Source organism: Callospermophilus lateralis, unplaced genomic scaffold, assembly GCF_048772815.1.
Source record: "Callospermophilus lateralis isolate mCalLat2 unplaced genomic scaffold, mCalLat2.hap1 Scaffold_79, whole genome shotgun sequence".
NCBI lineage: Eukaryota > Metazoa > Chordata > Mammalia > Rodentia > Sciuridae > Callospermophilus > Callospermophilus lateralis.
The window spans coordinates 3298441-3442619 of record NW_027515935.1 but is presented as its reverse complement, the minus strand read 5'-3'; the positions used below and the strand labels follow the sequence as shown (position 1 = coordinate 3442619).

The 144179-nt window shown below is 42.6% G+C and overlaps 1 protein-coding gene across 1 annotated transcript; it reads left to right on the top strand.

The window, feature by feature from the left end:
- The first annotated feature begins 47011 nt into the window (after nucleotides 1-47011).
- Nucleotides 47012-130979, top strand: LOC143387444 (VPS10 domain-containing receptor SorCS3-like). The gene is given in 16 exon segments (XM_077108448.1): nucleotides 47012-47308; nucleotides 47499-47840; nucleotides 54022-54119; nucleotides 56506-56789; nucleotides 59569-59707; nucleotides 74070-74215; nucleotides 74218-74240; nucleotides 89958-90144; nucleotides 96152-96262; nucleotides 96265-96284; nucleotides 98161-98284; nucleotides 103574-103690; nucleotides 107711-107856; nucleotides 116731-116830; nucleotides 130577-130682; nucleotides 130811-130979. Coding segments are annotated over 16 exon segments (2409 nt in total).
- Nucleotides 130980-144179: the final 13200 nt, after the last annotated feature.

Genomic DNA, 144179 nt, shown 5'->3' with positions numbered 1-144179 from the left:
AGGCCTACTTTGCATAGGGACAGGAGGTAATGTCTACTGAAACCAACAAGGCCACTGTGGGAACCTACTAGCCCTCCACCCATTCAGGCAAACCCCATCCTTGAGGTCATCTCCCTTGTTGAGTCATTCACTCAACTGGACTGAAATGTGTCCAAGTTCTAACCTAAACGTTAGAGCATGCTGCTTCCACAGGGGGAAGAAAGAGAAGCAGTCACTGAGATGTGCTCAAAGCTGACTTAGGTCACTCAGATTGACAATAAATCAGTCTCAGAGGCCCAGCCCACTGCTTGAATGACAGCAACTTCTCTCCAATCCTTCGTGTCTCCGGTTTGCTCTCCTAAGACAAGAGACTCCTTGCTGTGTAAGAGATCTTAAAATAGCTCAGAAAGATGCCAAATAAACATGTGAAAAGACACCCCATAGCATATTATCAGGAAACTGCAAATTAAAACAATGAGATGCTACTGCACTTCAATTAGAATAGTTAAAATCCAAAACACTGGCAATACCAAATGCTGCCAAGTACGTGGGGCAGTGGAAACTCCCTTCCACTCATTGTTGGTGGGAATGCAGGAGGACACGGTCCCTATGCAACACAATTTGATGAACTATTTCAAAGCTAAACATAGTTTAACCCAGTAATCACATTTCTGGATATTTACCCCAATGAATCAAAACCTTGTGTCCACACAAAAACCTGTCCATCAAAGTTTTATTAATAAGTGCCAAAAATTGAAAGCAACCAAGATGTCCTTCAAATGGTGGTGGATAAACCAATAGTGGTACATCTGCACAGTGGAATACCAGTTAACAGTACAAAGAAAAGAGGTGCCAACCTACAAAATGACATAAAGGACACTTGAATACACATTGTTAAGCAAGAAAAGTCAATCTGAAAGGGCCACATAGCACATGATTCTAACTGTGTAACAGTCTGCAACTTAGGGATTATAAAAAGATGAATGATTGTCAGACTCGGGAGAGGGCATGCAGGGAATATTCAGGACAAGGAAACTCTTCTGTGTGGTACTATAATAGTGGGTACATCACGTCACACATGACATAAACCCACAGAATGTACCACGCACAGCGTGAATCCCAACATAAACTGTGGACCTCAGTTAATAGTGATGAATCAACGTAAGCTGAGCAATCTTAACAAATGTACCACACTATCATTGCAAGGAGGCTGAAAATTAAAAACCCTTATTTTTAACCCCCTGGAATCCACCCCAGCCCTGCCCCAAGCTTGCTGCAATACAGATGTCCTCCAAGCCTGCATGTGCACCTTAAATCAATCACCACTTGTGCACTACGTATAAAGTCCTAGCATCTTCAGTTCATTATTCCAATGCAACTCTTGTCCAATATAACAATGGAATCGCTAAAGTTCCTCCAGTGTTCCCAACTTGGTTTAATAGCTGACTCTAAATCCCCTTATCTTTGACCCTCTGTGAGGGCTCTGACTTACAAGGAAACCAACACCTGGTGAATTATTTGGTAACAGATACATTTGCAGAAGTCTGACAGACACTCACTGAGATGTTTCTGGAATACTGAATGGCTCATCTGCCACAGATGGGGGATGGCTGAGGAAAGAGACCACAGTTCTCTGGCTTCCACTGTGCAGTAAAAGGACACACACTGTCACAATGATGGAAAGGCCTCGTGCTGATCTCAAAATATGAACAAGTGTTGTCCACCTGTGTTTGCAGATGTACATTTAGTATACCTCCACTTCCCCACCCTGTTTGGACATACTTCCTGGATAATGGGTACACACATCTGATCATGGACACATCGTGCTTCATAGAATCCTCCAAAGTGCAGCACTCTCAGCTCCAAAAGTCACTTCCTGAACAACTGCTTCAGCTTCCTTTAGGTTTACAGGAGTATAAATCGGTGCTACATTTTCTCCAGGAAATCTGGGGATATTCTTTAAGATTTTAAATTTGGCTTCAGGACTGCTGACCCTGAATTCTGCTTGAGGGGCTTTATCCTTCTAGAAGCATGAAAACTGACCCCTCAATGCACATTCTGCCCCTGGCCTGTGACTGGTTTTAGAAGGGGTCATGAGACAGACTAGGGCTTCCCGACTTCTGGGAAATGATGGCCTCACATTTCCCTAGATAGTATCCAATCTGGATGTGTCTCCCTGGAGTCAGGGCAGCCACCTGGGACCCTGCAGTGAATGAATGCAGAGGGAGAAAGAGCCTGGGCCCTTGAGACAACACTGAGCACAAACATACATCCTGGAGCATGCCTGACCTTGGGCTTCTTCCTTAGAGAGACAGTAGGTTTACATATCATGTAAACCAATGCAAACCATCATTTTCTGTAACTCACAGCTGAAAATCAAGTATAACAATTCTATAGAAAAGTCACATGTGAATGCCAAACTCTATGTACAAGAATGTTGACTGCAGCCAAAAGTCCATTTTGCTTAAGTACCTTCTTGTCCACCCATACCACAGAATGTTGGCAGCACCTGAGGAGATACCAGGGCTCTGGTGTGCTAACACAGAGACCTGCCCAAGGTGTGTTATCAGGTAACTAAAACAGTACAGAATAGCATGTAGGGTATGAGTTCATGTGTGTAGGGTCTATTCATAGGCCCATATGCTTTTAAGCACAAGCATGCATGCACAAAGACAAACAAGCACATTTCTGGAAGGACATCATAAAATTGCTACCAATGGTTACAACTAGGGGAGGATTGCAGGGGTAGGGGGGGATGGACTTGTTTGCATTTAACAGCATCTGTACAGTTGGAACTTTTTACTATAGCATGTACAATTTTTTATAATTTCTTAAATCAAGTTGAAAAAACACTTTCAAAATGGTTGAAGGACTCAATTATGATAATTCACAGATATTCCAATGGCAAATACACATACAAAAATTACTGCCTAGAAAATCATTCAAATCATACTTTTTGACACAGACCTATAAGGTTAGCCCCAGGAAAATGGCAGTTTTTAACCCTTTTCTTCCTCTTTCTCTACAACTTTCTAGCTACCTAAAGTCAGTATGAATTAGGGAGTTACAAAATAAATTTTAATATAGCCTGAGTAAGAGGAAATTTACAAAATTCAGTCCAAATACACATTCCAAAACCAAAGATTTTTGCAATGATACAGACTCCTGTTGGCGCAATTACAAAGTCCTTGAAGAGCTAGTGCAAGAAGACCCTGGTTTTCCAGATTTCCTTCTGGTACCCAGTTTACACCTGGGGCACTTCTAAGCACAGCCACTCAGTACAGACACCAATTTTGAATTGTGTATCCTTTTTAAAATAGCACCTGTCACAATATGCAATGACATTCCAGAGATGGTGAGCTTTGGGGGGAAAGTTGGAGAATTTTCCCACCAGGCTCTTAGACAATGAGAATTTTTCTCTTCTCCTCTCTAATCTGTGCATCCCAGTCCCCAGAATGCTCCTACCTGCCTTCCCTCAGGCACCACTTCCTCCCAGGAGCCTGTCCCCCTTCATCTCCCCCTACATTTCACTCTCTAGTTTCCATTGGTCTGCATCTCCCTCCTCTTCCTCTAAATCACGTGCCTCTGCTAGGGGCAGAGACTTGGGTTTTTCCCCTCTGCTGTCCCTGTAACCTGGCACAGTGATATTCTGGAGAGAGAGGAACCTGCATCAGGACCATAAGCCCAAGTTATGCTGGAGATGCTCCTCTGTGACCCTTTGAGTCCAGGTGTACTCACCTGCCTAGTGGGGGTAATTATATCTACAGTTGGTCCCACGGGTGGGCCATGGAAGCTGACAGTGGTACATATCAAAATATTATTTGGCTTTGGAGTACACAGCATTGGTGGCAGTAGTAAAGGTAATAAGGATAATAATATGTGTGTGATGAATAAATTAGGCTGAATAGCTTGGTATCTAATGCAACTGGGCTCAACCATCTCCCTTCAAGAGGGGGCACAAACTTGAAAACATACAGTTCAGCCTGGAGATTCCTTAAGCAATGTTCCTAGCAATACTCAATAAAACCAGACAAGGTAAACGAATCACTGCCCACAGATGCTGAAAGTACTGCATAACACCTGTTCTCCCCCACGAGCACCTGCATGGGTGATTCCAGCATCAGGGTCCACAACAATGTTACTCCCGTGGGCTTTGGAGAGGCATACAGAGAAGGAGGAAGACAGTCGCAAAGACACCCCAGTTCTCTGGAGAGCTTTTGCGGGCCATATGTCGATATTTATATGCAGCGCACAATGGTTTCTGTTCTTTCTTTTGTTGTTTCAATGGCCAAAATCCTGGCAGAAGAAAACCATTTTGCTAGTATTAGTCGAAAAACTGTGTGTTATCCTCAAAGACAGCTCATTCGAAAACTGCAGGAGGACCATCCCCAGCCCTCCCTCTTTCCCATCACACTGTCTCCAGACTCCCACTTAAGTGGAATTGCTTAATTTATAGGATCTTTAAGCTTCCACGTGGGTCCTTCTGGTACAATTATTCCCCTAGCTGAGAAGTGTCAGGCAGAGCTCCCCCTGGCATTCCAAGCGTGAGCCACTTCACGGCTCCATCCAGGTCCACTGTCAAGGCTCTGGCCTGACTCCTCGCACACTCTCTGGGTGATCCAAGAAAAACAGTAATGAGCATTTAAAAGTGTGTGCCAACATATTAAAAAGGTGTTTAGGGGGGAAGCCTTCTGAGGAAACAATACTGTTTTGAATGTTAAAAGGGGGCCAGGAAATTGGAAGAGGTAAAAAAATGGCAACCTGAATTTTTCTTTTTAACCACAACGTCACCTGCTTTGGCCAGGCCTGCACCTGTAGCTACATGTCACAGACTGCAAGCTCCCTGAGGGCCTGTGTCACTGCCTCCCTGTGATGGCTCCCTGAGTGAACAAGTCAATTTTGGTATTTTTCAGGTTAGAAAATTATGCCTGTCTTGGAAATCTCTCTGCCACCAACTTTTAGTTTATCCTTCCAAAGAATCCATGATTGGGGAAAAAAATGAACATCTTATTATCTCTGAACAGATTACGTCTGATAAGCTTCTCTCTCCTGAAATGCATCCCCCTCCATTCTATAGAAGCCTTAATGTTGCCCACTTAGCAATCTTCATGCAATAAGCACATTTCAGGGCTCCATTCACTCCTTAAACAACACTCCACTGTCCTTCCTGCCTCTATATCAACTCCTCTGAGAGTGGTGATTTTTTTTAAAAAATGCTTTCCTACTCCTTACACAACTCTTTAATAAACTAGCAATAAAGATAATGATAAGAACTGGAGTTGTAGCTCAGTGGTAGAGCACTTGCCTAGCACATGTGAGGCATGGGGTTCCATCCTCAGCACCATATAAAAATAAATAAATAAGCATTAAATTTTTAAAAAGAAAGAAATATTTTTTAAAAAACAAAGTTAATGATAAATTATTATGACAGTATTATTTATCATATTACTTAATAGCTTTTGGGAGTCCAGCCCAACCCAAAATATAGAAGGAACTTTAAAAACAAAAACAACCGGAATTCATTAACTCATTGTTGATATATTGATTATGAAGCTGGAAGCATTAAACCATCATCAGTATAGCCCTCTCGACAGTGAGCAAGGCCAGTCCCACACCCCACTTTCTTTACCAACACCCCCCACCATCCGTTCTGTGAAGTCTGGCCCACTATGTCCTGAAAGTGTGACATTTTAGAGGATTAAACACATAGCTAGACAGAAGCATGAGAGATGCGTGGATTCAATCACGTGCTATTAAAACATCTAGAAAATGTGTCATTCAGACAGGCAGAAAGAAAGAAAACAAGACAGGATTCAATCAGGCAAAGAAGAGACTTGTAAAAAAAATTCAAAGATCTGAATTAGAGGGTGTGGATTGTACCTACGCCAACCCAAACATGACATTAACTACAGAAAGAAGTTGTGAGCGAATTTTCCAAGGTTATCACTTAAACTCAGGGAGAGACACCACCAGCTGGATGCTGCAGATGCTGACATCATGGAGACTCAACTCCCCATGTCCCCTTTCTCTCCAGCACCCCAAGAATCAATGTGGAGGATTCCTTCTGATTTGACTTTAAAGGCAGGAGGGAAAGAATGGCACCACAGTTGTCATCACTGAGGGTGCCAGTCAGTCAGCCCCAGAGTCTAGCTCATTAGATCATCATCCATTGGAAATGGAGGAAAGCTCGGCCATCCAGTAAATCTGGGAATAAAGAAAATCTTCCCAGGGAGGCAAAGGGAGTGAGCCACAGGTGCACAGCTGGACAGCAGCAGAGCCGGTGTGACTATTGTGGCTAAGGATGACCCAGTGATGGAAGCTGCTTTAGATCTGATTCTTACAGAAACAACCCACACACTAAAAGTCCCATGCACTGTGCCTGCTGTCTCAGCTTAACAAGTAATTTCAAGATTTCCCCCCTTACTTTGGAAAGAAGGGCAAGAAGCAGAGATCAAAATTCTGTGATGTCCATGTGCCAGGTCTTTGATTCTTCAGAACCAAGGGGTTGATCAAGGCAGCTGGAAGTTTTTGTTACAAAGGGTGACTCCCGGTATGCAATCCAGCTGCCCAGGCAAACAGGAGAACCCAGCTCAGTTTCTAGCAGGACAGTTCTTTCCACGGGCACCTGCTGCACTGTGCAGCCCTGCAGGCTGTGCATTCACAGCAGGAGTCTCTAGCAGACCCAGGGAAATTTTGCACCAGCCTGTGTTCAGCTAAAATCCAACAATGACCCGCACAGGCTCCACTCACCCAGCTGGTGAGTGGAAACTGGGTACAAATGCATGTTTGTGCTCTGCTTCTGCTGCCCTCTGGCCAATCATCTGAGATCACTGACCACTTCCCTTTATTTCCCTTTCTTTTTCTACCCTCTCCCACTTTGGTAAGCAATTAGCATTTGGTGTTTAAGGATACAGCTACAGAATTTGCTGATGTTTACATGTCACCAGTGTCAAATGCTTTGGGAAACACTATCCATTCACAGAAGTCCACAAAAAACACAGAATAATTTCCTCATATGTAGTATAATTTATGATATCAAAAATGAATCATCATTATGGTTCAGGCTAAGAACCAAGGTACATGTCCCATGTCAGAAAGGACAAAGGAGAAGCATCAGGAAAGTTTCAAAGTAAACTCTGGACCACTATCAGACACATGCCTGTTACACGGAGAAGAATCTCTCTTCCCACAGCCAAAACCTCTGCCTCACTTGGGATCTAGCACCTCCTGCCTTCTCGGGAAGCCTGCACTGGCAAAAAAAAAAAACCGACTCTTTCTCTTAGAACCAATTAATTCTTGTAAATCTAGTTAAGTCTCTACCTTAAGGCAAAAAAAAGCCCCCTCCCAGTCTCAGACCCTTTCTAGCCCTGACCTTGCTCTTCTCCCCCACGTGGCCAAACTCATAGACTTTGTTGCTTCCTGCCTCCCACAGTGCCTCAGCCCACTCCAATCTGGTGTCCCCACCATTGTCTCATCAGAACAGCTCTTGTTAAGGTCACCAATGACCAGGATGTCACCAAATCCAGTAGCCACTTTTAGCACCAGCATTCATGAGGGCTGCCTCCCCCCTGAAATCCTCCCTTTTCTGCCTGTACCCCTTTGTCCTTCTCCTCTCCCCTGCCCTTCTCACATCTGCTCTGTCCCCCCACCCCCATCCAGCCTCTGCCTGTCCCAGCAGCCATTCTTGCAGTTAAACTTTTTCCCTGAATGCAGTCACACTCAACAATGTAACTCCCAAGGTTAGACAAGAGCACCTCAAATTCAACAAGTCAAGCCCTTGCCCCTCTCTCCCTCCCTCTCCCCCTCTCTGCCACCACCTTCAGCACTGCAAACCAGGGGCTCTCCACCACCACTCTGACCTAAGTACAGTCCATTACTCCTTCTCCAAGATGCCCCTTCGCCACCCCTGGACTTCTTCCATTCCTGCCCCTCCATCCAGCCCCCCACGCTTAAACCAAGTTGTCATTTCAAAGCTCTCTCTCCATGCTATCTGTGGCTTCCACTGCTCACTTAGCAGGCCAGTGTGACCCCTCTTCCAGTTACTCAAAAGGGCAGGAGGGAAGCCCTGTCCAGAAAGCTCCCCTGAGATGCCCACTTTTCCCAGAAGGCTCCCCTCATTCTTCAGAGCTCAGCTCCCCTAGGGCGGGGCCTTCCCTGGCCGGCACTGCAGACTAGGTTCCATGGCGATGTTGTGCCTTCCAACAAATTCCCCTGTGTGCAGGGATCCTTGCAGCTCTGACTTTACGTTTTTTGAGGTGATTGGAGTTAATATCTTTGCCCATCCCCACTAATGGGGAAGCATCAGATGGCATGTCCCAGAACTCCTATTTTGGGGAGCATTATAGCAGGGGACCAAGCTGCTGCACTTGGAAATCCCTTTTGTGTGAGGCCACCCCTCCCAGTGATGTCCCCAGTCAATGTCTTAGTGGGGACTCTAAGACAGAACTTTTCCTAGGGGTCCTAGGACCCCTGTCTTCTGACTTGGACTCAAGTTGTTTTCCAAACAATTTGCCAAACCCTCCCTAGACTGTGCAGAAGGTCTCATACAACTTCTGCCTTCCCTGGAGTGAGAACCGAATGTTCTAAGGGTTCTAACCTTCCAAGATTCCAGCTCCCTTGGTGTCCTCTCCCCATCAGGGCATTTCTCCTAATAAAATTACAGCACACTTAATCCCTTCACATCTGATTCCCCAGGGACCCAGACAAATATAACTCTGGAACCCTCTGCTCATGTAGGTCACCTGTGAATTTCCAATGCCTGGTGCAGTAATTTTGGATGTGTATTTGTGGAATATATGAGAGAATCAATGGATATGTCATTTTGGGAAGACGTGAGAATACAAACATCCAGAATCTCTGATTTTATGTCCTTTACTTAGTGGTACATGTGTCTATGTAAAACTCTAAATAGACTCTCAAGGTCTCACTGAGTGAGCAGATCCCCAAGTAATTGGCATGGGCTCACCATGGACCCGAATCCTTTGTCACACTGCAAGGTGAGTGACACATTAACTTCTGCAAAAGCAAATAAATACAGAAACGTGTTGGGTGGCCTTTGCTGTGTTGACCCACAGGCCAGGCCCCAGTGCCTTTCTGGGGAGGAAGGAATACAGCAGCACTTAGCAGAAAGGACACTCAGAGCAAATGTTCATGGGAAGCCACCAGGCTTGGCAACCCAAGCACGGGCACAAATTCTGTGGAGAAAGAATAATTTGTGGACAGAGGAGAGTTCTGAGGTTTCATGGAGACTTGCTTTAGATGGAACAAGACATTTTAGAAAATGCAGTGTAGTGAGATTTTCAACACCCACACATTCTTCCCACTAAGTTTCTGAATGTGAGAAATGTTTGGCTGCCTTCTGACTTAAAAAAAAAAAGGCTTTAAAAGATCTACCTAAAAAAGGAAAAAAGATCAATCTGAAAGAACATTACCTGCTATTTGAGGTAATTTTAGTGCTATGAAATAAGAAACTCCCCTTCCTGAGTCAAACTGTCCAACACCAAGCCATCACATAACATATTGAGAAACAGAACCATAGAAGGTGCGTCCACCCGCAGGGCACCAGTTGGCAGGTGAAGATGGCTGTCCATCAGCTTCTCTCTACAGAGAGAACCCTGGAGTACCCTTGGGGCTCAGCCTCTGTTGTAGAGCGTTTCAGAGGGGCTGGTGCCATGAAGATGAGGTGCCCGAAAGGCAGTGAGAACTGAGGACCACGGGAACACCTGCATGCCCCTGCCCCTGGAAGGGCCTCACATGGCCAGGACTTCCAGAAATACCCAAGAGGTGTCTCCTCCACACCAGGTGCTGCCCTGAGCACTCAGAACACCTCCACAGGTGGGGTTACCCTCCACCCCATTCCCCCAGCACCTCCAGGTTTTTACTTGGCCTTCACTTTTAATCCCACAACCCCTTGTTCATGGTGTGACACATGGGTTTGTCCCACTCTAACCTGGGTGTGGCCTGGCTGAACTCTTCCCTATCGCAGGTGAACTGTTGCACCCTTGTCTATCACCATGCATTCTGCAGGTCACCAAAGTCACTTTAGTGGTATCGTCCTTTCCACCTGCATTTCTAAGTTAATGACTACACCAGCCTAAATCCATTCCCACTCTAAACTATCTTCTGCTTCCAGGCAATTGATAAAAAATCCAATAAATTTCAGGTCTAAGGCCAGCTCCCTGCCACACACTAACATACTGATACACTGCCACCACTGATGGGTGTGTCATTGAAACCACTGGCCACACACCAGGGTCATACCAGGGACACCCGGAAAGCTCTTTTTACCATTTTATTTTGAAATAATTATAGACTGATAGGAGTTGCAAAAATAGAGCAGGCAGTACTCGACCTTTTAATTTATCTCTTCTTTCTTGCTTATTTTTCTTACCCTTAACCTTTTCACTGATCTTATTTTCTATCTAAAAAAGTACTGACATCTGACTTTCCCTAAGAGTGACACCTTACATAATGAAAGAAAGTTGGTTGGCCCAGTACAAGGAACTTTGTACTGTGTTCTTTGCATGCAGTCATTTATTTGTTTTCTTTTGCATAAATTTATAACATTTTGACATATTCACAGATTAATCAAGATACAGGGTTGTCCCATCAACACAAACAGAGTCTTTCTACTGTCTTCCTGCCCTCCCCTAACCTGTGAGAACTGTATGTCTGTTCTCTGCGTCATTTTAAGAATTTTACATAATTGCATTATACTGTATATAACCTTTAGAGACTAGCTATTTTCACTTACTAAAAGCTTTTAATAAATGACACTTCCTGAGCTTTATCACTACCCATTGCCCAGCTCTGAGGTTCTGGGTCAGTAGATCTTACGTGGGATCCAGGAGACTGGTATCTTAAAAAGCTTCCTGGGGATCCTTACCCACTATGGCACCTGGGCCCCTCACCTGGACCACTTCCTCTGGCTAATGGATGACTGTGGTGTTAAAGATGGAGTTAAATATCTTGCTGGAGGTGAATAATGTTGCATTATCACCCCTTTCATCTGCCACATCCTCCAAGGGACCACATCAGGGAGATGTGACCACTTCCACACACAATTACACCAGCTTTGACCTCATACCCTGTTATTTCTGAGGTACCTGATAACTGAGCCTCTGATGAGTTTTTTGTTTGTCAAAGTGATTTCTTGCTCCTAGGCCTGCAAGTCTTTGAACATAAATTCTTACTTTTTCATTCAGAATCATACAGGTTTTGATTGTAGCTTGTCTGACCCCGAGACAGACAGAATCCATGAAAAACAAAAGTCACTAAGTACAGGTAGGCTCCTGATCACCAGCCACTGGGGCAGGACATTTGGGAAGCACTGAAGCTAGCAGAGAGCCCCTCTCCACTATCAACAGGTACTTGAAGGCCACTCAGAATATCTGCTGGGAGGACGGGAGGCAGAAGACCAGCCTCTCACCATGCCCTTGGAGGAAATGGAAACCTCACGTAACACTTTCACAGGGTGACAGCAAAGGTGAAGAGAGGGAAGGAAGAGATGGCAAGGTGGAGGCACTCGGTTGGGTCATTTGTTCTTGCCTTCAGTCTCTGACTTTCCACGGCAACATCAGCCCCACGAGGACAGGGGTGCAGTGTGGTGTGTTTGGTCCCCTGCTCTGGTCTAGTGCTTGACTTACTGTTGGTGCTTAATAAATATCTAAGGGTACCACATTTACCCAACCAAGCATGTTCGGCTCCTTGCTCTTTACCAGGAAAGAAAGGGGGTTGCCCAAGCAAACGTCACCCACATTGCATCTACCGAGAAGACCTGAGAGGCATGAGACGGGGGAACCTGCTACTGCCTTGGCCTCTGAAAAGCAGGGTCCCACCAGACACTGACAGCTGCCGTGGAGGGCCACACCATGTCCCACCCACCTAGCCTCAGATGTCAGCTCCCCATGTGGACCCAACACAGTCACGTTCCCTGGGAACCGGAAGTCTCAATGCGTACCCAACTGAGACTGACTCTCGTGTGTTTCCTCCATGACACTGAACTATGACCAAATCTTGGCTGAATCTCTGCCTCTACAGCCTTGTGGTGCGGCCAGCACCATTAAGCAGTTATGTAAAACAATCCTGCCTACTCAAGTGAGTTATTGCCCAAAATTCACTTTATTACACAAATATGCACTGTGGTCATTAACAGCAAAACATGCCTTCCACCCTACTGTCACAATAGTGTTAACAAAAATAGAGGGCCTTGGAGAGGTCTCCAACCAAACTTTTCACATTCTAAGAGTAAAGAACTTTAAAAAAAAAGCCATAAATTTTTAAGTCACCTGGCAAAAGTTTTGTACTGGATATTTTTTTTTCTTTTGAGAGAGAGACAGAATTTTTAAATATTTATTTTTTAGTTTTTGATGGACACAACATCTTTATTTTATTTTTCCGTGGTGCTGAGGATCGAACCCAGTGCCCCGCATATGGCAGGCAAGTGCACCACCACTTGAGCCACATCCCCAGCCCCTATACTGGATCTTGATTGTGCAAATAAGCTACCAAATGGGTTTCTCTCCTCATTTCATGTTTCTGGGTTCATACTCTAACATACAATATTCCTGATATTTTTTAAATGATCAGAAATAGTTTTAATTAAGCAGATTTGACTCCTTTGCTCTCTGCCCACTGAGGTTGAAGCCTGCCACCTTGGAAGACAGATGTGTGCACATCTGTGTGGGTCGACCTGGGAGGCGACTTTTCTCATGTGTGTTTTGAATCCACTTGCATATCTTTTTTTCCTGACTATTAGTTGTGCATGAGGAATCAATTCATGAACTCTCAGCTCCTCATGAGAAAACACTGGTATATGAGGAAGGACTGGAATATGAACCAACAAAGCAAAAGGTTAGGCACTATTTTCCTCGTGTTTCTATAAGTCTGAAACATCCTAAAAAAAAAAGTTTAGTTTAAACACAATAATCTAACCAAAGAAAAGGATCTAACTTCCACTTTGGGTCTATGAGCTGCATCCAGAACTAACTGCTCAGGCATATTCTTTTCTTGACCCACCACCAGGAAACCTCAAAAGCTATTTTCCTCCCCTCCAAAATGGATACTCTCCAGGGAAGTGGGGAGATACCCTCTGGAAGCAAGTCACAGACACCCATCAAGGTACCTGTCAACACCGAGGAGTCTTAGCAGAGCAAAGAATGTTTAATAATGGCTCTACGAGTCAGTATGGGAGGACATAAACCATTTTTTAAAGAAACAGCTGTTTTGCCTTTGTGAACAAATACCATTCTCTATACACAACAGATTCTAATAATATAGACTTAGTCTATTTTCTCAACTGAAAAATGGAATGAGTAACAGGACCTAGAATTGGGTGCTGTGAGGCTTGAGCAATGCCTGAGCCCTTAGCTGGTGCCTAGTGTGAGTTCACAGGCAGTCCACACGGGGAGTGCCCCTGCCTGGTGCCTGCCCTGTCCAGCACACCGGGATGCTGGCTGAGCAGGGGCCTAGGCTGGGAACCCTGTCCTCGGGAGGCAGCTGTGCAGTGGTCCCCGAGGTCTGCCACCTCCTGGCTGCCTCTCATTCTCCCAGGGCTGAGGTGTGCATGTCACAGTCTCACATTAGCTAATGAGATCATACTTGCTAAACTAAGCTAAGCTAATGAGCTCTGTCTGCTTAGTTAATCAGCTCTAAAATACACGCTTGCTTTCTTATGGAACAGGCAGCCCCCAGAGTTCATTTGAAGGCTGGTTGTTTGGAATTGAAAATGTGTTTTCCCATAGAAACAATGTGACAAGGGAAAAGAGTTCTTAGGCCAAGAGGTCTGGCCAGCCCCACACCTTCCAATCTTCAGGAAAGGGCCCAACAGTGAGGAACGTGTAGTGTAGGGTCCTAGAGCTGCAGGTCCCCGGTGCAGGCAAGAAAGAATGTCTTCTCCTCCCCTAGGAACACAGGTGGCTAAGGGCAAAAAGTGGGGGGGGGGAGAAAGAAAAGAAACACCAGTGACTATTCCATTCTAACCAACTAAATGACCACAAATGTCACACAATATGTGCTTTGGTTCATAACCAAGTAGGTTATTACTTTCCTCATGGCTCACGATACATCCAAATAGTATTTTCTTAAAGGAAAAAAACAACAATAAAGAAATTTTGTTTAAAACCCATTTCCCATATAAGGATGCTTGTTAGGGATTCTATTTCCATTTCTCTTTCTGTGCTAGGATCTTTAATGAGGGCAGGTGAAAATCTAGGAACCCTAAAAGCTAAATCTACAAATTCAGGTGAAAATTAGCAGCAATTTTTATCCCAAACTATGCGAGAAGTCCAGTTCAAAAAGCAATAGTACACACGTTGCCAGTCTGAAAATGTCAATGTCTTCAACAAGGGCTGACATGGTAGGCTGCCCAGCACTTCTCCCAAAAAATACAAGCTGAAGCAAGAAACTGTCAGAAGAATTTCATGCTTAAAATGAGCTTTGCGGGCAGGAGGATGGGAGCGTCACAATCTCCTTCATCGTCTTTGTTATTTTAAAAGGCCTGCCGTGATGGAGACACGCAGAGCAGATATGCACCGTGCCTGCCTATGATGCTGAGAGCTGTGTGATTGACATCAGTCATCTAAGCCTCGTGGGCCTCAGCTACCTCATCTGGGAAATGAGGGTATTTTTACCAGTTCTATCTTTGTATGGTCATCACTAAGAGAAAAGGGTTCCTGAACATAGCTAGTCAAATTCTGGGATATCATTTACCAAGACAGTCAACGCTAAACAAGGAAAAAAAAATGCTAACTTGAAAGGCACCTAGTTTAGAAGTCCATTATGTGAAACGCCTGTGTTTCTATTGCCCTTGAACTCTGACCTAACACCAACTGACAGCTAGCCATCACTCCAGTGCTTCTCGAGGGAAGGCTTTAGCATCTGACCAGCAGACAGTGAAGGGGGCCCGTGCACAGACCAGGTGCACAGGACCTTGAAATGCATGCGCCCTGGCTTAAAGGCCAGTTTCCCTTGGCCCCTCCACCCAAGGCATTGTCGTTTTTATTGAGGTTCTAGAAATGTTGATCTGGTGCTGACCGTAAGTCCCCCACCAGGGCCAGAGGCATGAGAGACAAAGACGAATAAGGCAGGGCTGAGCCCTGTCCCGAAGGCTTTCTAAATCATAGGTGCTTGAGAAAGACAGGAAGGATGGCTGTCTGCATTCACAGGTTCCTGGCTGGAGGTGGCAGGACATGTGGGCAGACGCCACAGGGTGATGACGAGGGGGAAGGAGAACCTGGCACCCGTGGCAGGCAGGGGGAGTGACATGGGGGTGGGGAAGGGAGCAGTGCTTGGTGAAGTGCAGGTCATGGAATCAAGTCAGCAGGTCAATAAGCATTCCGTGTTGAGGTCTCCTGAGATAAAACCACAGTGGGACAGACCAGAGTTCAGTGCCCGTGGTCACAGTCATCACCGCTCTGTGAAACTCCTTTGTGGGTCCTCCTGTACTGCTCAGTGTAGGTCACCCTTAAAGTCTAAAGGCCACTGCTCAGGAGTGTAGGGTGCAGAGTGGCCATCCAGTCACCATCTCCATTACCACTGTCCACAGAACAGAGCCCGGGGCAGAAGCAGCTCTATGGGTGACAACGATGTTTCTCACCCTGGGTGGACATTCCTGAGGAGGGTCCCAACAAAGGTGTGGAGGGCTGGGCTGGGGCTTGGCCCTGCCTATCCACCAACTCTCCCCAAGCAAGGCTCTGCCAACTGCCCAGAGAGACCACAGTGGCACAGGGCACAGTAAGGAAGCACGAAAAATGAGGAAGTTCAGCGTTAATGAATTTATTCACAACTTTTCAACTGGAAAAACAAACTTGTTTGACAGTTTATTTTAATATAAATTACATGTGCTGATGGGGAAGAAGACTGGCCACAGAAGCTTCCCAGTGTTTATGGCTCTGAAAGGCCTTAATCCAGCCCCCATGGAGACAGCTGAAGTGGCTCAGAGCTAAACTCCCCTTGCCCCAGTGTCACCACACCATCCCCTCTCAAAGTCACCTAACTGGTACTCATGCACTGGAACTCGTAAACTGCAGCAGGCTCCTGTTTGGCATCGGGACCAGGGCCATCTTGAAGGCCTTTCTCTTGAAAGTGGGCCCATGTCTGAGACATGCAAAGGAATGTGCATGAGAGTGGACAGTACACCGGAACTTTCTCCTTCCGGATCTTTCTTCTTCACAAACCCATTGACCTTCTAGTGGCTAATATGAGAGACAATCACAACAACTATTTTTTCACCTTGAAACAAAAATCTTGTGAAGGAAAAGACACAAATTATGAGGAGAAAGAAGGCTGAAGAAAAGGCTTGGACATCCAACTGCACAGGGCAGGCGAGACAACACCTTTATTTCTTAGGTCATGTCAGGGTGCTTCCTCAAATAGTCAGGAAATACTAACTTTGGCCCTGACATCAGACACAGCTCCCCAATTTACCTGCACTGACGTGTCTTACACGTACCATATCTCCAAAGCACACCCCTTGTGCTCAGCATGTGATAACACTCAACTAATATTTCATGACTCAAGTGAGCAAGAAATACTAACAAAAGTAAAGGAAAAGTGAAATTTTTATGAAGAAAGATACATGGGGGAAATGCCAGGAATAAATAGCAACAACAGAGGACCTGAAAGAAATGGAAGTGAGGCTCCTGTTCAAGAGGGATGATGTCATCCATTGGTCTAAGTGCTGTCAATCAAGAAAGCAAGGTTTGATAAACTGAATTAGCTCAGGTCCCCTGCAGAAAATCACATGAGTTCACAAACTTCCTTGTCATTGATCAATGCATTAGACCAGACACTCCAAGTAAAAACTATTTTTCTTTAGAGGTTGAATTCACCTAATTGACTGGAGACTGTGGAAATGAACAAGCTGTTTCCCAACCTCCACTGTATGTTGACCATACAACACACACCAAAGCTTTTCCTCTTTTGTGATACTGGTCAGTGTAGATGCAAAGAGAAATCCCCCTGAAAAGGAATTATTATAACTGCAGGATTCTTTTCTCTAACCAAAAAATTTAAAACAAACAAGAATGGCAATATGTGCTCCAAAATAAAGAAGAAATGCCTTAATGTGATACAATCTGTTGTGTTCTTACAAAGATCTTCACAGTCACCCTGACTCAGAAGGTCCTTCCTCACACTTTCTCCAGAGCATAATTACTCCCATTCTTCTGTTTTAGGTAGAGAGAGGGAAGAAAACAATGAAATATTTAAATCTTCCTTGGAGGAGACAGGTCTATCAGAAATGAGCAGGAAGTTGAGTCATATGTCAGATTCAGCCAGGCCTCCCCTTGGCTGCCCTCTCCTCCCCACAAATAGACCCAGGGGAGATGGAGCCATATAGCTCTTCCCCATTCCAGAACGCTGCTCTCCCTGACCCCATGCCCAGGGGTAGCCCCATCCCCAGCCTGACCTGTCATGGTCCCTGCACTTGAGCCCTTATTCTTCAATGGCCAGAACTGCAGCCTGGCCAGGTACCCCCAATCCCCTCACCACTGCCTGGGCACAAAGCTTTCTGCTGGACCTCATTCTTGGACCTGGGATTCTGCTGAGACGCTGCCCTGTCTCCATATTCCACCGAATCCAATCACTCTTCACTTCTGCCTCCTCTGCCCAGGCTCTGCCTGCCTGGGGCCGTTGGGGTCCACTCGCTGCTGCAGGCTGGGGTGTCCCTCGCCTGTACTTCAGTTTGTCTCCCCAGAGCCTGCACAGTCCCACTGGGCAACTGACCCATGCACAACATCCAACGTGGTTAACTGTCGTGGTCACTGTGGTTAGCCAGACAATCCCCTGCACCCCCACTGCCTATGCTTTCGGGGGGGAGGGAGTCATTCCAGGAGCTTCTGGGAAGGTTGGCCTCTGCCAGCTCTCCACTGAGCGCCTCTCAGGAAACTGACTGCAACTGAAGACAGTCACCTCCACCAAGGTCTTGCCCCGCTTCTGGAGCTACCATAAGTGATGAGAAGTCATGCAGGCCTTCAAAGGCCAGTTCCTTGCCAGAGGATGGCAGAAGACTGCTGTGACTACATCTGCCCAGCCTGGCTACCCTCTCTCTGCACATGTCCATCCAAGAGCACACCCTGGCAATTGTCCCTCAGACAAATCCCTGTCCCAGTGTTGGCTTCCCTGGGACCCTATCCATGACAGGCCAGTCCCTGAGTGCTCTGCTTCATCTCCTGAATTCCTTGGAATCCCATAAATAACAAGGAATCCACTCTGTGCGCCCATTTTATGATGTCAGGTTACCAAGTCCTGCTCCGAGGATTGTGTAAAAGTGTTCAGACTTTCAAGTGCAGCTTCATCAGGAGAAAATAAGGACTGGGGTACGTTCTCCCAAAACTGTTCACATCCCAACCTATGCACAGGTAAACTTACATTGCCCAGGGATTTTCCTGTCTAGGGACATTAAGGTCCTTTAGATGGGCATCCTGGATCAACAAGTGGGACCCTGTGTAACCTCACAGCTTCTTAAAATCAGAGGGCAGGTCTTGGCTGCAGAGAGAGAAGTGACTACAGAAGAAAGGCACAGAAAGGTGGCATGTTGCTGGCTTTAAAAAATGGAAGGAGGGAGTCACAAGGCAGCTCTTGAAACTGAGAAAGCACAGATACAGATTCCCTTATTGCTGCTTGACAAGCACCCAGCCCTGCCGGCTCCTTGGTGTTAGCCAGACACCAGGGTCAGGCTTCGGACTTACAGTCTATAACATAATAAGTTTGTGTTATTTCAAGCCACTAAATTTGTGGTAATTTATTATGGTACCAAAAGAAAACTAATCCTGGAGAAAGAGCCCTTTTATAGACACCCTTCATTTACTTCCCACTTCAGTGTTCTGCTTCATGCCTGACTGGGGCTCCATCCAGGAAGGCCTGTGACCTTTGTTGACAATACCACCAGGGTCACATGAACAAACCCAGCCAACCTTGCAAAGTCAACAATTCATATAATGATAAAGAGGAATCCTAAGAAGATGGACAGTTCCCTAGGAGGTCATTCCCCAACTCTCATGATCCCCCACAGCCAAGAAGCAGAAGAGCAGAGTTATAAATAAGTGGGCTGAACTTTGCTGCCACTTCATCTTCTAAATTTAGAAAAAAAATTCATAAATTTTCTGGCTCAAAGGCATACATTTTAAAATTCATGCTTCCTACATTTATTTATTTATTCAGTACTGCTGGGGAATGAACCCAGGGCCTTTCACAAGCGAGGCAAGTGCTCTAACACTGAGCTACACACCAGCCCTTATGCTTTTCGTTCTGAGCCTAAGAAGAAATTTTGCATAAAACAATGTTGGTCCTGACTGAAAAGTAATTTGGAGATGATAGAGCTAATATTTAGTAGCTACCTGCCTTTAAAAAGACAAGAGTATACTTTCCGAAATATTCACAAAAATATGCTGATAGCTAATGGAATAAGAACACAAACTCAGTTTGTCTCCTAAGTAGAGTAGTAATCACCATTTGAATGTGTGTGCTGGGACCATTTTGACATTTAATTTGTATGGGTAGCAATCTTAAAGAGAAGCAGGAAGATTTAAATCAAGTTAGTAACTGTGAGGTAATCTGAGTAAAGAATTCTTCTCCCTGCCTAGAAAGATAAATAGACCATATATAGCTACAGAATTTAACTTGACTTTGGCTTTTTACGTTAAAAAAGAGACCTTATCTGCCATCAAGAATGTGTATATGAGAAACTCATGGCATTTAAAGACCCCCAAATAGGATCATTCAAGATGATAAAGTGCTTTGATCATAAAATCTGAGGCCCACTGGAAAGACCAAATCACTGGGGATCACTGGTTGCCAAGCTGCCCACTTGTAGGGCAGCGAAGCTCTGCAGACCACAAGGCTGTCATAGGCTATTTCTGAAAAGGCCTCGGTGTGTCTCAAGTGCTGAGGCAGGAGAACCCGGCCTCTGGTCTTGTCAGTGACCCTGAGGAAACTGGACTTTCTGGCACACAACAGGGTCAACCACATTCAATGCCCTTCAAAATCAACAGACAGGACCGTCATTCACCAAGACAGTAAGGAACAGAGCATCCGGGGCACTTAACACATTGGGAAAAATAGGTAGGCCTGAGTACCCCGTTAAACAGGTTTGCACGAGTTTGGTTTCCCACACAGTAGGTGTCTGAATAAGGCAGTTCCCATGTGGAAGGAAACTTGGGAGTTTTAAGGCTGGAACGAGGGAACAGTAGAGCCAGGAAGTGGGAAAGGAAGCAGGGATGGCCATCGATGCGCAGGGTGCTGAGGACCTAGACCACTAGACTTTCCCACCAGGACACATATGACAGACGACTTCTCCCACGGAAGAGCAAGGGCGCAACAGGACAGTGGATGGTGAAGTCGCTTTGTCGCTTTTCTTCCCGCTCCAGGAAATACACTGGAACAGAAGTGCGGGAGGAGAGCTGACCAACAGTTTAAACAATAATTCTCAAACTTCAACACAGTGATTTGAGGGCCGTCTGTCATACACTATGTGTCCCAAACCAGTCCCCAAGCTCCATTTGAGAATTTCTGATAGTTGTTTTCCAGTTACCCAGTTACTATGGCTATATGATAAACCTCCCCTAAACACAGTGGCTTAAAACAATGACCATATATTGTTCATGAATCTGCAATTTGGACAGAGCTCAGCACAGCTCGCTCCTATCTGCCCCATTCAGCTTTCACTGGGCCAAAGATGGGGGTGGAGGTAAGAGAACTGGGTGGGGAGGTTGGGGAGGGCGTGGTTAGCACCATGTGAAGTCCCACTCATCCAACCAGGGACTCCACAGTCCCCTCTGTCTCTTGTGGTCTTATCTGCTTCCATCTGACCTTTGCACTATGGGAAACTCAAGGTGGCCTGACTTACATGGCAGCTCAAGGCTTGGAAGGTGCGCCTCTCCCATGAGGGCAGGAGTGGGTAAGGGGAAGGCAGAAGCTTTGGCACATTGCCTAAGGTCACCAGAAAGCAGCATCCCTGCCACCAACCATTTTTCACATGGGAGCTGCCCCATACTCAAGAGGAGGGGAATTCAACGTCACTGTTGTATGGGAAGAGTGTCAGAGAAGTTGCAAAACTGTGTAAAAACTAGCACATTAAGTACAGAGGCAGAGGAAGAACGCAGTCCCAGAGATCCTGGAGAGAAGCACCCACCGGCGGGTCGGTTGGATGGCAGGAGGCAACTGAGAAAGGACATCAGGAGGCAAGCCCAGGAGGTGCGCTTTCACTATGAGCAGAGGAACATGAGGGGGCCCCTTCCAGAAGAACTGGGAGGCACTGGGGTTTTCCATGGCGCCCTCTGAGTCAGAGGGAAGAGGAAGTGCCAGGCCAGGGCTCCAGCCAGAGGTGAAAGCCACTTCCCCAAAGGCCAGAGTGACCCTGTGACAATGCCAACTGCTTGAGGAAGGGTAGAAGGGGAAGAGCAGGTAATCCGAGACAATAGGGAGGGAGCAGATGTAGGAGGAGAAAAAGCAGCAACCAAAGGACAGCAGAAGTTGAACATCCCAGAAGTCAGGGGAAAAGAGTTTCCAGAGAAAGCCATCCCTGTCTTACTCTGAGTGAAAAGGAAAAATTAAGGGCTGGGAAAGTAGCTCAGTGGCAAAGCGCTTGTGCAGGAGAAGTGGGGCCCTGGGTTTGATCCCCAGTGCTGCAAAAAATGAAAACTGAGAAAAGGACACTAGATTTTTCCCGGAACACATTTTTGGGAGATCTATTTTATTTCTGCAATCAGTACAAAGAGAGGCAATAATTTCTCAGTAAGTAGAGCTGATGCCTCAAACAGAATGCAGTGTTTTTATGTTAAAATAAGCAGCTGCCCTGCAGGAGAGGCATCTGAAAACCACCCAAAGCTAGCACACTTAGGGAGCTTAACTTCTTCCCCAGGGGACTGGACTACCATGCTTCCTGATAAGCCTATCTCAGAGCAAACACACCCAGCCCCAAAGGGCCATTGGCTACAGCCTCCTCTATCAGCCACCCTGCCCAGCCCTGTCACATTCTGATTGTGCCTGGTAGTAACACCAGTTCCCATGGACTTGGAAGTCAGCAGTTTTTAAAATCCAGTGTGAATGTATAGGAAATGGTTTCAGTTCTGTTTTTAATAGAGTGTTAAAATGTGCTTAAATTATTCTAAAATAAAATGGCCCTGTTACAATTGAAAGCAAATCTACCTGAAAATCTCCAAAAGGGGACAGGGAAGTCTATTTTCATGGTATGAAGGGCCAAAGAGATTGCAGCAAAAAAATAGGCCTAAATTAAGGATAGTACAACATCTACAGACCAAAGGAACAGTGCAGTCAGAGAGAGGGAAACAGGCACAGAGGCAGGGTTGGCATCCTGCTCTCTGTTTTGGATCCTATCAGTAGTGGAAATGATTTTCCCTCTCCTGTGAAGCAGCTCAGACTGATGGTCTGCAAGGACCAAGCCAGCCACATGAAAAACCAGCCACATTAGGGCTGTATTTAAAAGGGGTATGAGATCAGAGACTTTCAAAACCAATGTGCGGCTACACACCTGTAATCTCAGCCACTCAGGAGGCGGAGGCAAGTTTATCACAAGCGGGAAGCCACTTAGAACCTGTCTCAAAGTAAAAAATAGAAAGACTGGGGATGTATGTCAGTGTTAAAGCACCCCTGGGTCCAATCCCCAGTACCCAAAAACAAAACAAAACAAAACAAAAAAGTAGAAGATGATCTGTAATAAAGTACCTTGCTCACCATTAAGGATATATATTTCTGTAAAACTTGCTCTTAATTATATGTAGCTTCAGTCCATGATGAGATGATAGTTGGAATTCAACATTTTTATAAATGTTTAATAATAATCTAAAAGCCCCTGGATCCCATGCTACTCCTTCTGTGATTCTGGCCCACACACTGAAATCTCGATGTCATAGCTATTGGCAGCGCATGTTCTAGGTCAAAACCTATGAAGTGGCCCTCTTGCATATTCTATCCTGTAACATGTCAGCAAATCCCAAGAATCGGTGGAGTTTAGATTAGAGAGAAAATAAAGAATAAGCTGAACATACCTACAGAAATCAAATATTATACTAATAAAAATGAATTACACATATATGCAACATACAAATGAATCTGAGAAACATAATATTAAGTTAAAAAATTCACAAGAAGAATGTTGTGATTGCAATCACTCCTACACAAGAACGAGTCAGATTAGCTACAAAAGCATAGCCTTTAAAATCTGTCAGGGAGCCAAAAATGCAAAGAAGCCTAGATATGGCAAAGCCTTTCTCAGGAGAAAAAGGCCATCAAATTCTTCCGTCCCCAATGAAGCAGTGGGAAGGATCAGAACATCATAGACAGCAATGAATAAGCCAGCTAAACTTTCAACCAGCATCAGTAACCATGGGGGACTTCCAAATAGATCAGAATTCCAAAAACTCTTGGCCACAGAGTAGGTATGTGCCACCAGCCACCAAGAGAGTTGAAAGACATCTGATCAAGGCCATGTCATAAAGGGTTAGAGCATAAAACTGAGAATGTCACTCTCTAGACACTCCAGACCACTGAAGTGGGCCTCCAAACTTGTGCAGAGTAGCCAGTAGAGATGTCCTGAGATTCAGAAAGCCAAGGCCAGATTGAAAGCAAAGATAACTCCCTGGTGACCCAAAAAGCTGGCAGTCAGGCTGTAAAGCAGAGAGAAATCATTTACAGTTCAGAAAACTGGTGCTGGGCTAGAAAGCATAAAGAAATCTTTAGTTTGTCCAGAACTCAAGCCCTGTAAAAATAAAATTCCAATTCTGACCTTAAAATATCTAAAGCCAGTGATGAAATGAATCTAAAAAAAGCTTCCCCCAAACCCACACCCATTTAGAAATTATGAACTGAAATTTATAATTTCAGTTATAAATTGAGCATTCCCAATAGAAAAATCCCAAATTCAAAAGGCTCCAAAAAACAAAACTTTTGAGTGCCATCATGATGCCATGAAGAAGATTCCACACCTGACCTCATAAGATGAGTGGCAATCAAAATGCAGGCAAACTAAAAATATTATACAAAATTTCCTTCAGGTTATGTGTGGAAGGTGCATATGAAACATAAACCAATTCTGTGTTTTGGTTTCATGTTCAAGATATCTCATTAAGTATATACATAATTCCAAAATTTGAAAAATAAATAAGGTTCAAAACACTTCTAGTCTCAAGCATTTTAGATAAGAGATACTCAACTTGTACAAATCTGATTGACTCAGCCCACACACCAGAGACCTGAAAACATCTTAAATTACTAAAGTTTCTATAATTCTTTTACACACAATGTCTGGCATTCAATAAAAAATGACGAGGCAATGGTTGCAGTTGTGGCTCAGGGGTAGAGCATTCGCCTAGCATGTGTGAGGCACTGAATTTGATCCTCAGAACCACTTATAAATAAGAGATACTGTGTCCATCTACAACTAAAATTTTTTAAAAGACAACCATGATTTAAAAAAATTTAATGATGAAGCATGCAAAAAAAGGAAGAAAATATAGCCCACAGTCAAGAGGAGAAATAGGAAAAATGTAGATTCACATAAGATAAGATGTTAGGATTATTAAGCAAGAATTTTAAAATAACTACCAAAAAATATGTCAAAGGATGTAGTAGAAAATATGAACATGAACAGATAAATATTTTCAGTACAGGACAGGAAACTATAAATTTTAAATTTTTTCAGTGTAGAAATGTTCAAAATATAAAAAATATAAGAAAATTTATCAAAAATGGCTTAACATAGAAAGGATCTATAAATTTGAAGACTAATAGGAATTACCTAAACTGAAACACAAAGAGAAAAAAATAAAGAAAACACATGAAATAAAATAACTAATACATCTGGGACTATATAAAATGGTTTGTATAAAAGTAATCAGAGTTCCAGGAAAGGAAAGAGAATGGGATAAAAGAAATGTTTGAAGAAATAATGGATGAAAAATTTCCCAACCTGATGAAAGATATTAACCCACAGATCCAAGAACCTCAGCAAACTCCAACAGGGTAAATATGGAGAATGTCACACATAGGCACATCATACTTCAACTGTGAAAAAAAGAAAAAGAAAAAACATGAGCTAGAGAAATATCACACATTATATATAGGAAAGAAATTCTAAAAAAATAACAGCTATTTTCTCATCCAATAAAAAAAGCCAGAAGACAACTGGCCAACATCATCAAACTGTCAGCACAGAAGTCTATATCCACTGAAAATATCTTTTAAGATGACAACAAAATAAATATTTTCAGAAAAAGCAAAAGCTAAGAGAATTTGTCACCAGCAACTCCATAGACAAGAAATGCAGGGTAAAAAGCACTTTAAGCCAAGTGTGGTAATGCACCCCTGAAATCCCAGTGACTCAGGAAGCTGAGGATCACAGTTTGAGGCTAGCTTGGGCAACTTAGTAAGACTCTGTCTCAAGGGAAAAAGGCTGCAAATGTAGCTCAGTGGTTGAATGCCCCTCATTCAAACCCCAGTCCCAAGTCCAGGGTTTTGGTGGTGGTGCACTTTAAGCCAAAAAGAAATGATACAGTGAGTACCCAAAATTGCGAATATGTGAAGACAAATATGAAAAGCCCATTTTAACTGTTAGATATTTTATAAATGTACATATGTATGCATGTTTTATGTGTGTATATATGTATGTTATATTTTATATCTGGATGTATGTCATGTTTTAAAATATCTGTATCTCTTATATTTTATTTATTTGTTTGTTTCTTTTAAATAGTATTGACCACTTAGAAATAACATTACTGGCTTTATAGTACACATAGATATAAAATCTAGAACAATGAGAGTACAAAGGATGGGAAAAAGTAAGGAAATCAAAATGTTTCATGTTTCTTAAGTTATTCTTTAAGTACAACACTGTTACTTGGAGATAGAATATAATTGGTTAAAGTTGCAAATTGTGATCTCTTATGCAACTACTAAAAATAGCACAAAGAAACATTCAAAACTTTTTTAAAGAATATAAAAATATGCAGTTCATTTAAAAGAAGGCAGAAGATAGAAAAGAAAAAAATGCATATTAGATAAATAGAAAACAAATGCCAAAGTGATCAACATAAACCCAACTATATTGAGACAAGTGGCAAATTTTGAATATGGAATATTGTATTCATGTTCCTTCCTGAAATTGATCCTGGTATTGTGCTTATATAAAGGAATATTCTTTTTATTAAGAATTACATGTGGAAGTATTAGGACAAGAAGGGTCATGATGTCTGAAACTTATTCTTCAATGGCTCAGGGAGAAGATATAACAAACAGCAAGACAAGGGAAAGAACAATGATGACAGAAATATATCAACAACCAATGAATCTGTCTAAGGGGGCAGACAAGAATTCTATGAATTATTCTTGCAACTGTTCTAGAACTCTGAAATCATTTCAAACTAAAAAGTTGTTACATCTCAAGAATTAAATGTATTCAGTGCGATGCTCTTTTGTTAAGTAGATACTAAATCAATGTTATCATTTTTTAAAAAAGATTACATATGGCATGACACTCTATTTATAAAGAAAAAAATAAACCAAACTAAACAACCTATCATTTGAGAATGCATAAATGAAAAACCCTTGAGGAGAAAATAAAAAGGTGTAATTATGATTGACGATGCTCAGTCTGTGATGGCCACAGGGTAGGAGGGCTGTTGGATCTGGGCAGCAGCAGTAAGGGTGTGAAGAGATTCAAAATGCTGCTACTATTTTTGCACCACAAAGAAATGATAAATGCTTAAGGAGATAAATGTGCTTACCCTGAGTTGAACATTACAAAATGTTTATATGAACAGAAACATCACTTAGCACTGCATAAATATGTATAATTTTATGTATCAATTAAAAATTTTTAATGAAGAAAGCAGTGGTATTGATTGGTTTTTGGAATGAATAGTAGTTTCATGAATGTTCTTTATAGTATTTTATTTAAGAACTTGTACCAAATACTATATAAAATCCTCTACATGAATTAATGTACTTTTTAAAGGTAAAAATTGAGGCAATAGAAGATCATCCGGTTTATAAAGATGAATTTGAATTAGGGCTGGCCTTCATATCTAGAGAAGAGCCAAACAAGAGCTATAAGATGGACCCCACCTTTACCAGAACTAGTGCATATTTCATTAGACCCAGTTTCTGGATGTAACTTATTTACGTATCTATTGACCACCAATGCCTTTTGCCTTCCTAGCAAAATTAGCTACAAAAGAATGAAGCACTTCCTTGAAATCCTTAATTTAAATTCTCTGGCTAAGACATAATAACTCTGCCATGAATAAATTATGTGCAACATTGTACTGCAAAAGAAAAATCTCCAGGATATGCAGATATGACCCATTAAATAATTAACCATCACTCTATTTTAGGGACATCCAAAAGTCCTTCCTGCATAATACGGGATCACTTCCCACTAGCTGAGAAATAATGCAATAAAAATGGGAGTGGTCAATAATATCCTTGAGAGCTTTATTTGATCAATTCGAGTGTCTAAAGTCAGAATCCATAAAACAGAAAATTATTCTAGGTGCTGATGATTGTTCACTAACATCTCTCCCAATCCTGCTCTGCCCCCCTCCCCGCCCAATATATATATATCACAGATTACTTTGTTTGCCTAAAACATTGAGGTCAAAAATAAAGAAACACTACAAAGAAGTCTTGGTTAGCCAAGTGAATCCCAACCTTACTACTAGTTTTCTAAGTATCTAAGAAAGTCTCTCTCCTTGTCTTCAATTAACACACTTGAAAAGGGATGTAGCTTTATTCTGAATCCAGAAGAATTATACAGAATAGTCATAGATTGTAAGGCAAATGTGTTCCACAGACATGATTAATGAGAAATTTTATTAATGTCCCCAATTTTACAATTACACCATTAAACAAAAAATATTTATCGAGGGTCAGGGATGATCAGGTTCTAGTCTAAGGACTACAGATATGGTAGTGGACAAACAAGGAGTCTCAGCCTCCAGGGTCTTACCCATATTGACCTACACAAATGAATGGGCAAGTGCCTTCATGTCATTACTAAGGCTTTGTTCATTGTTGTTTGTTTTGCAGCACTGGGGATTGAACCCATGCTAGGCAAGCATTTGACCACTGAGGTACAACCCTCACCTTTTTTTTTTTTTTTTTGGAGACAGATCTTGCTAAGTTACAGAGGCTGGCCTTGAACTTGTGATTCTCCTGCCTCGGCCTCCCAAGCAGCAGGAGTACACCTCTAATAAGGTTTCAAAGTCACCTAAAATCCTTGTGGGTTATAACTTGGAGCCATGACTGTGCTAACTGCAATGTGCCTTGGTAAGGTCTGGACAGTCATCTACCACCATCTGTATCTGCCCCATGCTGTTCTACTGTGCACAGCATGGCCACTGTTTGGCCAAAAGAACATGGGACACTTTGCAGACATGTTTTCCTGAGGTGGTGGAGACCTGGATACAGTTCTGCAGAGGAGATTTGATGAAATGGAGTTCTTAAATGTTATAAGGGCAGCACACAACAGAATCATTATTATAAAAATGACACTTTCATTTATGGGAGACAGCACCTGAAGCTATCATTTCAATGTCAAATGGCCTCAAAGACACGTGCATTAAAGGCTTGGTCTGGGGTGGGGCATTGGAAGACGGTGAACCTTTTGGAGGTGAGGCTCCATTGGAGGCTCTTAGTCTTTGGGGGTGTGCCCTCAAAGGGGATTGTGAGACCCTGACCCCTTCCTTTTCCTCTTTTGCTTCCTGAATTGAACAGTTTTCTTTCCCACGTTTCCACCATGGCCATTCTGCCTGTCCACAGCCACCTAAGAGCAACGAGTCCACCAAATCAGAGACTGAAAGCTCTAAAACCAGGAGCCAAAAAAGGCCTTTTTTCATTGTAAGCTAATTATCTCTAGTATATTGTTGTAATGACAGAAACATGACTAACAGAGTTCTTCTGTTACAAGGGCAGCACCTTCTACTAGATTATAAATGTTACCCCCTCCATGACAGTGACTTCATTATAGGAAATGACATTTTTGTTTACCAGTGATAGTCCCAAGCTCTATCTTCAAGGCCAAGAATTCTACACATTCACGATGTTCATCATTTATTTCAGAGTGGAATAACTAAATTGAAAAATCAAAGAAAGGAAAGGAAGAAGAGAATGAAAGAAGGAAGGAACAGAGAGAAAGAAAAAACATAAGGGGTTTTTTTTTGGGGGGGAAGGGGGTACCTGGGATTGAACTCAGGGGCACTCCACCACTGAGCCACATCCCAGCCCTATTTTCTATTTTATTAGAGACAGGGTCTCATTCAGCTGCTTAGCCCCTCGCTAAATTGCTGAGTCTGGCTATGAACTCCAGACCCTCCTCCCTCCTCCCCTATTCTAACTCAATCCTCCGCCTCCCAAACTGCTGGGATTATAGGCATGGGCCACTGCACCCGGTAACATAAGGTTGTTTTTTTGTTTGTTTGTCTGTTTGTTTTCATCATCAATGGATTCCTAGCAATGAGAAATTTGAGAATGTTTCCAAATTCTCACATTTGAGCAGCAATAACACATTGGAACTGTCCGAAGTGACAGCACAGAATTGGGTGCCATGGTCACACCCTTGACCTAGGCAGGCCCCCTGCACCTTCTTTCTGCCCCTGTGATCAAGAGACTGTAAAATTTCAATATTTCAGAACCAAAGCCTTTTTAATTTAAAAATTCCAGTTATCAAGAAAAGTAGGCTGTGAGAGAGAGAGAGATTGAAGAGAGAAAGAGAGAGGGAGGTAGAGAGGTGAAGAAACTGATTGTGTTCGCTGATCTTTTTAAATCCTCGTTCTGGAGTCTTTCATGAGGCTTAATACCTTCAGGAGCAGTGAGGTGTGTGCCTGCCATCCGCTCCCTTCCCTCAAACGCTATGAAAAGCCCTCACCTCTCCGTGGTGCTCCACGGGCTGAATGAAGGGGGCCCAGGTGGGCAGTCCTGGGCTGCCTGAGACAGGGTGTGTTCCAGCTGCTCACACCCGGCAGCCTTCTCTACTGCCTCCACGGCTCTCAGAAAAGGGCAGCCAGAGTCCTGGGAGGATTTCTAGGTGTACTCTGATGATATTTACACTTACTGATCAGTTGCTATATACTGGGCAATGCACTAAGTATGCTTTTTCATTTAATTGTCACAACATTTAAAGGTAGACATTATCATTCCCCTTTTATAGATTGGGAAAAGGAGGCTAAAAAGACAAACCATTTGCCAGTGGTCATACTGTTGGGATCTGCCTTTCCAAAAGCCCTGTCCTTAACCATGTCTACACCTGCGGGGCAGCACAGTGGGTCTGAAGGAGCACATTTTAAAAACCATAATATATACCTCTTGTAATAGTGGATATTTTCTTTTGGATGTATGACAGATGTAGCACTAATTTTCACCATGAACCAGGATACATCTACTTCTGCAGATAAGGGATCATACTCCCACTTCTTGAAGTTCGATAAACATGTGACTAGTGTATATAAGAAAAAGAAATGTTTGTCACTTCCAGGCTGAGTATTAACCACGGGAGTTGACTTTCTAGGCCTCTCCTGCCTTCCCATTGCAGTACTGGAAATCTGTGTCACCCAGGTGGTGCTTCATGATAAAAGTAACCAATTCAGGGACAGTGGCTCCAAAAATGAAGATGAAACCCAGGGTCTGGATCAGCGCAGTTCCCCAGGCCCCTTAGGACTCCACTCTGCAGGGGCAGGACCCAGGACATGGCTTCACACAGGCTCCTGGACTGTGCGACAGTCTTTTTTTTTAAATGAGTGACTGCACAGCTCCCATTTTTTTGGCCGTAACATGCTCTCAATCACTCTCACTGTTCCTTATTAACCTACATATTCTCATATCCATAAAGTCTAGAATATGAACTTAAATGAATGTTTTCTGAGAAAAGCAATTCTCACTACGATGGCCAAGTCTTATGAAGCAATTAAAAACAGGGCACAACCGAAAAGCAACAGCTGTTCACATGAAATAAACCAAGCAACAAGGATGACTCTCGGAGCCAGGGCCAACTTGTGGGCAGGAGCCTTCCCACACCAGTGCCAGCATCTTGGTGATCATGGGACCTGTCCCAGCCACTCACTTCATCTCCCAGATGGGAATACAAATTTCTACCCTGCCTTTCTCCAGCAGTTGAAGAAGCATCAGCATCTGTTGCTGAGTTCCAATAAGTTCATTTCTCTGGAAAAAACATATCCATCTGCTCAAGATCACAATAAGAGGAGTGGTGAGAGATGAGGTGTAGATAAGGAAGTTCAAAACTGAAATTACAAGTTAGGTGTTTTTCTTCTCACATTTTTCATTTGTCTTTCTAAGGTGGCACATGGATGAAAGTTTTAGAGACACTTTGTGTTTCTGGATTATAGAAACAGAGTGACTGAAGGGAGATTCCTAGACATCAGTCAGCCAGGCAAGTATCCTTAGGAGCCACATCATCTCTCTTATTTCTGGTTTTTCATAATAAAGCGGAGAGTCATAATTTAAGCTATATAGAACTTTGAAGATTAAATAATGGTGCTTTGTCCGTGCCTGATACATAGGATATCCCAAATGATAAACATTATGATTCCTGTTCAAGTAACACTTTTACAACCTAATGATAATTTTTATCTCCTGATATATTAGTATTATATGGTCTTACTCTGTTCTGTTTTAGGAAGAAACTGAATTACCAGATTCTTGGAAGTTATCATTGATGCTATAATTACTGACATATCTAAAGGCTGTGCCTTCATATCAGTAGATCCTATAATGATCCTGGCAATAGTCCTACATCTGCAAGTGAGAAGATAGAAACTAAGTGAACTCATTAGTGGCAAAAACAACTCAAAAGAGTTTTAAATTCCAATAACTGCCCATTTATTAGAATTGATGCTGTAAGGATTTTAAGAAATTAATTAAACTGAGGTATAATCTGAAGATCTTAAGTATATGGAGCTCCATATGGAGCTCTAAAGCAACTAGAGACCCTGTTTATAACTTAAATGTAGACATTTAAGGCACCACCTTGGTGACAGATTTCCAGTATTGCGATGGGAATGCAGGAGAGGCCTAGGAAGTCACCTCCTATGGTTAATACTCAGCCTGGAAGTGACACACATTTCTTTTTCTCATATACACTAGTCACATGGTTAAGCTACATATACTTAAAATTTGAAGTTGTTGTTGCTTTGCTTTGGAGAAGTCAGTTCTTTCTGTGTACCATCAATGAAGATTTTCAGAATAAAAAACTATACCAAAAACTCCCACAAAATACAAATAGTAGTCCACCAAGATTGAGGCAACCAGAAATAGACACCCCCCTATAGTTCCAGTTCCTTCCAGGGATGAAGTGCTATCTCTAGTGAAAAAAATGTGAAGATTTTAAGTAGCAGAGCTCCATTGTCTAAAGCAACTTGAGACCTGTTTATAACTTAAATGTAGATGCTGGGTTTCCATATCCACAGCTTGAGCAATCGAGACTAGGGCTAAGTGGTGTTTCCCCCACTCTCCTCGGTTCTTTCTCCTGTTTTGAAGCCCTTATATTCCTGGTTGGCTGTTTTCCAGATGATTCCTCCTACTGGTTCAGTTACTTACCTATGACCCTGGGAAAAAAATAAATAATACAGTATGGGGGAAATGAGAGAAAAGAGAAAAACCAGGCCAGGAATGGGAATGGGAGCACTATCCTGCTGAAGTTGAGCAGCTGCCCTTCACTCTCCTACCCTGGCCTCCTTTGCTTTCCACCCACTGCTTCCTGGCAGCTTACTATTCTATGTCACTGAGAAAAGAACGGTAAATGATGCTGCTTGTGCCTTGGCCATCTCACATCGCTTTTGAAAACTGTGTCATTAAGCTAAGTTTTAACATGTTCACCCAGAAAGATGAAGGGAGAGAACCAGGCAACACATTGTAAACTCTTTCTGAGAAGTGCCTGTTTTTCAACTATGAAAGTGTGTGCAAAGTTCCTCAATGGGGGCATGGTTGGTGCTTTGGACAAGTCAGTTCTTTCTGTGTACCATCAATAAGGATTTTCAGAGTAAAAAACTACCAAAAATTCCCACCAAATACAAATAGTAGCCCACTAAGATTGTGACAACCAGAAATAGACACTCCCCCCGCCCATATTCCAGGTCCTTTCAGGGATGAAGTACTGTCCCTAGTGAAGAAACTCTTATAAAGGGATCATCATAGTGCAAAAACTCTGCTCAGCAAGGAGAGTGAAAAGAAGGGGTGGGGGGAAGAGAGGCATGTCCCATAATGTGTGTATGTTCAAGATTGGAATCTGGGTCTAGAGCTTGGAGATGCTTGGCGTGGGTCTCCTAAGACTATATAGTATCTTCAGTCTCAGAATAGTTCAACCAAAATTATATATAACTTAAATAATGCTTTTAACAAACAAACCACTATAATTATTTCCATGTGAGCTTTGTTCTTAGAACACATCTTTATAATGTGTGTGCACCTAATATACAGTAGGTGTGCTTTATGTGCATCATTGCAATCCTCACAACTGGAGGCAGATAGTTATTATCTCCATCCTGCATAGTGGAAAATATGGCTGGAGAGAGTAGGCAGCTTTTCCAGGTGGCGGAACTAGAGTTTGAACGGAGACTCTGATATCACCTATGAATTTGGAAACAAGGTAAAGATTTACCCTCAATTTGAAAAAATAAGTATCAACATGAAAAAATATATTAACTAACTCTCAGATAACCACTCTAAGAATGTCTGCATGTTGCTGATGAGTCCAGGGTTCTTCACAATCCAGATGAGGAGAGGAGAAACGGTGAGGCTGTGGTGCTGCCGAAACGGCGTCTTCATAGCAGACCCAGAGAGAGGATAAGCATCCATCAGAGTGTGTAAGACTCTAGCTCCAGGAGCCAGCACTTCCCCTCTCAGCTGGGGTGTAGGCCTTAGGTGGACCAGGCACCCAGGTGAACTGCAGGAATCCTATCAGCACTACATAAGATCTCCCAACCCCTGCCATGACTCTTGGATTCCATATCAACTTCTGCTGGTAAAACCCCTACCCAGGCTTTTCTACACTGCCTGGCCCATAAGAACTTTCTAATTTATTTGCCATTCATTGATTCATTTGTTTTAATAAACTCCTACTAAGTTTCTTTTCTCCATTCTTTCCCTCTGACCCTAAAATTCTCACTTTGAATGACCTAAGTATGTTCATTTATTTGGACTGACAGAAATGGCATTCTTTGCTACATCTGTATGTGTGAAAGCCAGCGATCCACACCATTCCTCTGATAGCAGATTCATATCCTAGAGGGTTGACAGTGTTGCCTTCCAGACGAAGAATAAAATTTTGTGCTATTTAGTTAATGGATTCATACTTGGAAGAAGAGGTGTGTGCTTTGTTCTGTCGAGGCAGCTGGAATACAGACCTCGGTGGTTATTGGTTATTCCTTTTGCTCTGCGCTGTGAGCAGTGAAGTGTTTTCCAGTCAGCAAAGGTGCCGTCTCTAATAGTTTTGGCTGTTTCTCCCTTCTTCTGACATTTGATGACCAATTTTTTTTCCTTCTTCTAGATGAAAGACTTTTGAAGTAAAATGCAATCGATATTTCCAACAATTCCCAGGAACTCCACATCAGCTTTTGAGTGGGAGGAAGCACTGAAATCTAAATAGAAGGACATGGGTGAATTCCAGAATGATTGCTGCAGTAAGGGTGATTTTGGAAACACCACCATAGTTGAAAAGGGACTGGGAGAAATTTCCCCATCGATCACCAACAGATTGTGATGAAACGCAGGATGGCAGTGTCGAGGTTCCCTGGCAGGCGCTCTTTCTGTGTGCCTGAGTCTGTCGGGTGGGAAATGTCTTCCCAAAGTTCAGATGACTATTTAACAATAATAATCATTGGGATGCCTTCCCAGGTGGAGGGGGCCCAAAGGAAAGATGTCTGTTTAGAACAATAAACCAAGGGTTGTACCTGGGAAAAAAAGAGTTTATAATAAAGTATGACAAAGAATCTTTATAAGCAGACCTGTAACAGCAGTGATACCTCAATGTATTTACATAAGTGGGTTTTATGAGCCTTTCCTGTCAGTATATGCCTGAGACTCTGGATGGTTACTATGAGGCAGTGTCTAAAGTGACAGGCTCATTGGTGACTCCCACATAGTGGGAGGAAGTCGTGTGGCTTGTGGTCCTGAAAGTCATCTTTGGTTTGCAGCTAGGACACATTCCAGTTGCTCACCGAATGGCCTCACTGGAAGGCCCTGTGAACCATTATGGGTAAGACAAAAAGCCAACAACAGATTATGATAAATGACACAGCTGGGCTAAAATAACAATAATGGGTATAAGTTGTACTTTCTTGAAAAATTAGTTCTGGGTCCTGAATACTGATAATCTATAGCTTTGTCTCAAAGTAAACCTATCTTGAATATTTTTAACAGAATCATCTTAGTCTCAGAAATTGGTAACTGTTCCTTAATGAAGCTAATTCTTACCTACATACGTAACCCTCTCATGTCCTCCAGGATCTCACAGAAAACAGATGGAAAATAATGTCTACATGCAATTATTTTTACTGGAAATTAAAATTCTTTAAAGAAGAGAAAATAATGTGTCAGTATGTCCAGAGAAATCACCCCTGGTCGAACATCACTTGTGCAATTTCCTTAGACTCACTTAGGCTCTAAATAGTCAGCAATCAGGTTTAATAAAGCACATTTGAAATTTCTGTTATAATGAAACCTTTTAGTTGTAAGGGAAAATTTTAAATGAAATGTCAAATGCATAATGTAACATTCTTCTCTAGATCACGCTACCCTATTAAAATTACTGTATTGTTAATTAAACAGGTGTATTCAGTGTCTGGGTTCACGTGGAACCTGTTAAAAATCCAAGACTAAAAGGAAAGGATTGTGAAATTTATCAGCGTATGGGGTGAGGAGTAGTAAAAAAATTTTCACTCATTTTTAAGTAACTCTTTAAATAACTCTCTCTGAAGAGAAGATTTCCAGCCTTTGAATGCAACGAAGAGGCAGGAGCCAAACCAAGCAGGTGAGGGCTGGGTCCAGGCTCCCCTCAGCAGGTGGGTGACCTACAACCATTTGTAGCTAGGATCTCCATTTTCATTTCCCCAGATGGAGAGAACCTATTGATTTCTGGAAGATCATCCCTGGGTAGAAGGAATGAGAATCCTTAAGTTGCTGGAGTTATAAAGGGGAGTCATTAATTGTGATTCTGTTGAATGAATTCCTGCCTTTGAGCTCCTTGAGGGTGGGGACTTCCTCTGGGGAACTTCTGAACTTGTGACAGCACCTGCTTTGGGGGCTGGGTACACTGGACTGATGGCAGAGACGCCCTAGGAAGGAGCCAGGCCTTGGTGGGTGTGCTGCGTTCCCACGGGCAGCACAGAAGAAGCCTGAGAAAGGCACGCAGGTGGAGTGAGGGAACGCTGGCCTGTGGTGCTAAAAAAACCCTGTCCTTACACATGACTTATGTCGTCCTTGACAGATGGCAGAGGGACCCTGTAGAAATGACCATGAGTCACCTGCTGAGGGAAAGCTACCTGGGACAGATTTCCCATAATAGGTACCAAGCATTGGTTCCAATTGCACTTTAAAAGCAAAAACAAAGTAACAAAGATGAAAATTCAAAAAGAAAACAAGCAATATGACTAAAGTGATGTCTTTCCTCAGTCAGAACTCAGATATCAGAAGATTTAGTCTATTCCTTTTATACCAGAGGCATATTGTTAAATTGGTTAATGGAAAGGAAAAATGTTTAACAGATAATGTTATTCTTTATGTGAAGTACCATCTGTGAATTGCATTCTGAATGTTCTGAATATGGAAGAGAGGAAGTGTTATGGAATTTCAAGTTTGCCTTCTTGCTGTCTTTATCTTGGGTAGAGTATGACAAACATAATCACATTTATTTCCTGGAGCATAAAGAGTTTTAATCACCCTATTAACCAGGATGACATTTTTCACAGACTTAAAAAGGAATAAAACAGATATTATCTCCCCATAAGCAATCCATTTCATGGAGGCTGAGCACTAGAAATGCTTTGAAGAAGGGATAACACAGGCCATTTCCATTTCCTGTCTCAGCCAACATTAAGGAGGTTTTTGGTAAGGATGTGGCTTCCACTGGGTGAGTGTTATGCTTTACACTTAGAATCACAGTGCCCAAAGGGATGCAAGAGGAAGTCATAGGAGAAAACATGGCGGGCAGAGGTGACTTTCAACACTCGATTCTTTCAAGAGAAATGTGCATCCTGGTAAGTTATGTATCCTCCCCACTGGCTGGTTTTGTTTTTTGTTGTTGTTGTTGTTGTTGTTGTTGTTTGAGCCAAGAAAATGTGATTTTTGAACAACCTGAGAATGGAAAATAGGGACTGGGAAGTATCTCAGCAGCCTGCCACTAGAAGAAACAAGGATGGATTCCAGTGATAGGGACAGTAAGCAGATGTCCTACAGCAAAGCCAAGATGGGGCAGTGGGTGACCCTCCTCCATCCTCATTCCAACTTGACATTGACAGTGGAAAGAAACTTGCCATGCTCTCATCTGAGCTACTGGGGAGGCTGAGGCAGGAGGTTCCCAAATGCCAGGCCAATCTGGCAACCCGATAAGACCCTGTCTTGAAATAAAAAGGGCTGTAGCTCAGAGAGCACCCCTGGGTTCAATCCCCAGTACAACTAATCATTTCAATTATCTCACCTGCCATACTTTAGTCCCATGGACGGTATGGGGCTGAGCTTGCAAATTAATCATTGCTACCTAAGGGAAAGACCGAAGAAATCAGCATCGGGAGGAGGGCCCATTGGGACAAAAGTAATTTAAATCCACTGAATTTAGCTATTTCACTTCAGGCAATATTTAATCTTCCATAGGTCTGTTTTATGGAGAACGTTGTTTATTTTCATCTCATTTCACGTATCTTCTTTAAAACAAATAGTTAAGTATAGGAAAAGTACAAAAGTTTTCCTCAAATAGTTGAATTTCCTGCCACAGTCAGATGCATATTTTATAGCCTTTTTTGATGTTTAGAATTTTTCATGTAGGTGTTTTTATTTTCTGCCAAGAGTCACTGAATGATAGAGCAAGTACTGGGGCCTCTCTTGGTGTTATCAGGATTCATTGTCAAAGGCTGTGATTTCATGAGTGCAGAGAGAAGGAAAGCAAGCATCTTTTTAGCAAATTTTGTCTGATGACAGATTACTCAGTTTTGGAGAAAATTAGAATCACAGTTATCAGGAAGTAGGTACAGTTTTAGTATTAGTGGAGTGATTTAGGACCTTAATTTACATTTCTTACATAAGCTGGATCAGATCCTTTTCCTCATTACCATTTTATGAGGCATGAACACTTACTTTAAAAAATGAAGCAATAGTAAAATAATAATAATAACAGGAAAGTGAGTGCGTAAATGTACTTAAAGACATAAAGTCCATCGTCACTGGACTCTCCTGAGAAGCCCCATCAGGCAGAGTGGGAAAACTTGGTATATTCATAACACCTATTACCTGCTCATCTGAAAACAATTAAAAAGTCAGTCTTCCCCTGATATCCCAGGCTCAGGGTGGTTTTCCAGGTTTTAACCTGACAGTGACACTCTGTGGGACACATTTGGGAGGATGTCTGAAACATGAGGCTCTGGGCTGTACTCTCAGCATCCATGCCCTGCTTGAAAAGAACAAGTTGACCAAACAGTTGGTATAAGAAAGCTCCATTCAATAGTCCTTCTGGAATCGTGCCCCACCTTGAAGAGGCAGGTGATGGGAATGGGTTTATTTTGTTGCTACTGGTTGTCTTCTCCAGCTGTCCCTGTGGTAGGGGTCGAGTTTCTCCATTTTCTGCCCCAAGCAGAGACCAGATGTTAGACAGCCAGGGGAGGGTGACCAATGGGTCCATCAAGGCAGCCACCACCTGAACCCTTTCATTTTTCTTCATACATGGTGGCCACAGCTGCTCAGGGACCTTCCTGCAAATGAGACAGAGGTTATAAAGCTAAGAAAGTTCTAGTGAGACCTCTCATCAAAAGAAAGGAGGAAACCCTCTGCTCTAAGTTTTCTTGTGGGCCAGCTCAGATTCCCTTTTCATAGAGTTTTATTACAAATAATTTTGGTAAAATATCTGTGCCCATCATAAAGTCTGCCAACTGTTTCTGAGAGACACTGTTTTTTACGGCATCGTCAGCGCAAGACAATGCAAGTAGGTGATCCTGGTTCTTCCCAAGTTGGAGGTCAAGATGTGGCTCCCACCAGCCATCAACTTGAGTCCCAGTTGCCCGTGTCTCTCACATACAATGATGTCCTGGCTGGTGAAGATGATGGATTGGTGAAGTTTAACGTCTCCGAGCAGGAGGTGGAATTCACATTCCATACAGGAGCAAGTTAGCTGTAAACTTCCAAATGTAACTGAAGGAGCTGGAAGTGAGGTTTGGGATCAAAAGCACAGGGTCCAGGGAGACCTAAGCAAAATGCCCACACCCCTGCCAGAGGCAGACATTCACCCTCAGATTGTTTCTTAAGATAAGACCAAGCCTACCACGAGCTCCTGTCAAGCATGGGGAGGGGTGGAGGGAAAGGGAGATGAAGAAAAGGGCCAGGGGCTGGGAGAGAAGGAAAGAGCAGGGAGGAGAAGGAGGAGATGCCTCACCAGGAGAGGACCCAAATGGCCAAGTGGCTGAATCAGGGTACAGCCATGTCCTGGTGGAACACATCTGCCTTCTCACCCAGGCTAGCCCCATTTACACCAGCCACCAAAACTCAAAAAAAACAAAAAATGAAAATCACATAAAACTGGCAAAGAAATCATTTCTGAGTCCTGTGGAGGACAATTCCAACTCTTAGTCCTGTGACCAAATAGGTTAAAAATTAAAAGCCATCTGGCAAAATCCTAATGCATTCTCTAACCCTGGCCTACTGGACAGGAAGAAGCACTTGAGGTGAAGAGCCCCAGCACCGAGAGGGGCCAGTCCCACCCAGCGCCTGATCTTGGGGTCCTCCCTGAGTGCAGAGACCTGGAAATACACACAAACTTCTCACCTCGTTTCTGAAACCTCTCCTCTCACTTTAGCATTGGCAAAACCGTCTTGAACTCAGCCTGCCTCTTCTTCTCTGAGGTGGAGGGTTTTATTTTGTCTCCAGAAAGCCACGTTGAAGTTCTACTCTGAGAGCACCTGGGATCAGGAAGGGCTCCCAGGAATACCGTGGGCCAGGGCATCTGGTCACAAAGTTGTTTGTTGAACAAATTGGACAAACCAACCAGCCATCCACTTTGCTTGAATCTAATATGGCCTGGAAAGACCAATAATTCCACCCAATCTCCCCAATTTGTGCCCTTAATGTAAGTCCAAGCATTATGTCTTACTTTTTCACTACTCACTAAATCATTCTGAGAGGAGTGCCATCACATATTAATTATGTAGCATGACAAAGCCCCCTGTCCTCTGGTTTCCAGGGTTGTGTCTGCTGGGAGGCAGTGGCAGTTATTAGACAAGTTCGGCTGCCAGGTTAATATCATCCCTTCTGGTATCAGTTTGCCACCCACCCCCTGTGCCTGGACTGTAAGCACCAAAATAAAACCCTCTCTCTCAAACACGCAGCAGGTTGAGTCTTCTGGGCCCCGGGCCATGCTGACCAAGCAGTGACTTTATTCCCTGTGGCTTCAAACTTCTAAATTGCCCACTCAGAGTAAGTGTTCAGCGCCCAGGAGCTGTGCCAGCCCAGGCCCCAGGCTGGGAGCCTGGCGACCACTCTTCAGTGTGGGATCCAGCACTGGCCAGGGGCAGCAGGCCAGAGGGAGGCAGAAGCACATCCAGGCTCAGCCAGAGGCCCAGGAAACCTTAGCCCTGAGTGCTCCAGAAAATATTCCTGAAACCTTCCTGAAGAAGCCATTTTCAAACCCTGTCTAGGTCCATCCCGGTTATTAACAGTCTGTGACACACCAATAAAAGTTTTCTGTGTGGCTAAAACTCCTTCATAACAAACCCGCCACCGTTCACACTGGAAAGGTTCTTCACGCTCACGCAGTGCCCACATAACCAGGCAGTCTGCTCGAAGGGGCTTCCAGGGGCCACTGGGGAGTGAAAGGGACACCAGAGTCCCTTGCCCTCCAGCGGCTCAGTCGCCAGACCACCACCTGCAGGCCCCCTCTATCATAACTCAGCCCCCAGCTGGAGGCCTCTCAGAAGCAAACCACTGACAGCCGAGATGACAGGCAAACGACGCCATGCCCACTGCCTTCATTTCAAAAGGGCACAAGGACTCTTGTGTCACCACTGGCAGGGACACTGAATGAAGATGTGTGGTGGTCTGCAGCACACAGCACTCGACAGGACGCCCTGCCAGCCCTTCCCATGTTTGTGCGGCTGACAGCATGAGGCAGCAGACAGACAGCAGACGCTCACCCCAGCTCATTCCTGCCCGCCCCTCGGGGCAGCTTCCTCCCAAGTTGGTGCTTGGGTCTCCAGGTCACAGCCACCTCTCACCCAGCCCCCAGACCTGGGCTTCCAAGGCTGCACCTGCTGGTGAGCTGGGCCTTCTTGGGGACAGTCCCTACCTCCATATGTACATATCTGAACTCTGAGGGACCACTGGGGTCAGAGGGGAGGGCTGGGATGCCTCCCTGCTGGGGTAAACAGGGCCCATTAGTCCACTTAAGTCAGGAAAGGAGGGGCACCACATCACCCTGTCTAGACCATGGTTCTCAAATCATAGCCTGAATCCAAATCATCCAGGGAAACAGTTAAAACACAGACCCCTGGCCCCAGCTGTGGGGTCTGATTCAGCCTGTCTTGGATAGAGTCGGAACCCAGGTTCTTCAGTTCCCTGGGATGCTCTGCTGCCTGTTCTTACAATGTGCCAAGGCCGGCCAGCCACCTTTCTCCTTACGGAGCAGGACTTGGCTTGCCCTCTTCACACCGTCTGTTCTTTAGAGCCTTGTACTCTGGCATGTCTGGGTGGCCCCAAGTGCTGCCCAGCACCCTGGGTGATGCTGGTCCAGGAACCACAGTCTGAGAACCACTGCCCTATTCTGTTCCTTCCTCTAATGATAGGATGGTGCCTGTGATAAAAATGGGTCCCAGGGACTCACCGTTGCTGATGGTTCACTTGCCACCACAAGCAACCATCTCAGGCTTCTGCAGCTTCCTGCACCCGACCTTGTCCTGATTCCACATCTCCAAGCCACTGTGTTCACAGGGCTGGAAAGACATCCAGGGTGTCACTGTCCCACCTCAGCAGACTATCTCCCACCTGGCCACCTCTGAGTGTGGCAGAACCTTCACCTTCACCTTCATCCAGGCAGCCAGTGGAGGGTACTGCCTGCCCCTGTGGAGTGTCAGGGGACGGGGCAGGACAAAGGAGCCCACAACAAGAGGAGAACCCACAGACCTGTTCTGGGTGGTGTGGGGATAAGGCGAGCATACAGGTGTCCAGCAGGTCTCAGCCCAGAAGCTGTGGACACTCAGGCAAGGTCACATGCAACTTCAGCTGCAAGACTCTGACATGGCTGATGAGAGTCCTTCCCTGCAGGCCTCCTCTGGGGCAGGAGAGGAAGGGGCCTTGGGAGACAAGTTGAGAGGGCGTGAGGCTGAACAGAGCTGACTAAGCCAGCTTGGGACTGGGTCACGGGATGGGGGTACAAGAGGGAAATACAGAAAGATGGGTTAGGGCCAAAATTACAAAAGGCCTGGATTGGCAACAAGAGGCTGTGGTTTTGCCTATAAGCAATGGGACTATGAAGTTCATTCCGTTTTCTGAGCTTGTGACAAATGACACGGATATGTTCAAGTAATTAGTTAATTAATCTAAGGCATGCTTATTAAGTGCCTGGTTGGTTCTAGGTGTGGGCCTGGCAACAATTAAACAGGCCCCCTGAAAGAACTCTCCTTCTAGTGACAGGGAAGGGAGAAGAAGGCTTTGACTGTGGAGGACAGGAAGGAGTGAGGTGCCACCGTGGGTGGCCAGCAGGGGGCGAAGAGCCCAGTCAGATGACCAGAGAGAGACTGGCTGAACAGCCTGGAGCACAAAGGGTGTGGGTTGTGGGCTGAGCTTCCACAGGACCCCCAGAACCCCCAGGACCCCCAATAATTTTCCTTTTTGAAAAAGAAAATTAAAACTGTTATATCATAGCTGTAACCAGGCAGGATCCCTGTGTGGTCACCACATGGGGACATGTTGGCTAGAGCAGCCTGGTGACCCTGGGTGCAGCCTCTATGTGGGATCCTTCCATGAAATGGTGAGAGCCAGGTCACATGCTGCCCATAAAAGTACTAGAGGTATGGGGGTCACTTCAGGTTCCAGGGAAAGGGGGCCAGGACACACAGTCCCTTGAGGGACTGGCTACTGAGCACAGGCATATGCAGCAAAGAGTCCCGTCCTGTGCTCTGGAGAACCCCCAGGAGGTAATTAGACAACCCCCACTATGAGGAAGAGGAACCGATCCTATTAATAACAGCATCTGCTATAGTCGGGGGCTGTTCTAAACGTTTCACATGTATTGACTCATTTAATGAGCCTCTCAGAATGGATACACTATCATTATCCTTGTTGTGTAGAGGAGGAATCCGAGATCAAAGGACTTCTTACAAGTTCATAGCTGAGACTCAAACCAGGTGAAATACCAGATGCAAGATCACCATCTAATAAATGTCATCACTCAGATTAAAATCCACGTCTGACCTACAAAGCCCTCCGTATCCCATTTACCAAGTCAGCTGATAAGACAAGAAACAGTTTCAGCTTGAGAGTCCTACGTTGGCCAGACAGGGGCAAGAATACCAGTGGAGGCCCAGATACAGAATGCTTACTGTTACTTGGAACTATCATAAATCAAGCTAACCAGTTGATTCATAAAATATGCTTAGCCACCTTCCTTGACAACTAGTTTCATAGTCTAGAAGACAGGTGCACATATGGAATCCTTAGACTCTGTAGAGGCCCGTGGGACAAAATGGCAGGGGCAGAGCTGGCCTGACCGAGGGCTCAGCCCATTCTCCTCCCTCAGCCAGGCCTGGTCCTTTGCTGCATGCGTATATGCACACCCGGCCTACAGTCCTAGTGTCCCCTGCTCCCCTGGATCACACTGGCCTCTTCTCAGGCCTAGGGGTAGGGACACCTGTGTGGCTGGGGGCCCTGGCCTTGGGGATTTTCTATGGGATGAGGGAGCAAGAGAAGCAGAGGCCTTTGTAGTGAGGGCTGGGCTGGGCCCTTGTCTAAGGCAGCCCAGGATCTCTCCAGTCCCACTGCTCCCTGCTGCCCTAGCCACAGGTGGGAAGAGCTGGACCTTCCCTTTTACCTTCCTCAGAGACCATTCTAGGAGTCACCAGGTGAATGAAAACAGGGCCAGGGACCCCTTAATTTCCTTGCAAAACTAATCCACTGCTTTGCAACTTTATTTTCCTTACTGAGACTTTGAAAGGTCTGCAAGGCCCATTTCCATCTTTGCTTTGGCCACCCAAAAGCTCAGAACATAACTTCTTCTTGAATCACGCTTGTTTTCCCACCTTCTCCGCCTTCTCCTCCTGCGTAAGTTTTCCATTTTCTCTTCCTGTTTTAGCAACCTTATTGTGCACATATCTTTCAATGGAAGCTGCCTCTGATCTTTTTAGAAGCTGACACAGTGTAAATTATAAATAAAAATAAATACTGCTGAAATCTCCCCCATTGTAGCCTTCTTATTTCAGAAGGTACCTGAAATCCTGACTTGGCATTTGAGATCAATTCAACGCAAAATATCTTGTGCACCAACACATATCTAAGGTTTTGCTTAGATGCTGGCTTGCAATTGGCCTGGACTCAAAACTGAAAACTCTCCTGGAGTAAGCATCTGACCTCAAACAGGGCTGTTTGCAATGCCTCACATTTGTCCTAAGAAAGCATGGTTTAAATTTGGGGGTTAAAATTTGTGGGTTATTCCTAGCTAGCTGGGCATAGCTGGAGTGGGAGGTTGGGAAAGGTGGAGTCACTTATGATTGAAGATAAAGAGTCTTGAATTTACCAGTTAGCACAGGGATTTCATTGTCTTTCTTTTTTCTCTGTCATCAGAGGGGCCAAAGGAAAGAAGGGCATTCCCTCTGGTGGGGGTGCAGTAGGGGGAAATCAGGATTCTGCTGCCACTGGTCTAACTCTCTAAAGGGAGTTCCAGCGGTGACCGAGCAGACATCCTTCAGCTCTCCAGGGTCAGGGAAAAGGAACCTTCTTACTTAACCCAGGAGAAAAGACACCCAAGAGATTCAGCCTGTCCAATGAACACCTTTGTCTCATGCCTTTATTTTTTGAAATCTTATCCTATGAGACTAGATACTTTGCCATTTAATGCTATTGATATTTAGCAGTTGTGCTAGAGAATTCTGTTTTGTTCAAAAGAAGCTGTATACACACACCCATGGTATCTGGCTGCTTTAAGCTCCTGGGGGCCCCTGTCCCCTGCCCTGACCACTACCCCGAAGGCAGTTTGCTTATTATGGGTCAATCATGAACCTGGTTCTGCTCCTCCCAGCCCAACTCCTCCACATCCAATTTAGCCCTGCTTTTGGTCTGCAGGACAATGGGGTCTCTTCTCCATTCCTGTCTTCAGGACACTGTAAGCTCTATTCCTTGGCCATGGGCCCAGCTACTCACTGTGGGTATGTCTCCTGCAGTCACACTACAGGACATCCTTCCCCGAGCTCACCTGGGCTCCTCCAGGCAATCTGGACTTTGCTCCTCTTCGAACCACACAAGCAAAGCACCTGTGGCCTATGGAGGTCCTACTGCCAGACTCGCTTTGAAGGATGAATCACCCTTCAGAAAGTGAATTTACAAAGTGACACGGAAACCATAGCTGCAGAAAGGCTGGGCACGTGGCACTGTTTTCAGTGTGAACACTGCCGTCATTGTGCATATAGACGCATCTTTCCCATGCACACATCTCTGGAAGCCGGGACCCCAGGGAATTTTAACCCTTCTTTGCACTCCTTGGGCTCCCCCAGCCCCAGTGGACATGCCTTACTCTTCAAACTAGAAAAAGTAATAAAGGGTGGTTTTTTTAATAAATGTTTAGAATAATAAAAACAACATTGCCTACAGTATATTGGTTGATCTGAAACCTTGAGCAGTCTCCACTCCCCAGTCCTACCCTGGGGAAGTAGAAATGCCCCCAGTCCTCCTTGCTGTAAGTCTCTGCACCAGACTGGCGATTGCCTGGGGCCACTCTGGTTACTTGAGATCATGGAGACCCTTTAGTGTTCCCTCTGCCTTGAGAGCAGAGCCCTCAATTCCCACTCTGGACTTTGCTTGCCCACCCAGAGCAGGCCTGCTTTGTGTGGAGTTGAGATTCTACAGAAGCTGTGTGCAGTCCTGCCCCCAGCACCTGTGACCTTCTTCAGAAACCATCTTTGCAGATATGATCAAGTTAAAGTCATATTTCATTAGAGTAGGGTCTACTCCAACATGACTGTTGTCCTTATAAACAGAGAAGAGACAAGGACATGCTACAGAATGGCACTGTGAGGAAGACACGCTGGAGTGACAGGTGGCCCCCTAGGAGAAAGGAATGGAGCAGATCCTCCCCTGGAGCCTTGGAAAGTAGGGCCCTGTGCACACTTAGAACCATGGAAGAATAAATTTCTGTCGTTTTAAGCCACCTAATCTGTGGCACTTTGGTGAGGCAGCTCCAGGGAAGAATACACGGCCTTGGTCGCCCCACAAGCACCTGCAGTGGGCGGACCCTGCCAGGTGCCCAGTGGAAACGCCCGCTGCTGACTTTCCCAGTCTCACCTCCTAGAGGAAGCCACCCATCTGCCACCCCCATCTGCCGCCCCCCTGGGCTTCTGATGGCGTTGCTTGTTTGTCAAGCTGTCCCTGCCTTCACCTCCAGTTCCAGGAGGAACTGGGTCCACGTCTTGTTGCTCTGTGTGGGTCCCCACGCTCTCAGCATGGGCTCACAGGCAACATGAGACAAGTGTCTGTCCCGCTCTCGGACCGATGGGTCTCTGGGTCACAGTCAGCCTCTCGCACTCCTCAGCCTGTCCCGCTAAGCTAAGCCCGCCCTTCCACCGCGTCCCCTTCCAGGGTCCCCTGCGTTGGTGTTTTCAAGGATACCATGTCAACTCCCCCGCGGGAGCAGGAAGCACGAAGAAGTGTCATTCACGCTTCCACCAGCAGATGGCGGGCGCGACGCGGGCCCGCGGCCGCTGCTGTCGCGCTGCTGGCGGGTGAAAGAACCGCGGAGAGGGCGGGGAGCGCGGCGGCCCTACACGGGGCCCTGTCCCAACCCGTGCAAGACGCGGCCTCCCCCGCGTGCCACAAGCTGGCCCCTGGCAAGCCGGGGCCCAGCCTCACGTGCCATCTGCAAAAAGGACTGCGAGGACACCGCCAGCTACCGGGCCCCGCGGCGCGGGTCGCGTTGCCTTTGGCTCTTTTGTTTTAAGTCCAGTTCCCGAGAACCAGGGCCACTAAAGACTCCCGGAAACGCCCAAGCGACATCTCGCCGACCTTCCCCCTGAGAAGCCACACGCAACCCTGGCCTGCCCACGTGTCCTAAAGGTGTGATCAAGGGCTCGTGGTCATTCCGACCGGGTCGCCTTTAGCCATTGGGCACCAGTCCGGAAAGGCCCCCTCAGGCGGACCTGTCGCCTGTCCCTGGCTCCCGCGGCGCACCGCCCCAGATGCGGGAGGCCGCATGGTTCCGGTCCAGACGGAGGTGCAAGGGCGGAGAGACACTCGGGGTTCACTCCCAGCTGCCCCACCACCCCATCACCCCATCTCCACGCTCCCGAGAGCTGGCAGAGGAGGGCGACAGCCTGCGCATTCCTGGAACTCCTTGTTGTGCCCGGTGCCCTCTCCTGAAGCTCAGCCCCAGGAGAGCCCTCCCCAGATTTCCGGGGTTGCCCGCGAGATCCAGTGCGGTTTCTGGCAATTTGGACATCAGCGTACTTTCTAAGTGTCTACTTTCCTACTTTTTGAATGACTTTTGTTTCTTGCTCAAGATAGAAAAATGAGAAAATGTATAAAACATATAAGATAAATGAATGAAGAGTCACCTGAAATCCCAGCTTCCTCTGCCAGTAATGGGAGTGACATTTAGGTGTGTCTGTCTCCGTGCATGGGTGTGTGTACAGTGATGTTATTTTTCCAAAGCTGGGGTCACACCCTTCCACCTACCTCTGAGATGTGCCTTTCCTGCTGCTGAAGCGTCATTGAGCACACACTCAGAGGCCACACGAAGAGCTGGCAGCCCTGGGAGGAAGGGCAGGGCGTGGGGGGCAAACCCCATGGCCCAGGCTCAGAGGGAGGATGGCTAAGCCTGTGAGCCTCCCGAGCACCTGCCACTCCATGGTCCCCGGGGTTCAGTGTGGCCTTTTAAAGGACTCTTTGAATAAGAAAATACCATTCCTGCTCTTTCTCTCTTGCCCCTGACAGTTCCATCTGCAGTTGAAACAACTCCCTCCTTCATAGGGGGCTCTTTTGGCATGGATTTAAATCTGAAAAATATGAACCACATCTATGTATTGATACCTAAAGGAGCACAATGCCTATTGTCTACAACCAGGCACCAAGGAGTATCTAATCAGTGATTCTCCATGTGGAAAGGTGGAGGTCAGGTCTCCCCCTCCCGCAGGGGACATGTGACAGTGCCTAGAAACATTTTTGATTGCCAAGACTGGTGGAGTGCTCCTGGCAGTGCACAGGAGCGCCACACTCTTCTCCGTCGTCCCTGCAGGTTCATAAAGAAAAGGCAGCTAAAAGACACCCAGAGAAGGGCAAAGAGAAGCAGGGCAGAGAGGCAAGCGGGGAGGGGAGGGTTCCATGACAGTGGATGGGAAATGGCTTCTGTCCTGGGTGGGGGACAGGCCAGATGAAGGACAGTCCAGGAGACCGGGAAACTTGGGCCCCAGAGCCACCTGGGATTCTCTCCAAATCCCACACGAGGCATCTCAAAACCCAGTGTGGCCATGGTCCGGGTCCTCAGGCAGCACCCCAGTTTGCATGTCTACATTCTAATTGTACCCTCCTCTGGGCTCTGTTTGGCCCCCCTCCTGAGTCTTTTAGGTGTCTTTTGAGGTTCTGGTGTTTTGCTTGCTCTGCTAACAAGTCAGAATGTGCATGAGAAGGCCAAGAAAGAAGGCACAGTGCCTCACACTGGCTGCTGCTGAGCTGCCCAAGTCCACCAGGCTGGCTGGGGTTTGAGCTGAGCTAGAATGTCTTTGGGTGCTGCCTCGCTTTCCTCAGAGCCTGTGAGGCAGCTGTGCCCTCTCTCTAGGGACCAGCCCATGCATGATCAAGGGTCTTGGACCCTTCTCTTGGTGCTGTGAGCCTCCTGTGGTCAGGTAGGGTAGGAAGACCTGTTGTCTGGCCCTATTTAGGTCTTGAAGGAGTTCTTGTCCTCAAAATTTCTGTAGTTTGCAGAGACACCAGGGACTTCATCTTCCTGCTCAGACAGTCTGGGTACAAGGAGTACCTCCTGCCCACCCCACTCCTAGGAGCACAGGGAGGGCCCTCTGGGGCAGCAACTCAGGTGAGCTGCCCAGGAGAAGCTCTACCCTTTGGAGGATAACTACAAAACTGGTCGTCTCTAGTCAGCCTTGTGAGTGGTGCCTGGGACCCTCTGTGGCCATTGCTCTGTAGCACTTGTAGGACTGAGACACACAATTCACAATCACACATTGCCGCAGAACAGTGTATTGTGAGAGAGGGAATCTGGGCCAGGCTGTTGGGTGGGAACCTTTTCCACTGACTGTGGTGATTCAGCCTCTCTGAAATCAAAGTTCTTGTGTCAAGCTGGGATAAACCTACCTTACAGGGTAACTCTTAGCATTTAGAGGTAAAAGATTCAGTGTGCATGGTTCAGCCCTGGGCCTGATGCAAATTATGATAATGAGCTTTACTTCCTATCATTTTCCTTGGGCAGCAGTCATTGGCTTGATAACCTGTCAGAGAAATTCCACCATTTGTCCTTTGATCACAGCTCAATATAGGGGTCATTAGAAACCACCAATATCTGGTATCTAGATTTTACTGCCCAGTGACCTGTCACTCAATCTTGGAAAGTTGTCCCCATGTGGCACCACATGAGCCCCTGTGCAAAGACTGATTTCAAATGGGCCTTGTGCAGAGAAGTGAAGCCCTTAGCAGAGGTGAAGAGTGCTTTCTGGGGGCTCCTTTTCTGCGTTTGTTTATGTTGGTCCTTTTGTTCCCACAGCATACATTTATCCTATTATTGGTGGCTCCCCTCTTCCTAAGGAAAATCCCCACCATATGAATCTTTACTTCTCAGGCAGCAGTTCACATTTCCAGCTCCCCTTGCAGCTGGACTCGGGCTCCACCCACCAGATATGACCACAGAGGGAGTCTGGGAGAGGCCAACGCACAGGAACCAGCCTGCTGGGAAGCCCACCGTGCTAGCACTGGTGGAGGCAAATGTACCGCAGTTCTGGTAACAGTAGTGGCATGGGCTGTAGCACCTGGCTGGTTGGTCCCCTTCTTCTGCAGGGAGGCACCATGGTGGGTAGAGCCCTGCTTGTGACGGAGCCTAGAGCTCCATGTTTGGTGTGACTTTGACACTGGAAGATCAGCCTTGACCTGTTTCCCAGACCTCTCCATGAGCCTGAGGACCCCTGCTACCCTTTGTTGATTTTTTTCTGTCTGAGCCAAGCGATGTGTCCTGCTGCTCAGAACCAAGACAACTGCCCAAGAAGCCTCTGTTCCCTGATAGTCACGATACCATGTGGCAGGTCCACATCCTCTTCACCTCGCCTCACGGCATCGCCTCATTCCTTCCACAACAGCAGTGGAAGGGGAGCGACTGGCCTCAGATCCAAGCCTCCTCATGTCAGCTAGATATCTATATCTATATCTATATCTATATCTATATCTATATCTATATCTATCTATCTATCTATATATATATATATATATTAGGGTCATCAAACCTAAAATACACTTCAGACCAGACGCTGAGATGGGCACTGGAGCTCACCTGGAGCTCACAGGTACTCCATGGCCCCCGAGCAGCTGGACCCCAGTTGCCCCTTCTCAACTTGGAGCCCCTAGGTCTCAGACAGAGGCAGGAGACCTTGGGGAGTGATGGGGAGAAGTGTGCACCCCTGAGGCTTCCTGGTACCATCAGGAGGGAGAAGGCCACCTCATGCTGCCTGGGGAGTCTGCCTGGGCCTTGCCCTTTGCCTCACTTCTTAAGTTTGTTGAAGCATTTGAGCTGCTCACCGGCCACTCAGAATACCCAGTGAACCCCATCTCTGCAGGCCAGGCCCTTGCATGGAAGGAACAGCTGTGCATGCTCATTTTCTCTCTGATGACCCTTGTCTCAAATCTTTCTGTGAGCAGCACTTTTTATCTCCTTCAACGACTTCCAGGTCAAAGCCAGGGTCTAAGTCTGGATTAGGAGAGCTGCTCCCCCACCCCCACTCATTCCCTCACTTAATGCACATTTCTTGAGCACACACTCTGCTGCGCTGGGTGTGACCCCAGGTGTGGGTTCCCGGTGTTCATCAGACAAGGTGACGCTGCTGTCATGTGGCCTTCACAGCATGGAAGGCAGACTCCAGGAATGAAGGAGGTGGTCTGACAGAGGACAGGTCCCGGGAGACATGGGGAGAATGGGGTTTGCCTGGGCTCTGGGGGTGCTGGGCAGGGTCAAGCTCTGTGACCACCACAGACTGAGACAACAGGGTCCACTGAAGGTCTGGGGAGCTCCTGAGCCTAGGAAGAAAGAGGACGATTCTGGTGTTCAGAGGCCAAAGGGGCTGGAGTGTGGGGGATGACAGAGAGGGTGGGCAGAATCTCCGGGCCCACTGCAAGGCAAAATCACAGGCCTATTTAAGTCAGCTTTTTTGTAGCATTGACTAAGGACCAAACCAGAACAATTGTAGAGGAGGAAAAGTTTATCTAGGGGCTCATAGTTTCAGAGGTCTCAATCCATAGACAGCAGACTCCATTCCTCAGGGCTCAAGGTGAGTCAGGACAGAGATTCAGATAGCACAGTGATCTATGGAGCTGTGGCCAGTCAGTCAGTCCGGGGAGGGATGGCTCCGGCCAGAGCTCCCACTAGGAATAAAGAGCAATAATCAACTATGAGAAGAATTTGCATTTCCATAACTCCCTGTGCTGAAAAGACAGGCACTTTCCCGAGGCAGTACGACCTGGTGTGGATCATTTATTTATAGCCCCTGAAGTGCTGCACAACAAAACCAGACATTCATTCAGCTCCTGAGCCTCCAGGGGGCTGTTCAGAGTGCCCCTAGCTGCTGTGGGTAGCTCATCCACACATCTGGGACTGCTGGCCACTCTAGGATGGCCTCCCTCACAACTGGGGCAAGCCAGGCTGCCCTGGGTGTGCCCAGCTCTTGGCCAGAGCAGAGGGAAAGAAAAGCAAATCTAATCATGCAAGTGCCCTGCGAGCCTGGAGTGGCCTCACATTTGTAAAAATCCATCAACCAAAGCAAGGCCCCATGGCGAGGGCTAGAGTTGAAGTAGACAGGGAAGAATTGGGTCACCCTTATAATATGATATACCAACTAAGCCAACCGCCTCCCAGCAGCCACTAAAATGAGATGCCGTCAATGGAGGAGAGGAGAAACCTAATCTGAGCTGATCTTAAGAACAAAAGGGCTGCTAGATCATGAAGTGGTCTGAGATGATCAGGTTAGACTAGTTTTTCTGCCATCAGACAGAAATGGGGTTTAGGATAAAAACTAAGTTTAATTGTAGAAAAATTAAGCTATGATTTTTGCTTATGTGATTTTGTGACTGCAATTTGTATCACTTCAAAATTCAAACCAAAGGTTTAAAAATTACAGAACAGGACTGGGGTTGTAGCTCAGTAGAACTGCATGTGCTTAGCATGCTCCAGGCCCTGGGTAACATCCACAGCACCAAATAAAAAAATAAAGGAAAAATCATCAAGTCACAAGACAGCAACCAAGTCAGTCTTAAAAATCATGGAAGCCAGCCCTCTGAGGAACTCCAACCCAACTGGCAGTTGCCACCAGAAGCAGATATGGATTGACTTCCAAGAGGAGAAGAGACTGGTGACACATTTTGTCTCACAGGGTGAATTCTGCAACAGTGTGTCCAGGAGCCTCTGACACCTTCCCTAGAATATCACCTTTCTGTTGACAACCATCTCTGTAATTGCAACAATGACTGCTTCAAATGTAAAATACCACTTATCTGACCAGAAGGCCCTTCTGGGTCAAGACAAAAAATAACGTTCAATTACTCATTGTGGAATGAATAATGCTATCATCATGAAGCCAGTTCTAGGGTGCAATCTACTGGATGAGGGTGGTTCATTTGGGGACTCACCTGAACGCCAAACTAAGTACGAATGTTCTGAGTCTCTCCCCGTGCCTGACTTGCAGCAAGTTGGCCATAGGAATGCAGGGGCTGGGGCCCAGGACAGCCAGAGCAAAAGGAGAAGGGACACGAATGCCACAGAGTGGAGGGAGGGGCTCTTCAGGTCTGGGAGATCTGTCTTATGAGAGGGAGATGTTCTCCCCACTTTCCCAGTGACATAAGCATGATGTGATCTGGGTGTATGAACCTTGTCTTGCCCATGCCTGTGTGAGTATGTGGGGATGAGAGAGAGAGAGAGAGAGAGAGAGAGAGAGAGAGAGAGAGAGAGAGAGAGCAAGAGTAAGCATGTGTGTGCATATGTGATATTGTGATATTTGTTCCAATGCCTCAAATTTTTTTCAAAGAACAAAACACGGCACCTTTCCCATAAGCATGGGTTGCGGCCTAGGGGACAGAGTTGGCGGGATCTATTTTTTCTGTCCCGATATTTCTTGGTGACTAAAGGTCATGGGGTCCTGCAGGCCTCTTAGTCAGGAGTTCTACTTCAAATTGGGATCCCAAAGGGCAAGGACTTCCCACTCCACCTAAATAGCAGGTACCAAGTCAAAAGACGCCTGCCCTGAGGTGCCCGCTTACTGTGGGTGAACCAGCTCGAGGTGGTTTGCAAAGTTGATCTCAATGGTGCTTTTAAAAAGCAGGTCTGGAGTGCCAGGCCCTGCAGTCTCTGGGGACCTGGGAGGCTCTGCTGCAGAGCCAGAACACCTGGCCTGAGCTCTGGGGATTTCTTTCTGATTCCAGGCACCAGTGGCCACCCTCACCAAGGACTGTGGAAGTGGCGTGGAAAGCCAGAGAAACACCTCCAAAGGGTTGTGCCGTGGATCATTGCCTGTAGAGTGGTGGGGACCCCAGCATCTTCAGGGCTGGGGCTGGATCCAGACCTCTGCAGGACATGCTTGGTCACTGATTCACAGAGGGACATAGAGCCCACTGGTGTCAGCCAAACACTCAGGGGACTGGAACAGGCAGCCCATCTGCACAGAGGGTCCACAGCTCCCAGATGAGGGCCTGAGAGCTGCTTTCTTACAGAGGAGCTCTTCCTCTCCCCAACCCTGGAAAGTCTCTCAGAGAGCAGGGGAACCCTACCCTGCCCACAGTGGGCAGCACAGGGGTCATCATCACCCTCTGAGGACCCTGAGTCACATCAAGCAAGAAGAAAGAGAAGATCTCCACAGTCCTTGCTCTGGTGTGCTGCTGTGAGGCAGGGTACAATTCTAGTGCTTTCCTGTAGAAGCTTCTGGAAGATCCCACAGGGAAGCTCAAGGTGTGGACACTGCCATCCTGAAGACGGGCCCCCAGCCCACTTTCTGGCAATGAGTGTGGTTCTTTAAACCATGGTGACACATAAACCTTTGGCCAGCAGGCCACTGTGCAGCTGCCAGTGCCCATGCTGTGAATGAAAGGGTCTGGCTGGAACGGCCTGTCCTGTGGCCTGGACTAGTCACCCAGACTTGGCCCTGCAGCCCTGCTTTCATGAGCCAAATGCTGGGCCCCTGAGATCCCTGTAAACAAAGGCTGTATCTATTTCAGTTCCTGTTTGGACAGACCTGCAGTCCCCATGGGCAGGGAGGCCCCAGCTGGCCCCTCTCTGGGGACACCACACAGTTTTCTACCCAAAGTGGCCTTGTAGAACAGCTGCAGATGCTGCCCAGGCAGGAAGTTCTTTCCCATTCCAGGGTTTAGCAGGTACTATGGGTTGCTCACACAACATGCCCCCAATTTTGTTCCAGGTCACCCTGTCCCCAGCTCCAGGACATGCTCTGATTGGATCAAACCCAAGATCATGCTCTGCTAACTGGCAGAGATTGGTTAGGAGAGGGCACTGGACCCAGGCTGGGAAAATTTCCTGGCTCTTAAGAAGATGCAGAAGAGTCAGTCCTTCCTCTGAGGACAATGTCTGGATGTGACAGTCCAAAGACACCCAGAGCCCTGTGGCCAACCTGCTGCCACTCTGCCTTCCAAAGTCAGACATGCAAGAATCCCTGCCTGTGTGGACTCCACCAGTGTCGCCTGGCCTCCCTGTTCCCTGCTGATGGTGGCCCCAGAGCCACTCGTACTGTAAATGTGGAAACACCTGGGGGCCCTCCAGGGTCCCCCTGCTTTGGCTTTCCATCCTCTCACGGGGCATGTCCTTCTTTTCCTCATTTTCCCACTCTTTACTCGACCTTCCCTGGCCACACAGATCAGTAGGAGTCAGGCCTCCTGACTCTTCCACCCAAGTCCTGCCTCCCGGTGGGACTTGAGTAGTGAGCAGCAGCAGCAGGAGCAGCCACGCCTCCTGAGCCCCACCCTGGTCAGGTCCTGGGCCTCGGGCTCACACTCCTTCATCCTATCCTGGCCTCCAGGGCCATGACCTCATTTTACACACTTGAGTGCAAAGGCCCAAAGAGGTGTGAGGACTTGTCCAACATCACCAAGCTGGAATCTGTCAGAAACAGAATCTGAACCCTCTGTAGATGGGCTACTCAGGGCAGCTGCCTTGGGCCCCTACACCCATTGCTCCCAGCATGGCCTCAGCTCTTCACCACACCTGTTGCCTCCAGTGTTTCAGGCAGAGATGGCAGAGGACCTTCACCACAGGAAGCAGGAAAGAGGGTGCCTCACACCACAGCAACCAGGGTCCTCAGAGCCCGTGAGGATGAGCTCTACTGCAGGGTGCTGGTGGCCTGGTTTTTGGCTCTGGGCTTGCCCACATGACTCCTTTTGGTCATTGACACTGTGCGAGCTCTAAGTCCATCCTCAAAAAAATTTGTCTGTTCCCACTTATTTCTTGCAATTTTGTCATCATCATGAGAGCAGCTGCTGCCCCTTCAGCCAGGACCCAGCCTGAGCACATTCCTCTGTGACACCTAGAAGAGAGGCATCCCTGCTGACCCTAAGCTCTGTAGCCCAGCCCAGGGAGACCACTCCCAGCTGCAATAGTGCATGAGTGAAGACAGTTGTGGTGGGCAGAGCCACCCAGCCACCTGGCAACTGCCTAAGGTGGTAGCTCCAGTTCATGGTTGCTTGCTACATATGTGATGGGGGTCATTTGTCCTGTTCGTACCCATATTTTCATATCTTGTGTGGTATACTGCCTCTTTGACAAAAAGAAGTGTTTTGCCTTGAGAGAGCTATTTCTATAAAATGTTCTGTACAAAATAATAGCATGCAATGAAGATGGCAACGGTGATGATGGCAATGATGTTGGTGACATTGATATCGATGGTGGTAATATGTTGGTAGTGATGATAGTAATGACGATGATGGTGATCATGTTCATACTGATGATGCTAATGATGGTGATGATGCTGGTAGTGCTGATGATGGTGATGATGATGATGATGGTAATGATGACAATCATGTTCATATTGATGAGATTGATGATGCTCATCATGTTCATATTGATGATAGTGATGGTGATGATTGTAATGGTGGTGATGATGGTGATGATGGTGGTGATGGTGATGACACTGCTTATGTTCATATTGATGATGGTGATAGTGGTAATGGTGATGATGATGATGGTGGTGATAGTGATCATGGTGGTGATGGTGGTTATGGTTGTGATGGTGGTGATGGTGGTGGTGATAATGATGATGGTAATGATGGTGGTGATGGTGGTGATGGTAGTGATGGTAGTGATGGTGGTGATGATGATGGTGATAGTGATGATGATGGTGATGGTGGTGGTGATAGTGATGATGGTGATGATGGTGGTGATGGTGGTGATGGTAGTGATGGTGGTGATGATGATGGTGATAGTGATGATGATGGTTATGGTGGTGGTGATAATGATGATAGTGATGATAGTGATCATGGTGATGATAATGATCATGGTGGTGATGGTAGTGACGGTAGTGATGGTGGTGATGATGGTGGTGATAATGATGATTGTGATGATGGTGGTGATGATGATGATGGTGGTGATATTGATGATGGTAATATGGTGATAGTAATGGTAGTAATGATGGTAATGCTGACAATGAAGATGACCATGATAATGATAGTAGTTCCTTAGGTCCTGTTGAGGCCCCTGGCTGCTCAGGGACCCCTGAGAACCCCATTCCTTTGGCCACAGAAGGAGCCCCTTCCTTCCACAAAGAGCTTGGTGCGGTAGAAAGCCTTGGGCTCCCGACCCAAACCTCCTTCATCTCAGTCCAATTATACAGCAGCTGCCAGGCACTGGTAGCTCTCTCTGATGGTATTTACCTGCCCCTGGCATTTTGGCTTATAAACACAGAGGATAACTCTTCCATCTTGTCATTTCTGGTAGGGGGATGAGACCTGACAAATAATGAGGTGATTACAAAGAAAAAGAATATCTGTGGTCCCTCTGTGACCTCCAAGGCTTTCTGGGAATGGACTCAGGCCTCTCCTGTCACCAGTGGTTCTCTCCAGAGTCACAGGCAACTGGGCCTATGCTCACCTGAAGAAGTTAGGGGGCACTGTGGCCACTAGAGGGAAAGTGGGACACCAAGACACACAGGTGAGAGCTGAATTCACTCTTTCCCTCCCAGAGCAGCCAGGTGCTCAGGCTGGGAAGATGGAGAGAGGACTCACTTTCTCCCAATTACATTCACATGGGACAGACACACCCCAAGCATATCCAGAAAAAAGATCAGAAGTATGAAAGAATGCTTCCAAGAATAGCAAGGGAGGGGATGTAAGAGGCTGCTGGGGGCCATGTTGTGGGCCGCACTGTGCCCCCCTGCCCCATTCATATGTCGAAGTCCAACCCCCTGGTCAGCAGGGCCCCCAGTCCAGTCCACCTGGGGTTCTTACAAGAGGGGAAATTTGGCCACCAGCCCACACAGGCAAAACAGGTGTGATCAGGGAGATGCCATTTACAAGCCACACAAGAAGCCAGGAACAGACCCTCCCTCGCAGGCTCAGAAGGACCCACCAGCCAATGCCCTGAATACAGACTCCAGCCTCCAGGACGGGGACGAAACACATCTTGCTGTTTAGAGCCCCCAGTCTGTGTGGCTCCAAGAAACAAATTCAGGGTGTCCAGGTTGACTGGGGAGAGGAGACCTGACCAGTACAGAGGCTGAGCCAGGTAAGGTTGGGAGAACATTCAAGATGAAAAGTGGGACCAGAGGACAGGGGCCCGACAGGAGCAAGCCAGGGTGAGGTGGGCTGGTGAGGAGCAAGAGTTTCATCCCCAACATCCTGGGAACCTGGGGGGCGGGAGTTGCGTGGAGCATCGAGGAGACCTAAAATCCACCACAGAATGTGCTGGGTCCCTGCTGGAGAACTGCTACAGGGCAGAGGTGACAGTGGAAGGGCAAGGAAGGAGGCCACTGTGTCACCCAAGCCAGGTGGTGCGGCTCACTTGGGGCCAGGGGCTGGTGGAAGGTTTGCTGGAAAGGAAGACTTGGGCCCGGAAGAATCCCACTTTGGAATTCCCTCTGGCGTATAAGATTTCCAGCAGAGAGCTGAAATTTCTCTTCAGAAGAGATTAGAGAAGGGGACAGCACTTTTATAACATGGGACTTTGTCAACCTACACAAAAGGAAAGAGAATAAACAGACTCCTGTGGGTCCCTGTCTTCCACCCAACCCCCAGATGTATTTTAAAGAAAATCTAGGACATTCTATGATTTCACCCAGGTTTACTTTGGTATTCATCTGCAACAGATAAAGACCCAAAGAACCTGAGCTCTTCGCCACTGTCACCGTCACCGTCTCACCTAACAGAGTCGATCAGATGGAGAATTGGTGTCATGTTTGTTTGTGGAGGGAAGTGACCCAGCAGAGATCCAAGCTGCCAACCAAGGCAGAAGGTGGCCCTCCAGTCACTCATGTTCCACAGACAGGAGAAAGAAGGCCACCAACCGGGAGAGAGGAGGGGAGACAGGCAGCAGGCGGGGGAATGGCTGGGAAGTGCAGGTGTGGCCAAGGGCCGCAGAGGCTCTGGTTGTGCATGACACCAATCAGCATGGTTGTGGGGTTTCCCCAAGGAGTCCAGCTGCACAGGGGCAGGCCCAGAGAAGGTGAGGTGCTGGGTAACCAGGGTCGCAAGACCCCTGGTGGGGAAGCAACCAGGGCAGGGACACACTGACAGACCCCCGAGTCCCTGCAGGGAAAAGCAGGAAGTGAACACAGTGGGGGTCTCACGAAGCCTGTGGCAGCACTGGGGCCCCTGGGCTGGAGGTGCTGAGGTCCTGGATTGTTGGCTTCAGGGTGCCACCAGGAGTCACGGTTCTCAAGGAAGGGTGGGTGGCAACCACAGAGGGAGGCCTGGGGGAGCCTTTTCTGGAGGGGGGGCTGTGATCAGAAATGTGGGGTGTCCTTGGCCTTGTAGGCACGGGGCCTGGGGACCCAGAAGAGAGTAATCGGAGAGACACTGTGATCAAGATCCTGGGCCAAAGAGGGAGAGGGCGGGAGAGTGACATCATCACAATGAGGAGGGGCTGTGGTTCGTGTGACACTCTGGCGCACCTGTCAGAGGAGTGGGGGTTCTGAGGAAGGGACAGCAACGGTAACAAGCAGGAGGTACACAGGACGAGAAGACAGCTTCTTCCAGAGAGGCCCTCAGGAGCCATCTCCTCCTGGGGACAGGCTTCAGTGGACAGTGGCACTCCGAAGGCCCTCTGTGTCCCTCATGCTCTGCCCAGGGCCTGTCCTATTTAGAGCACATTCTGTACACTCGGTCCCTCTTCTACATGATGAGAGGGCAGGAAGCAGAAGGACATTTTCTGCTCTGCAAGTTTCCCGAGTCCTCTGCCGTCTGAGCACCCCAACCCCAGCCCCAGCACTCGAGCTCCTGGTGGAAACCAGCAAGTCTTAACAGGCCCTGTCTCTGCATCTCTCCATCTGCAAATCCCTCTTGTCTCTCTCCCTCCGTGTATATACACACGGAGGATTCTGACAGATATGTGTACCTGTATATATATATATGCAGAATCTGCAGGTGAAGTTGGTCGAACTCCCAGGCTGTTTTCAGGATTTGCTGTCAATCACATCCTACGAATGATTGACACCCATTGTCTGACTGCAAGAAACTCAGCCCTTCACTGCCTGCCCGTGCAGTGGTGCCTGGTTCCTGCCAGGGTCCAGTCCTACAGCTGCTGCCCTGCTGGCTGAGTAAGTGGGAACAAGCCCAAGGGACAGAAGCTTCCAGAAGGGATTTTAGCCTCGGAATGGAATGGACATTCCAGTTCTAGGCCTGGCTTGCTGAAGGCTGCCTCCCCTCACCCCGGGCTGTGTGTGGCAGGACTCTGGACTCACCACTGTGCCCACCCTCTGGGCCCTGCACCCACCTGAGGGAGGAGCAGGCTTCTCTTCAGGGTCTGCCTGTCCTTTTTCATCTCTGCCCAGTACTCAGGCTAGGTTGTGATAAGAAAAATCATTTTGCCCTGCCGCAGTCTCTGGCTGGGCACAAATCACGAGTCTCCACACAGCTTGTAGATTCAAACAGCAATTCTTTATTCCCGAACTCACACCGGCCGTCTACAAACACGTTCTGGGGAAATCCACGTTCTCTGCCCAAATCCACACTCGGGTTTCTGTCTCCCAAAATATACTGTCTGACCCTAAGCACTCAAGAGGAACTCAGCAGCAGGATACGCCCTATTCTAAAGGGGAAACACCCTAATCTCCTATTATGCTAAACCGCCCTATTCTAAAGGGGGAACACCCTAAACACGGATCCTGCCCTGGTCCTTGAGCAAGGTCACCTTTCAGAAGTTTTTCCACTAGACAGCATCGGAGTAAGCTGGCAAGGAATTTGTCATACCTACTTGGCTGATGGCTCCCAGCATTGCCCAGCGTTGAGTTGGTGGACTAGACTTCTCTGTAGAATGCTTGCCAAAGGACTTCGCAGAACACAGGAAAACCACCCACCTAGAGAGCCTGGCTGGGCAACCCCTCAGCCCAGCACACCCTCATTAAGAGTTTCAGACGCAAAACTGATTCCTCCACAAGGGTCTGCATCCTTGAGGCCTCCCCTTGTCCCTCCAGACCCATGAAGAGTGCACACTGCCATCACTCTTCAGCGGACACACTTAGAACAAGGTCGGCCTTTGCGGGCTCCCTCTGGGGCTCTGGGTCTGGCCTCTGGGACTGGCTCTGGGTCTGCCCCCAGTGGGGAGTTCTGCTTCTCCCTCCGTCTTCCAGACTGCACCCCGAGATTCGGCAGGAGGTCCTTGTGGCTCCTGGGTTGCCTTGCCCCTGGGGCCCAACTTGCAGAAGGCTCCTGATTTCTTTCTGTGTTTATTCTGGGCACGCCACTCCTGGTTTCCTGTGAAATCCCTGTGGATACAATGGTGACACAGGCAGGGGGCAAACACCACCAAGGGCTGACACACTGTACTTAAAGTGCCACATACACAGATGGGGTTCTGGGCTGGGTCTGCATGGAGGGCCCCTGGCACTCCTGTGCACTGCCCCTCTGTGTGTGCAAGCTGAACTCTTCATGACCAGGGTTAGACGACATATTAGCCCAATGGTTCAGAGTCTGGCTGGTACCACACTGCTGGGGTCAGGACTAGCTCTGTCACCTACTGAAGAACTGTCCAGGGGGAGTTGTTTAACCTGCACAGTGCCTCAGTTTGGTCATCTATATAGTGGGGACCTTGCTCGTTTCCACTTGGACACTGTTGAGAAGATGACGAAGCACTTGGGGTTCCTGCTGGGCTTTGGCTGGGGTTACTGTGGTGATGAAGGCTGTGAATACCCGGGACGGGGATGCTGGTAGATGGCCAGAGAATGCATCTCTCCTGACTGGAAGTCTAGAGGTCGCCAGTCCAGGATGGCATCTAGCTCCCCACTCCGCCAACCTTAGCATGCAGCTAGCTGTCCTAGGCCTGTTGCTTTACAGTCACAAGCCTCTGCCACACTCCTGGGATCGCACCATCCCACAAAAGCATTTGAGGCAGGGAGGTGAGGCAGAGGGGGCCTTCTTCTTAGGTCGCTTTGTCTTGAATCCATCTCACTGATCACAACTGACCACAAGCCAAGTCATGGAGCCATCTTGGAATGACGGTGATTGGCTCAGATCCGGTCCAGTGTGCCCCAGGGGGCTGCAATTGAGGGACTACCTTTCCTTTACCTCAGGAAATCCCATAGCACAAGAGTTAATAGCAAGAATCAACAAATGGGACTTACTTAAACTAAAAAGTTTTTTCACAGCAAGAGAAACAATAAGAGAAGTAAATAGGGAGCCTACATCATGGGAACAAATATTTACTCCTCACACGTCAGATAGAGCCCTAATATGCAGAATATACAAAGAACTCAAAAAATTAGACAATGAGATAACAAATAACCCAATCAACAAATGGCCAAGGACCTGAACAGACACTTCTCAGAGGAGGACATACAATCAATCAACAAGTACATGAAAAAATGCTCACCATCTCTAGCAGTCAGAGAAATGCAAATCAAAACCACCCCAAGATACCATCTCACTCCAGTAAGATTGGCAGCCATTAGGAAGTCAAACAACAACAAGTGCTGGCGAGGATGTGGGGAAAAGGGTACACTTGTACATTGCTGATGGGACTGCAAATTGGTGCGGCCAATTTGGAAAGCAGTATGGAGATTCCTGGGAAAGCTGGGAATGGAACCACCATTTGACCCAGCTATTGCCCTTCTCGGACTATTCCCTGATGACCTTAAAAGAGCGTATTACAGGGATACTGCCACATCGATGTTCATAGCAGCACAATTTACAATAGCTAGACTGTGGATCCAACCCAGATGCCCTTCAATGGATGAATGGATTAAAAAAATGTGGCATCTATACACCATGGAGTATTATGCAGCACTAAAAAATGACAAAATCTTGGAATTTGCAGGGAAATGGATGGCACTAGAGCAGATTATGCCTAGTGAAGCTAGCCAATCCCTAAAAAACAAATACCAAATGTCTTCTTTGATATAATGAGAGAAACTAAGAATAGAGCAGGGAGGAAGAGCAGGAAGAAAAGATTAACATTGAACAGAGACATGAGGTGGGAGGGAAAGGGAGAGAAAAGGGGAATTGCATGGAAACGGAGGGAGACCCTCATTGTTATACTAAATTACATATAAGAGGTTGTAAATGGAATGGGAAAATTAACAAGGTGAGAAATGAATTACAGTAGATGGGGTAGAGAGAGAAGATGGGAGGGGAGGGGAGGGGGGATAGTAGAGGATAGGAAAGGTAGCAGAATACAACAGTTACTAGTATGGTATTATGTAAAAATGTGGATGTGAAACCCATGTGATTCTGCAATCTGTACTTGGGGTAAAAAAGGGAGTTCATAACTCACTTGAAGCTAATGTATGCTAATGTATGAAATATGATATGTCAAGAGCTTTGTAGGGTTTTGAACAACCAATAAAAAATAAATAAATAAAATAAGTTCTGAATATACTGACTTATATAAAATGAAACATCAAATGATTAAGTTACAATTTCCTATTCAGAAGCATTAATTGCCTGTGCCCTTGAAAAATTACAGTTTCAGTTGATTTGGTGATAAGTGTCCGGGTTACATAAATGTGTATCAATGCAATTGTTTATGTTCAATAGTCAAAATCAGAACACAGTCTCCTACAGTACAACCCGCACCCTCAGAATTATGTTCTTATCAATGAGCATTAATAGCTTCTGACCCCAGGTGATTTTTATTAGGTTGCTATCCACTGGGTTTGTACATTCCATTCAAACATTTTGCACAAAAGCATCAGCATCAGCCTAAGAGCTTATGTGAAAAAAAAAAAACATGTGATAAGTTCTAGGCACCAGTAGGTATGACCTGCACTTCTAAGAATGGTGCTCATAGGTGAAGGAGTAACCACTGCATTAGGGTCCTATAGGGGACATTCGGAGGGAGAGGTGTCAGTAATAAACTCACTGATCAGTATATCGCGTGAGTCACTTATTTTACATGGGAAACTGGAAGACCTTTAGTTGGGACAAGGGCCAGAGTCATCTTATAAGACCTCACAACATCAAATTCCCATGTGCAGTGTTTGTAGCCAGCTCTAGAATTGTCAAGTGGAAAAATGTAGGTGAAACTGAAAAATTACTCTCTGTCTTTCCTAATGTCAGCACAGCATATCACCTTAGATGTCCCTTGGCTGTGTGTTGATTCAGCACTCTTTAATAAGCACAGATTCAACATGTAACATTGTAGTCACTACAATGCTGCTATCTTTCTATTAAAAATATTTAATTACAAAAGAATTGTATAGATATGTTTTAGATGTTAAAAAGTCTACTTGAATCATTACCCAATCCTAGCCCCATTCCCACAATTATTTATTTGGTATTCATGCTTCCAAACACTTTTTTTAGCATTTGCCAGTGAATAACTGTGCCAAGAGAAAGTATATAAAATTAATTTGGAAGGCTGTTTTTGTGTGATTTGCTGTTTTTATGTGATAGATATTCTGTTTTCCTTTTTAAGTTAAAAACATATTTTAAACATCTTTCCAAGTCAGAATATAGAAGGCTACTTTCCATCTCATTTCTTTTTATTCCATGGTATTAAGTATTATAGAATTATTTAATTGTTCCCTTTCATGAACATTTGGGTTGGGTTTTTTTTTTGCCACTATAAACAAGGCTACAATTAACATTCCAATACCATATTACTTGTTATTAAAAACACACAAAGCTAATTAAATCTCTTGGCAATGGAGGTGTTTCTGCTAGATTATAAAGAAAATTCCACTCAGCCAATTGGACCTGAGTATCAGGCAGTGCCAAATAGTTCCCTTACAAGGTTTTAAACAGGAGCCTCCTGCCCACCTGTTGCCTGTGAGTCCCACAAGGTAGGAATTTGAATTAACTCCCTCCCTCTTTAGAGGCAAATGCTAGTGGATTCAGTAAGGGTAAGATGAGGGGAAGCTCAAGTAAGCTTTTCCTAGATGAATCAGGTAAACAGGGTCATTTCTGGCACAAAGAACAAGAGATGACTGGCGACAGGGCCACACTGGTAATCTTCTCAAGGCTCTGACACCAGTGCTTGGAAGCTATGGAAGTAAGGAGCCACTGTGCCCCCTGAGTCTCTCCAATGACTGTTTTAACCTGTCCTTGAGAAGCTTGTGCTCATTCAGTGTAGAATAACCTCAGGACTGGGATGAAGTGCAGAAGAATTCCAGCTGTGGCTTGGCCTGCAGTTAGTGCCTGCCTGCAGGTTACTCCTGGGCTGTCCCTTCCCAAATAGCTTCTGGAGCAGAAATGTAGTCAAAACGTGAACTGAGTGGGTCTATTAAACCAAAGGTCGCTCTTGTCAGTCCAGGGCAGTAAGCAGACCTCCCAGCACCACCATTCTGAGAGCTTAGTTGGAAGCAAGCAGGAAGACCTTCCTACTTTTTATTTAGTTTTGAATGACTCATTGTATAAATGGTTAGGGTTGATTTCAGAATCAGCTTACTACTTTGTGTAGAGAGCAGTGTTCTCAGGTTTCACCAAGGTGGAGAAATCCCTGCATATGTTATTTATATGCCAACAGAAAGGCTGTTTTTTGTTTGTTTGTTTGTTTTTTGTTTTGCCAGGGGCAAGGGGTACCAGTGATTGAACTCAGGGGTTCTGAGCCACTGAGCCACATCCCAAATTGCAAAATGTAATAGGTTATTTTGTATTTTAGTTAGAGACAGGGTCTCACTGAATTGCTTAACACCTTGCTTTTGTTGAGACTGCCTTTGAACAATGGATCCTCCTGCCTCAGCATCCCAGGCTGCTGGGATATCAGGAGTGCACCACCACACCTGGCTAGAAAGGCAGTTTTTGAGGAGATGCCAAAATGTCTATCAGCTTCACTGTATAGAGATGAATGTTTGGACAATTTCTGTTTCAGTTTTTGGCTAAAACTTAGAAAAGATGGTTTAAAATAGAAGTGAGTAAGCACAGAATGTGCCTCCAGGGGGCCGCCATCCTGATTCCTGGTCCACTGGTATCAGGGTTTCTAATGTCCAGGGCTGGAGCAGTGAGTCATTAATGCCCTGCTGTCTTCCACTGTCAGCTACCTGCCTGGTTCACCTCTGGCCCCTTAAAACATCCATAAGCCATTTCACATCCAGATGAAAAGTAAGGGGTTTGCCTGCTTGGACGGAAAGTAAAATATAATTAAGGATATTTCATATGGTGTAAAAGAGAGAGATTTTTGAATGAAATGATGGAGGGTTTTCCATCCAAAGCTACCATTGACTGTTATCTTTCGTGAATGATTTACTTTCTTTGAGCCTTAGTTTCTTAACCTATTACATTTTGCTATTTGCCTTCAAGTGTGAATAACTGTGACACCATATAGAAAGCATGTAGCAGAATGCTGGGCACATGTATTACAAAATATAAATACCATCAATTGCTATCATCTAAGGGTTTCTCTAGAGTAGAGGAAAAAAAAGAGGGGTAGGGAACTTTCTTTTATTGTGAATCTGTAGCCCAGATATGTATTTGATGCCTGGTTGTCACTGCAATGCTGATATCTGGGACATTTTTCATCTAAACCTCTGCTATGCTGTCTATAAAACAAAAAGAAGTACCCCCATAGGCGCTTAAAGTCACATAATTAGAAAGTGATGGAACTGTGGTACACCAAACACATGTCTATCTTCCATGCCATTTTTACCAGAAAACTCATTTACCTGACTGCTAAACATGTTTCTTTTGCTCAAACAAAATGACAACCATGTTAATTTCATATTCTGTTGCATGTAAATGCTGAAATAACCTCAAATCCATTCTCTTTTTTTTCTCCACCAGTATCTATAATTATCTCAGTTTGCACATACACAAGCACAGCCTCACTGAGTTATACCTACATATGGTTAAATTTTGTTTATAGTGTGTTGGAACCAAGGAAAACACTGCAAATTTAAGTTGCTAAATTAACTAGAACATTGCTTGTTTCATGCCAGTAGTAAAAGATTCTGTAAATATCAAATAAAGTGGCACTGGGTTGGTTTGCTTTAAGAAAACAAAATAATCTTCTCAAGGGACAGATTTCTTCTTGCTATTAAGTTGCAGTTATTTCTAGATGTATTTTTTTTTGAAGTGCATGTAGAAATTTCTGTCTGTGGAATTTCTTTATAGGAGCCATTAATTCCTCATGGAAGAATGTTCAAAGACAACTCTTACTATTTCTCAGGGTTAGTTTATCAATATATGATGGGGATATTTCCTCATGAAGCACAATTTTAAAATGATAGTTTAATTTCTGTCGCTATATAAAATATTTAGTGAGTCCAAGAAAAATAAATACAGACTTAAATTCTATGACAAATAACAATTTCCATACTATTAACATACATTTTGAATGTTTTAGAACAGGCTTTTATAAACATATTCCTCTCTACCTCAGCCATAGAAACACTGAACCCCTATCTAATGTACCATTCCCTTGAATTTGCTATTTCCAGGGACATCGTGAGCTGTGATCTCTTCCCATGTGACTCTATTCCAGGTGCCCTGTGGGGATTTTGATGTTCTGTCTGATCTCTGTTCAATGAAATTTTTCAGTGTGCATCAAGGAGAATAATTGGCCCTAAAATTGGTGCATGTGTTTAAAGTCCACAGAAAGGAAATCAGTTGCATTATTAACAGACTGATCGCTGCAGGGGACTGTGTAGCTGTTTTCTAGCCAAGAACTCTGCAGTCTCAATGCGAACACACAATAATTGCTTGTTGATATGAAGTTGACTCCTCAGAGTATGCTTCTTAGCTAAAGTTTCCCATCTTTTCATGGGAAGTCATAGGGATTGAGAAATGAAGAAGATGTGTATTACAGTCATGGACACCCACTTCCTCTTATGGTTGTTCCTACCCACATGGATAGAATTGGCATTAGTGTTTCTCACCCAGGTGCTCTGGCAAAGCGGCACAAGAACAGCAAATTAGCCCAGAGTCCCTGGACTCCTAATCATTTTCTGTCTGACCTTGTGCAATTCTCTAAGCTATCTCCTTTTCCTGATGTGCAAAACAAGGGGATTAGATGATCTCTGAGAAGCCTTCAAACTCTAAAATTTCCTTGATCAACTGAAATGATTCAATAGTAGGATTCCTTGGATTGCAGGTGTTCTAAAAAAGGAAACATGTTTCTATAATTCGGTTTGACAATGAATTGACTCAGATTGTGGATCCTATGAGCCAGTTCTCATGATTCTTTATATTAAGTCATTTAGTCAAGTGTGGCCACATGCCCCATTTTATCAAGCTTGTGTTCAAAAGGAAATCCCATTCCATTTACTATTCAAATTAAATAACTTGTGCTTTCATCTTGCTTAATGCAAGAGCCACTTTATTCCATTCACTTGGTCTTCTGTCTTATTCCAGGCCCTTATCCCTAGGTCTGCCTACTTGGTTTAAAGGAAAAGTTTAGAGAGTGGTTTTGACTTCAGATAAAGAACTTGGAAGACCTCCCTAGTCAGCCAAGGACTTTCTAAATATTGCTATTAGGGATTTTGCATAGGATGATTGTTGATTCATGGGCACATTGCTATCCCTGAGCATTCCTTATCACCTGGATTCCACTTAAAGCGTCTTTGAGCTGCATATACCTACACACAACGGATACATATAGCCAGCCACCAGTAAGGCCTGTCAGCTTGGATGTCTGGCACAGTCCCTTTTCACTGAAGATGAGGAGACCTGGACTCCTCCACCACTGCTTTCCTGGGGGCAGTTTCTCTGAGTAAAGTGATGGAAAAACCTATCTCTATTTCATTGTTAAGCCCTACTACTGCTGTCAGAGGTCTGAAGGTATATAGCTCTTTCAACTTACACATATGAACGTAACATGTTGCTCTTTCCTCATTGTTAAGAGTAGTGGGTCTAGAAATATTTTAAGTCTTAGCCACACACTGTACCCAGACCCAACCCCCTTCTGTGTCCCTAAGGCTTGCTCTATTTCCTACTTCATTAAGTCCAGTATCCTTAGAACAAAGCAGAGTTTTCCCTTGAAACCAAAGCACATAGTCCAATCCACAAAATGAAACTATTTTATATTTTTCTCATTGTGAGTAGTAATATGGGAAACCATCGCTCAGTGGCAATAATATCCATATGGGTCAGCAAGAACTAGAGTTCCAGTTTACCTCGGTCACTACATGTTCTAATTCCTATGAAAAAAAGGAAGATGCATCTTTACATCAAAGCCTGATTTCTCGGCTTATTTTTCAAAGCATGAGTCAAAGTGTAAGAGGAGGCAAGAGCATCCCACATAGAATGAAAAACAATTGACAGTTTGGTTCCACAACACTAGTTTTAACCTCCTGGGTAGTGGCATTTAATCCTGGCTGCTAGCTAGAATCACCTTCAGGGGACTTAAAGTGAAAACAAAAACAAACTGATGTCCAAAGTTCCCAATTAAATTCAAATTCCTAGGGGAAGGACCTAGGCATCATACATGTATAAAATGCTCTCAAGTGATTCAAAGGGTCAGATAGAAGTGAGATTTCTGCATCTTATGGAATGTCAAAGAGATAGGTGTACTCTCATATTAATTGCAACGTTACTCCAGTGGTCAAAATATAGAAGGCAAATAGGTGTCCATTAGAAGATGAATGAATAAGGGAAATGAGGAATACACAGTGGACTACTAAGAAGTCTTTAAACACAATGACCCTCAGTCATTTCCAACAACATGGATGGAACTAGCGGACATGCTGCCAAGTGAAATAATCCAGGCACAGGAAGACAAACACCACATGATCTCACTTACATGTGGAATCTTAAAAAATTGCTGTCATAGAATCAGAAGAGAAAGGTGTTTACCATAGTGGGTAGATGATAGTGAAAAGGGAGATGTCCTTTAAAGCATACACATTGTAGTTAGACTGGAGAAATGAGTTTTAGTGATCTGCATGGGACCACAGTTAATAACAACATATCGTGCATTTAAGATTTTTCAAAGAGAGAGATTTTTAATGTTCGCACCACAAAAAATAACTTGATGTATATGTTTGTTACCTTGATTGAATCTTTCTACAATGTCTATATTGATTACATTGTACTCCATAAATATGCAGTTATTATTAGATTTGAGATCTGCTGAGCTTACACAATGCTCTTACCTTAATAAGTGAATAGTCATAAATACATGTAGTCTGACCACATCACCCCAAATTCCCAAGAGGGGAAAATAAAAAAGGCTGAATAGAAAAATCTGCAGTATGAAGACTCACAATGCTTCTTTCCAGGTTTAACCTCACAAAGAAGAAAATATGGCCTTCATCTTTTTTTAAAAAATTGTCCAGGCAGCACATAAGCAAAATGAAAGAAAGTATGGGTAAAAAGGAAGAGGTGACAGAGTCATTTCAAGATAGGAAGGAGGAGAATGGCTGAAACTGGGGGTGTTGGAGTAATAAGGCAGTCTCCACTGATGAGCTGTAGGTAATATCAAAGGCACATTTTCAGAATATTTCCTTTTCAGTAATTGTACAAAGACTCCCTTGCCATTGCAAAGCACTTTTCTTCTTGGCAGATTGAAGAATGCTTTACCAACTAAATGCATCTCAGTAATATCCAGAGCTCAGGTCCAACATAATCACAAGTTGCCTTGTTATTACGGAAGTAGCAGCCCCATTTAATAACATATTAAATGCATTATTCATTTATGTAACTCAGACCCAGGGACAGCTGCTGAGATGGAAATGGAACCATTCTGTAATGCAAAAAGCAGGTGTGTGCTTACTTGAATAAATTAACTCTGTATTTCTGCACAATTTTCTTCTAAATTTCAGGGACAGGTCTGGTAGGGCTAATGTGATGCCATTTTCATCCAAGAAATAAAATGGTTTCAGAATGGTTTTTGATGAGCATTTAAAAAAAAAATCACCAACAGCCTTCTCTGTGGCAGAATCCCAGGAGGATAGATTCGTGCTTTGGGTTGAAGCAGAGCTCCTGTTGCTGCAGGATTTGGGAGAACCTGAGGTCATGATTGGTCAGAAGGGGTGACAAACAAAAGAAATACTCTGCACTTCATGATTCCAGTAGCAGTGGTGGGCCAGTGCTTCTAGTGCTGCTCGCCAAGATGGAGCCACAGGTGTGCTTGATACTATGCAATTAAAAACCATAACCTGCCTTTAGTTTGCACACTGCCACACCTCTGAACCAGCAGGCAGTTTCTAATGCACAGTTAAACTCCCTGAGATGCCATGATTATTCCGGAGGCTTTTGCTGGTTATTTTCTTGCTACCATTGCTGTTACCAAAATGTTATCATTCTCCAATGTATGCACCATGGAAGTTTTTTTTCCCCTTTTTCCTCTCCCACCTGCCCTTACTTTCTCTCATAATCAGTTTACACCCATAAAAACATAAAAAGGAATTTCTTTTCTAGGCTGATGTTCAAATTGCTCAGGCATGACAGTGATCCAGCAGAATGGTCTAAGTACCGGAGCTGGAGTTTGGAGGCTGCCCAGTCAGCTAGGTGTTAACTCCTTAGTTGATGGATTATGAGGAGAAGCAAGGACTCCTAGGATAGAGATCAGCACTGCTCATTTGGTGAGTGAGGGGCTTGGAGTGTGTGGGGCAGCAGTAATAACTGATGCTATGCTGGCATGTCAACACGTAAACTGATACAGTTACACCAGTGAGGATTTCTAGATTCTCAGCTCTGCTTATTTGAGCACAAGGAGACCCTCAAGGAGCTTTAAAGTTCATTCATTTCTCAGGAATCCTGTGAAATCATGCAATTCAAAGAATTTCTATTACATGAATCATGAAGACCTCTTTAAGAGTGTAGAGGTGGGTCAATCTTACTACTGTAAAGAGGCAGTGCAGAAAGGATGTGTTATAGGGACAAGTAATCCAAATTGGCCACGCAAGAGGGCACAGAAGCAGAAGGAGCAGAAGAAAAGAAGTGGTTTCAAGAAGATTAGAAAGAGTTTTGGATGGAGCAGAGTGAGCTGGCTGGGGAGAAACTTCAGAAAAAGTAGAATAAAATCATCTTGTAGAGGGCTTCTGTGAAGAATTACAGGATTCACACTTATCTGGAGGGCATTTGGAAACCATGAAGCTTGTGAACAGAGAAAAGAAATAACAATACTAACTGAAAATAGTTAAAAACATTTCACAAGTACTTGCTAAATGATAGGGCAGTTTTCAGCAATCTGGGTACATTAATTCATGGAATTCTTGCACCTACCCCATGACATGAGTTAAGTATTAATGGTTGACCTTTGTGCTGATCCATAATGTCCAAAGTGCTTTTGAAAGTTTCTCATTGATTTTTTGACCCTGCTTTTAGCTTGTCAATCCTGAGATTCAGGAACAGAGGGAAGGACATTGGCTAGATGTAAATGAATTGGAAAACTGCCTGCAGCTCAGATAGATCCAATCTATTGCCAGTGTTGTCAAGTTTTCCTGGAACCTAGTTTTACCCATTCTTTCATGTACTATGTGAACTTTTCATGGTATAGTCACCAAGCTGAGTAGTAGTGCAAAGACATAGCTTACAAAGCAAAAGGCTTATTAGCTGGCCCCTTAAAAGTTTGCCAACCTCCGGTCTAGTATATTTTGATTTCTTCCAATTTATGTTCTACCACTAACTCTGGAAAAGTGAATTTGAGAGATCAAATATAACTACAGGGATTGCTGAGCCCCTTAGGGGAGAAAAAAAAAGATGAATTGGTAATACTGAACCTCAAAGTTCTTAAAGGTTGGTCATCCTGAATATACAGTTTCTAATTTACCGTGAAGCTGATAAATTTCTAATAAATTGAAAGGGACATATTTGTAAGATAATTCATTTATTCTTTTATTAGAGCTAAAATGAGAATAAGCAAAAGTTTGAAGGATTTACTCAGAATGCAAAAACTGAAGCTTCCTTGGTGTAAGGTTTCAATAGTTCAATCAGTATACTTTCTCAAGAAATGATTAGAAATTACCAAATTTAGCCAGCTTTTTCTGTACTGTGCCATTATTGTAGCATCCTTTCTCTGAACTGTAAGTTCCCTTGCCATCTATGCAGTAGTCCCCCATTATCCATAGCTTCACATTCCACAGTTTCAGGTACCCATGGTCAACTGCAGCCAAAAAATGTTAAAAGGAAAATTCCAGAAATACATGTTTTATTAGTTTTCAACTGTGTGTCATTCTGAGCAGTGAGGTGAACCATGCCTAACTCTACATCACAATGCCTTTGTTCTTCAGTTAACAGCGTCTCATCATGTAGCCATTGTTCACCTCCCATCATCAGAGGAAGATACTGGGAGTTCAGTAAGATATTGCGAGAGAGAAAGGGAGACACAGAGAGACCACATTCACACCAATGTTATTATAGTCTATTATTGAAATTGTTCTCTTTTATTGTTATTGTTCTTAATCTATTATTGTATCTAATTTGTAAATCACACTTTCTAATAGACATATGTGTATAGGGAAAAGCTTGTATTTATCAGATTTGTTACTATTCATAGTTCAGGCATCAACGGGGATCTTAGAACAAATGCCCAGGACTGTATTATTCATTTTGGTCCTTAATTATATGTTCTTTAAATGATCTCCTTAATTATTGATTTATGTCTCTTCATCCTGATTTTTGACTTAGTGTAGGGACAATGTCTTCCACTGTGTGTATTTCCTACAGTTCCGAAATGAAGAAGTGATTCATCAGTTGATTTGATGAATCAAAGAAGTCAATTAAGATGCAAATAATAGGTAACAATTTGTTGCTCCAATTATTTCTCTTTATTTATCTCTGTTGAATGCTAGATATGAATCAGCCCTAATGCTCAGAGTAACAGGGAAGGTAGGTGGTTGATGGCCCTGATGACCCTCAGGGCCAAGCAGCTCACTGTAGTAAAATCGTGGGAGTGATCTACTTTGTCAAGAGCTAGATGACAACTTGAGCTTTTCTCCTTTTAGGTATAGAAAGGTGGTTTCCAATAACTGCACTGATGGCGTCTGAGAACAGTACATGGCCAAACCACAGAAGTGTCCAGGGAAGGCCCCTCATGGGCTCCGGATCATCACTGCAGATGAAAAGCTGACTGCAGAACAGGGGCACAATGTCATCTCATGGTGAAGCTGGAAGAGGTAGCCTGATTCCTGTCTTCCTCTAACCTTCTAGAGCTGGTGATTTTGTTCTAACAAAGCATAGTTTCCTTTGAGTATCCTTTTTAACCTTCTCATTTTTGATGCAGTTGTTTTTTGGTCTTTTAACTTTGCTTTATTGGCACTTTCAGCAAAATATATTCTCAGGATACATTAACAGTATTTAGAGTAATTTAACCCACACATATACTCACCAACCTAAAAGATGCTAATGCTTTTGCCCTCTCAGCCTCACTTCTTGGCTTTTTGTTTTTTTTTTTTTTTTTTCCAAAGGAAACAGGCTGGTCAAACATACATCACAAAGGCAAATCGAAACATCACCAAGTCTAATATCTTTGACAGTTGGGAGCTTGTATTTTGGTAGAACCTGAGGGATATCATTGTGAGCATCAATTATTTTTTGCCAAACTATGGTTGTCTGAAATTTCTGACTACATAGATGGCAGATAAAATGAAGTTTCTCCTATGAGGTTTAGAATGCACACAGGGCTTTTGTCATCTTGTAAATGAAGAAGAAGGCCTCCCAAGGATAAGTACTTTCATTACATTATTTCAATTATTACACCAGGCAGTCCTACCTTCAACCATATTTTGGAGGAAGCTAAAATGTGCCCAGCACTGTACTGGGCCAAGCAAATAAAAAGGGATTTTAAAAGTCAATATTAAATATATACCATTGCCTTCCAGTTTCCTCTTCTGACAGTTCTTGGCTTCAGGTCTTTGACATGCATGGACTCCCCTGGAGAGCAGGTTCAAATGCTGTGTTTTGGTCACATGCCCAAAGATTTTTATTTGGAGAGTTGGCATGGAGCCTAAGAATTCCTTTTTGGAGCAAGATCAAGGGTTATGCCTTGTGCTTGGAGAAAAACAAACAAAAACAATGTCAGTGTTTTGGGGAGAGGACAAATAAGGAGAGAACAAAATCATAGGCTCTGGGGCATGACTTGAAAGAAAAAGGTGAAGTAATTAGGATTGCTGTGTCAGGTTACATCAAAATTATTTGTATTTTTGTTCCTCTGGGATAAATGAATATTGAGTTTGAAACCGTGGCTTAGATGATGCTTTTCCTTCTGGTCCAAGGGATACTTAAAAACCAGTGCTTTAATTGAATACTTTTTTCCTAATACTCCTCAATGAGTGCCTTTCAAGACCAATATTCTAAAGACTGAGATTTCCCCAAAATCATGTATTGGGACTAGAATAATACAAGTTAATTTAGATCAATTGGAATCACTTGTATTTCACATAAATAAATTCTGTGGGGACTTCTGCCTGAGGCTATGACAGATTAGCTTGCAGCAAACCAAATCAAGAAGACTGGGAAGCTAAGTTCTCTTCACGAGAGATGAGGGATTCCATGGGATTAGTACAATATTTTATCTTATATTTCTCTTGAAGAACTTTGTCAATTGATATATTATACTATATAGTAAGCTTGGATTTCAGATTCCTAAATAAGACCAGACAGAAAGTGTTGGCTAAAAAGGAATAATAATATTAATAATAATAATAATAATAATATTATAAATAAAGGAAATGAGTAGTAGAGCACTTGCTTAGCCTGTATGAGGCACTGGGTTTGATGCTCAGCAAGACATAAATAAATAAAATAAAGTATTGTGTCCATATACAACTAAAAAAAATGGTAGAAAATTATGAAATGATAGGTAGGTCTAACACAGATGGAATTATAGGCCTAGCAAAGAGGGACATTAGGAGCAAGCATCACCTCTGAAGAAATAGTGACTAAGAATGTTCTTAGAGTCTAGAAATGGAACAGAGTCAAGAAACAGAGGTATATAAAAATATATGTTTATGTATTATCTAATGAAATGAATATATATGAGTATGTGTACTTATAAAGAATATATATATATATATATATATATATATATATATATATATATATATTCAGTAACAAATACATAAATATCAATAAACAAATCATAGTCTTTTCAATAATGGTGCTGCAACATTGAATATCTACATGGGATATTGAGGCCATTGACTATCCTATGTCTTCCCATAATATGAGAAATAATTCTCACTGGACTGTCATTCTAATTTGGAAGGTAATACCAAACTTTCTAAAATAAAACAAGAGTATCTTCATGACCTTGAGTTTGACAAAGATTTTTTTTTTTAAAGGAAACAACCCGCTGGGCATAAAGAATCTATGCTTTAGAGCACATTAACAAATACTATATAAAATCAAACAAAATATAGTACTTTGTCTTTAGATCTTTGTGGGGGAAAAAAATCTCTGTTGGATTCTTAGGGAAGAATTCATTTCCTAGACCAACCCTCTACTCTGTTTACCTGCATTATATATTACCCAGAGACACATGGAACCTGAATATGATTCGCCAAAAGGTATCTCTTTTGAAGTAGTAGATGTTTACTCTGTTGCTCCATTTCTTAGAACATAGTAGAGCACTCTCTGAAGTAAGACCTTTGGCTCCTGGTCAGCTCAGACCTTTGAACAAATGAGAACACACTTGAGGGGCATGGCCTTGTCTCAATTCTATCTGGCTTTCCAAATAACAATAATTATCAGGCATTTCACATTGGGCTACCTGACATGGGAAAATGGGAACAGACTGGGTGACCTGGTACTAAGATGTGTGAATTCATGCCTTCTGCTCTCAGGAAGGGAAAAAAACATATTAAGTCAATTCATTCCACTTGAGTGGGTGAAGCTACATTGGAAGGGATAAAGTCTGCTGCCTTCTGCTGTCAGACATGGCCCCTGAATGCTCTTATCTCCTGTGCAGACATGGAAGCCAAGACAACTGACTCCCATCAGGAGGCCCTGGAGACCACACATTTGAATATGGGATTCTGTGCTTATTCTTCACAGACTCTTGCAGAAACAACCTCAGTTTTTCTGTTGCTCTCTTGATTATGCACATAGGCATGTGTGATAAATGTAATGAACAAGGGAGAGTAAAGGTCTCTGTGTATCCAGGGAGCACTGAACTTTGGCACAATTAATGACAATTTGGATGTACATTTATTGAGCAGTATCAGTTCTAGTTTGCAAGTGCATCACTTGGATTATCTCATTTAGATCTCACAGTGCTCTATGTAAATAGGTGGTGTCATATTTGCCATTTATAGATGATGTAGCTGAGGCATAAAAAAGCAAAGTAAATTAGCTGAGATCATACACGTACTAAGTAGTAGACTCAGGAGTCAAAGTTAAAGCTTGTAGCATCTTTCTATAGTTTCTCTATGATAGAAAGAAACATTTTCTGAGCAAGAACTTTCTGTAGTTTCTATGCCTCTGTAGAAACCCTTGGCTGGGGGCAGATAGTAACAAAGATAAAGAAGTAGAAAGGAAAACCAACATCATCTCTGCCCAAGCCAGTTTGGCCTACAGGTGCTCATTGTCAGACAGTAGTTGACAAATCTACTAATATTTTCCTTATTTTATGAGATGATTTATACTTTCAGACCAGTTTGTTGAAAAACATTTCAGCAAAGAGAGATACTAAATCCTCTCTTGGGTTTCTCCCTCTTTGAAAAACTATACATTTCATGAATACCTACTTATATCTGAAATTGTTGAATTTATTCTAAAGAATATTGAAAATCATAAGCTGTGAATGCAGTACCTAAGGAGTTTAGAATTCATGTATAGTAAATCAAATTTCTCCTGTGGCCTAGGTATGAATTAAAATGTAATTGTTTAATAAAAATTAAATCCCAAACTAAAACGATTTAAAAATTCCCCACAACTGGCAGCACATGTTGTTTCTAAATCCTCCTCAGACATTTCTGAGCATTCACTTCTCACTTGAACTTGATGCACCTAATTTGCTTTGGAAATAGTGTCTCACTCATGCCCAGTATCTAGTGCCAAGTGTTATAAAATAGGAATATTTAATGTCATTCCTCTGATACCTGAAAAATAGCAAGTCTTTCTGGTGCCAAAGGGATCCAGAGGTCCCTGCTACCTTATGATGTGACATCATGGTTGTGATTAATGCAGAAGTGGACGAAAGACTCCCCTTCCCTAGAAGGATATTTGTTTTTACTTGTGCACTGAAGCCTGTGTCTCTGTTTCATTGTTCAACTTTCTCCTATAGTCTTGTGGTCCCTCTTGGGCTTGGAGGATGTATGGGCTGATGAAGCCCTCTTTTTGTTCTCAATTACTTACATTCAAACCCTTTCACATAGTTTCCATCTCCTCTGCCTATTACCTGAAGCACCATAAGGCTCAGGAAGCAATAGTTAGATGTATATCTATTTATTTGTTTTTAATATATATTTTTCTAAGCACCAATTTTATGTAATGTACTTTCCATTCACAAGTAGACTTACTTTAGGTGTAAGTGGGAATACATGTTTTTGAGTTAACTAGGACCTCTGCTGTATCAAACACTATGTAAAAATCCATCCATATGAAGCATAAATGACTAAAAAGTACAGAACAAAAAAACAAATTTGCATCACATTATAATAATATTTTTGACATTCTCAAACTATGAATATCATTTAGGTAAGAATCATGTCACTTCTAGTTGCATATTGATACAGCACATTTATAGAGAAAAAATAACACAATAAATATGTGTGGATTTGAATAAGCTTATCCAGGAAGAACAGAGACAAAGCCCAAACTTGGAAGAAAAAGACTGTTGAAGTTTGAATACCTTACAAAACAGGTTAAAATCTCCATCTGAAATCTAAGTCTCTTCCTTTATCCTCTAATTGTGCATGTCCTAATCGCAACACAGGAATACATGAAGCGAAGCCCAGTAGCCCATGCCTGTAATTCTTGCTTCTCAGGAAGCTGAGGCAGAAGGATCACAAGTTCAAGATCAGCCTGGGAAATTTAGCAAGACTCCATCTCAAAAGTGAAAAGAGCTTTGGATGTTGTTCAGATGTAGAACACTTGCCTAATATGAGTGAGTCCTGCATTCACTCCCCAGTTGAGAGAGAGAGAGAGGGGGAGAGAGAAAGAAGAAGAAGGAGGGGGAGAGGGAGAAATGGTAGAGAAGATGACCTTGATAAAACTTGATAACATTGCCAAAATCAGAGCAAAGCAGAGAACTTTCTCTTATTGACAATAGAAACTCAAAGATAAGGTGACCCAGGCTAGCTTGCAATTTCACATATGAGAGTAAGTACCTAAGCTAGAGTACTGCAGATTTTACCTGTGTATAAAATTAAATCCCTTCTGCAAATAGCATATGAAGTCACTCTCAAAATTTAGGTGACATAAGTGACTTCCTAATACAGTTTCTCTAACATCCCACAGTCTGCCTTACCTAAAGTATTACTCAGAGGTCAACATAACTGTTGCGGTTGATGAAAAATTCCATTGTCAGTATCCATCCCTTCTGCTTTTAGAGTTCTCTCCATATGTATGCTAAAGGAGGGGGGAGCTTCATTAGGATCAGAAAGGCAAAGGAGTGGTATTGCTTCCATCTCAAACTCATTGTAGCACAACTGAGGAGAATACTCACATGCACACACACATACATTGTATTTGTTCATTGTTGTCTCTGTAAGAACAAAGAACAGTTGATCCAAGAACCAACCAAGAAGGAAGTGGAAGAATCTATGAGGTTGTGTCTAAGAAGCCAAACCTTTTCAACTATGCCTGAGTTGAAAACTATGCCAAGTTGATCAAAGATATTTTTGCACTGAGACCTAATCATGCAATGAGAGGTGGCATTTCAGCATTTGGAGACTGACTCAAGGTGGATGGTCTCTGGAGCACTAACAAGCACCTGATGAGCCTGCAGACTTTCAACATGATAACTGCACAGAGAAATCCAGAGCAAGATCCTGCAGGCACAGGGTGTTTGGTGAAGGACCAAATCCATTTCCAGAACTCAACACAACTAATTTGGGAGTAGTGCCTGCATGTTACAGAAAATAAATCACATCTGTTTTATACCGCTGTAAGAATAAAGAGATGCCATTTTGTGCATACTTTAAGATTTAAAATTAAATCTGAGGCAAGAGACTAAAATTAAAACTTTGAATGGTATCTTGTTGTTTCAATACTTCCATTTACATACAAACACTGAAACTTAAAAAGGAAAATTCATGGTTACATTTCAGTGAGATTTAAGTGAAACCTGAGGGCTGTGTCCTCATTAGATGGATTCCAATGAGCCATAATTTCACTTTCACATACATTGAAAGACTGATGGGGCATGGACGTGCCCACAGTGTAATAACACTTCATAAATATTGCAGGGTACTGGCCACCATCATATAGTAGAGAAGATGGCCTTAATAAAACGGGCTGTGAGATGCTCCTTTGTTTGAATTCATGACAGAAATTGGCCTACTTTTTTATCTAGAAGAAAGACTATTTAGAGCCTTTAGAAGTGGCACAAAAGGGTTGGCAGACAGTGTTAAGTTGGGGCAGATATCAGCTCAGTTCTGACACACAAGCCTCAGTTGTTTTCTCCTTCTACACAAAGGAGCAAAAGCTGAAATCAATGAGCCATGAGATTTGAGACTTTCTCGTGTATTATTGCTTACTCCATTCAGCTTTACTCTCTTTGACTCTAATGAGGCAATTGAGCCACTTCATTTCTCTTCCCGTGTTGCCTGAGATTACAAAGGAAAGAAGGAAATGGGGCAGGCAGTTAGGATTGTCTTCAGCCAGAGGCCTAGTGTCTAAAGTTCAAGTTGCATTGATTGGGCTCCATTGTTCTCTCCTCTCAAAAGCAGTACACATAAGTTGGGGTATTGTTGTTCCTTAGGGTCTCAAAGGAGAGATGTTTGCAAAGAGTTTTGCTCCACCTTGACCAGCAAAGGGAGATAACTGGCTGATTACTGAGGGTTTCAGCTCAATGAACATCCTAGGGCTTAGAGTCCTGAAATAGTCTTCAGTTTGGAATTTTACCCTCCTAGCCTGCTTGATTGAGGCTCTAACGTTCCACATCATTAACAGGGTGGCAACGACCCTCCAGTAAGGGCTTCACCACACCTGCTAATCCTTGACTGTGGATAACTTCCTCTAGCTCAGGCTTTGCAGTTTACCATTCATTATTCTATGCCTCAGCCTCAGAGCTCAGTGTTCAACCTAATCCATAACTGATGTGCAATGGAAAATTTCTACCATGTCACAGCAGCACTTGAGTAAGTGCTGCATGTTCACCAGAGTTGAGATGATCCCATCAGCCCAAAGATGTATTAGGATATGTGTGTGTGAGTGTTCAATACCACCAATGATAAGAATAATGGAATTATAAAAGTCACTGCCTATCTGAACTAGAAATAGCAATAAGGATCCTCGGGTCTGCCCATCTTTATTTTACAGGCAAAGAAATTAAGATCCAAATATTTAAAGTATTGCAAAGGACATGCAACTATCTGTTCTAGCTGACCTCTGCAAGGCACCTCTTCCACATATAGCACCCTGCTAGATCTCTGTAAACTCACTTTGATTCCACAACAGCCTAATAATTTGGAAAGGGGATGAAGCAACTTTAAGGTTAAGAAATGGTGCATCCATTTCATAGAAGGGGTTGTGTCACTTGGTGAAGTCCACCAAGTGATGACAGGCATAAAAACTGAAAGGTATGTGAAAATGTCTACAGCAAAATCTTCAAATAGCGATTCCACAGCTGTTATGGTAGTCTTGGTTATGTGTATGTGTTCAGGAATTCTCCTTGATTAAGATGATATTCACCAATCTGTTGACAATCTGCTTTCTAGGTGGCAAAATTGTGTGCAATTTTAAATTTCTTTTTCATCATTTTTTGACATTTCTCCAATGAATACACCATGACTTCTCTCTCCGTTTCTTTTCATAAAGCTTACATATTTCTATTACATCTTTTACTACTAGGAAAATCTCGTTGCCCAGGTTGATTCCTAAAGGAATCTTCCTACTACTCATTTAAAAAATGTAATTCTGTTCTTATTACATAGTTGAATGTTTTACTTTATGAGTGATTTTAAAAGTCACTCAGAAACATTTATAAGATTTATGTCCCTTGGTAACTCCATAGTTTTCCTGCCAAAGTCTACTGAGGTAATTCCTTAAGCCACCATGTAGTGGTAATATAGAGAAAATTCTTAGTCATTTAAAAATACCTACATGGAGTAGAGAGGCCCCAATTTATAGTCATCTCTCTACTTACACAAGCCAAGTGTGCCTCTTCTATGTGCGCTGTTCTACCCTAAGCCAGGCACCAAGTACAGAAGACATAAAAACAAAATTTGAAAGTCTGTAGTTCCTTCAAATATATGGTGTTATATCCATTTGAAAGTGAAGGAGCAAATCATTTTTGAGGTTCCTATTGGAAATTCTTGATCTGAGTGTTACATCTAGAAATACCTGAAAGTTTAGTTGGCAAATCCCAAGGATCAGAGTCCTCAGAGAAAGGCTTAAAAACCGAGCTAGTTGCCATCTGATTAATAAAAGGTGAAATTATCACAAGTCAAGTCCAATGATGTGTTGGTCAATACTGTGGTCTCTCTGGTATCCCTGGCCTTATCAGGCCTAACTTATGCCTCGAAACATTACCTACCACTCTCTTCAATGTGATGGCCATTTCTCCTCCGGGTCAGACCATACAAGTTCATGTTGTCTTTGCTTGCCGAGAGGCCCAGGAGACCTGTGTACCTGGGGAGACACCTGTGCTTTAGAAAACCATCTCTGAACAGGCAAGGAGAGGAGGCTGCCTCTGTTCTGCACCTCTTCATGTGGTTCAGAGCTCAGGTTTGAAACTAAAGAAAAGCCCATAGGGCATGATTCAAACCAGAGGTGCTGGGGAGACTCTCTTCCAGCTGTTCTGGTGGGGCAGCCTCAGCTTTCAGCATTGGCAGCACCTCTTGAAAGGAAGACAAGAGGCCCAGGAACTTGCTTGGAGACAAAAGATAGTACAGTTGTAACTGCCTTTTGTCATAGAGTGGTTTGTTCTGCATAGGAAGTTCCCAGATAGATCACCATTATAAAATCTCCCCTGGGAAGGCCCAAATGGCAGTTATAACAGTTACTTCCCAATTACAGTCTCTCATTCATTGTTCAAACACTCACACCACCAGGGGTCCTCATAATCAGAATTTTGTAGCTTCCATGGTATTTTATAGAGCCTGGCACATTTCACTGGGAACCTCTTACATCAGTATTTTCAGAAGAATTTTTTACACATTTTCATGCCCCTAAAGAAATTTAATTAGTGTCTTACTCTGTTTTGTACTGGTCTAACAGACTGAGATGAGTAATTTATAAAGAACAGAGATTAACTTGTTACAGGTCTGGAAGCCGGGAAGTTCATAGTCAAGGTACTTACATCTGCCAAGGGTCGTCTCATGCATCATCCCATGGTGGTAGGTAGGTTGGCAAGAGAACATGTGTACTAATGAGAGAGAAGGGGCCCACATTCATATTTTTATCAGGAAGGCCCCACCTCTCAGCACTCTTACAATGAACATGAAGTTTCCAGCTCTTGACCTTTGGAGGGCGATTTCAAACCAGAACAGTCAGCCCTCTGATTTCATGTATGAATGAATGCTCACTCTAGCACCCAACTAGACATGAGCACAGCGGAGCAGGATGAGTGTCCTGTGAATTAGTAGGAGTGTGAGACTTAGAGTTAAAAAGGACCAGTCTAATGATTCTAGGAAAATTCAAACAGGCCTGAGTCTTTCAGGGTTGAAGATTAAATAAGATAATACACAGAAAGCAATTTCTATTATTTCTTGCACAATAAACTTTCAAGAAACCTTTCTCTGCTTCTTAGTGACCACCAAGGTATGTTCTAGAGTAATCTAGTTTGCACCCCAACTTTGTGTGTGAGTCACATGAGTTCAATCCTATTGAATAAGGGCAGTGTAGATAAAACTTCTATCCAGTGCTCCTTCCACTGGCTGATTAAACATCTTATTTGAAGTCCAGGGTAAAAGGAAAGTGAGGAACGGGGAGACAGGAAAACGAGAAATGAAAGATGGAGACCAGGCAGAGATACACATGGGATTTTATTTGTCAGAGCCAACAAATAAAGGCACATCTCTCCATAGATGGAGAGAGGCAAAACAGGCTTGGGGATTTGGACTTTTATGGGGTGGTCTCAGGGATTAGAGAGCCAGGTGGGTCCTGATGCTGTGTGTGTGTGTGTGTGTGTAAGTGTGTGAAGTTTCAGGATTGTTACGAGGGAGTTATGAGCCTTTCTCAGAAACAACCTTGGGTTGGAAAGTGAAATGTTTCTTAAAATGGTGGCTGTCACTTAAGATGGCCAGCCAGATGCTAAGCAAGGACCTTACACAGGACACTTTGCTCCATAGTTTTCTCCTTTCCCACTTATCAAGATCTTGCTAACCTGGGTCTGCCTACCTGGAGTAGTATGCTAGGTAATGCTGAGTGACTTGCTCCCTGCCTAAAGATTGCCATAGGATAAAGGGCTGAGGTCTATGATTTCTGTTTAGGATGCTCAGTGCAGCATAAGGATTTTTTATTTTGGTCTCTTTTTTTTTTCTTTTTAAAATTTTTTTTATTTGTTCTAATTAGTTATCCATGACAGCAGAATGCTCTTCAATTCATTGTACACAATGGAGCCCAATTGTTGACTTGTCTGGTGGTACACTAAGTAGAGTCACATCATTCATGCAGTCATACACATACCTACGGTAATGATGGCTGTCTCATTCGACCATCTTATTTTGGTCCTAATTTGTGGTCACAAGAATACTTAAATAACAACAGATACCCAAACTAAAGTTGACTATGTTTCATCATCAAATATAATATCGGTGTCACATTCTGCTTAGGTCCCATATATTTAATCAATATTTCAATACTTATGGTAACAGTGGAGATAAAATATTGTGATTTGCAATGCTTCTATCCCCCTTTTAAATCTAATGGGATCACCATTTCCCCACTTTTCTCCCCTGTCTTTCAGAGCTCCTGTTGTATTCGGGCCCCTTCCTTTACACCACCCAGGCCAGAGTAATCAGTATGGTTACATTGGTTAACACCCTTCTTTGTTCTCATACCCACCCACTTAGACTTATGGTATATACACTGTGACATTTTTTGTTTATTTTTAATGAAATGGGATGTACGAACTCGGTCTCTACAATGCGGTTTTTGTCAGATGATCTTTAAGCTCCTTCAGAGACAAAATGTTACCGAAACCTGAGTTAAGCCTACTGTCATACTCTGACAATGAGCTTGGTTTCATGCAGTGTGTCTCTGACACTTCCTTGTATCTCTGTGTCTTGCTTCTGGACTGAGGCCTTGGTGCGGACTTACTATGCCATTTATTTTTTTCTCTGAGTCTATGTCACAGAATCTGATAGACTCACACACCTTTCACTGCTTCGGTTAATCTGGGCTTCATTGTGGCTGATTGATACATTTGTTTTTCTATTGCAGAAGTCAGTGATGCCCTTGGAGAATCCCCATCTGGATTTCTTGTGGCTTTTCTGCTTTTGCCAGGCACTTATTTGAGCCAGTCTTCTCAGTTCTGCGTCTATATTAGCGCAGGTGACTAAAGGGCTTTGGAAGTAAAGAATTTCTGTGATAGTCCAGGGGTTTGCTGGCCTCAGTTCAGGTGCAGAAACAATGGCTTTCATTCATTAAATTCAAGTAACTCTCAATTATACATAAAGTTTCCCCAACCATGGATTATGGAAACAGAGTGTTTCTCATATTCTCTATCTTCTCTATGGCTTGAGCATGATACTGCTTCACTGGGGCCAACCCTTCTTGAGTTAGAAGTGTCTAAGTCAAAATGTTGACCAAGGAGAAAATGGTCAAAGCTGCGAATTGAGTCAAACAAGAGAAGAAAGTGAAGCCTCATCTTATCATCTTTCTCTCACCCTGAAAGGTATTATTAGGAACTCTCACCTGAAGAAACTCAGAGAAAACTGTGCTAAATGGACAGTCTAAAACGCCTCTATAAAATTCTTAATAGCTGTGTGACTCTAGGAATCTTATTTAACATGTCTCTGCCCCAGTTTCCTACTATATCAAAGAGAAATTGCATCTGTCCTTTCAATCTCCCAGGTATCTTAACGACTAAATGAGATAATATGTTAAAAATTACCATTTTGATAAACACATTTTAAATGCACAACAATCAAACTGCATTAAAAATAATTATCTGAATCCAGACATTAACAGAATACATTCCAGCCTTTAGGAGTTTGCAAATAAGTATGGTATCAGACAGCGACTCATTTTCCTAGAGAAGGCAGCTAATCTTGACTGCACATATCCCAGAACTTCTGTGAGTGATTGTGCTGTATTCCACCAACAGGGAGTTTAGTCCTTCCATTCCCGGCTTTATTAATGCACCTTTAGCACTTCAAATCCTAGAGCATCCTGAAGAAACTTTATCATCACATTAAAATCTAATAAGAATAGCATCATTTTGTGTTATACTATATTCATCTTTGGATGAATCCAATCACAAGAAGGCCTGCCATTCAACAGTCTGAACCAGAGGGCCTCAACCCTGAGTACAGCCCCATGTAGTGGGGGAACTTCTAGATCTGCAACAAGACTGAGCATCCTCCCCAGAAATCATGAATCATGGTTCTTGGGAGTAGTTGGGCATCAACATTCAAAAAAATATCTATAAGAGATACTGCTGTTAAATGCTCGGAATAATTGATTATGTCACCAATAAACTATTTGTGAGTTAGTTTTCAGAGAGATGCATGTAACTTCATGAGGCAGCTTTTGTTTTCAGTCTGCCATTATCTACCCCAAATTGCCTGCTCATTAGCTTCCCAGCATACATGACCCCCTTCATTTCATCCTCCACATGGTAGTGGAGAGATCATTTATCACCATGCATCTTACCCCAAACTTCTGCTTGGCACACTTCAATGGCTGTCCATTGCTCTTAGAAGAAAGGTCAAATTCAGAAACTAGACCCTCAAGTCCCAAAAGGCCTGTGTCTCCTCGCCAGCCTCATTTTACAAGATGCTCTTGTCTACTCTTTCTTCTTCAGTCTCCTTTACCTGTTTCCACTGTACCATCTCCCCTTGCCACAGAGCCTTCCACTCTTCTTCCGTCTCTCTTTCTCATCGCCTCCCTCACCTCCCACTCTCTCACTCAGTTTTTTCATTTGGTTAATTTATTTTCTTCCTTCAGGTTTTCTCAGCTCAGTTATCATTTTCTCTGGGAAGACTTCCCTGAAGTTCCCAGTTTATGAGCTTTGCAGCTCTCCTTACTGTATGAACTCACCATGCCCCAGGACACTCCTTCATGCCTTTTTCTTTCTGGTGTGATTATTTAAAATGCATTTATCTCACTAATGATGTGGAAGCTCATGAAATCTCAGGCCATGTTTGTATTGTCGATTTGGTTAATATTTACCTCCCTGCAGACTGTGTGTGTGTGTGTTTAGGAGATATATATGTATATTAAGGTTAGATATATGTCTATCTAGATATATGTACATACATCTAGATAGGTAAATGGATCTTCTAAGAACCTGATTCTGCTGTGGTCTTAGATAGTGTTTAGGCCTCAACATTTTAAAATATTTAAAACATTTTCCATTAGAGATGCTTATCGCTGCATTCATGTAAACATTGAGTAACTCCCTTCTTTCACCAACTGTATGCATAGAGAACTTTATCATAAATCAAGATGTCAGAATATTATCAAGCCAAAGGACCACATGAAATCCAGACAGATAGAACTTGGAGGGGTTTATGTAATTGACAAGAGGTCTAAGTCAAGGACAACTAAAGGAAAATAGTGAATACCTAACAGGAAATTCACACCAATGTAGACTGAAATGATGTTGGCTGACATTTTAGTCTTGCCGGTTCTGTGGGTGGCTTATCTCTCCTTCACTCTCTGTTTGTCTCTCTCTCAAGGGAGAATGAAGCAGAGTTAGCTGTAGGTGGAAATCTCCCCTCCGTCCTCTTGTAAGCGATGGCCCCTGTCTGACGCCTTTTTTGTCCCCACAAAGCCTGTCTCTCTCCCTCTCCCACTCCACTGCTTGTTGAATGACCTGGAGAACCCCACCTACCCCTGATATTTACCCCGGACCCTCATTTCAAAAAGTGGTCTTTTCCCCTCAGCACACACCTAGGGTTGGCTTCCCAACTACTTTGTCAAAAACCCGGAAGACCTGGAAATGGAAACTCACCAGAAGCAGAAAGATGGATTCATTAGTCCACTCTGGTTGCCCAAGCAAAGGACAAGTTAGCAAGATTAGTTGACATTTATATTTATTAGTGAAGGGAATTCAAGTAATTGCACAATGCTTGAGCTTGTGGATGTTTGCTTCATACTTTTGAGTCGAGTTTCTTTTTCCACTCCAGGGGAGGACTTTGGCCTGTGTGTTTCCTGAGAGCTGTACTAGGTTCTCAATGAGCGTTAGCTGCTGTGTGCCCCTCAACAGTGCTCGGTTAGGCATAGATCAGAAGAGTAGGTCACACAGATTCATAGGATTTGAACTGCTTTTCCTTTGGTGTGAAATAATCCTTTAACCATCAGCTTTTAAATTTGGCCTTTTCAAAAAATGTGATACCATATAAACCTTACTTAATCAGAAAGACATTTCTAGTTTAAAGGTATTTTTTTCTTTTTCTTTTTATCTGAAAATGGGAAAGACTATCAAAAAGAATGAAACATGGTTTGATAAAGATGGACTGTGTGAAAGAAGATTTTAGTTCTTGTTGTTTTGCCAATTTGGTCTAAGCAACTTTGCTTCTTGAGAAACTAAAGAGGTCTGAGGTTTTGGATTAGAGACTTTACCTTCTGTCTGCTCATGGGAGATTTAGAGTCATATAATCCTAGTCCATCTTTGCAGAAGTATTGTAGGTCTTTTACAGCTGTGTTGTTTTTATAGTCATTGATTTTTGTGTAACACTTTATGGATTACTAATTATCTACATGTTTTTAAAAATCTTTTGAGTTAAGATGGTGTAGTAGTATTGTGTCCATTTCATAGATTTGGTAACTGAGACCAAAGAAGGCTGAATGATAGACCCCATGTGTGAAGTCATCTAGCTTGTTAATAACACACTGAAATTCAAGCTTCAGGGGCTTCAACTTTACTCACAGTGGTATGTTGAAATGGATGAACCAAAATCCAGAGGACCAGGTCAGAATCCTGGTCCACCAGTTACTAGCTGTGTTAACCTGAGTGAATGATGAAACCTTTGTAGACTTCATAATCTTCATCTGTCAAGGCATTTGAACTGTCCCTGTTCTTTTATCCAGACTCAGATTCTGTGAAGACTAAAATGAGACCATTTTCTTAATACAAAATACTGAATTTTAAGAAAATTCAGTGTCCTATCTGATGTCAGGCTAGGTGTCCTCTACCCTTCCTCCAAAATTGTTAGGGAACCAGAAACAAAGAGGATGATTCAGGAGAAGCAGGAGGTACCTGGTGACCACAACAGGTAGGCTGAATTTTTGAAGCCACCTGGCTGCAACTTTTATTGATTTGGATGATAAGACTGTTAACAAAGCCTTCTTGAGTAATTGAATATCAAATTGAACCTGATAATCAAACACTGTTAATCTCCAAAGCCTTGAAATTTCTGGTAGTTGGTGCCCTACATGTTTGGAGAGTATCCATCTTAGCAAATTTCTGTCTTCCAGGGAGTGTCAGGAGGGATTCTAACAAAACAGACAGATGTTCCCAGCTGTTGGAGGAGTCAGGACCAAAACAAAGCCCCAGGCCCCTAGAAAGTGCAGCCAAGCTCTGACTCCCTTCCTGCTGACTCTGAGCTCTTTTGCAGGGTGATGTCCAGCGGACACTCATCCAAGTGGACTTTGGTGATGGCATTGCAGTGTCTTACGTCAATCTCAGCTCCATGGAAGATTGGATCAAACATGTATATCAGAATGTGGGCATTTTCCGAGTGACCGTGCAGGTGGACAACAGTCTGGGGTCTGACAGCGCCGTCCTGTACTTACATGTAACTTGTATGTTATTACTGTTGTTGGCTTATGACATAGCTTAAATTTATGTCCTTTTAAAATGTGATCCCACATTTCTTATCCAGAAGAAACACAGGAGTTACATTTTAGCAGAGGGGGGAAAGGAAATGAGTCAGAGGGCAAAGTAGAGATAAAGTAAGAAGAAAATCCACGAGGGGAATCTGAGCCATCTTGGAATCTGAATTGCTTGAAATTGTAACTGCAGTGAGATTATTTCTTCCAGATACCCCAGAGATATAGCACCTGCGTGTGGGCCTGAATCTGGACAATTTTCAGAACTCAGTTGAAACTCAGAACTTTTCTCAGTTGAAACATGGCATGAGTTGCCCCCCACCACCAGCTCTTTGGTTACAAATGGTCAGAAACAAAGAAATGCACAGTTCAATCAAGCTAGCACAGGCAAAGGAATTGCTCTCCTAGCCACTTATTTCTGTTTTCCAAGTTATGTCTTGCTAAAAATCATCCTTTTAACATTTTCACTCCTTTTTTTTTCTTTTTAATGTGATTTCTGGTCTACTTTCTAAGGATGGTTTGGTATTCCAGAGAAGGTGATATGGAGGGAAAGAGTGTTGAGTGTTAAGAAAGCTACCCTAGGAAAGAGTTCCAAGACATGCTGTAGCTTTTCCCCATTGAGGAATCAGAAGGCACGGCTGGATGTATTGAGATAACAACTAAATTATGTTGGGTATATTGTGTGTCATAAATATCGTATGCATGAAGTTGTCCCCCACAGTTCTCAGACTCATTTTGGTTCTTAGAAAAATTGTTTACATTAAAGTAATTTCCTTACATTAAGGCTTAGTACAAATTTCAAGTCCCCAGAGAAAGAGTATTAAGGCCTGTCAATACTCTATACCTCTCCCCTGCACCTTGTCCAGGGAACAAAATAAGAGTAATGAAAGTGACATCTAGGTCTCTGTCTTTAAATGATAAGAATAATATAAAATCTGTGTGAAAAAACAGGACTATTTAGGGATGCTCAAGAGACAGTGTGGTTGCTGAAGACTCCAAATGTATTACTTCTTCTCCATCTTTGCCTATTGTACACTCATGGCTGGGGTTCTCTGAGGAAGCACACACTCCCTAATTTGGGTCTAAACAGAGTTAGACAGGGTTCCCACTTTGCTAACTGTCTCCCACACTTTGGCTACACTTTATTAAGTTCTTCCTCTGTATGCCAGGTAGGCTTTGCACTATAAGCTCTTTATGTGTATTACCACACTTCTCAAAACAATCCTATGAAGTAGAAGCAGTGAGAAACCCTGCTTTGCAAAGGATGACAGAGCTAAAAGTGAATTGTTTGAGGTAGCTGATGTACTACCTAACAGAGCCAGGCCCCAGACTCAGGCCTGCCAGTTTCAGGAATTCCAGTTCTTGATCACTAAAGTTAGGGTCAGTGTGAAGAGTGGATGGGGCTGCAGGAATTATCTCCATCAGCAGGTATTCTCTCCCTCCATAACTTGGCAGACATCCTGAAGACACATGAGTGTTTAGGTTAGAAGTAGCTTCCTTGCTACACAACTATGCAGGTTTAAGATGCATTGCACAGGATCCCCTCCATCTCATATAGCCAAGACACAATACCTCCTGTCCATCAGTGTTGAGGGCAATAAAGGGATGATCATGAGAATAATCTAAAAATCTCTGAAGGTACACCACAAAAATGTTAATTATTGGTAACAAAAAAAATGACTTGTGACACAAATGACAGTCCATTTGCTGAGAATGGTGGCCTTTCTAGTAGCTTATCATTTCCTACAACTTGTTCTGTGAGGGTGGATTTCTACTAGACAGTGACCCTCCTTGGGAAATGGAGCTGCAGTCCACTTCTCATGTATTTATTATGCATGCACCTCACTCCAGTCATGTACAACTCTGGACCTAGAATTCAGGAGTGGCTCTGATCTCTGCTTCTCAGGGCCTCCCATTGAGTCCTCCCTGGCTCAAGATTAAGGCCTGCCAAAGCCCAAGGCTTCTAAAAGAAATGAGTTTCTTTGTTCCTCTGCATTTTTTTCATTCCATCAACCTGGTTGATCAGGTAAAATAGCAGAAGATGATTTGTGATTGAATGTTTGTGTTCTGACTTTAATCTCTCAGACTCCTCTTGGGTGAAGTTGTTGGGTAAGCCCACCTCCTCATACTAATGGAACCCCTTTCTGAGCTTGGCCTTGGGGATGAGAATTCACTCTTATATACAGATTGTGTTAATGCAGGATCACATTTAAAGCTGTTTGTAGCTCACATTAACCTAATACCCACACCTCAGCAGGGTCCACAGGTTCTGACACGTTAGCTCAGCACCTCTTCTAAAGTCTCTGGGGTGCTTTACTATGCCCTTAAACTCATTTTGTCTGTTTTCACATCTGTACCATAATAAATGACTTATGCCCTTCCTTTCAGGTAGAGAAAACAAAGACTGGAGAAGCTCTCTGATTTTGGCTCTGTTTTACAATAAAAGGAAGTCACAATAAGAGTAGCACTGAGTCACACTCCCAAACTTCTAATGCCTGGGAGGTGTAGTAAGTGATTTTTAGTGCCTAAGTTCAGGTGGGGGACAGAGTTGGCTTTGTGAGAGAAAGGTTTTTAAAAGTACTGGTCAGAGTTTCTGATGTGCTGTTTAAGTCCAAATGCTAGTCATATTACTCTGTCTCACTGAACCTAGATTTTCTTCTCTATCAAATGGAAGCACATCTTATTCTCAAAAGATCTATCAAGCAGTACCCTGTCAATTAACAACATTTGGTTTTCCATCATCTTAAAGTAGCATGTGCATTTGGACTTCATGGATTCTTAGCTACAGAATTAGCCACAAAGCTTGCTAACCTCCTCTCTGCCCCTGTCCCACTGACTCCCCCATCGGTCAACTCCAGAAAACCAATAAACCAATTTCTTGTCTTACATACACATTCTCTCCACTCTCCAGTGCAGAAAGGTGATTTTATTCCAAATCAGAGGTTTTTCAATATGGGTTTGCAAGGGTCATCAGAAACAAATGGAGCCCTTGTTCCTGCTTTAATGCATGCAGGAATGGGCCAGCTGCTCTGCTCTCACAGAGCACCTGGGTAATTTGTTGAAGGCTGACAGTTGGAAATTCCTTGGGGATAGTATTCACTGTGCTCTGCTGTTTTGCAAACTAATGAGACACATGCTGCGGCCACCATTGCCTTCAGCTGGATGGGGCAGAGATTTTAGAGGGCATGCAGATTTTTGCTCAGAAAGCTGCCCTATCACAACCATCTTGCAAAAAAAAAAAAAAACAAACATTGAAGACTTTGCAAACTTGCAGGATGGGAGGTGAAAGAAGATGAGGTAGATGTTCTAGTTCTTCCTCAAACCATTTCCTTAACTGCTCCCTTACATAGGAGCAATTTGAAGATATCTCTCTGGCCCCACCTTTAGGGTAAAGTCATCCATATGGCTTGAAAAAAACATGTGGCTTTGCAACTATCATGCCATCATTATATTGACTGCCAAATCAGAACAGGTTTTTTTTTTTTTTTTTTTTAAGTGTGGTTGAATGAACCAGTTGCTCAAAATTAAATAGTAATTTTCTTTTTCTGGGTTCTATCCCTAACCTTCTAAATTAAGACAATTGGAGATGTAGTATCATAGTGTGCTTTGAACACAGTAGTATGCTTCTTATATATGCTGAAGTTTGAGAAAGTCTGATTTTGGAATATCTTCCTTATAGTTCAAATCCCCTTTACTTCTTCTAGTGTCTTTTTGAAAATCACTTCAGATACATAAGAATATTACATATTTGCAATATTTAATTAACTATTCAGAAGTCTTCAGGACATAAATGCTAAAGGGAGATCACAGCAGTCAGTGTGCGTGTATACACACACACACACACACACACACACACACACACAAAATGTTCAGTCTCACAGACATCAGCTGTTTCCTGCAGCATGGGAAGGCAATACAAAAAAAGGATAGGGAAACCCAATTCACCCAAGTAATTCCTAATTCTCTCAACCAACTTGCCAGGAATATTCATATGGAGTGATTCAGCGCCACCTGCTGTCCCTTTTGTGCATCGCAGGCACCTATATGTAGAGCAGCATCTACCAATTTGTTTAGCTCTTTGAGCAGAACCATCAACTGGGGACTTCCATAGGGTGGAATTTTACTCTGTGGCTCCTTTAGGGAAGACTTCACCCTCTGTGCAGAACAGAGATGCTTAATGGTTAGGGTTCTGGACAGCAAAACCCCAGGTATTTTATACCCATGAAAAGTAGGTAAAGACAAGAGGCCAGGCAAATCTGAAAAATGTCACACTTTTATGGAGGTATAATGTATATACATGCAAGGATAAACTTATACAATCCCATATATATGTACTTCAGAGCCTACAAGGCCAATGTGCTGTGTGTCCTTGAACCCTGATGGACCTGCTCGGCTACACGTTTTCCTCCATTTTTCCACTTAGGTGTTCTTGCATCCTTGCTGGTCAGCTGACATGGAAAGCGCATCTTCTCCTCAAGGTCTTTATACTGGAGCATCACAAACAGACACTTGGTATAATCTTTCACTCTATCCAGGCCACTGTTCAAACATCATTTCTTCTGAGAAGGCTTCTTTAACCACTCCATCAAAATTAGCCCTGCTTTATGTTTTCAATAACTTTTTCCCTTAAAATTACCTAAGCTTATTAAGTGCTAAATATCTCTGGGACCTAAGATTATACTCAATACCTAACAGTACTGTTTAGTTAGCTTTTTCATCACTGTGACCAAAGGACCTGACAAAAACAATGTTGAAGAGAGGAAGTTTATTTGGGGCTCATAGTTTCAGAGGTCTCAGTCCATAGATGGCTGACTCTATAGCTCTGGCCCAAGATGAGACAGAACATCATGACAGAGGAAAGTAGTTCAGGATCTGGCAACAAGGATGCAGAGAGATCTTGACTCCCCAGGGACAAAATATAAACCCTAATGGCACACCCCAATGACCGACCTCCTTCAAGCATACCCTACCTGCTCAGAGTTACCGTCCAGTTAATCAATATCAGTGGATTAATTCACTGATCAGATTGTATCTCCCAATTCTACCATTCTGCATCTGAACAATTCTTGCATTGTCTCAGACATCAGCTTTTGGGGGATGCCCAATATCTAAACCATGACAAGTGCTTAAGAATTATTGATTGAATTAATGACTATGACTCACTAACAAGGTGTCCTATTTGTCATTGACACAATGACAGGGAGAGCATCACAGAGGAGGTGATGCTGGAACCGAAACCTGAAGGCTGACAGGGCCGTGAGAAAGGTGTATAAGCACAGGCCCTGCAGAAGGCAAAGGTATGCCTGCTGGGGGAAAAGTGTGAGTGGCATTGGCAAGATCTGCACAATCAATGATGGCAAGACCAAGGGGCATGTTCCAAAGCCCGGAGCACACTGGCACAGAGCCCTTTCTGTGTGCCTCTTTCCTGGGCAAGCCTAACTCAGCCCCAAATATAGTGTGTTCCATGCTTACCAGGCAGATTCCCATTCACATGCTCACACACACAGGCACACCTATACACACCTTTGAAATGCAAAAATAATAAAGAAAAATTACTTGTGGAATGATTTGGGGATTTGCATACTTCTCACCCCAATATGATTCTCGGCAGGTCCCCATGATTCTGGTTTATCACCAAGGCTATAATCTCTTGGAAAGACCTTGCATCTCCCTGTGAAATCTTGTCTGTTCATTTAAGGACTTCATAAACTACTTGTAAATTTTTTTTTTTAACTTTCACACATCTATAACTCAGGTTATAGACCTGGAAGTTAGATCTGTAAATACAAAATGACAAAATTACTTTGTTTGCAATATATTTCTGTTCTCCAAAGTGGTGAGAGCACCAGGCACTTCCCTTAGGGAAGGTGGCTGTGATGTTTGCGAGGCTTCTGAGTAAATATGTGTTATCTCAGAGCAGGGAAGGCAGAACAGCTGAAGCTCTTCCCTCTCCATGGCCCCTCTTTTTCTTGTGTTTTAGGTCCCTTGGAGCATGTGCACCTATCTCTTCCCTTTGTCACCACAAAGAACAAGGAGGTCAATGCAACTGCAGTGCTGTGGCCCAGCCAAGTGTTCACCCTCACTTATGTGTGGTGTATGGAAACAACACAGAGGTGAGTCTGCCTTCTGTACAGGGCTAGTGACTGAGGCTCAGCTTATGCTGGCTGAAGCCAAATGGAAGGGAATATGGCTTATGAATGCAAGAGTTCAGGGGGAGCCCTAGCTTCAGGGCCAGCAGGCGGTCTATGTTAAGTATCTCATTACAAAGAGGCAACCCATATCCATTACAACCCCCTCCCCACTGCCACATAAATGCATGTACACACACACACACACACACACACACACACAAAATGGTCTCGCATCCTAAATCAGACATGATCCTTTCTTTAGGTCAGCTTCATTTTTTATGTTTTCTGTAAATATCCTGGTACTCAAAAGTCAGCAATAATTTTAAAACCAGTAGAGACCTTAACCTTCATTTACTCTTAGTCCTTCCTTTTTCAGGTGAGAAGAGTGAGGCTGCTACAGCAGAAGTAGCTTCCTCCAATCTCTTCTAGGTGCTTCATAGAGACGCAAAATCCCAGGCCTTCTGCTCCTTTATTCATTTTCCTTCCTGCCCTCCAGGCTGCATGGTCTTTGTCAGTTTTGAACTCATTCCATTCTCGGAAGATTAAATACTTCCAAATGTCAGTAAAATAGTGGGATTAAGGCCCAAAGCATCCCTTCCCAAAAGGGCACTCAGATGAACCTCCCTGGACAGGGACACTGTATCATCTTCCAAGAGTTACATTCCCTCTGTGGCTTTGCTCTTCCAATGCTATACACCTCATTTTAGTAAAAACGTGATTTTGATAACTGAATTTTGGCTTTAACATAGCTGTGCACATGCAGGGAGGAGAGCTCTCTTGCACCTAGACTTGCTGCAAGCCTTATAGGGATGGAAGCTCTTGCCCCCACTGCTGACACAACAGAGTACAAAAGAAGCTCCTTGATTTCTTCTGAAGCTATGCATGCAAATGTAGCCCATTGGGCCCACTGACCCCAGTGGGAAAGGAGAAATCAATGCTATTTGCCTGAAAGCTGGTATAGACTGTGAAAGCCCTAAACAACTTGCTTCTCTGCCTCCTATTTTTTTTTCTTAATTTTAATATAAAACAAAATTCTCAACCAAGCCTATTAAAAATAATTCTTATGCTGGACTTTAGTCTGCCCTTTACCATACATGGAATTAAATGAATTTTGATTTTAGAACTAATTAAGATGGGAAAGAAATATTTGTGAGGAGTGAGTCATGGGAGGTCAGCAGATTAATAATTTTTTCTTCTAGAAACTTAGCATCTGCTTATTTTACAGCACTTCTCCAATACTTGTTTTTCTTCTTTCTTGAGTCCTGAAACCACAATCCAATAACTACTTATTTTCACGGAAGCTACTTCCAGGAAACTGTTGATGGTGCTTCTCACCAGGAGCCGCCACACCTCCCATCCCTATCTATTGTCCAATTTAAGTGTCCACGGTTGCTGTGTTCCATTGGAATTTCATATAATGGTAGACCCTAGAGATGAATGTTTGGCAAAGTATAGATTTTCTGTGGCTGCTATTAAGTTTAGATTAATAAGAGATCCCCTTTCTTGTTTGATTTGAAAGTGTGCTTGGATTAAAACATGTGCTTGATCAAAATAGATTGTGAAAAAAGAGAGACATGTAACCCATCAACAAGAAAGACCTGTTGATTTTCCAGGCCAGAGTCAGGATGATACCAGGAGAGAGGTGTCCAATCCTCCCAAAATGGATAGAATCATGTGGGGCCATTGTTGCAATAGGCAGCCTCCCCTCTGGCCTGCATTTCAGGTGATGGGGATGCATAGAAAGTTCCATGTTAGTGTACCAAGAAGAGCCCCTGCAGAGTTACTGACCAGCTGGTTCACGGCTATTTCAACTTTAACTAAGCAGCTTTCTGCTTGCTCTGTTTCCTATTTATTATAGCCCTTGATCACCTTGGAGGGAAGCATATCATTCAAATTTACTTCAGAAGGAATGAACACCATTACAGTGCAGGTCTCTGCCGGAAATGCCATCCTGCAGGACACAAAGACCATTGCAGTATATGGTGAGTGCCTGTCTTTGCTGATCTGTCCCTGCCCCCATGCTCAGATGAGGATGTCTGGTACCATAGCACTGGAAATCCTTCTGGCTTAGACTTTCACCTGGACAATTGAGAAAGAGCTGAGATGATTCTGGTCTCCTCCTTTAGGGAAATTTGATTCACCAACAAAATTGTGGCCACAGGACCAAGAAGGAGTTTGTTCTGTGTTTGTTTCTTTTCTTTCTTTCTTTCTTTCTTTCTTTTTTTAAGAAAGAGAGAGAGGAGAGAGAGAGAGAGAGAGAGAGAGAGAGAGAGAGAGAGAGAGAGGGAGGGAGGGAGAGTTTATTTTCCAGTTTTTAGTGGACACAACATCTTTATTTTATTTTTATATGGTGCTGAGGACAGAACCTAGTGCCCTGTGCATGCCAGGCGAGCACGTTACTGCTTGAACCACATCTTCATCCCTGTTCTATGTTCTTGAAGTTGGTCTGAAGCACTTAGACTGTTGGCTCACTCACCTTAAGTGGAAGAGGCTGGGTTTCATTATGAGTAAAGCCGGTTCATTTCAATTGAGATGCTGGTAGCATTTGAAAAGCTAAAACCAGTTCTAAAAGAAAAGAGCTAATGCCGCGGCATTTTTTGAAAGTTCAACTTTAAGAGAAATCTTCCATTATCAAATTACTTTTAAAAATCTCTTTCAAAAGTCAGCATTTAAAAAAAATACAAAAAAACCCAAACAAACAAAAAACCCTCTACTCGACTAAAAGCAAAACAAAGGAAGGGTCATAAGTGGATATCACTTGTAGCAGTAGACTGGCTATTGAACAATCTGATGTATGGAACAATTTTGTGATCAAGCTGGGAAATTGAATGTGGTCAAAGCATCAGATGGAATGAAAATGTGCTGAAATGGAAAACTGTGATCATTGCTTGGAAATGGGATATAAAAACAATACATCCAGATTGATACCATTTTGGTAAGTTTTTTTTTTCTGCATAGAAAGCTGTTCAGGTGGATATGAACAAGGTGTTATCAGGAGAGGGTTAAAAAGGCAAACATTTAATATTAATATGGAAGGGGTACATATGTATCACAGAATAGTTGGAAAAGAGGATTTAAATTTAGGTGAGGAAAATATATGCTGTGCCAAAAGAGAGAACAAGAAGGTGGGAAGGAGAAAGACAGGACGAGAAAGGGCAGCAAGGACCCAAGTTCTGTAAATTAATTGATGCTACTGAGATAATTTGGGACTTCTTCTTTCTGTGGAGAGTCGGATTTTTTTTTCATTTCTCCTCTTGCCAGTTTGATGTTCAAAACCTGAAAATCATTTGTAGGCCACTTTAAGTATGTCAAGGAACCAAGGGCCAAGGACACTATTCCATGCATGGCCGGCCAGGAATTAGATTTCATGATTTTTCTTCTCTCCCTTCCTCCTGAAGAGACTTGATCAGTCCAGATAGTAGCAGGAAGTAAACAAGGGCTGAGAATTTCCTAACTAGGCCCCATCAGTGAGTACAGCTTCTCCTCCAGGTGGCCATTGAGTGGCTGTGTGCTTCTCTTTCCTCCCCCACCTCTTTTCTTGGTCCCAGTAATGCATTTAATGCATTTAATCTTCTTCGTATCAAGCCTGCTACCAGGAAGGTGATATTATTAGTCATTTTCTCCTGGAGGTAAGTAACTTGCCCCAGTTAGTAAGAGGTAGAGTTGGACCTCCAACCCAGACCACCTAGTCCCAGGGCCCATGGTCTGAAATCACCCTGATTGACTAACTTCAGTTTCTTTTCCATCGGATGCTCTTTTTCCTCTCTCTGCCCCTTCTGGATGTCACAGGCTGCACTAATGGCACTCAGCCATTAGCCTGACAGATGTCCTCTTGGTTAAGTGTATGGAGAGCTTCCTCATTAGAATCACAAAGAAAACCTTAAATCTGGAAGGGTTTTGGCCTTTTCTTAACAAGTGTCATTTTACAGATAGGAACTTGAGACCCAAATTTGGATGAGTACTGGTTTAAAGTCATTTCACCAGAAGTGGTCATGGTGAAGGTGATAATAACTAACACTGATGAAGCACTTACCACCTGTATCTGTTCTAAGCACTTGATGTATATGGTCTGTTTTATTGAATCCTTTGAACCGACAAGAAAAAAATCTGTAATTATCTCTGTTTTACAGGTAAGCAAACATGAGATAAGTGTAATGAATAAACAGCGTAAGGATTCTGAACCCAGAGGGCAAGTTTCTATGCACCTTCCACCCCGCTGCTGTTCCTTCTTCCTCTTTCTGCAGTCTCCTCAAAGGAATCATCTGAGGGTGACTCACTTTACATAAAATGCATTCTCTCTCTCTTCATTAAAGATTTCAGCAGAGGAAGTGGTCTCCTCCTCCTTTAACCAAATTCCTGAGCCACCAACCATCCTTAACTCATCCTCAATCAAACGAGTTATCCAAGATGTCTACACAGGATTTGGAATTTTTAGTGACAAGTGTGACTTATTAAGGGAGAATCACACCAGACAGAATTAAACAGGCAGGATTGAACTCCACTGAAACAAAAGGCAGAAGACCCAACATGCTGGGATTAGCTAATAAGAAAGTACTGGAGGATATTGAGGAGTACATGGAGTTTTCAGTGTGATTAGTGCTCTGCTCAAATGAATGACCCTTTGGGGGAAGTTAGTTTCCCATCCTCCCTCATGGCCAAGGAGACAGGGAAACCTTTATTTCTTGATGATAATGAACCCTTTCCTGAGTTGTAGCAGATTAGAATCTTGAGCATCTCAGTGGGGCAGAGAAAGAGATTACAGCTGCAAGTTATTTAGAGTAAATGCTCAAGGAAAGGGAGGTCAGGGGCCTCCTGTCAGACACCTGTCTAAAGCTTAGTCAAAGGGCAGAGGATACCATTATGGTCAGAGGAAGAAGGAATTCCAGAGAGAAGTGAATGCAGGGGCTGGAGGTGCAGCCCAGTAGCAGATGCTTGGCCAATATGCATAGCATACAGGAGGCCCTGGGTTCAATCCCCAGCACTGCACATACACAATAAAACAAAATTTGGCTGAGGAAGGAATAGAATGGAATTCCTAATACAATGGAAGAAAGAAAATCTAGTTTGCATTATTTCCATTCATTTTCTCCAGGGGATGGGTTTGCCTTTAAATAAAAAATGCAAATGCTCTTTCAGCACCTGCAAAAGAGCTATATTTCTGGTGTTTGCCTGATGTCCTCCCACAGGCAGCCCCTGTTTATTGAATAAATTCCGCCACACCATCACCACTTTTCCAGCCATCATCATGGAGGCAGCTGTGTCATCCATGTCCTTTCACTAAGGTGAACACTGTCCCCTGTAGATAACTCTCTAGAGCTTGGTGAGAGGTGCAGAGAAAGTGAGAGTAACATAAATCTATACCATCAGAGCTGCAAAGTTACGACTCAGTTGGTGCATCTTCAGTGCCACGGTTTACCATGCTGCTAATTAACATGCATTTTGTTATTCTCCATCAGAACTGAATCAGTGATATTCACCTAGGTGACCAGTGACTCATAAAATAGTGAAGCTTTGAAAAATATGTCTTTGGAATCAGGTTACTGCCATAAATTCACATTTTATAATGTAAGCATCTTCAAAGCATGTGTTGGATAACCCATGAGCATCATTAGGAAGTGCACAAGGGGGATTTTATGTTTCCTGAATTTATAATTGATACCAGTGAAATCGCTTAGCCCCAACTGAAACCCACGGACATGCTTAAAATAAGTACTGTGTACTGAAGAAGTAAACATAGAAATAACAGAGAGCCTTCACTATAATTTAACCATTTATTTATTCAATAAACATTTACTAATTAAATGTCCCAGAGATAATAATTGAAAACCTACTATGTTCTAGCACTCTCTCACAGCCAGGAACATAGTCCCTGTTCTTAATCATTTTACATTCCAGTTAGGGAGACATGTAGTGAAGACAAATTAGATAATATTAGGTATAAAGAAGACAAACAGGATCCAGAGATGGAGGGTACTTGGGGCTGGTGAACAGGAGGCTTCCTGAGGTCAGTTGGTCAGAAAGTCTGCTAGCAGACTGAATAATGAGAAGAGCTACATGCTGTAATGTGGAGAGGCAGAGGTGAGCTGGGGTAGGAGAGTAAGTCTACACCAGGGTGTGGGAGAACAGGAAGGCTTGGTAAGAATCTAAACTTCACTGTGGAGTCACTCACAGGTTGTAGGGGAGAGCTTACCTGGGTGTGTCCTTTGGCAAACACTGCCCTGTGTTAAGGTATAGAAGCCATAAAGATGCACCCTAGAAACTTCCAACTCTGGGAAGCAAAACTGACAAACCCTGGATGCTGTGCTCTGGAATTCCTCACTGTCCTGGGCCTGGTTTCTTCTTCTAGGGCTGGGTCCCAGCCAGTGATGGGGGTTCCAGAGGTACTGAGGCTGGCCCATTCCTGGGACACAGGGGACTCCTTTGCAGGTCAGCTTTGGTTCAACATCTCCCAGTCATCTTGCTGAGCCTTCTGCATGCTGCAGGGCAGTCACCAGCCTTCTTCCTCTATCTAACAGCTCTGCAGGCCTGTGAGCTGATGGCTCACCATGCCTCCCCTGGGTCCCTCCTTGTTTTCTCCCAAAGATGATTCTGTTCATAAAATCTTTGCTTGTTTAATCCCCAACCCATTTTCTGGAGGATGCAGATGAACCCAGGCCTAATTCAGGGGTTACACAAAAAATGAACACAGTCCTCAACATAAGGAGCTTAACATTCCTTTCAATGAAACTTCTTTGCAGACAAAAGATAAAGTAACTATAATAAATAAAAGTATATAATTATATTACTATTATTATACAATCAAATGATAAAAGTATGTGAAAAACATAGTAGTTTCATTAAAAAATTAAAATGTTTGGGGTTTGGTAGAATGGTCAGTCAGGAAAACTTAAACTAGAGCTTGAAAGCTTTGTGGAAAGACAGTGGGGTGAATGGGAATTCCAGGTGGAGAAAGAGGACAGGGAAAGACCCTGGGGTCATAAGTATATCATGTATTCCGAGCTCAACGGTCAGTTAGTATCCATGAAGGCCAAGTCTGGAATTGGGGATAATAGTCAGTGTCTATAGAGCTAGGAGTGAGCCAGAGTCCTAGAATTTGGTTTATAAAGTAAGAAACTAATGAAATACCAGGGACAGGGATAGAAAATTTTCTTTCTCTGGTGAGTGTGAAAGGAGAGAGGACCCTCCATGAGGGCTTTGCATCAAATACAAAGTTTATGCTGCTTTACTAAACTACCTGACTTCCAGTAATCCACCTGCTGTTGTATCCCCAGAGGAATTCCGTTCTCTTCGCTTGTCCTTTTCTCCAAACCTGGATGACTACAACCTGGACATTCCTGAGTGGAGGAGGGACACCAGCAGAGTCATCAAAAAGTCCCTGGTAGAAATGAGTGCCAAGAGTTCTTCTCTCATTTTGACCCATTTTCTCTCTGTTCTTGGAGAACTTTATGGAAGAACACCTAAGAAGGGACAGGAAAGAGATGGAGCCACAGGAAGCTAGTTGTGAGGTGTGGTGTCACTGGTGCTGAGCCCCCACATGCAGCCCTGTGGCAGGCACCAGGGTAAAGAGCAACCGTGAGGGTCATGAGGTGCTTGTCCCTCTCAGAGTTGATTCTGCTTAGAGAGAGTTCACGATGGATGAGGCCTTTAGTGTAAGATGAGCCACTGTGCATAATGATGGAGGGGCATGCGCCAGAGTGTCCTCGTGGGCAGGTGTAATTACTAAGAGCAGGCTGGGTGCCAGCCCCACCACTGTGTGCAGTGAGGACTCATACCTGATGGTGGGTCATATGTGCTGCTTCTCTTAAATAAGACATTTCCCTCCTGTACCAGTATCAAGAGGAAGCTATTACTATTTTATTTTCATAGATGAGGCAACTGAGGTTCAGAGAATTTAGAAGACTTTCATAAACTCTCACAGACAATAGGTGACAAAGCTTCAGAATTGAAATGAAGGGCCTGAGTCCAGTGTTTAAGGTTTTGTAATGCAACATGATCTCCTGAGGTTTCTAGGAGCATCCAAGGGTGTACACTTTATCCCTCCCTGAGTAGATGTTTCTGAAGAGTGGGTAAGACACCCTTTGTGGGGGTACCATCTTCCCCGACCTACTCCACTTGCAGGAGTAAGCACAGTGGGATAGCAGCTCCGTGGCTGCTTGGACTAGGTGCACAGACCCAGGACATTAGGCACGAGCTGTCTTTTCCTGAGGTTCTAAACCCACACAGAAAACCAGTTTAAGTTTCTGTATATCCTACTCCCAACACATATTATCACTGATGGAAAATGGTGTTGTAGTAAGACCTTCAGAGAACCCTGGTCAGAAAAGAGATCCCATATCAGCCTCTCAGCATTCCAGTCCTCACACCATCACCTTTATTGACATTTGTTTAGCACTTAAAATATTCTAGACCCTTCCGTTCGTGCTTCATACTGTTTAATGTTAAATACCAAGGATAAGCCTATAAAGCTTGTACTCCTTTTACAGGTATAAGAGACATCAAGGAACTTGCCCAAGGTCATGCCACTACAAATTCAGGCTCAGACCTTCAAGGCTAAAAATCTCCATTTTGTGGTTTCCTACTGTTCCACAGTACTGCTGTCTATTGTCTTTCTTCAAGGAGAAACAGGGATGGAAGCCATATTGCGGTAGAGAAGGGGGATCTTCATGTGTCTCCTGGTAATTGCAGTCCAGCTCTGTCTCCATGGCTTCACCAGGCATGCCATTATTAAAGCTTCAACACTATGGCTACCAGGAAGGGCAGCTACTAGACTAAGGACTTTCTGTCTTTGGAGCCATCTTTCCCTGGAGTGACAATTGGTTTCTTTCTCCTGCTATTCAAGCGAGATGACTTACAACTTTTCATGAACCCACCCACAGCCCACCTGGTTAACTCTGCAACCTTCTAGAGACATGGGATCCCTTAGGCACCTAAGTATCCCAGGCAACAATCCAAACCCACCAGGTGATTGTGGGCACCAGCTCAGGCACCAGCTCAACAGTGATTAGCCTTCTGGGATGATTTCTCTTCACATTATCTAGAGGTCAGATGCCCTGGGCCGCCTCCTTCCCACCAGCTGTCCAGTAGGCCAGAAACCACTGCTCATCAGTATTCCTAAGGCTGCTGCATATTATAATCAGCTAAACAAGAATAAATGTGTTGCTCAGCATCCTTTAGGACAGGGTGGTGGGGGGGATGGTAATATCTTTTAGTACCCAAAATTTTCCAGTTACTCCATCCCAGTAGGCAGCTGATCCAGCCTGTGTTCCCCTGGAACCGTGTCTTTGAGATCATCAATTACATTTGGCTACTTTCCTAAGTCTTAAGGGACACATTGCCAAGTGTGCCCTAACAATCCCTATAAAATGTACAACTTAGAATCGGTTTATTGGCAGTTTTCTTCCTATTCATTTATGTGACAGAATTCGGTATAAAATTAGTGGTCCATTCCTCATCAAATTGGCTTTTGCTATTGACATATCATGATGAAATCTTTAATTAAATGTCATTCAGGAAGCATTTTTGTTATAATGAGGATGATTTAATTTAATCTCTGAGTTTACAATCTAATAGAGGCATTAAACAGCATGTGCTCAGCTGTAATGGGAGCTGGTATGTGTGTTTGTCAGGAGAAAGGAGGCCTAGAGTTCAGGTTACCATCACAGGCTTCACCGTGAAATGCAGCTTTATAAGCCTCATAGCCTCTTCCTAAATGGCCTTGAGCCACTATTTCACCTGCCTCAGCACCCATCTTTCCTGGGGTGGAGATAAGGACACATACCTAGATCCTGGTTCAGGAGAGACTTGTCTTGGCTGCTAGGGAGCTGTGGTCAGAGGCTTTACCTGCCTTGTCCTGGATCATGTCATCTCACAGGGTAGCTCCAGTCGAGTGGTAGACAGGTATGGTTATACACACAAAGTCCTGGCCATCTCAGCCCAACCAACAAAAACTCTGAAGGCCAGCCTTTCTCCCCACAGGTCCTTTGAGACTGGACCTACATGGCTGCTCAGTTCCTCCCCTGTCCATGCCTGCTAACTTTCCCTACCCCATAGGTGTTATTCTCAAGCTCTTCTTACTAAGTTCCCTGAACACTAAACTCAGAGTGAGCATCCTGAGGCACCAACCTGTGATGTGATTTTTTACCATCCAAGTGAGGTGGAACTATACTTGCTTGCTTTATTATTTATTTATTTATTTTGCATAAAACAATATCTATAGGTTACTTAGCAAAATTTCAGGCACACGATAAGGAATCAAATGTATAAAAAATTTGTGACTGCTTCAAAAATGTAGCTCCAAGACAGTCACCTACTTGAGAAACTAGGGAACAATGTACTGAAGTGTGTGGATTTGTAAATGACTCATGAAAGGTAAGCAGAGTTCTATCTGCAAAGACAGAGAAAAGACATCCCGAGGGAGGTGGCAGGCACACAGAGAAACACAGGTAAAACTTGATGGGGTGCACATAAAGACTGAATTGGGATTTCAGTGGTGGATGTTTAAGTGAGAAGGAACCAGTAGGATCATTAGTGTGGAAGAGGACTTGTCAGGGTCTCATAGGATGATTGCATGTAACAGAGTGAGGAGGGCATAATACAGGAGGTGAGTGTAAGGCTTCAGGCTAGGTAATCTGGGAAGGGCCTACTTCCTGTCACCTCAAAGATAGAATGAAAATGGCGGGGGGTGGAATGGCAAGTTCTTTTTTTGACAGATTTGTTGAAAGTCCTAGTGAAGAGCCAAGCAGTGTGTTCTGACTGACCATGAAGAGAAAAGATGGGATTATAAATATTGATTCTAGAACTGTCTAGAGAGAGGGATTGGGGGACACCCTGGGATATAAGTTCAAGGGAAAGCTAGAAAAAGGCAAAGAGGAAATTGAGTAATATTTCTAATTTTTAAGAGAAGCATTAGCACAGCAAGTGAAGAGCTCAGAGTGCTTCATGGAGCAGGACTGGCCATCAGCTTCTGGTACTGGACAGAAGTGAACAGGAGCCCCTGAGGGCTGTCCTAGTTGGGTTGATAATTAGAATATGACTGGTGGATTTGAAGAGTATCTCCACTTGGGTGACAAAGGAAAAAGCTGGGTTAGCATGGATGATGGCCGGGGGGGGCAGATAAAGAAGTTAGTGAGGGTCCCTGTTTTCTATTTGAGGAAATATAGGCAGTGAGAAGATAAGTGATGGGTGAGTCTCACAGTGGCGGAGCTGGAAAAAAAAAAAAAAAAACCTCTGTGGATCTCTCTGGAGTCTGCACTTGTGATCAGGGGTGCCTCTCCTGTGCCTTCCTGCCAGGAGCACCCAGGCCTCTGCCTTAATGTCCCCCACACACTTCCCTGTATCTTCTGCCTGAACCCACACCCCAGCTGAATACCTGGTTCCTTTTCACCATTTTCTACAGGACCTCACCTGAGCCTCTCTTTCTCAGGCCACAGGAATTCCAAGCCAGCATATCCTGGTGGCAGTACTGCTTCGTTTACCCATCACTGCCGAGCTCTTCGTCTTGCCTTACCAGGATTCAACAGGAGAAAACAAAAGGTCACTGGAGGATCTGGAGCAGGTAAGTCCCCTAGCAAACATTTTCAGCTTCTGTTTGCAGTCTGGGTCACCCCACTGCTAGTTCAACCATCACAGCAGCTCTGAGGGGTTCTAGGGAGCAGGGTCTGGGGGCACCACCTCTTTTGGGGAATCTTCCACTTTCTGGTTCCATTTCTCAGTCACACGCTGGTGGCCCTAACTGTAGTTTCACCAAATCAACACATAGAGGATCGAATTGCTCATACTGCAAAATACTTGGCAGCATTTATGATTAGTTAGAGAAATCTACGTGCATAGGCATGAAAACATGCCCAAGACATTATGAGAAAAAAAATCAAGTAGCTGATTGACACATGGACAAGAAGCCCACTTAGAACTTACTTGACTTCTTTCATTTTGAGTGTTGTGGGAGTCCAATGACACCTGTTATAAAAGCTACAACTTTGATTCAAATATTGATCCTTTTATTATCACTGTGCTAAGATGATCTGATTTGTATTCACAACGATTATGTGATATCTGCTCTAGAGCTCCTCTTCTGGCTATGTGAAAGTTCACCTTCTCTTGATTTCAATCAGTTCTGGAGAGTGTGTTTGTGTGTGTGTGTGTGTGTGTGTGTGTGTGTGTCCTGCCCTCTTTGGTCATTTTTTTTTCTTTCTCATCCTTTTAACTTCAAAAGGCTCTTCTCCTTCTGTATTGAGGAAGATATTTTTCTCCTTTATCCATTCAACTAAAATGATTAGTCTTGGTCTGTTGTTCTCGTAAAAACCAAAGGATTTGGGTTTCTCAATTCTTCTAGGAACATAGATTTAAAAGGGATTCCTCTCAACCACTAAATAAGTATTGGATTTGGCTCCTCAAGAACTTGGAGCTTTTTAATTTACTTTGAATAAACCCATAATCCAGTCCCATGATCTCTAGTCTTCCAGGTTGGCCTATGAACTACAATACCCTTACTAACAACAACCCCAAATTAAAGCTCAGTCCACCTCTGAGCATATATTCTTCTTTCAGCTGCTACTTTCTCACCCATCAGAAAAATTGCCTCTCTAATTTTCTCTGTATGTAAATCATAAAGAACATAGCTGTCCCAGAAGTCCCGGATGAACCCATTTCCTAGCCAGATGCAATTGGAGAGCAGGCGGCAGGTAACCTGTTGGATTTGCATCTGAACTTGCCCTCTGCCATGCTCAGCTTCCCATTATATTCTACAAATTATTATCTGAACTGTAATGTAATAGGAGAAAAAAATGAATTAGTTCTTACCACAGAATGCTGAGAACCTGAGGGGGAAGTTAATCCTTATCCAAGATATGGACATTTGTAGCTGTTCCTTTTCTGGAAATTTTAGGAATTTTCTATGAAATTCAGAGTATAATTATTTTAAGTATGGGAGAGAGTCCAGAGATAGAGCCAGATATTTTCCCAGGCATGAAGTCATCCATGAATTTCTATGTTTCATTCTGCCCCCACTTTTTTTAGTGTAATATTTTCTCAATGATTCCTTTAGGGGAAACATGGAAAGAAGGATCTATTTGTTAAACATGTTTATGCAGGATGTATCTTGCTTTGACTGCAGATTTGTTTTAACTTCTTTCCCTCTCTTCTCTGTCTCTTCTGGGTGCTTCCTTCACAGAGGCACACAGGTTGCTGAGGGAAGGTACTCAAGCAGCCTGAATGAGTCATTGAAAACCCATTTTATCAGAGATCTTAAGGCAGCTGACTCATTTGAAGAAAGACTGTGCAACATAGCACCCAGCACCCATGGGGGGGGGGGCATCAGCCATTTTGGTAGGCGATCACAAGTTTAGAGAAATGCAAACCAGGCTTCTAGTTTCAGCTCTGATATCCATGTGTCTATTTCATAGTGGAGGAAAATAAGGAACAGAAAAGTTAAATGATGTAGCCAAAGTCACAGCAATTCCATAGGGTGTTTGAGAAGATAAAATAAATAATATAGTTGGGGAACTTGGTTTGATAGAAGATATTCCATAAGTGGCAAGTTGATAATAGCTATATTTATGCTTATTTCATAATAGGAAGAGATATGAAAATACAAATTCAAAGTTAAGGCTTATTAACCAGGCATGGTGGCACATGCCTGTAATCCCAGGGATTTGGGAGGCTGAGGCAAGAGAATCATGAGTTCAAAGCCAGCCTCAGCAACAATGAGATGCTAAGCAACTCAGTGAGACCCTGTCTCTAAATAAAATACAAAATAGGACAGAGGACATGGCTCAGTGATTGAGTGCCCCCTCTGGGCTAAAAAAAAAAAAAAGCCAAATCTCATTAAATGGACCATATAGTCAGGGACGTATGTTGGAAGAGAGGGTGTGGAGAGTAAGCAAGAAAAAAAATTAGTGAATGGGATTTCACAAAATGGAGACAAAAACAAGGACAATACAAAAAGGCAAGAATGTATATTATTGATGTGAGCCCATGTAAATATGCAGATTTAGAACAGAAGTCTTACTTATATCATTTTAAAAGAAAATAGGATACCAAGCTAGAGATTGTAACTCTGATTAAGAAGGTTGGCTGCAGTCTCTTCCAGGACTCAAACCAAAGTAAACGTGGTGACCACACAGAGCCCCTGAGAAAATGGTGTCTTGGTTGTGCATAACATTATTACCCTGAGAGAAAAGTACAGTAAATCAACTTTTGAAACAAGACACTTTTGGAGGGCCTGTGAAATGGGCTGCCCACTGGAAACCTGTAATTTTCAATCTAGGTGGATCTTTCGAGCCTCTGTTCTGACTTAGTCTCTTAAATAACTTCCCGGGGAAAGCAAGTGAGCTTATGAACTCACTTAATTTAGAAGTCCAGAGATTCAGTCCCGGCATGGATGAATTCAGAGCTGTTCAGAAGTGCAGAAGTGTCTACAAATTGCTTCCCTCTGTCTCTCTGTCTGTCTGTCTCTCTCTCTCTGTCTGTCTCTCTCTCTGTGTGTGTGTGTTTTCCTTGCCATCACATGGGTGTTTTGGAATGAAGCCTGAACATAGAAAGCAAGGATGGCCACAGCACCAGCTGCCATGTGGCCATTTTGTCAACTCCATCCCACAGACAGCACCAGCCACAGCCCCAGGTTTGCAGTTCTCACCACTCCAGCCTGGGTGAAGTGGGATCTCTTAACCAATCCCTGAAGGCTTGAACAGAGTGCTTTCTGTGACTACCCGAGTGTTTTATGTGCTCTCCGCCTCATGGGGTTAGGGCAGCCCTTCCTGAACCAAATGGGCTGAGAGCAGGGCACTCGGTCCCTCACAGAAAGATGAAGGGGGAGGGAGGAGGTCCACTGGGCAGGCAAACACAACTGACTTTAAATTCCATGAAATACACACAAATTTTAAAAAAAATGCAGAGAAAATCCAAACAACAGAAATGAACCTCTCCCTTGAAGATTACTCTAAATCTTAGAGGAAACTTTGGAAGGGCTGACCTCATTCCCTCTCCTCATGCTTTGGCCTCCTTCTTGTAAACCTAAGTGTGCAGAAGCCCAGCAGGGAAGAACAAGGATCCTGGCCAGCGGGCCCTGAAGAGTGGGAGGTAAAGACCCAGCAAAAGCCCTGGACTCTCTTCCCTGAGCTTCCTGTGGGAGCTTTCCCAGGGGATCAGAGATGCTGGCTTGGATCGAGCTCTCTTTTCTGTGAAATAAATTGAAAACTCTTCCCTGTGATAGTACTTGACACTGTTATCAGGATCACATGGGCTGAGTTAATCAAGCGACCTTCTTCCAGGAGGCTTCCAGTCAGTCTTTCTTTCAGCTCTCCAGCAACTCAGAAAAGGCTCTCTTTCCCTTCGTGGCCTCTCTAGGGGTAGTGCATCATGCTGTGCTGAGGCCAAATGCTCAAGCATGGATCAGGCTCAGCCTTCCAGGCACCGCATTTTCCTGCTTTCCTCAAGTCCTCAGGGGTGATGAGTCTGCACCCTTCTCTCCTGATGGGAGGAGGGAAGGTCACAATGCTCAGGGAGAATTTTTGTGATGCTGTTCTGGGGCGATGATGTTGTTCAGTGTTGTCTTTCAGAATCCTTAAAGGCTATGAGAATGTTCAAAAGGAACAAAAAAAAGTCCATGTAAAATGTCAATCACAATGCATTTCCTTGTCTGTTTGTATTAAATTTCACATTTGACAGATGGCAGAATACAAAATCAAAGGGAGAAAGCAGAGGCAGATTTAAACATAGAATAGACTATTGGCAGCATTTTAGAAAACTAAAGATTCACTATGAAATGTAGTTAATACTTCCAGGTTGTATTCTATATCCACCTGGTCTACTTTCTTTGTTCTGAATTTTAATGCAAAGATTTGGATTACAAAGGTACTCTGGAGTTCACAAGGAAGGTCACTGAAATAGGAAACTATAACTAAAAGTAGAGTAGGTAAGAAACGGACCTTTTGGGGGGAAGAAGTTTAAAACTGGTGATGCAGAAAGAATTATTAGGGGTTTGATTTGTTTCTTCTTGTACATCATCCAGGAAACTCCTTCAGCATTTTCATCAAGCTGAATCTTTTCTGATAAGAAAGGATTGGATTGTGTGAACTGTGTTAACTCTTAGGTAGCTTTTGGCTGCATTGCCTCCCTGTGATTTAATCCTGACACTGTGTTGTGTAAGTTGGGGAAAATCTTCCTCCATTGAATATAAGAGAAAGATTCCTCAAATGCTATTTGAAGGTATCTTAAAATGTGACAGCATTAGGATTGACCAAGTGGGTCAGCTCTGGGGTCATCTCAGGCCAGGCTCCATCTCAATTATCTTGCCACAGTGCTTTTTTATGTTCATTAGGATTTGTGCTTCTCATACCAACATCATGGCTAATCGTTATATTTTGGCCAAGGTTAGCCTTATCATAGATAAATTTTCCAAACCCATTTTTAAACCTATATCTTCACCTGATGCCACTTCTTTGTGCTACACGTTCTATAAATGTGCCAATTGCTCTATTGTTCTTAAACTTCTATTTTTTCATATTTCAATGATTGACATTTTTGTTCTGATAATCTGAGACTGATTATCCCTAATGAATTTAATTAAAAGTAGTTTAGATTTGTGTAGTAATCATCACAGGTGTTGACTAAATGTTTCCAGCCCACTGCCTGTGTTGCAGTGTAGGATCATACCTGTGTATCTCTTCTGATTGGGCAGAGCCACAGTACTTATTCAGGCTAATGAATAAGTGATACGTGATATGTGTCACTTCCAGTCTGACAAGTTCAAGTGCCCATAAGCCTTGAGAACTGTTTTCTCCTCCCGAGGTATAGCAAATAGAAATGTTTAAAATGGCTGCTCCACTAGCCTGGTTCCCTGTGTGATCATTAAGAAATATCTATCCACAGTGGTTACCACGTGTCAGCAAGAAGTATGCCTTTATTGTTTCAAGCCTCTGAGAAGTTACCATGCTTCCTTCAGCCCACCCTAGTTGATTCCCACTGATGTACTTGATCATTATCTTTTATGAAGAAGGCAAGAAGAAAGTTGGTATTTTTCCTCTAGCATGTCCCCCTAGCTTTTATCCTATTTGTATTGAATCTCCACTGTCCTCTAATGTGGTAATTTAACTGAAGTGTGGGCTACCTTTGAATAATGTGCATAGTCTACCTAATAAGTAGACACTGGGAATGATTTGTGTTTCTTTGACCATGATTGTTTAGCTACAGTACAGTAGGAGGTGTACTGTGTAGGACAGCAGCATCAGGAAGATGTCATTACAGAGGATAAATGAAATTGGCTAAAAAAAATGCATTTTTAAGGCTATGAACACGAAAACCTTTAATCAAGCTCATATTTTGGTTTTAATTATTGGGATGTACTTGCTAAGAATTTGTGTTTTGTTTTCCATGTATTTTTATTGGTGCATTATAGGAACACAACTTTACAGGACAGAAAAAGAAATAGAAGTAAATTCTACCTGTTTTGGCAGGTTCAGTCTCCCAGATATCACATATTGTTTCACTTGGATCTTTATCAGGCCAGTGTTTTTGATCTGCTCATTTAGGTCTTGCTGTGCCTCTCTGTGTATTGCATTTATTGTACTCTTCTCAAAGCCCAGATGCTCCCAAATATTACAAAAGGTGCAGACTTGTGAAAATAATGTGACAGTCCTGAGATTAGAAATTGCCTATTCCTGTGGTCCATATTAGTCAGCTGACTTTGGGAATGGTATTTTAACTTGTGTGCTTCATGGATGAATCAGAGATGACAGTAAAATTAATAAAAGGAACCTTTCTTTTTTTCTATCTCCTAAGCCCACTTAGCCAGAACTTTCTCTACATATCTCTGGCTGTCTTTGTCAACTTGTTCACAGACTTTTTTTTTAAATGAAAATTCTCTAGATTACGGGTCAAACAAAGCTGAAGTCTAGTCTCAATTCTTCAAATATGAACTGGGTAAACTTAGGTCTGTCCAGTAATCTCTGTGTTCCACTCCACATAGACACCAGACATGTAGTATTAGGAATAACAGCCAGAAAGAAGCAATTTTATCAAAATAAAGTGCTCAATGCACATATAATATTCTTAAAAATATATGCAACCAGCTCATGATCTGATGCAAACAATCAAAGATATGCATTTCTCCAAGTAACATAGTAAATATTTAAAATGTTGTCAAAATCTGTCAACAGTCTCACAGTAATTTATTTGAGTAGAAAAGTACATGGTTCTAATTGAGGTTATTCTTGTATGGAATGTAAATTTCACTTAGTTTTGTTTCTTATGCACAATTTCTTTCCCACAGAGTATGTGTTCTTTATTGAATGTCCTTTGATGCAAGTTAAATACATGAAATATACTTTCTGCTACCTGATGATTTTTGCACAGCCTGCTTAGTTTTGTAAATGATACAGAACAAACCAATGAAGCAATGCTAGGAACCAAACACATCTAGGAAGTTAATCATTTTCAGAACGGAGTTTCCTGAAGATTATAAATGAGAAGCATGCAGTTCTGATAAAACCTATTTTATCCTTTGCTTATTTATTTTTCTCTCTTGAGGAAAAACATTTACAGGGATAAGAAATGAGTATAGCTTCACCTGGTTGAAAGAGGAAAGTCTTTCTCTTACAAGTACATTGTTCTCTTTTGTTTGTGATAATTTCTACATAAAAAGGTAAACTTTTAACTTGCTTATGACAAGTCTTTCATATTGAGTTAAAATAATTTTTATGTAATTACATATGTTCATATATATATATATATGTATATTAAACATTATTATATGTGCATGTTTGTATCTCACAGACAAACCTTTATTAAAGAACCATTGTCAGATTCCTATCAAGACCCTATCAATTGGATGATAAGAATAAGATAGGAGGACTGGGGTTGCGGCTTAGTGGTAGAGTGCTTTCATAGCTCATGTGAGGTACTGAGTTCGATCCCTAGCATCACATAAAAATATAATAAAAATAATATCCCAATAATGTTTAAAAAGAGAAAAGAATAAGGTAGGAAAGGAACTTACAGGACATATAGGTAATCCATTTGATAGATTATTGATTAGAAATCCATTCCTCCTATAAACTGGAACCATTCTGGAAGATTGTCAGTACTCAAGAAAAGGAGTATCTTAATAGAGAGGAAAAAGTTGTTTTCAACATAGTTTTAAAAGTCTAATTTTTCTCTGTGGTTTGCCAAATGAGAGCATTTGATGTACTGGTATTACTCAAGATCCCAGGTGTCCATCCATAGTGCATGGAGAATTATCCCAGGCTCCTGTTATTCAGCAGAGAAGTTCATCTTCAGGGCAATTTAGTTCTATTGCCAACCAGGGCATTCTTTAAGGGTCTCTGCTGCCAAACTAAGCCATCAGGCCCTGTTTAATTATTAAAGAGATCAAAAGTGTCATTTTGGCAACTCAGTGGAGAAAATGAAGCTTGATAAATTGAAAAAAAAAGGGGAAATGAAGAATTTTACCAGCATAATGATTCTCAGAAAACATCAATTAACATTTAAATAGTGTATCAAATAAAATATGAACTTTATGATTAAAACAGATTATTAAAAATAGATAAGGATACCAGATAAAAAAAATAGGAGCGTGATTATCCCTCATAGCTTTGCATAAATTCTTCAAAAGTATAAGCAAAACTGGGTAAAAGTCTACTCTAAACAAATGAATACAATTTTACCATATCTGTAAACTTTGCATTGTAATATTTACCAAAACTAAGTTTGGCACCCCATGGTCAGGTTCAATATTCCATGGTCCAGAATTCTACGTTTCTGTCCAGTTCATGTGCCAGCCGTAGGAGCAAATAAGATCACTGCCCCTGTTGGTTACATTTTGTGTTTGTGAATACACTTTGTTTCAACTATACAATTTATTATTTCATAAGAATTTTATGTACCATTCAGTAGTACCCTCAAAGTACCTTGTCTGGGAGAGCCATGGGGTACAGTTTGGGGGAGGAAAGGAAAGGCAAATGAAATCTCATGAATCTTACCAGAATGTGTATATTGGGGTTGTGGCTTAGTGGTAGAGCGGTTGCCTAGCACATGTGAGACATTAGGATTGACCCCCAGCATAACATAAAAAATAATTATAACAAAAAAGAAGTTTTTATCTACTTCCTTTAAGTCCTTATGCATAACAAATGCTTTCTGAGAAAACTAAGAGTGACTTCTCTAAGGTAACACAGGGTAAGTTTTAAAAGTAGAAATGATCTTATTTGCTAATATTTTGTTTTTTAGCAATCAGGATGTAAAGTCTGGTCATTCTTAAAAATAGTTCTATCTACATACTCCAGAATATAACTCAAAATCATTTAAAACTTGCTTATACAATTTACAGGTATAATGTTGGGATACCTCAATAAGAATAGTAATATTTCTCAGCATTTTTATTCATGGTCAGTGATAACAGTGTTGGTAGCACTAACTATAACACTTCTTCTTTCAGATATCAGAAGTACTGATCCATAAACTCAACCAAAACTCAGTGCACTTTGAATTGAAGCCTGAGGTCCAAGTTCTGGTCCATGCAGCTCACCTAACAGCAGGTCAGTTTCTGTGTCCCAGGACTCTGGCTAGTGACCCTGTCAAAGGGAAAGACCAGACCTTTGAAAAGAGGTGTGAAACTTATTTAATTAAATTTTCTATTCTTTTCAGAAAGCAGACTAGATCTCATAATCCTCTCCTGTGGCCACTGGAGCTACTTACTCCCTATGAATTTAGAGGTTGAAGAGCAACTGAACCTGATATTCCATACTGAACTCCATTTTAAGGGATCACTATCTAGTCCATCATTTGTGGTCTAAAATTCGCTTTATAGCATACTCAGCTTCTGAATAACATTCTCAGGCTGTATGTTGTGCTCTGCACTGGTGTGATTTATCAGAAAACCCTCCTTTTATCAGAATTATCTATTGAAAGGGGGAGCATCCTAAGTCAAGCTGGATAGACAGCTAGCCTCATGTTTCCAATTCTTCAACTCTGGAGGTACGCCAACATTTCGTCATTCTTCTTTCTCTCATAGTTCTCTCCCATAGTTTATTATTTCTGTTTGATTTTCATTTGACTTATTATTTTTTTATTATGTGCCAAATATTGCTCAGATTATTGGGGGGGATTTGAAATATTAAATGCTATTTTAAAAAATGTTCATGCAAGAAGAATTGGGTTAGAGCTGGGACCAAGTTGAAAAATAGGAATTTAAGAATTTATTAATTAACTGAGACTGGTTTGGCCAAGACTTGTGTCAAGATTAGCACTTTTCAACAATTGAAACAAGGAAGCCAAATTTAAGAGGATTCAGCTTTTTGTTTGAGATTGATTCTAAGTTAGAACTAGCTATCTGATTTAGAAAAACAATACAAAAAATATTTAAACAGGTGTTAGACTCTATCTACCAAAGACAATAGAGAGAGTTCTCCTTTCACACATGAAAAGACTGACACTTTGAATGAAGGATTTGTGGGATGAGATAATTGCCATAATTTCTCTCTTTCTTTATTTTCTTTTTCTTTGGTACCAGGGATTGAAGCCAGGGGCACTCGGCCACTGAGCCACATCTCAGCCCTATTTTGTATTTTATTTAGAGACAGGGTCTCACTGAGTTGCTTAGTGCTTCACCATTTCTGAGGCTGGCTTTGAACTCACAATCCTCCTGTCTCACTCAGCCTCCCAAGCCACTGAGATTACAGGCATGCACCACAGCACCTGGTTTTGCCACAATTTCTTTTAATTTGAAATGAACATATTCATTTTTGGGTGCCTAGAAGAGAAGCAGGAGGAAGTCTGAAGAAAAGGAGGAAGAGTGAGGAAGAATTCTCACTTCACTTCACCTTCTTTTCCGTTTCATCTCCCTTGTAGGGAGGGAAAATGGTTTTTTTTTGTTTTGTTTTGTTTTAAGAAAAGGACCACTGTTTGCAACATTTCATTTCTCATAAGCAGGATCGCTAATACCTTCCCAGGGACCATTATAACATGCTGCTGCATTCCATTAGTTGCTTAGCAGATGTTCAGCAGTCGTGTTTTAAAAATGTTCAAGCCAGAGTCTGTTGCCATTGAGACGGCAATTCATAATTTGGGTTGTCTCCAAGGGAAAAAGAAATGTCTCCTTTCGGGAATTCACTAGCCTTATTTTGGTTTTTAAATTCCGTTCCCTGTTTTCTTTCATGAGAATACAAGATAAGCATTTGCAGATACCTGAGAATCATCCAAGATTGGTTTTGCTGGTTTCCTCCTACATGTCAGAAAAATGTTTAAGAAATTCTCTTTGCAGGAGAGATTTGAAATTGCATGCGAATAGGAAAGAGATGAGAAACATGTTATCAATAAGTTTGAGGAACATGACCTCAGTGGCTCCCTTAGGCATTTCTGACTTTGTGGCTGCCAGTGACCATGTTTAGCAGACAAAGTCTGGGGCATTACAGAATAATCCAGAGAGTTGGAAAGGGAGTAAAAACCATCATGTGGGAATTGGACTGGAAGCACCAGTGTTTTGACCAAAGTGTATCTTTGCTTATGCTATCCCTGATTGGAATATTTTTCCCAACTTCTTCATCTTTCTTCATCCCCTTATTCTATTTGTATTTTAAGGCTCAGCTCAATGTCAATATTCACATAGAAACTTTCCAGAGAGCTTTACCTAAATAATATCTTCCCCTGGTCTGAACTCACATGTACTTTTAAATCTATATCTTTCTGATGATAATGGTCATGACCAATTGTTACCATGATTTTCATCATTCTTATTTAAATCCTGTGGGTGTGGTTCATTGTATCTTTATATTGTCTTCATCATTGTACCTAGCAGAGAACTTGTACATAGCAAGTACATATTACTTTGGTAGCAATTAGATGTGTAATGAATGTATAACTTTAGCAATGTAGTCAAAATCTCATTCTCTCAGTTAGTCTTTAGATCCAACTTATTCAGTTGGGAATCATATTCCCTGTCACAAAACAACTGGTTTGTGGAGACTTGCATATATTTATCCAATAAGCATCCAGGGGAAATCCACCTCATTTTTCCATATGGCATTAATTATATGTGGCAAGCATTGGGAATGGGCAGGTTGAAGGAAAATTAGATTCATGCTCTCTAGATTTTTGTGTCCTAGAAAAATAGGTCTGAGAAGGACTCAAAGAAGGACCACCAAGAGGCTGTTGCTGAAAGAGAGTGAATCAAGTACAACTTATTAACCCTTATTCTATGTTCTGCTCCCATACAGGAGAGTTTCCAATATCAGAAATCAATGTTACATCATGATGGGGCTCCAGGTCACATACCTGTTATGGAACCAACCTCACCTTACCAAACCAACATTTTTTGTGACATTTCCCTTGCCTTCCCTCTCTCTCTCACTTATGCATTTTCCTTGCCCTTCTGAATTACACATATGTGTATATATACATATATTACATATATATGTGTGTGTATATATACACACATATATAAAAGTATGGCATTTATTTATTTATTTATTTATTTTGGTACGGGTGATTTATCTCAGGGGCACTCAACCACCAAGCCACATCCCCATCCCTTTTTTAAAATTTTATTTAGAGATAAGTTCTCAATGAATTGCTTAGGACCTTGCTACATTGCTGAGGCCAAAATTGAACTCAGAATCTTCCTGTCTCAGACTCCTGAGCCACTGGGGTCACAGGCATGCAACTCAACTTGAATAATATATCTTAAGTGCAGTGAAGTCATTTTAAGGGGAATGTTTTCCAGTGATTCTGGAAAACTCTGATTCAAACCATTTGGTTTCTATAAGTACTTGTGGAAGAAAAAATCCCATCCATTAAGAAAATATTCATGAAATCCCAAAAGTTGTTTCATTGCTTCTGGTAACTTGAGATGTATGATCTTATTCCTCACATGACTCTAGCCCTAGTTTTGCAATTATTACTTTAAACCTGTGGTTTCTCAGAGGTCATGAAATGAATTAGGACTCTCATTCACTCTATACTGGCTAGACTTGAAGCACAGGTGCTAGTACATGAACATTCACTAATTGTAACTACAAAGAATAAAAAAATATATTAGTTGCAGAAGGTTGGGTAAGGATGAGACTTTAGGTTGAATGGAAGTTCACCCAAAGGAGAGGCAATAAGCCTGCCGGGTTGAGAGGCTATTTGAACAAAGTTGCAGCAACAACTGGTTTATGCATCCAATTATGAACTGTTTTATGTGGTTCAGGGCATCTAAACATGAGCTGTCAAATATTCATAGTTGGTGTGTTTATTGTAAGTAAATTATGACAAAGGGGAAGGGTGCAAAAATTCAAGGAACACAAATATGCCAGTGTATCATAAACTTTATTGACCCTCATCCATGTGTACTAGTGAGGAATCTCATTAGTGTAGGTTGGAGATAGTAAAACATGATAAATGTGGGGAAAAGAAAAAGAAGTACAAGAAAGAATTTTTTAAAAAATAATGTTTGAGTAATGGTCCACAATCCTTTCTCTTTATAACATAGATGTTTTCAACCCCATATGTCAAGAGATGGTAATTTATTTGATGGCAATGAGGATCTAGCAGGAGAAGCCTCTTTCTTGGTTTTCAAAGAAGATAAGTTTGGTGGTTTATGTTGGGTTTGATGTCATAAAGCACATAAGTGAAACACCCCATCAGGAAGCTAGAAATCAGAGCTTGAAAACTCATGTGAGAATATCAGGACCTGAAAATACATTCAACTTTGAGTTCAAATTTACCACCACCTACCAGATTTTCAGGTGAGGGGAATCTGCTGACAGGTGGTAAATTAAAGCCCTAATTTGCTGGTACAAATCTTTCAAGCTCCATCAAACCACAATCTTTGTTTTTGTGGGCAGTCATGTTCATGAATAAATTTAGTCTTTATATTTGACTGGGGTCAGGGACATTGGGAAGTGGCATAAAAATGTGTTGATTCTTCTACCATAGAACAGATAATGGTTCTGCATGAGATAAAGAGACAGCAAGAAAGGGGTCACACTGACATTTTATTTGAGTAGGCAAAAGTCTAACTAGATTAATCCACACTAAACTGTAAACAATAACTTTTCAGGGATTATAGGCATTTCTCAAAAGTTGTTTATTGGGCAAATGAACTAAAATCTGAGTGGTGATACTCCAGTGCAGAATGACTAGTAAGAAAAGGGCTGACACATTCCTTCTACCCAATTAGAATGAGTGAAAACCAGTTCTATTGTTGGAAAAGCTATTTCTAACCTATGGTAGGAGATATCTGTTGTAAATCATTTATTCTCAAACCCAAGCACATTTCAGTAAACTTATGAAACTTTGAAAAAAGAGAATTTTCAGACCTCACTGCATTCAGTGAAGCATCCCAGGAGTTCTCAAGGGATGATATCCAGGAATCTGCATTTTTTTAGCAAGTTTCCCAAATCATGCTTATACAGCCATCACTTTCACCAGCCTCAATAACCACTGTTGGAAAGCATTCTACAAATGAAAATCCATCTTCAAAACAAGGGAAGGTGTTGGCACCATCTCCATCAATGAATCTGATTTATAACTAGTAATCCACTCAAACAGAGAAATAAGAAGGGGCTGTGATATTAACTATGAGAGAAAATTATTAATATACATTAAAATTGAATTTCCTGGCATAGTTGGAGACAGTGTAATTGGCAGAAAGGTAGATGACGGGGAGCAAAATGAAATGTGCCTCCAAATCTGGGATGTGCTCTATCTATAATCTAGAGGAATGGCAAAGGCCAGCCAAGCGCTGTGGCCGTAAAGCTGTTGAAAAATGATTAAAGTATGAGTGAGAATCTTAGTGGCAGATATAATTGAATAGCCGTGAGTTTTATGAGAGTTGAACAAATGATATTATCTAGATAATATTCATATGCTAATAGGAGCAGAAAATGAATGATAAATCCACATCTCACTGGATCCCTACACATACTTCAAAATAAGGATGCTGTCCTACCCTTAGCTTTCCAGACAGGTCATTGTTCTCCTGGAGTTTTGGACACACGTGATTAAAAAAAAAAAAAGAAACAAAGGTTAATATTTCTCAAAGGAAGAGCCTCAAATCTCAGGTTAAATAAAATATATATTAAAAATTGCACAGTAATGTCACTCATACTGCCTATCAGTTGCCTTTTTTAAGCAGTTACATTTAGGATAACTGTCCTTTGTCAAGGGTATGTGTGGGTTTTGTAATAAAACTCTTATCTTGTGTCATCTTGGCTTCCATGGTTTTGCTGACTGGTTTAATTTCTTTTGTGGGTGTAATAAAAAGATATTATCACAGAGATATTAGAGAATTAATATTTCCAGGCTTCAGTCGATGCCACTGGACATGTGATAAGTAAGGGTGGAGCATTAGCAGCTCCAAATTTCAACCTAGGTTGTCCAACTCATGAATTCTGCCCTCCGGCTTCCTATTGAGAAAGACACTTCCTGTGTGAGGATAGAACTGGCATTTGTCAAGAAGCTTTGAACCCTACAATGTCATCTAAGTCACAGCATTACAGATGCTACTGTCAAATGGTTGTTGTGGAGCTCTGAAATGTAAAGTGAAATAAATTGTTCCCATAACATTTTCCACTTAGGAATGGAATTAGTACTAGTGAAACTTCCACAGCCAATACATTTCTCTATTTAGTCTCTGGTTGCCTTATTATCTACACAGTGATCATTTAAAGGTCTCTTGTGAGTAACTGAATAGTGATAGTATTTGTTCTTCATTTTGTTTTTCCTAAAATTAATTGTTTTCTTCTTCAAATAATTCAGTTGTTTCACAGATATATGCAAACGTGGCTTTTGACAATTATGAAATCATTATGCTGTTAAGATGAATAATCACAGGTGCTCAGAGATCTAAATAGATCCCTTATCCCAGCGTGATGAAATGAATGTGATGTTTTCATAAATCTATCAAAGATAAGCAATGGAGCTATTCCTCAGCTTCTAATAGATTCTTTTGTCATCATCGTCTTTTTTTTTTTTTCATTTTTTTCAATTACCTGAGCTCATAAAAGAACTGATCAGGGTAACTGGCCTGAGTTGACCAGCCATGAGGAGGCAACTAGGAAGCGCTGGTCTGGGGGAAAAAATGAGAAAACACTTAAAGAGAAGAATCCAGAACCTAGGTCCAGCTAGTCTTCAGATATTAACCAAGTTTCTTATACCTAAAGTGATCGGACTGTCCTGGATAATACCTATTTGTCAGTACAAGCTCTAATACTCCTTTATTCTTAAAGTGTTCTCTTTAAGATGGGTTTATTTTTAACCTGCCTTACCAATTTCTTACCAAGTATTGGATAATGTGGAACCCAGTGGTGAGACTTGCCAGTTGGATTTTAACTAGTTGAAAGAGAATTTTAAGGAGAGGAAGTAGGCGTGGCTTTGTAACAAACCACCTAAAAGGTCAGCATCTTAAAAATAAGCTTTTATTGTTGCTTCTGAGTCTGTGGATCAGCTGGGCGATTCTTCTGGTCTTGTCTGTGTTCTTCCTGCTACCATTTAATGACCTCCTTGATCTTGGCTGGGCTGTCCCACGTGGGAAAGAGTAGCTGCATAGTGACTGCTCTAGATTGGCGTTGGTTGGGATGACTAAACTGTCCTCCACGTGGCCTCTCATCCTTTAGGAGACTGTTCTGGGTTTGCACACCATGGCAGTGTTCCAAGAGGGACAGAGAACAGGACACAGGTCTTCAAACACATGATGAGCACACCATCACTGCTGTTACATTCCATTGTCAAATGCATGTTGTCATGGTAACCCAGACTCAAGGGGTGAAAGAAACAGATTTTACCTCTTGGTGGGAGAAGCTTCAAACTCATTGTACAAGGCCTGGACACAGAGTGTTAGAAAATTGAGCCAGCAATGTAGTCAGTGCCCATGAGGCTGACAATTCACTAAGGGGAGACTTGAAATGTTTATAGGTAATTTTTAGAAAACTCTGAGAGCCATAGTCAGATTCAGCTACTAACAGCAACAAAGAGATACTTTTGGTTTGGTTTGGTTTGGTTTTCATGACCTAGAAAATATGAAAGTCAGGTATGCCCTAAAGATATGGGCTAGATAATTTTATGAGTGATAAGTCTCAACTGATTGTACATAATAGTCATTTATGTATATATATGCAAATGCACACACACGCACACATATATGTATATACACACACTCATATGTAAATATAGATTTTGGAGACTTAGTCTCAGAGATCATATTAGTCAATTTTGCATAACTGTAATGAAATACTTGAGACTGGGTGACTTTATAAAGTCAAGAAGTTTATTAAGCTCACAGTTTTGGAGGTTCAAGACTCACATCTGATTATAGCCTTCTTGCTGGTAGAGTATGAAAGTGGACATGGAGCATATGTATATGTCTGTATTCTTTGGTCTCCCTCTCTCCTTATAAAGCCATTAGTACTCACTCATGGGAGCTTTATTCTAGTGATCACCTACTTCTGATCACTAATGAAAAGCCCCACCTCTAACCACCATAGTCATTTTAAATTTCTACCGCCTTAATAACTCACAATGGGGATTAAATTTAACACTTATAACCCTGTGGGACACACTCAAACCATATCCAAGTCCTATCATTCAAATTTTTTTTCTCCATTGCAGCATAAGGATCTGCTTTTCCACAGTCCAGGTAATTCTGATTAAGAAATTCATAAACTACATTTTGAAAAACAATTTATAGAGTAACAAGGGTTTCTCATTGAATCTCTTTGTGTATATGCACATGCACGCGTGCCTGTGTGTGTGTGGGGGGGTGTTTTTTTTTGTTCTAATTCATTATACATGACAATAAAATACATTTTGACACTTCACACATAAGTGGAATATAACTTTCATCCTTCTGGTTACTCATTGTCTTTCAACCGTAAAAAAACCAAAGACCTGTCTATTCATTATGATGAGGTTTGTTCTTGGAGGTTCTCATGACTCATGATTGTCTTTACTCAGTCAAGTGACCTCAGCTCTCTCTGACAGGATACTTCTGAAGACTAATCCCCAGTTTAACTTCCATACAATACTTCACAAATCATTGAAACTATTAAAAGACAAACTGAAGCACTCTTCAAATACTGAAGAGGTAGAGTTAGATAGACAAAAGTTTGGGGATCCCCCAAGGGGCACTTGGGAATGGCCTTGATGGGTGGAATGTTGAAGCAAGACAAAGAAAATAATGTGACTGGATGAAGTGGAGGAGTAGCCTTATTGGATTATTCCAGTCAGAAGCCCTTGATTAAAGATTGGATGGTAATTTGTGACTGGTTAGCTTAAATTTTGTTTTCCTACAATATGACCATTTATGCTGAACTGGGTTTTGGCAAAGTTCAGAGGAACCTAAGCTGCCTCAGTCAACCAGACTCCCAGTTACTTACTTAGCCAACTTCCCTGGCAATTCCCATCTATTCTGTCTAGTGGTCCCACAGCTTTATCCCAATATGGTACAGCAGTCATTAAGACCATCACAGTTGGGCTTGAATTTGAACTGGAGAGAAGTCCACTGGCCAAGTGAGCATGAGTTTTTATGCCCATTTTACACTCTAGGAAAGCTTTCTCTGTGGTATTACAACACCACCTTAATTTCCCCCCAAAAGTTCCAGATCACATGGATTTTCATATTGCCATTCTACAAGTTGGACTTGGGTGTGCTTTGGGAGGTGGGAGAGGGTAAAAGAAAACCAAGAAGTCTTTTGACTTCTTGACAGCACCAGTTCTTGGGTTAGAAATATATAGTAGTAGCTGAGAGTTTCAGAATCATAGTGCAGGTAGAAGTTCTCCAAGATGATGCCTTTAATAGAAGAAGAGGGAACGCAAGGTAGCCACCATGGATTTTTGCCTGGATTCACTGGGTTATGCTACCATGTCCTTGATTTCAGAACTTGAAAATCAAGTAAGGAAAGGGGCAAAGCTGCAGTACAAGGGACAGTGGTTCTCAGGGTGAGGCAAGCACTTTGTGGGAAACTGGTCTGATGAATTGGTGGAAAACTATAGGAAAGGTAAAGGAGTTCCTTTCCTGCAGGCATGCAAACCTCTGATGTCTTAATGTGCATCATAAATCTTCAGAAGGGGGTTTGCTATTTTCCAAAACTAGTTCACCATGGAACTCTCTAGCACTATTTTTCTACAGAATACACTTTCAGACACATGACAGTAATAATGACAGGGTAAAAATATTAGGCATGTACTGTGTGCCAGAAGCTGTAACAGTGCTTTGTAAATCCCATCTCATTTTATTCTTACAACTTACTACACCAAACATGATTTTTATCTCTATTCTGCAAATGAGGAAACTGAGTGTAATTTGAAGTCCCTTAGCCTGAAGTAGCAAAACCAGGATCTGATTCCCAAATGGGACTCTATCAGTTACTTAACCCCAAATAGGGAGTTTCAAATTTACTCTCAGATGTGCAACTGTGACTATATATGTCAATAATTTTTTTACAAGAAGATGTGTTTATTAATGTGAGCATCCCTATTAGGATAATCAGCTCAGATCCTTATAAATAGAATATAATCATTCAAAGCATTGCTAAGATCCTCATAGGATTTTTCAAATGGTGTGTGCCAGCTTTGGGGCTTAGAAATGTTGAGTCACTTGGAGCAGTACTTGTATCTGTGTTTTGCTCTGTGCGCTTATAATGGGGGAAAAAAACTGCTCAGCACTTTTCCTCCTGCACATCTACTTTGTTTAGGCTGCAATTGAGGAGGGATTAATCTATGCTAATTCCACACAACAAGCCAAAACCCATTTATCACCACTTTCCATTCCTCAGCAAAACACACAGAAACGCACCTAAGTATTGGGCAAACTAAGATATGCAGCCGCTGTTGTGTGGAGCAGTAAAAAACCGTTTATATCCAGGCACACATCAACAAGCAGAAGCCACCCACGAAACACAGAGGGCAGTGGCACTCAATCCCTCTCCACTGCTGTCTGCTGTGTCCCACTTGCTGCCTCTGAGAATTGACTAAGTGAGGAGAGAGAGAGGGGATAGTATGAGTTTTGGAAATTGGGAGGGGGGTCAAAAGCTGCTTTTCCCACACAAATGTGCTAATTGCTAACAGTGTTAACACTGTTTCCTTAAGAACCACAATTTGAGTGTGAATGGTTTAGGATTAAAAGATTTAACCTTGTGATGGGAAGAGAGATGGGAGGAGGAAGGCAAAGATGGGCGGTAAAGTTCTAGTGTGTGTGTGTGCCCGCGCGTGCATGTGCATTATTGCATATGTAAGTTTGCTTTCATATGTGTTAGTGAGGACCTAGCCAAGGAATTTCCTCTTAGTTTTTCATTTATTTTAGATGCCACCCCTTCAAGTAAACTGTGTCTTCTTCTTGGTGGCACCAAGAAGCTATGCTGACAGAGCTCACTTCCAGGCTAGGAAGTTTAAATACTCTTGACTCTAACCACCTCTAGACCTTGATTTATTACCTGACAGATGAAGGGTTTGCCTTAGAAGATTACCTTGCAAATATCTAGTTTTCAATATGATGATGGTTTCCTGATAATGAAGAGAGAGGAGAGAGATTTTATCTTTTAGATTTGCAGATGATGAAATTGTATGATAGAAGCTGCTTCAAAATAATCCAGTGGTTGAGACTGTGGAGATTAGATGGTGGTGAAGAGAAAATAAGATTGGCTGTCATTTGATGGCTGCTGAGACTTAAACAATGAGTACATTAGGATTAATTTCTCTATTCTCTCTCTCTACATACACACAGCCACACACACACACACATGCACACACCCACAAACATTAATGCATATGTATACATGCCATCTACGTTTAAAAGTGTATGATCTAGGATTCTAACTGTTCCTTTTAAAACAAAATTTTAGCTTGTCACTTGTTATTTCTTCCTGTACTATATAGTTTTAGTCCCAATGCCCATATTCATAAATATCTTTTTAAATTTCTAATTATCTCCCAGCAGCCTGAGTATATAGCATGTGTGTGTATGTGTATCTGTGATGACTTGGATTCAAGTATGTGTGCTTCTGTTTATTAGTTCCAAGTCTTTGGAGTGACAGGAACCAAGGAGAACTTCTCTGTTCTTATCTACACAATAAGGATCATTGTCCCCATTTCATTAGTGAAAATCAATGGAGATTTTGTCCATGATAAATGGAAGGTATTCTCCTGCCTGATGATATCCCACCAACCGTAGTGCTAATTCTGAAGTGTTCCTGGACTTGGCTGATGGCACTGAGGCTTTATTTTCTTATTTCACATGGAAAGCGAATTTTCCTTGGGTGTTCCACACAAATAGGGCTGCACCCATCTTCTCACACACGCCAACACAGCTATTTCACAGCTTAATTAAGTGCTGCTTGACTTAGAGGAAGAGAAAAGAGCAGGGAGCTTCCTTATATTCAGTGAGCCAATACTACTAAACTCACTAAGAGAAAGAAGAAGGCTTGGCTTTCGTTTTACACTGAACTGGGTGGTGACATGAATTATACTTTCTAGTGGTGGCCACTGAGTGACAGTGATGTAATCTTATAAAAACCAGACAGTACAGAAGCAGCCGAGGGTCTCTACTGAGACCATTAATATTGCAGTCACTTATTCTTGAACGTTTTTACCTTGATGACCAGAATGTTGACCTCTCGGCTCTCAACAGAAACAAGCCACCGAAAATGGTGCTTAAAGGTCACCTGCATTTCTGGGCATCAGATTCTGCTTAAATTGATGGAAGGTAAAGGTCAACATGCTGGCTTCCACGAGGTTCATGTGGATTGTTGCTCAGGCTGGAGCTGTGCCAGATTTGCAGAATGTCAGTTCTTGAGAGGGTTGAAATTTATTGTAAACAAAGTCATTACAAGTACAACAGGTTTCACCCTGAGGTGGAAGAAGATTTGGAGGTCAGGAGAGATGCTTTCCAACACTGCATGTGTGCGTGCCCTTTCAGGGAAAACTTGAGAAGACTAGTGTTCGCAGAGCTATATTTTTGGGAGGAGAAATCACTGCATTTGAAGGACAGGGGCTTGTTGTCAGGACTTCATGAAGTCATGGAGCCCTCTGCATGTCACACCTTCCCCAGCATCAGAGTGACTGCCCTTGAAAAATATTCACTTAGCTTTCCACACCTTGTTGTGCACAAAAAATATAACATGCACCATCACTTTCCAGTTCTGGTCCTTACAACTGCTAGAATAGGAGCAAAAGAGATTGGGTAATTCACAAAAAAATATTCCTATTGGTGGTTTTACTGGTTATCTGCTTTGCTTAGTGGGAAAAGCTTGCATATAGAATATTGGAAAATTTAATAACAATTAGCATTATATTATTATAAATATGGATGGTCCCTGACTTAAAATGGTTGGACTTAAGAGCTTTACCCATACCAGTGTTCAGTTTTTAACTTTCAGTACAGTATTTAGTAAGTTATATAAAATCATCTAACACAGACTTGCCCTCCACAGGGTGGTCTATAGTTGAATGTTTTGATCTGGTCCACTACACCTTATTCCCCAAACTCTTGCCAGCCCTCCAGTCCACCATCCCCAGCCTCTGAGACCTCTCCTTCTTGTATATTGCTCATAAACATTTGAAGCCCAGTGTTTTAGGTAGGGTTTTGCAAAGGGGGAATTAATTAATGAGAAAGGGGAATAAACTAAATAGAAGCAAGAAAGAGGCATCTTAGCTGTTTCTCTCAGGGATGAATCTGTGTTAGATAATTTTTTTTCCCTACCATAAGATAATGTAAGTGTTTTGTGCAAGTTTAAGGTAGGCTGAGCTAAGTTGTGATGTTTGGTAGGTTCAAGTTACGAGATGTATTTTGACTTGTATTTTCAATGGTATTATCCATGAGTTTATCAGGATATTATCCCAACATTAACTCAAGGAGGACATGTATTAATTAATAATAATAGTAGCAGCTGTAGAAATAAAAGCAAACCTTATAGAGTTCTTAATAATAAGGTACATTAACTCATTTAATCTTTGTGACCACAGAGGAATAGACCATTCATCTCCTCTAACCACAGAAACACATTAAGATGGAGTAACTTGCCCAAGATTCTACAGCTAGCAGGTCGTGGAGCATGGCTGGAATCCTTACAGTCTGGCTCCAGGGTCTTTGCTCTTCATTGCTCCAGTACTTGGTCAGGCCAATTGGAGCATCTGGGGGCTAGAACAGGCTCAGGTGCATACATGTATAAGCTGTATGATTTGTACTTTGTATGTTCCTCCCATGTGGCTTTCTGGCACTCACCAAGCCTGTGTGTGAACTGTGTGAGTCTCTCATGGAGTCTTACCTGCCTGAGTCTCTGCTTATGATGATTCCTTGTTTCCTCCCACAGCCCCACTGGTGGACCTTACTCCAACCCACAGTGGATCCGCCATGTTGATGCTGCTCTCGGTGGTGTTTGTGGGGCTGGCCGTGTTCGTCATCTACAAGTTTAAAAGGTGCATGTCCCTCCATCCAGGTCTCCCCTACCTCTTCCCCCTCCCTCTTTCTGACAGGTTCCGAAGCACACATGGCAGTGTTGTGCTTCTCCCTTGCACAGCAGTGATGGTTTCTGTTAATGTTTTAGGAAGATCCTGGGGATTAATGTTTATGCCCAGATGCATAATGAAAAAGAACAAGAGATGATCAGTCCAGTCAGTCACACTGAAAACAGGCCAAATATCCCTCAGACTGAACTAAGAAGACCTGGCCAGCTAAGAGATGAGAAGGTGGAATCACAGCTCGTAGGTAAATGATTCCCAGTAGTCATCAGTTGTTCAGCCTCTGTAACCAATGGCTGACTCTCCCTCTAACTGCTTTCTGGCTTCACATAACCACTTCCTTCTGTTCTAACACTCCCTGAGAGAAACAGCTAAGATGCCTCTTTCTTGCTTCTATTTAGTTTTTTCCCCTCTCTCATTAATTAATTCACCCTTTGCAAAAACCCTCCCTAAAACACTGGGCTTCAAATGTTTATGAGCAATATATAAGAAGGAGAGGTCTCAGAGGTTGGGGACGGTGGACTGGAGGGCTGGCAAGGGGTTGGGGTCGAGGTGTAGTGGACCAGAGCAAAACATGGCAGCCCAACTATAGACAACCCTGTGGAGGGAAAAGAGTACCACCAAAGAAGGAACATAATAAGAGTGACAAGTGTGACCATCCAGAGATTTTTTAATGTAGCAATTATCTAGAAACTGGTTCCTGAGAACTTGAGGACAAGAGACACAAAGTTTGGGAGAGAGGATCCTAAGAGAGCCCAGTTACAGGATTAGATTATTACAGAGAAAATCAACAAATGCCTTTTTTTTCCCAACTGTCTCATATCAGATACCTTAAAATGGACTTCACATTTCAGTAACCTCTCTCCACCTGTGAAGTAAGCATGGGAGATAAGCAGCTAGGTATAGCATGTCTGAAGCTCAGTTGCTGAGTCCTACTATTTATTGCAGAAGAAAGTTTCCAGGAAGTTAGACAAATCCATGGAGCCACCATTGCTGATCCATTTCTTTCCTGGGTTCCTCTTGTCTGTTGGCCTCAGGAGTTGAAGCTGTAAATGTTCACATCTAGATCCTGCATTACTGACCTGGAAGAATAAATTATTACATAAGTGTTTGCACTTCACTCTAATGTCATAACGCCAAACTGTCTAGAAGGCTTTTACATAAGATTTTAAATCTTTTATTTTAGGGGAAAAATGAGCATGTAAACAGAAACAGAACCCTCTCTTTTACATGGATAAGGGACAGGTCTGTGGAGACATTCAGGGGGAATTCAAATACAATGACTGGCTCCTGTTGTAGGTGGTAATAACACCTGCAGCCACATCTGGTATCCGGTTTTCACCATGCATTTTCTTTTACGGGGGACATATGCTAATAAATTCATACCCCCCCACCCTGTCTGTTTACTTACAAAGCATCTAAGATGCTGCATTTTTGGGGTCATTTGCTTCTCAGTATCATTTCCACAGGGTATATGGCACAGTGGCTGCTTACTTTATTAAAGTAGCAATTCCTCCTTCTCCAGGAACATGTCACACCACATTGCAAATTCTCTGACACTTTTCCATTTCCAGTGTCATTAAATGAGTAAGTGTTACACGTTTTCTCTTAGGAGAGTAGATTTACCCTCCCCTCCCTCCCCTTCTACTCAACCTGGTGACTCATCTCTCTGATTGCAAAGAGCAAGACATGCCACTCCACCTTCAATGCCAAAGCGGGGATCTGCTGGGGCACAATTTACAATTTAAGGAAAAACCCCAAAGGCTACAGGCGACCTGCTGATCAGGAAAGAATTTCGCTCTTGTCCAGTGCATCATCCTTCATGACCACTAACTTTATGTTTCTTTTCTTTCCTCTGTTGTTCTGTTTCCTATTTTTGCCAGGAAGTATTTCCATAGTTGCTGAGAATTAAAGCACAAAAGAAATCCCTACCTATGTAAATGTTTTAATGGAGGACGCCAGTAAAAAAACAAAAACAAAAAAACAAAAACAAAAACAAATCAAAACAAAAAATAAAAATAAAAACAGTCAAAATCCAAACAAACAAAAACAAACACTCATTGCACCAGGACTTTTAATTCTTCTGACACAGACAACAAGGGTTTTTAGCTTTAAGCCTGTGCATGTGGACAATACCTTGAGGACATGTTTGGAGGGGCAGTGTACAGGTGCTCTATTTTAATGGAAAACACTCCCCTCCCCCTTTCTTCTTTTTTTTCTGATCGGTCTTGTTTGTAGAAAATTCATAACATATATAGGCCAAGGAAATCTGCATGTATTTTTGGAAATATTCTTGGCTCTAGATTTAACAGCTATTTTAGCACTCCTGGCCGAGGGGTGGATTAGCCATCCCGGGCCTTTTCATAAGACACAAAGACATGCACAGGGAAACCCTGAGCCATTTTTCTGTCCCACTGTCCTTACTGTCGTTTCCCCCTTCTAAGTTAGCAGTGGTAGCTTTGTTGGTCAGCAGAGGCCACAAAGCTGCTTTCTCTCAATTCTCTGTGGCCACAGGGACAAAGATGCAAGTTGAAGATCATGCGTGCAGGTACACTAGGACAAAAAGAGAGGCAGGGAAGCAAAGCACGTCAGAAACGGACCTTTGTTTCTTGTTCAGCTTTTCTCCTTGCAGCTTTCCCTACTCCCATCCCAACTGAAGTAGAAGGTGGAATTTTTTTCTAGTAGTTATCCTCTGTCTTGCCTTCCCATTTATTTGCCATCCCTGTGTACCCATGATCCGTCCATGTCTTTGAATCCCTTCCTTTCAATCCCCAAGTTATCCTTCAACTGTTCCAACTTTTTCTTCACAAACACGTTGCTAGATTTTGGACATCACCCCTGATGTCTCCTAAATACTGGCCTAGGCTCTGCAAACCCTGACCCCACCACTTGCAAGTCTCAGATCTCTGTTTGTTTTTTACACTCCCAAGCATGCCAGCTTCTGTGCCCACTGCTCCGGCTGCATCCTGCCCAGCAGGTTTGTTTCATGTACCCTTTGTCTCTTCCTCTAGAACCTGCCTTTTCCCAATATCCTTGCCTTTTCCCACCTGGAAACATGTAATGTGAAAGAGTTGATATATGCAAAGCAGTCAAACCTGGCCATATTCTTTGGAAAAGAAAGTGCACAACTGAGTAGTGGTGTTCTTGCACATTAACAAACATCTCGTGCATTCAGATTCTGGAAGCTTCTTGTGAGAAATGTTTTGAACATGTGACTGTATTACAGGGTATGTCTTCCTGTGATAGTTGCTGTTACCACATACTTCCTTTCTCACAACAGAATAAAAACACTTGTGAAATAAACACTGATTTAACCAGAAGGAGAAGCAGGTTAATGGACTTAATGTTTAAGAATGTCAAAAAGTCTGAGAAAATTAGGTCTTATCTTACATTAGGATGAGATTTTGATTACTTAGGGTGATCCTGGTGATTTTACGTGTGGTCTCTAATCTTTTGAGCATCACGGTATCAGTAAAGGAAAAATAACTCAGTATACACGGGAGGAGTAAGGCCTCCAACAAAGCAAAAGAAATCCTCACAGTCCTTAAATCCTGAAAGCGTTTAGATATCCCCAGTTTTCCCAGGGTGATCATGAAAGAAGGACCAGAGAAGGGAACAAAAGTCCATCCACTACTGGAGCCCCCTCAGTACTTGAACTGGACTAAGCCCATTTGAAAGATGGGAGAAATCATTATGATAAACCATCCAGAGAACCTACTGTCCTTCTTGGCTGAGTCCCCAAGCCACCAACAGGGTATAACAGGGTCCTGGTGATGATGAGGATATCCTAAAGATCCCAATGACTCCTGCCCTAATGTAGCTTAGGTAGGGCGAGAGTAGCAAGCTGCTGCCAGAAGTTAACCATGTAAAAGGTGTCATGGTTGAGGAGGCCGCATGTGAATCTGGGCAATGGGCTGTGCCTGGGGGCAGCCACCTTTTAGTAAAACTTGATTGATTCCCAATCTGCCAGGCTTCCTATCTCATAGAAAACATCCTCAATGATTCTCTTCAGTTGGAGCCTCCCAAATTTCATCTGGAAAACCCAAGTGTTTAGAAACCAAATGAGGCTCACTCACACCAGCACAGGGAGTTCTCAGAGTTGCAGTTCAATTCATTTTAATTAGAAAATTGTTAAAAGGGGTATATACTCTTAATCTAGCACAGTGCCTTGCCTAGAGTAGTATTCTGAAAATTATTTGTCGGTGAAATAAATGAGTGAAAAGTCATAGGGAAGAAGGGGCCCTAATTTAAAATAGAGGCAGACATGAGATGCTTGGCATTTTGGAGAGTGACCAAAGGTGGTCAGATATAGATTCAGCATCTCCAGTGTCCTCATGTGCCTCTCCTCAAAGCTCCCTCCCACCTGTAGGTGATTAGTGAGGCAAGGTACTGCTCAGAGGGGACCTCATTGTTCCTATGACTGTGGCTCCTGGTTCTCAAAGTGTGGTACTCAGGCTAGTAGTATCAGCATAACCTGTAACTTGTTAGAAATGCTAATTCTGGGTCTATACCCCAGAGCTACTGAGTCAGAAACTCTAGGGGATGAATAGTGTTGCTCTCTCTCTCTGGATGGAATAGTCCCACCAATCAGTCCAACAAGCCATCCAGGTGATCATGATGCATGCTCAAGTTGGAGAACCACCAGAACAGCCCATTCCAGCTCAAGCCCAAAGACAAGGCAATGATGTCAGCCTACAAATGGGAGGGACCCAAGTGCCTACCTACTCACTAATACCAGGTGCAAACACAATGAGGAGTTTGGTGGGCATAAGGCCAGAGGAGTGTGGAGAGGGATGTGTGTGGAAGGTAAGATTCAGGGCAAGCTAAAAATACAAAACTGCAACATTTTCTAAAACCCCAGAAGGCAAACTGTGCATGTTCTACCCTGAACTACCCAACCAACATTTTCTCTCTTGCCTTATTCCTAATTGGATCCACTATCCAAAATGCAGAGGTTGGCTTTGCTTTTTATCTGAAGTTCCAAACAGCAACTTTGAGAGCAATGGGGTGCTTGGCAGCTGTTCTGCGTTTTCCAGGATTCCAACTGAGCATTGAAATCCCTCATTTGCCAACTTTTTTTTTTATAGGAAGCAAATTAAAAAAAAAAAAAGAAAGTTTTCTTATTGTATTGGAACTACTTCTAATTTCAAAATGACTTTTTTTGATGTATTTTTTTTGTTAAATACTATGTAGTGTAATGTATAATTGCTCTTGTTTCTTGCTTTAACATTCATATTTATTAAACAGATAATGTCTCTAAAGTCTTTGCCTGGAGATGTTTATTTTTATCCCAAAACTCTGTATTTAGTCAAAAAGTTATGCATTTACAAGATTTCATAATGGCTAATTACAAAACAATATCGTTAACACCACAGGCTCAAGGTTTTTTATATTTTTTTTAAACTAACAAAGTAGAATATATTTTCCAATCTAAATTGTACCTATATTTTAGTTGAGTGTACAATACCTGTCACTTCATTACATTGCATTATTCCATTTCAGCATCCTTCCACCCTGGTTACATTGAAAGGAATAACATTATATTTGTTATCAATTCAAAGTTACAAATTAACAGGGAGCAAACCCATTCAGATTTATTCGCAACCTTGTAGTTACTGAAGGACCAAACTACATGTAATTAACTGAGACTTGGAAGATGCGCTAGAGGCTCAGATGGTAGAAAGAAACCTAGAATAGTTCTAGGACCTGGAATAGTTCCCTTCTGTCTCTACCAGCTGTGTGACCTTGAGCAAACCACTTTAACACAGAAGATTCACTGCCTCCATGTGTATAATTTGGAGGAAGAAGACCCCTTACTATTGTGGTGTTTTGAGTGGGTGAGTCATTCCCAAGAGTTCCAAATAAATGATTCAAAGTTAGTGGAAAACAAAGAAGTTGACTGGATCTGTCACTCTTTGGGGACCATCTGTTCCTTAGGTCAAAACATTTGTGCAGGCACAAAACCTTCCTCAGCACTCCCCCAATAGTACTGGAGTCAGAAGGTTGTGGTGTCTTCAGTGCAGTCTCAGTATGCATGGGAATTTCCTTTTTTTTAATTTTATGGCTGCCTTTAGTTTTTTCCTTTTCCACAGACTGATGCCTCTCACCCTGCATTGCTCTTCAGGCCAATCTGTGCCCCATCAGAAGCAGATTATCTCCTATGTCAGTCAGAGGTTAGCCACAAGAACAGAAAGCCTGCCTAGGTATTTCACACAAAGGGGATTTAATACAGGGAATTTGTTACTTGAATAATGGAAGAGCTGAGATGCCAGTTAGGAGCAGAGAAGGCTATGCTGAGATTAGCCTAATGAGGACATCTCTAATTTCCCTGGTCTGGAAATACCAGGCATGATGAGAGCCTTGGAGCCAGTACTGACACATGGAAGCCAAAGTCACAGCAGATGCATCTGACAGGACCAGGGGGCAGGGCAGTGATGGTTGGCCAAGGGGAGGAGAGGGCAAAGGCAGTTTGTCTTTGCTCTGGTTCTTCCTGGCCAATCCTCTTCACTGCCCACACCTGGCCAAAAGCCGACAGTCAATGAAACCTGGGAAATGTCATTTACTGAAATAGCCAGAGCAAGTGTGGGTGGGAAGTCGACCTGTGCGAATACGGGCAGGTGACTGGCACAGACTCCCTTCAAATTCAGCCTGTGTGGAATCCGCAAATCTCCCCCAGCCCAAAGGGAGTCTTTACACAGGGAGAGCTTCGTGCTCTATGATTTTTTTCCCACATTGTTAGAATTTAGCATTATGTTTATGTGTGGCATGTTACTCCTTTTTTTTCTGAAGTCTTTGCTAATTTTAAAGAGGATCATTTTTATTTTATTTCATTTGATTTATTCCATTCCTTCAGCATTCAGCTGTGGACATTGCCATTAAGGGGCACTAGATAAATGTTTGATGAAACTCAACCCTTGATTTTCAGCTTAGTGTTGTGAGCAAGTCCATTTTATTTAGACACGATCTCGGAGGTGGCATCGTGGGTCAAACCTAACCCAGCTTGCACCTCTAATTACATGTCCAATTGCTGTTTGTCAAGAACCAACACCTCCTGCCCTTCCTCTCTGTTACCATGCAAGCTGTAGGATTCGACGAGCTATTCTTAGACAGTAATTTAAGTGAAATAATTACACTTTAGAAAAAAGGGGGGGGGGAAATTAGCTAGAAAGTGGAATAAAAAATCAAAGGTCCAAGTTCGATTTCTAGATTGTTATATAATTTGTTTACCTACTTCTTGAGGAGCTAATAGGATTTTGAAAATGCATTTTTGGGCTGATGTTTGCATGGTGGGGGAAATCCCAAAATAATTCCAGATGAACACCTGCAAGGAAATGGCTATTATACATTTTAGTGTTAAATACATGGACAAGAATCTGTGGTTTACAGAATAAAGATAATTATTGATCTGTATGTGGCGTATACTGCTAGAGGTGGAGATGACACAACTACTATCAAGGCAGTTAAAATATCTGCCTTCGGGAAGCACATTCTAACAAGAATGAGGTAATTTGGTATGTCATAAACAACACTCATTAGATAATTTCACATTATTATAATGTGAAAATAAAACAGGATAGGCAACAGAGTGATTGAGGCCCAGGATGGGAGTGAAAGATTTGGACCTCAGAAGCTCAAATGTCTTGATGTTAAGGACCAACCTGTCCCTGATCTTAACACAGAACAAGAACCAGCAATTTGAAGACATGTGAACAGTTCCAAAGTGTTTCAAGTCAGCCTCAAAACCACCTGACCCAGAAAAAAACGATTTTGAATCTAAACAAAACTCACAAATGCTCCTGAGATTCAGGGAAAATTCTCTCACATTGCACATGCAGAGGTTTTTTCCCAGAGGGTGGTATATATAATCAGTTGTTCTGTGATATGATGTGACATGGTATTCTGAAAGATCCCCTCACTATGCAAAAATGGCACAAGTAAAACACCACAAAGCCTAGGAACATAAAACCTCTTTCACATCTCAGGATAATGTGTCCAGGGACACACTGAAAAGAGGTACAAGCCTAATTAAAATGGTATCCCTTTTACACACATTAAATTGTTAACAAGTACACATGAACAAAACACTTATCTTGAAGAAGGCATGCAGTTTGCTTGAAAGAATGGTCATTCAAATGCTTCCAGCTTATGAGTTATTGTGAAATGAAGCAAAGAAAGTTACCTGTAATGACACAGAAGTTTATAACACTAAATGTGATCAGTGTGGAGTAACACTCAGGGAGGAGAGGGCTGCTGGTCAAAGTTGTAGGGTGTGTGTGTGTGTGTTCTGTGTATTTTTACATAGCTGGTGTTTTGGTCAGCTTTTACACTGCTGTGACCAAAAGACCTGACAAGAACAATTAGAGGAGGAAATGTTTATTTAAGGGCTAATGGTTTCAGAGGTCTCAATCCATAGATGGTGATTGTATTCCTCAGAGCTTGAATTATGAGTGTGAATGTCATGACAGAAGGATTTGGTAGAGGAAATTGGCTAAGAAAATGATGATCAGAAAGGAGAAAGAGAGGGACTACACTCAGCTCACCAGATAATTATCCTGAAGGCCTGCCCCCAGGGACCCACCTCCTCCAGCCACACCCTACCTCCAGCCTAAAGACACTACTCAGTTAATCCCTATCAGGGGAATAATTCACTGATTGGGTTAAGGCTCTCATAATCCAAACATCCTACCTCTAAACCTTCTTGCGCTGTCTCACAGGTAAGATTTTGAGGGACACCTCATATCCAACCATGGTATTTCTCATTCATGCAGTTATACACAAGCTCGTACAACCCTTGTATTATCTTCAAACTCTCCCCTAATACATCAGTTATATTGGAACAAATTTACATATTCAAAAAATACTTCATAGCAGAACAAACTAATGCAGAGTGTAGTTGAAAAGTAATTTGGATATACTGTAGAAGAAAAAACGTCTTCACAACAGTGGGAAAGGAAAAGAAAATCACGCCATCAATCTCCATTATATTCCTCATCGCCTCTGCCTGAGGTCTTTGGTGTGTGGCCAGCCTCCCTATTCACCTCTATAGACCTGGAAGCAGTGCACAGTTCCCACCTCCCCAGCAACTCCTATTTGGGAACTTCACTGTGGCTCCATGGAATGTCAAAGTGTGGCCAGAATGCCTCTTTACAGAAGATGGTGTGGAAAAGAAATTTGTAAGGTATTCAACAAGAAGTAGACAGTCAGGCATGGTTACACAAACCTGTAATCTCCAGGACTCAGGAGGCTGAGATAGGAGGATAAGAAGCTGGGGTACAGTCTCAGCAACTTAGTAAGACCCTGTCTCAAAGTAAAAAATGATAAGGGATGAGGATATACCTCAATGGTACGGTAGCTCTGGATTCAATTCCCAGTAGTGAAAAAAAAAGTCAGAAAAGGAAGAAGAAAAGAAAAACAAAAGAAGGTTGTGAAATTTTTAAAGTATAAGCTTCTAGATGAGAATAAAAATGCTACATGACCATACTAACATTTCAATATATGCATATATATGTGTATTTATAAAATCATGCATATGTAAGTATTAATAACAGCTGGTGGATGCATAAGAATTCAATGAATAGTATGCATAAGCTTAGTAGTTAGTAGGAAATACAGACACACACATTTATGTATATATACATGTATATACATGTACTCATAACAGAAACTTTCTCTTAAAGTACTTTTTCTAAGAAATATTTAATGACATAGGATAAAAATTGATGTTAATAATAGAATTTAAAGCCTTACATGGTATGATAACTTTTTACAGAAATATAGGACTGAGGAATAGCTCTGTAATAGAGCACTTGTCTATCATGTGCAAGGTTCTGGGTTCCATCCCAAATACTGAAAGTAAAATATATATGTATGGACATGTACAAACAGAAAGACTAAATATTAACAACAGTGGTTATTTCTAACTTATAAAACTGAATATTTTAATTTTTTTCATCATTTTTGGGCATACTTTCTAAGATTTTCTAAAATGAACATACATTTATTGCATGCTCAAAATGCTAAATAAAAATGCTAAATAAAATTTACAAGAAATATATTGTGAAGTAAGCATAAAGTTTTATTTTCTATTAGAATTGTGTAATTATTTATAAATAAATATGAAGTGTATAGAAAAATTCATTACTGCCAACAGTATATAGATTCTTTTAATAAAGTAAGAATAATTTCTTAGATAAAAATATATTTTTTTCTCATTTTTATCAATTTAAATTCATATTGAGATGAAAATATTATTTTGCTTTTATGGTGCCTACAATTTAATATATGAATTTTCAAATGTTTTAACATTTTTAAACTGTAATTATGCTACCCATGTGTATATGAATCATACACACGTACATACCCACACAGAGATACATACATGTATGTGATTAATACAAATTTTCAGCATAAAAATAAATATGTATATTTGCATATTTTTGCATGATTTAAATATATGCACATACACAAACTTGGATTTAAACAATTAAGGAAGTATCAGTAGTTATTTATGTACCATAAACAAACAAAAGATGTGCTATTAAAGGTTGTAGACCTATTGCATAGACTGTGTGTTAACTCTTGGAGGATTTTGTGTTTCTTTAGTATTCATGGTGTGCAGCAGACTGAGGTGGGGAGGGGACATGTAGGCAGAAAAGTCCTTCCCAGGAGAGATGGGTGGAAGCTGCTGGAGGACAACACTCTCCCTTTGAACTACTGTACCATCTTGTTACCTGCCTCTCCAGGAGCTCATTGCTTCCCTTACCACCTTTCAGCCACAAGAAGGAAGACAATCTGATTTAGTAGTGACACTAACAAGCACTACCACACACACACACACACACACACACACACACACACACACACTTGACAAATGGCTGGGACTGGTGTAGCCAAGTGCATGCCGAAGAACCAAGGATAGGAAGTTCTCACTGGCCACAGCCAGGAAGCAATTCTCACCATCAATAGGTAAGTCAACCAGACTTTACAGTGCAAAGTCCAGGTCCAAACAGGTGAGACTCTACGACCACCAGGTCTGAAGGGCCAAAGGCTACTAAGATTGAAAGTCCCAAGCTAAGAGTTAAAAGTTACATGAACCTAAAATATATAAATAAACCAAAAGTGTAGTGAAGAACAGGAAGTCCTGGATGGAAAACATTCAGGATAATGGACATAGGAAAGCAGCTACAATTATTTTTAACATTTATGTGACATTGTTCACTCATTATCTTTTTTAATTCACACAAGTTTCCTAGAAAGGAAAGTTTTCCTTCTTTTACATTTGATGAAGGTAAAGCTCAGAGAACTGAAAAGACTCACTAGTGATCACACTCACAAAGCTCAGAAACCCCAAAGGATTTGTTTCCTATAAAAGCTCAGTTGTGTGATGGATTAAATGAGAGAGCTGTGGACTGTTTTTCAAAGTCTTCAGTGTGCTACATTTTAGGCAGCTCAAAGGCAGACACAGTTGTCCTTAGTGACATGCATGGCCAAGTTTCTGTCTGAAAGAATGCCCAGAAACGATTCGATTCTTCCTTCTTGCTATTTAGAGCTTCACTTCTGTTTTAGATTTAATAGATGTCCCTGGGGAATTTCGGAATCAAAACCTCTGGGCATCCAGACAAGGAGGGTTGGCATAAGTTGATAAAAATCTCTCTCTTTCACTCACTCTGTGTGTGTGTGTGTGTGTGTGTGTGTGTGTGTGTTAAACTAGTAAGCACAAAAAATAATTAGCATGAGATAGAATTACCCCATATAAATATTCAGACATTACTTCCAATAAATACAAAAGGGAACGTAGTATTTTTTTATTTTTAATATGGCAGACAAATCAGAAAGCTATTGGATCAATTGAGGGTATCATTTATAATCCCTAAATGCATTTACAAATGTGCCACATATATTTCTTCATTTTTGTCTCCCAAATTTATGCAAACATTACCCAATGAAGGTAGGGACTGTGGGATAGGAGGATGTGAAGGGTTTTATATAAGTTGGGGCAATCAGCTATAAAGAAGGAAAGTTAAAGTTGGTGTCATATGGTACTTGTAATATGTTATCAGAAATAAGGGAATAAAAGATTTAAAGTATGCAAATGTTTTAAGGTGATTATGTTCATTTACTAATGTGGAAACATCAGTCTGGAAAAATTAATTCACTCATCTAAGATCTCATAACAAGTAAAGTAGCAATATCAGAATTTCAACTTATGGATGTACCCACTTCTCTTTCCATTCTACCAGTCCACCTATGGGTCAGCCACAAATAAGAGATGATTCAAAACAAGAGAATTGCATGTTCATGCAGTTTTATTCCATATGTAGTTTTCAGAGTTTACACAAGGAAAACAGTATCATTCTTCTGAAAGCATATAGCAAATCCCATCTCCGCCCTTGCTGTTGAGATACACAAATAAAGACTTACTCTGTTTGACCTTATTTAACATGATATACTTGATAGGTGGAGCATCTAAGCTCCCTCAAAGGAAAGGACTGATATTTGCTAACTTCAGTAAATAAGTGGAGATGGAGTGTTTTCCAAATAGTGACACTAAATAATCTGAGACCTAGCAGCTTATACAGCTTATATAAGCTATCTATCTACCTACCTATCTATATATGAATACCCATACAATATATACATATGAAATATATATAATATATACATATCATATACATACAGACATGTATGTATATAACTCCATATATATTTAGACATTGCTTGAACTGTTACAGATAAGAACCCTACATGTAATTCCCATTTTCATGCATGAGGCTTCTCTTCAGTGACCTCATTGTGGGGCAAGATCTTCCTTCTGCACTTCTCATAAAGTAGAAATTTTCTTGTAAAAGCTCAGAATGAGGCCTTGTGGCTCTATTATAAATAAGTACATTAGAAGAAGTACATTTCTCTTGCTTGTTTGTTTTTTAACTCACAAGAACTCATTCTATCATTACAAATAGGAGAAGCTAGTTTGGGGTGTTCTACTGAGTCAGGAAGCACCCTGAACTTAAGTGGGAAGGGATAAGATAGCAGACTGAGAAGGTGGTAAGGCAGGATGAACCCTGCTAAGAGGCTGTTTCTTGAATTTAATCCAGTATCCAAAGAGGGGTAGAAAATTTAGATTGTGCTAGACCCCAAGCCAAAGGCAAGTTAGCTCAAGATTGTAATCAGTGATTATGCCAGAAGTCAGGATGATGGCCCAATTTTTGCTGATCCCTGCAAGTCCACAATAATGGGTCCCTGTAATAAGACCTGGCAGAGTAACCTGGGGTGGATAGGTAGTGAAGGGCTGGCTGATTCTCCAGGACAGGGAATGGTGCAAATAAATCATGGCATCAGGGTTCAAGTGGTTCACATCAGAATATAATGGAGATTTGGAGTCTCAGCAAAAACTGAGACAAGTGCTCACATTTGAGTCTTGTGGTAAAGACAAGAGAATAGCTGAGATTCAGTAAA